This window comes from Ascidiella aspersa, chromosome 4 (genome assembly GCF_963924565.1).
Source record: "Ascidiella aspersa chromosome 4, kaAscAspe10.2, whole genome shotgun sequence".
NCBI lineage: Eukaryota > Metazoa > Chordata > Ascidiacea > Phlebobranchia > Ascidiidae > Ascidiella > Ascidiella aspersa.
In genome coordinates this window covers 2,299,274-2,414,635 of record NC_139450.1, presented here as the reverse complement: position 1 = coordinate 2,414,635, position 115,362 = coordinate 2,299,274, and the positions used below count along the sequence as shown (strand labels likewise).

The window sequence follows — 115,362 nt, the reverse complement described above, 5'->3', positions numbered from 1 at the left end:
TAATACATTTTTTGGTATTAGTTATATGTAGGGCGATTACTTTTTGATAAACCGTCCAATACAAATCAGTTATTTTTTCGGGTTTACAAATCTCTTTAATGCATAGGTGATATTTTAGTTATATCTAAATAACAAACAGCTATGAAAATGCCTCAGAAAAACAAGACGCTGGTTATTTTAGAAAAATGTTGTTGAAAATATCTCTTATTGCAAGACAGAATCACAATTATGTTTAATGTTACTTTATACCACTGGATTCTAAATAAAAAATTATATGTAATTTTTTGTACTGACAATATTTGAGACTACTAAATTATTTTCCCTGGATTTTTACACATTATCAGCAAAGATGTACAGTGTACTTTATACTTATTTCTTATCGATAGATAACTTTAAGTATTTCAACCAGCACTTCTGCTAAACTATGTATTGTCCTTCAAACTTGATGAGCATTTTGAGGCATTTTCCTAATATAGTTAGGTGGCACTGTATAAAGACAAATTGTATTTGATTCTCGACAAGCTTTCGCACAACCGTGCTTCATCAGGTCAAAGTATAAATGAAAACAATTAAAATGCACGTAAAAGCACAGGCGCAAGTAAAAGGTACTTATCGCCTTTTACTTGCGCCTGTGCTTTTACGTGCATTTTAATTGTTTTCATTTATACTTTGACCTGATGAAGCACGGTTGTGCGAAAGCTTGTCGAGAATCAAATACAATTTGTCTTTATACAGTGCCACCTGATTTCTCTATTTAGAATTAGGACAAATACGGCCATATACAAAGATTCCTAATATAGTGTATCTGTACTGGTACAACATTCTCGATTACTAGATAATATAGGTATTTTGGAGTTCTAACAACCTGTTTATATTTGTGTCATTAATTGGAAAATACCAATCAAATTTTAACTACACTTCTGTTTTAATTTTTACATATTTTTAATAAACAAATCCTATTAGAATGTTGACTAAAAAACCAACATGACTAGGCATTTGTTTAAAGAATTGCTTTGCCTGTATTAAAATTGGGGTTTGAAGGCATAGATAGATTTAAACAAAAAAATCAGCTTCCAGACATTTTGTTAGATAACAGGAATCCTAGTTCATTTTTTTAGCTTTAGGAAAAATTAATTACAAATTGGTTACTTGCTTAAATCCTATAGATGACATGTGGAACAGTTTAACATTAGTTTTTTAATCAGGATTGTTTTTCTTTAATTTGTTTTTTAGAATTCAGCAATAGTCTATCAAAATGTAAAGTTGCTTTTCTCTGAAAAGAATGATACCAAATGATGAACATGCTATTATTATACTACATGTTATAAAAAAACAGATGAGATGAATATTGAGGATACATCATTGTAAAAAAATTGATTGATCAATATAAACAGGTATTTTAAAATTAAAATGACAAATTTCATATTTCATAAAACAGGGAATTTCAGCGTTGACTAAAATAAAGCAAATGGTATTTTCAAACTACCTATTCTGTTTATAAATTTACATATAAATTCAATGGGTATCTTACAGTCCTACAGTTTGTTGTAACTTAGTAACGGTAAGAGGGATTTTGCTACGACTAGCACTTGAACTATTTATTTTACAGTTTTAGTCAGATATTGAAACCTTTGCACACTATATACTTTGATATTTACTGTCAGATAATAACAACATATGTATACATATACACAGAGCTACTTTCCAAAGTCAACTACACAAATACAACTGCTTTTTAGTTAAACACAACAGGATTTTCAACAGACTAATGTTGCTTGATTAAAGATTTACTCAAACGTTCCAAGAATGCTACATAGTTCTCTATGGGCTTTGATTTTGTTTAAAGCCAACTACAACCTCTAGTTTGTGTTCCAAACTCATTGGCCAATTTGTTAAAAAAACTAATTTGTTTAAAACCGCCATAATTTGTCACTCCTATTACAAGTGCAAGTATGTTTAGTTATGCGTTTATTTTTATACATTGTTTTTCATTTTTGCTACATGACGTTAATTAATTAAAATTTCCAATAGTGCATGATGTTTTTAAGGGGTTAAATAGCAATTGTACGAATTCGTTAACGGTTTGTTAAGTTGAACAAAGGTTAACCACCACTTATTTACCCCGATATCCCTATTCCAAACGACACTTTAACCTAACCCTTAGTTTGATAAACAAACAGACCAGTGCCCAATCGTCCCATTGCTCTCTAAGCTAAATATTTTGATGTTTTGATTTCAATGTAAGGGTATTCCGGTTGGCCACGGTCTACTCCGTCGTAGGATTACATTTGGGTTTCATAAAAACGTTATTTTATTGCTATTTTGCGCTAATGGTGCTTATTCTCGTTACGCTTTTCTATTACGCTGTGTAATAATAAGCTCACCTGTCATTGGTATATGTTTTTCTACTTAGATTTGTGACTCTTACTCACTAATTGGCTCACACTTTTGTTAAGAATTGCAACTTTCTTTTCGTCAATTTAGAACAAACTACTATGCCATGTAAAAAGTATCTGTTTTGTGTTGCTTTTGGGTAATATTGTTTATTTTTTTCCGTATTTGTCTGTGTTTTTAACGTTCTACTCTGAAATGGTAAGAAACAGTTATCAATGTAGGGCGGCCTTCTTTTTAACATTGTTTTGAATATGCTTCTGTGCAAAAAAACAAATACTTTTGACGTAGTCACTAACTTGATCGATTAATATTGTCATAAATCGTCATCTCCTGCGTAGTATAACTTGCCAAGAGTAAAATTTGATTGTGCCTAATAATATGAAATAAACAAAACAGTTGTTAATAAAATACGATTTTAATGCTGTTAACAAGTTATTTAGAAATGTAGTGCTAGTTAAATCAAGAAAACTATTACGTGGTAAATAACGTGTTATTACAAAATATTACTAAATAACGTGTTATTACAAAAAAACTAAAATTTAAGTGCACTTTATCATAGAAATACATTGTTGAGGAAAAACAGCTCCATGTTGTGTAGTGTAGTGATCTAGTGACCTTGTGGGCAACAATTAAGTTGTGCGAGCCAAGTTTAAAAACGACTTCGATAACTTATTGTTATCTAATTCACTTTTAATCAAAGCAAATAATTCAGTGTAAAGCAGGTTTAGTCACGTTCTTTTAAAATATAGCGTTAAAAATTTAACATATCACATATTTTTTCGCTTTTGTTTTACGTACACGATGGAAAAATTTCATCACTCTACATCTATGCCTATTAATTTGGATATTTGCACTGGTGTTTTACCAATTTTTATTAAGAATGGTTTAATCTTGTTTTGAAACAAATCCGGTCAGCTGGGTTGTGGTGTTTCAGTGCAGACGACGTTTAATTCGCCTTTGCAAATTGTACAAACGACCTTGTTATTGCGGTGAATTCTATCGCCACCTTGCGGATTACATAATTCTGCGATTTCGTCAATTTATATAAAATATTTTAGTGGAATTTTATGCCTAAGCTCCAACAGATATAATTAGGACAGATGTACAACGTCCTAAAATATCGAAGTTTTTATCGATTAGGCCTAAATTTTACCTCAAAAATATTCTAAGGTTCCGTTTTATAACAAAAAAATATTGTAAGGTTTTATAACAACAGGAGACTAAAATGTATAGCTCTGCTGTATTGCTTGGTTTATCTCGACATTTTTTTTAAATAAGATAATCTAAGTGTTACATTAGTGGAAAAAATGATTGAGATGAACTATCACAAGAGATACAAACATTTTGAGGCCGAGATAAACACTTAATTAGTATTAACGTGTTCGCTTTACAATGGACATATAATATTTTAATCTCAATATCCAATTCTTGAATCGTGATACAGATTGTAAGTTTAGTTTATTGCATTAAAAACGGCCCGAACAATTAAGGTCATTTTATTTGATTCACTATTAAAGGGTTGAATATTTACTTCGCAAACGTGACAAACATTTAAAAATCGACGCATTGTTTTCATGATCGAAATATAGATTCCGAGTTTAAATCATTTACTTCCGAAACGAGAGGAACATTTCAAGATCGACATTGATCGGAAAACAGATTTCGTGTTTGACTCATTTCCTTTGGAAAGTAGATGGACATTTCAAGATCGACACTAATCGGAATATAAGCTTCGATATCAACTTAGTAACTTCGCGATCGAAATACAGATTTCGTGTTTGACTCATTTACTTCCGAAATGAGACTAACATTTCAAGATCGACACTGATCGGAATATAAGTTTTGATATCCACCTATTAACTTCATAATCGAAATACAGATTACGAGTTTGTGCCATCTTCTAAAACAATCATCTTAAACATTTCATTTTTTTATGAAAATATAACTATTTTTACAGGAAAAAAACAGATTGTTCTTTAATATTTACCGCTCCTTAGTATGTATGACGATATTAAAACATTTCGATCATAAAGTAAACATGTTGATCTTATTCTTAATGTAATCGTTCGAAGGTTGGTCCCGATCGTGGAGCTAATAAGTCAAAATCAAAATTGCTATCTCGATTATGAAGCAAACTCGAAATATATTTTTCTATTGCAACGTTGATAAGCCGATATCAAAACTGATATTTCGATAAGTGTCGATCTTGAAATATTCGTCTCGTTTGTGAAGTAAATAAGTCAAACTCGACATCTATATTTCGATCGCGGAGTAAATAATAATTCGACATCAAAACTTATATTTCGATCAGTGTCGATCTTGAAATATTCATCTCGTTTGTGGAGTTAATAAGTCGACATCAAAACTTATATTTCGATCAGTGTCGATCTTGAAATATTCATCTCGTTTGTGGAGTTAATAAGTCGACATCAAAACTTATATTTCAATCAGTGACGATCTTGAAACATTCGTCTCGTTTGTGAAGTAAATAAGTCAAACTCGAAATCTATATTTCGATCGCGGAGTAAATAATAATTCGACATCAAAACTTATATTTCGATCTGTGTCGATCTTGAAATATTCATCTCGTTTGTGGAGTTAATAAGTCGATATCAAAACTTATATTTCGATCAGTGACGATCTTGAAACATTCGTCTCGTTTGTGAAGTAAATAAGTCAAACTCGAAATCTATATTTCGATCGCGGAGTAAATAATAATTCGACATCAAAACTTATATTTCGATCAGTGTCGATCTTGAAATATTCATCTCGTTTGTGGAGTTAATAAGTCGATATCAAAACTTATATTTCGATCAGTGTCGATCTTGAAATATTCATCTCGCTTGTGAAGTAAATGATTTAAACTCGAAATCTGTATTTCGATTATGAAGTTATAGTAGGTGGATATCAAAACTTATTCTCTGATCAGTGTCGATCTTAAAATGTTCACCTTGTTTCGGAAGTAAATGATTTAAACTCGGAATCTATATTTTGATCATAAAAATAATGCGTCGATTTTCAAATACGTTAATACTAATTAAGTGTTTATCTCGGTCTCATAATGTTTGTATCTCTTGTGAAAGTTCATCTCAATCATTTTTCTCACTGTTGTACCACTAAGATTATCTTATTTTAAAAAAATGTCGAGATAACCCAAGTAATACAGCAGAGCTATGCATTTTAGGCTCCTGTTGTTATAAAACCTTACAATATTTACTGAGGTAAAATTTAGGCCTAATCGATAAAAATTTTGATATTTTAGCACGTTGTACATCTGTCTTAATTATATCTGTCGAGGCTTAGGCATAAAATTCGTTTTAAACATTTTATATAAATTGACAAAATCACAGAATTATGTAATCCGCAAGGTAACGATAGAATTCACCGCAATAACAAGGTCGTTTGTACAATTTGCGAGGGCGTATTAAACGTCGTCTGCACTGAAACACTACAACACAGCTGACCAAGCATACGACGGATTTATTTTAAAGCAAGATTAAACCATTCTTAATAAAAATTGGTAAAACACCAACACAAATATGTAATTAATAGGCATAGATGCAGATAGATAAAATTTTTCCGTCGTGCACGTTACACAAAAGCGGAAAAAAATGTGATTTGCATTTTTACATTCTATTTCAAAATAACGTAACTAAACCTGCTTTACAATAAATTCTTTGCTTTCTTAAAAGTATATTAGATAACAATAAGTTATCCAAGTCGTTTTTAAACTTGGCTCGCAAAACTTAATTGTTGCACGCAAGGTCACTTGATTACTACATTACACAACAGCTGTTTTTTCCTCAACATTGTATTCCTATGATAAAATGCACTCAAATTTCAGTTTTTGAAGACTTGACATTTTAGCGTTTTAGTCAAAAATACCAGACTTTTTTATTTAAGAACATTCTTGAAATATTTTTTTGTAATACCACGTTATTTACCACGTAATGGTTTTCTTGATTTGACTGGGACTACATTTCTAAATGACTTGTTAACAGCATTAAAATCGCCTTTCATTAACAACTGTTTTGTTTATTTCATATTATTAAGCACAATCAAATTTTACTCTTGGCACGTTATACGACAAGAGATGACGATTTATGACAATATTAATCGATCAAGTTAGTGAATAACTTAAAAAGTATTTGTTTTTTTACACGGAAGCATATTCAAAATGACGTTTAAAACGAAGGCCGCCCCAAATTGATAACCGTTTCAGAGTAGAACGTTACAAAACAGATTAATACGGAAAAAATAAACAATATCACCCAAAAGCAACACAAAACAGATACTTTTTACATGGCATAGTAGTTTGTTCTAAATTGTCAATGAGAAAGTTGCAATTCTTAACAAAAGTGTGAGCCAATTAGTGAGTAAGAGACACAAATCGAAGAAGAAATACATATGACAGTTAAGCTTATTCCACAGCGTAATAGAAAAGCAAGAACAAGCACCATTAGCCCAAAAATAGCAATAAAAAGAGTTTTTATGAAGCCTAAATATAATCCAAAGACGGAGTAGACCGTGGCCAACCAAAATACCCTTACGTTGAAATCAAAACATCAAAATATTTAGCTTAGAGAGCAATGGGAAGATTGGGCACTGATCTGTTTGTTTATAAAATTATAAGGGTTAGGTTAAGGGTTGGAATAGGGATGTCACTTTGGGTAAATAAGTGGTAGTTAAGCTTTGTTCAACTTAACAAACCGTTGACGAATTCGTACAATTGCTATTTAACCCCTTAAAAACATCATGCACTATTGAAAATATTAATTAATTAACGTCATGTAGCAAAAATGAAAAATAATGTACAAAAATAAACGCATAAACTAAACATACATGCACTTGTAATGCGAGTGACAAGTTATTCCTTTTTTGAAACATATTAGTTTTTTAACAAATTAGTCTATGAGCTTGGAACACAAACTAGAGGTTGTAGTTGGCTTAAACAAAATCAAAGCCCATAGAGAACTATGTAGCATTCTTGAAACGCTTGAAGCAACATTAGTTTGCGAGAAAGCGTGTTGTGCTTAACTTGAAATCGGTTGTCTTTGTTAAGCTGACATTGGAATCCCTCAAGTTGCTCTGTACATACATATATACAGAAGTTGTTATTATCTGGCAGTAAATATTGAAGTATATGGTGAGAAACTAAAACTGAAAAAGAAATAGTGAAAGTGCTATTGGTAGCAAAATCCCTCTTACCATTACTAAGTTACAACAAACTGTAGGATTGTAAGATACCCATTGAATGTATATGCAAATATATAAACAGAATAGGTAGTTAGAAAACATCATTAGCTTTATTTTAGGCATTATAATTTCAACACTGAAATTCACAGTTTTATGAAATATGAAACTTAGTCATTTTAATTTTAAACACCTGTTTGTATTGATTGATCAATTATTTTACAATGATGTATCCTCAATATTCATCTCATCTGGTTTATCATAACATGTAGCATAATAATATCATGTTTATCATTTGGTATCAGTTCTTCAGAGAAAAGCAACTTTACATTTTGATAGACTATTGCTGAATTCTAAAAAACAAATTAAAAAAAACAATCCTGAATAAAAAACTAATGTTAAACTGTTCCACATGTCATCTATAGGATTTAAGCAAGTGACCAATTTGTAATTAATTTTTCCTAAAGCTGAAAAAAGGAACTAGGATTCCTGTTATCTAACAAAATGTCTGGAAGTTGATTTTTTTGTTTAAATCTATCTATGCCTTCAAACCCCAATTTTAATACAGGCAAAGCAATTCTTTAAACAAATGCCTAGTCATGTTGTTTTTTTAGTCAACATTCTAATAGGATTTGTTTATTAAAAATATGTAAAAATTAAAACAGAAGTGTAGTTAAAATTTGATTGGTATTTTCCAATTAATGGCACAAATTTAAACAGGTTGTTAGAACTCCAAAATACCTATATTATCTAGTAATCGAGAATGTCGTACCAGTACAGATACACTTTATTAGCAAAATGCCTTAAAATGCTCATGAAGTTTGAAGGGCAATATATAGTTTAGCAGAAGTGCTGGTTGAAATACTTGAAGTTATCTATCGATAAGACATAAGTATAAATTACACTGTACATCTTTGCTGATAATGCGCAAAAATCCAGGGAAAATAATTTAGTAGTCTCAAATAATGTCAGTACAAAAAATTACATATAATTTTTTATTTAGAATCCAGTGGTATAAAGTAACATTAAATCTAATTGTGATTCTGTCTTGCAATAAGAGATATTTCCAACAACATTTTTTCTAAAATAACCAGCGTCTTGTTTTTCTGAGGCATTTTCATAGCTGTTTGTTATTTAGATATAACTAAAATATCACCTATGCATTAAAGAGATTTGTAAACCCGAAAAAATAACTGATTTGTATTGGACAGTTTATCAAAAAGTAATTAAAATATTAATGAAATTGCTGATGGGCATTTGTTGCACCTAATACGATTATCTAAACAGTTGGTTAAACATAGGGATATTTAATATTTAATAAAGGATCTTAAGATTCAAATCCAAATTTATATTGTATCTAATTTCTCTGTTTTGGATGTTGAAACCAATATAGTTCAAGTTTTACAGCAAAGAATTGCCTCAATTGTACGCAATTTAAAATATTAATGAAATTGCAGACTGAATTTGTTGCACCCATTATGCTTAGCTGAAGAGTGGGTTAAACATAGGGATATTCAATATTTAATAGAGAATCTTTAAGCTTATATTGTATCTAATTTTGCTGTATTTGATGGTTGGAACCAATATAGTTTTTAGCTTGAAGTATAGGTTGAGCTTGGAATGCAAAGAGTTGCTCCTAATTGTACATAAGCAAGTGGCAAGTTTGAATAAAGGTCTGTAGCAGTGGCGAAACAATTACTGTACTTGCTATAAAGGTAGCCATGTACTGCGACACCAGCGTTTTTCTAATTATTTGCTGTTAATCTTCGCCTAATAATAATATTTGCGTGGGGTTACTCGAGGTTAACAAAGGTTACTTTACAGTGTATTTACCCAGTGATAACAAGATATTAATGGCAAATAGAAACATGTTCTTTTCAGCATCATATTCAGCTGATTAACCAGATCAGTTGTAGCAAAACTTAAATACAATACAACAGTTCCCCCCCCCTTTGTAAAGAGCTCATTGTGCTGCACCGCACTCATTAAATAAACAAAAAATAAGTGTGTTTCTGTTATAAAAAAATAAACAAAAACCAGGTGTTTCTGTTATAATATTTTTTGTTGGTAGTTATGGACTACAATTTATACAACTTTTTGAAATGTCAGTTGTTTATAATGTTGAATATTTGTTTTAATTTCATGATATTAATATAAATGTTAGCAAATAGTTTTGCGGTTGATTGCTGTATTGCCTTTTTAAAAGTATATCATGAATAATAGAGCTCTGACTCTACTAAATCACTTTCCACTGCATAGTTATCACATCTGATTAAAATAAAATTGTAATGACACCAAGTTACATGTCGAAGACAGGATTGGCAAGGTAAAATAGTATTAGTAACCGTTAAAAGTGTTGTTTTCAGTCAGCATTTCATGGCACATTTGGTCAAGACCTCAGGTGAGTGGCATCAAATTTTCAGTTGGGCCAAGGTTTAATGCAGGGGTGTCCAACAAGGTGCCACATTTGGCACGCGACCTAATAAAAAAACATGCAAGCCCTGCCCAAAAAACACTAAAATTGTTATTTAGCCAATTGACAAAAAAGCTCAATTTGTTATAGGGCCAATTTTCAGAAAATATTAAGTTTGTTATACAACCAATTGCCATTGTTTGTTCACAATATAAAACAATCGCGGCAGTCACGACAACCAACAATTAACGATTTAAGGTCGACATTTATCTTGCAAGGGTCAAGGTGATTTCTATTATTCACATATTCAGTGCAACCAACAATTACTTTTGATATAGTAACATTATACTGTGTGGAGGCTAGCATTCACATATATTATATAGTTTGGTGTAAAGAAACAAAATTCAGCTCACCGAGAGACACTTTGATGTAGGGATGCGCCTTTCTACTAGATAGTTATTTTCAAGTTTAAATAAACGTTCTGATTATTGGTAAAAAAACGCTTTTATGATTAAAAAGAATTGGTTCGGTTACGATAATTTGGCACGGGAAGAAGTTATAAGATAAAAATTGGCACGCCGGCATGTTTGAGTTGGACACCCCTGGTTTAATGTTTATTAAAGTTCTGAATCCAACCATAACTAAATCTTTTTCTATAATTTACTAATTTGGGTGTGCACCTGTCCTGGAGAACAGAATAGGCTGTAATAACCTTACAAATGCAATTTGTCTAGTTTAGATAAAGTTCAACTGAAAACTGTACTAGGGGTTTTATACTGTGATTGTGGAGTTAATCTGATTCCACAGTAAATTTCCATAAAATGCACAACTGCAACTGCATAAGATGAGGCAAACTTTCCAACTTGGGTACAATGTTCTTTAAGCAGTGGCCTACAAACTTTTTTGTCGCTGCCCAAAATGCTCTTTCAAGAGCTTTTAAAGGCCCAGTACATGAAGCGAATTATATCACAGAGTTTTTGTCATAAAACACTTAATACTAATAATTAGACGTTTAGTGCAAAAAGTTTATAGTTTCATTTAATAAAAATTTACTTTGTAGCATTTATAAGTCACACAGCTCAACATACGATAGTATGCACAGCATTTGGGGCATAAACAGTTTAATGCAGTATAGATTTTGGGGGATGTATAGCACGGTGGCACTATGATGCTACAATGAGCAAAATTAAAAAAATACTCCTAAGCACACCATTTTTTAAAACACATTACAGTGAATGTGAAAGTTATCAAGAGTCGTTTAAGGAGGCAGTCCATGAGCCAACACAAAAAAGATCAAAACTGAAGAAACTGCCTTAGTGTTTTAAAGTGCAGTGTAGCGATAGTCAGGTTCTTGAAAATATGTAAATTCAAAAAAACTCAGCATAGCTCTGCTTTTAATAAATACAGTTCACAGTGCAGCAAGAACATGTCTCGCAAGTATTGCAATATGATTGTTGTGTATGGTTGGGTGTATTTCCAGTAGCTGTGTTAAACTATATTATAGCACAATAGTCCATCATGGAAAGTATGACAAGTGCATCCACAATTATTTTTAACAGACTAGACCAGCGTTTCTCAACCGGTGCGCCCGGCGCACTGGTGCGCCATGGAAGGCTGCCAGGTGCGCCGCGAGCAAAAAGAAAAAATAATGTAGGTCCTATTATATAAAACATATTTTTTACTTTCCAATTAACTTAGCTCATTGATTTCACAAGGCTTTCAAGTGGAAAACTCAATAAGCCTACAAAACAGCAATATCTAAATCATATAATTAATCTATAACAGGCTTCCATAGTTGGCCTATTAAGACCACCGAAAAAATAACGCCATATTCGCAGTAATAACCACGACAGAATAAGATCTAAAATGGTCTAGATAAGACCTAAACATGTCAAAATAAGTCCAAAATTAATCGGAATAAGACTTAAATGGACAAAATAACGTTTTCAGTCTTAAACACTGGAGTCCTTTAAAGATATGCAACTATTAAACAATATTTGAAAAATTGCAGTAAGAGAAATACCGGGTACACCTAAAAAAATTCTCGTTCGCTTCGCTCACAAGGTGCGCCGCCACGTTTTCATACGTCTTTAGGTGTGCCACCAAGTCAAAAGCTTAAGAAACACTGGACTAGACCTTCAACCATTGAAAATGAATATAATAGCAGTTTTTCAACAAATTATATTGGCGGGTGCAGTTTTGACCTTAGTTGCATCAGGTCACCCCAAATTTTCTGGCAGTGCAATCGCAAGATTTCATCAAAATCTGTCATATTTTCCATACGGGACAAGGGCGATGGCGGGTAAGCTAGTCAGTTGCTGACTTTGGTTCGGGGGAAAACGTGCCAGGACAGTTTTAAACTAAGATTTGGTCTATTTACGCACAGCGCACAAGTTATAATTACAAATATGTTGGCTCTCTACATGTTTAGACCTGGGCAACTAGACAAGCCACAAAAAATGATTGTTTAAACGGCTGTGTTTCTTGATAAGTGATAGGTCAAGACTAGTTAAAACAGTTAAATACTAATAAAAATGTGACCGAATGTTGGCGGTAGTCGGGTCACAGACTCGTTCTGCAGGTATAGCGTTATTTGAGTAACAAAGCCCTTTACTATACATTAGGCTGCCCAAAACTGTAGTAAAGACTAGTAAGCAACCATCTTGTATAGGTTAGATTGCGCCTAACATTTTCAACAATATATTATTGCTGCAATGCAATAACAGGGAAAGCTACTTGTACAGGCAGTGGCTCTGCAGGCTACATGACACCCTCAGGGCCGAATATAATACACTTTATCATGACTAAAACATAGCTGACAGGAAATGTTAACTGATCAGGTAATTACTTTTTGCCTTTTTTCATAATTTTTAAAACCGTGCTGACAGAAAGACAACTTTTTAAGCTGAATTGAAGTTTTTTAGTGTTACGGTCACTACAATGGGGAGTCCCCTTATACGAGAGTATTAGTTTTAAAAAAAATATTAAAAATTCTACATTTTCGTATTTCCTAGTTATTCGTAAACTAAATATATTTTTGCTGTTTTTATTCGTTATTACTTAAGTAGTTCATCTTTGCATCATTCTCGGGTGAAATCGTTACCTTTGTGTAATAAAAAAGCAAAATATTGCGTTTCTCTATAGCTGCTTGCCAGTAAATCACATTCACGAAGATTCGTGAGTGCTATGAACCGAGTGGAATAAGCTGTTGGCATAAAGCAGGCAAGTTTACCCACCAGTGGGTCAGTGGACATCCACGGGACTGCTTTAAGGCCGCAGAAGTGAAATTATAAGACGGCTTGAAGCGACCTAAACGAGACGGATCGGGTGGGTTTTGCGTCAGAGTTGTCAGTCGCGGTTTCGCATCGCATCTAGGAAACAGAAAAAAGGCAAGAAAACAACTTGAATCGCAAACTAAAAGGTTAGCCATCTCTCCTACATTCCTCATGTTTGGCAGTTCACTGGTTAAAAGCAGGAATTTTTAATTTGAGCCTAGTCCGGACGAAGGGATTGGAGTCTTGTACCTTCAGGTGTGCTTCTAACTTATGGTTTTCGAAAATGTTGCTGTTTTAAAAGCCTGTATTTTTGTTCTACGTTGAAGTACTTTCTAAATATTTTTCTCTTTGTCCTTTTTGTTATAAGGGATTACGGACTAATACTGTTTTTCTAATAAATAATATCTCATAACATTGTTATAAACAAGTCATTTAAGTCCAAGTCAAGTAATAATTTAGGACAAAAACTGGGCGCTCTTTCACTATTGTACGTAAAAATTAATAAAAAAAAAATAATAATACCGCATACCACAACGCATTTTGTTTTGGTTAGGGTTAGCGTTTGGGTGAGGGTGGGTCAAGTAATATTATGTTTATTATTAATAATAACTTGACCCACCCTCAACCAATCGCTAACCCAAACAATATGTGTTGTGGTATGCGGCATTTTAAGAAAAATTTTTTTTATTAATTTTTACGTACAATAGTGAAATAGCGCCAAAAACTGAACAACGTATAGTCAAGTTACTTGTTTTACGTACAAAAATTTAGATAAAATAACTTTGTTATACAAAACTACTCATTTCACTCAGTGACTTTATTTAAGTCCAAAATCAAGTAGACCACTCAATGACTCCAGTCTAGTCATTTAAAAACAGTGACTTAAGTGCACTCAAGTCAAGGCATTGACTGGAGCCGTTACAACACAGAGTTTTGGGAAATATTGCTGGTTTAAAAGCCTGTTGTTCTACATTAAAGTGATTTCTAAGTTCTAACTAATTGAATATGAATGGTTTTGAACTATTGCTGTTTTTTTTAGACTTAAAAACAGGATCTAATGTTAACATGCTTTTTTATTTTAGGTTAACATCTCTGGGCCTAGCGATGTGGTTTGCTTCAAACTTACTGGTTTTGATTGGAGTTGGATTTGTGTTGGGATCTGATCAATGCAGACAGAGTTGCTCAACATGGTCCCAGCATAATAACAAACCCAACAACCTAAGCTACATTCCTTGTGATATTCAAGGCAAAGTCTGCAAAATGAAGGCGACTAATGAAAGTTACCCAATCAATCCCAACAGACCCAAGATAAACAAGCAGAGGAATTGGTACCTCTACAAGAACCCTGCAGACGGTGCAAATCATATTGCACTTAACTTTTCTTGGTCTCCGAATCATGATGGGTCAGTCGAATACCTCCAGGCTTACCAGGTGAAAATTCACAGGAAGAGAAGCCACACCACCAGTTTGTTTCCAGATTTGCTGCTATACTTTTGCTTCGAAAATAAGTTTGAATTCAACCGGCATTTGCTATCGCAGTTTTACTACGATTGTTATGGGCTCACGTCGGATCAGCTGATTCAACCTGGTGACACTTTTAACATCTACATTTCCAGCCTTCCTCAACCTGGCCCTATGCTGGATTATGAGCACAGAAACCTTGAAATACAAATACCTGAATGCGACAATAAAAACCTAGCAACGGAAGCTTACTGTGAACAACTGAATTCAGCATTTGTGAAAGTCAAACGGACTTTTTATGCAAACAGAACTGTCCTCATCAGCTATAGCATACCCAAAATGTTTGGCCAATCGGTAACAATACTTGTATGCTATGCAGAAGAGTACAACCCCTACTTTAACCTGTGTGACATAGAGCATGACTTTAGCGGACTGCCAATGTCTGACAATAATTACTATTTTGTCCTTCCCAAAGACTTTGATGTTCATACAAACATTTCTTTGTCTGTGTATGGAAACTCTACCAACAGCCACCGCTTTAAACAATACTTCACATTCACACCAGAAGTCAAAAAAAGCGATAGCGATAGTCCAGTCGTATTTATAGCTATTTCAATTGGATCGGTGCTACTCCTTATTGTCATAGCCTTCGTCATGCTGTGTAAGTTTCGTCCTGAAAGTGCCAAACATGTTGCCAAGTTCTGCTGTCCTGCATTGCTTCCTAATCCGCAAAGAAGCGGAGAAAACAACGATCATTCTCCGTCCAACAATGTTTACGTTGAGGTGGACACAGTGGAAAGAAAACCCCTCGTCAAAGTGTGCATCGCATTTGTCGAAGATAACTCGCTGCATCGAGACGTTGTTCTTGCTTTTGCTTCCTATTTGCAAACTGACCTAGGCTTTGAAGTTATGCTTGAACTTTGGCAAAGAGACGAGATTTTCAAGGACTGTTCCAGCTGGATTGAGAAAGTTTTAAACTCTGCCGACAAAATCATCGTGATTTGGTCGCCGGGAGCCAATCAAAGGTGGGAAATACAGAAGAACGGCACCAATGCTGTGCCACTTGATCTTTTCACTCCGATATTGAAAAAAATAAAGAATGACCTCGTATTCGGACGCAATAAGGGCAGATATTTCTTTACTTATTTTCAGTACTGCAGTGAAAACGACATTCCGCAGTCTTTTCGCGATAAATCTCCATGCTACTTTAAAATCATGCCGCAAATAAAGGAGCTCTATTTCCGACTGATCGACCAGGAAATGTTTCAACCTGGTGCTATAATAAACGAGAAAAAAGCAGAATATGAAACTTATTCCAGTGAGGATTTAAATAAGTTCGGCGCCATCCTGAAAAGCAAGATTGCGGAGATGAGTAAATTTGCCGGGAACAATCCAAACTGGCATCAGCAATCTTCAACAATTCAAACGCAAGTTTCCATCGATCCTTCGGTAGATGATGAAGTTCTTCAGATCAACAAACTCGTAATCGAGCCACCTCCCCCACTGCTTGTTGACTCACAACCAGTTGTTTGTAATGTAACAAAGAAAGACATTCCAAGTCCAGTTGAAACTGAGACTCCTGCTCGTTTTTTTCAAACCTCTCCAGCTTGCAAACACTACACAAAACCCGCAACAATTTTAGATGAAAAACCAAAGAGACGAGTCGAACCATTGGCGATTGTGGTCCCAAAAAGAACGCCTTGCGAAAATGCAGAAGTTCCTGCTCCACAAAACTTCCAACAGTTTCCGGTTCTTGAACCGCTCGGAAACCTGACAGACAAAGACGAGAGTTTCGTGCAAGACAGCGGCTTCTCCACCCAAAGCCCGCTGATATCCTCCTTGCAAAGTGAATGCGACGGGTCTATTCACCCGTCCTCGTTTCATTTTGACGACAACGACTCGGACAATGACGAACCAGCTTTACCCGCTATTCAACTTGTTCCAATCGACACTGAGAAGGATCCTTGGGAATCACTCGCTTCGTTTAACTTTTAATTACTGGTAAATTTATAACAGCAGTTATAAACCATTGGCGAAAGCCCTGGTAAAATATGAGCTTGATTTTCTGCCAAAAATATCTTACTTGTGAAAACGGACGCCGAGTTTGGGGTACATAGGGTGCTCCGAGCAAACTAGCGAAAACCTTGGAGGGTCAGCCACTTTAAAATATGATAGGTTTTTTTGTTAAAACAAAACAGATTGGTTTATGCAGGGATATTTTCTAAAATGGGAAGCGGAATCCATAGAAATCTACCAAGAGTAAATATATATGTATTACTCCACATATAAAATTGTGTACAATAAAAACCCATGTTCACAATAAATTTTGAGCGCCCTGTGAAAAACAAAAGTTGGCGTCTTTCCTCGTGAATGTAAAAAATACTTTTTTTGTGTCAAGTTCTTGTTTTAAGGTACAACATGGCCATCTCCTTTTTACATTTTTGTCACCTAAATCATTCATTATAAATAAACGATCATGTTATTGCGATGAATATCTGAAACAAAATCTATGCTCATCATATATTGTATATTTAAATATACTCGTTTTGAGACAAATTAAAGATCAGTATATTTTTAACAAATGAAAAAGTTCTTACCCCAATTTTTTGTTAATCAAGTTGATATGTATTTCTAAATAAATTTTCAGTTAGGAAATGTTTTATCTCTTAATGATAAAAGTCATACTGAAGATAACAAGCAACCAAGAACTATAATTTTTTTACCTTAGTATGGGCCATTGCAAAACAAACTTAAAAGGGAAAACGAAAGTTTTTAATTCATTTTTTGTTACGGTTGTAGACTTGAAGTTATGTTTGCCCTGTCATTTCATCTTATTTGAAAGGTTGTTTTTCATTATTTGCACACATTTCACTTAGATTTCATTAGTATGCACCCATATTGGTAAAATTAAATATTTATATTTCCAAATTTTTAATAATTTTTCTAATAGCTTCTAAAAATGTGTCGTTTGGGAACCAAAGGGGGTATATTTACAATATTATTTTTTCAATAATAATAAAGTAGACAAAATTATTTGTTTAGATTTTAATTAAGATACTCTTTTGATCTAAATCATTGTTTTTGTTTGACTAATTGTTCAGCTAAATTGTCATAGCACCATATTACCCGTTGCTTACAAAGGTTTATTACTGTATATGGAAAAATGTTGATGGCCATGCAAATGAACATTAACAACCTTGTTAAAATCTTGCTCTTTTTGCTCGTTTTATGCAGTTTCTATGTCACAATTTTATAAACTGTGTTCCATCACATTTTTTGTACAGTGTACATTTGCCTGTTGAGATGTGTTTCCGTTGTGCGCTATTAAGTGTTCCATTACAGCCATTTTGCCTTTTGTTTTCCTTACTAACTTCCTGCTTTTGTTTTGTGCGCTTACGCTCTTTCAACTAACCTACTCTTAGGGTGTCTGGGGACGCAAGAAAGTTCATGAATACGATTTTGTGTGTTTATGTGGGCCAATCAATTACGGCCAACTTGTTGCAATTGCTTTTTGTACATAGCTACAAAATACCCATTACAGGCAATACCGTCTCAGTCATAGTAAGAATCCTCAGATATTAATTAAACTGATGTTTATATGAGTTTATTTTGGTAATCCTGTTGAGCAAATATGCCTAATGGCCTAATTATTTGCTTTTCCCAAATCTAATCATTGATCTGTTTGTTTGTTTTTCAATGAACTTTTATGCATGAACCGTATTATGTTTTAGTTTTGCCAATTTGTAACTTTGTCTTTTTGCTGTAATATCAACTGATTTCATATTTCAATCAATAAATTGAGCTGACATTGGCCAGCCTTGTCAGATTTTCACATTATTGTGACGTATTTTAATATTTCTTTTGTAGCTTTGATTAGAGGATTTTTTTTTTTTGCTCCAATAAAAAAGTTTTTTTTAAACCAAAATAAACCTTGTTACACTAATAATGCCAATTTATTAATTTTGAATCGCTTCAACTGGATGTTTTTAACGGTTTTAAAAAAATATCCAGCAGACTGATTTGCCGCACAAAATTCCCTGGCACTTTTGAAGATAATTTGCCAGATAATCACCTAAAATGTCATTTCCTGTTGGGCACGCCAAATTTTGGCACACGTTAGCAAGAGATTGCAAAATCAGAGAAATGTGCATCGCTTCTTTAGTTTTGGCATAATGATGGCTAAAGAGTGCTGGCTCCAACGACAAAGCGTTAGTTCGGACAATACAGCCCTAACAATGCTGAAAGACGTTTCCGCGTTATGATAAACTAGATTTGGAGCAGAGTGCCTCATGACTGCCAACATTTCATGTGGATATTATTTGTGTATTGTTCGCGGGCAACACACGATTATTAGGTTATACTTATAAGTGTTACATAAACGTACATTTGTTGTATTTTGGAAACTTATTCCTGGTTAATCAACCCAGGGGGCCTAAATATTTTTAACACGGACACAGAAATTTTCTGTTTTTGTCTACAAATGCATTTAAAGAGTTTCTTCGAAAGCTTCCGCGAATTATGAAAAGAATAGCAATAGTAACTGGTGGTAGTGTGGGGCACGATTTTAGTTTTTGATGCTTCTGACTCTCGTTTTAAGGTTGCTGAAGGTTGCGTGCGTATAACTCGTTTGCCAACCACAATGCTTCTGGTGATTATTAATTGTATTATCTGATAAGCGAACACCCAGTTGAAACTATAGAAGGCGGACAATCAACACTGTTAACAACACAGCGCTGTGAACAGCACAGCGCTGTCAACCGCACCACAAGTTAACTGAGAAGTGGTCTCATTTACAAGCGGACAGCGGCCTAAGTAGCCACAGACAATCGAACTGCTGACCGCCGAGATAATCGCGGAACAGCACATTTAGCATTTACACTTTGGTGCGAGTAGACAATAAATCTGGGGCATAAGCCGTTACAGCGTAAATTGCACAATAAACACAAAATCTCTTAGTCGGTCAATAGCCGTGCGCTACAGTAGTTTCAAGTTTTCAACTTTTTTTTCTCCCCATCCACGCTTAATGCAATACACGCGCGAAATAAGAAAGGATTTGGGGAAGGATCAGCCTTAAACAAATGGTTATTACAAAGAGACCGACCCTTGGTAACAAAAAGTTTCGAAACTGGGTTTTTCCGAAAATGCAAAAAGTTGTAAAGTTTCTTACAGCAAAGTCTTCGGTTTCTATACCCTACGTTAACCAGTTCATGGATGTGCTTCCGCATTCCTAGAATTTGAACAACTAAATAGTTTAGCGCCGTCTTATACAACTGACGAACAGCGTTCGGTATTCGCACCTTTCAATTGTTTAGTTGAGTGTGAACCTCAAATTCGTGTTTGCTGAAAAAATTATCTCTTTTTCAGTCAGAGTATCTGACATGTTTAATTTGCTTGAAAAATAGCATTTTTCCCAAACTAACCAACTAGGGGAACGTTAAATGGCCTTGTGCTCCGAAAACATGTTGCGTTTGTAGCTACTGCTTTGTTTAACCGAATTGACCGCACCTGACAGTGTAGGCCTACTTTTGTTTTTGAACCATTGCTAAACCTAATTAAGTAGCCCTGGTTTAGCGCTTTTCACCTAACATATAGTTTTTAGAGTCAAAACATATAGTTTTTAGAGTCAAATTTTGTCCTCCACGGAGAATATTAAGACAAATAATTTCGGCGGATAAACTCCAGTTTAAGTGCATTAAAACGAGTATAAAATATACTTTTGCTGCTCAGGCAATCCCGTAGGTACTTATTGGATTTTAGTTTGCATAATATGTCAGATATTAGCAAAACACATGTTTAGAAGGAATTTATTTTAGTTCAGTGGTTCTTAGATCCCTTGAAACAAGTTTCTCAGACCCGAGTTTGCAAAGCAATGACAAATAGCTTTTGAGCCCACCAAATCCCTTTCTAGCCATTGGATAAATTAAATTCCAGAAATATATGTCACAGCTTTTTGCATATAGGCTACCGGTACTTAAGTTTTTGCATACTTCAAAGTAGAAGCAGCGAAAAAAACAATCAATCCAAGGAAAACGCTTCCGGCCAATTTCTTTGAACACAACGGAAACTTTACTTCTCAGCCGTGCATTAACTCACCCCTGTTGTATGACGTAATACGTCATTGGAGGGGTAGTCAAGTCCCGTGGCCCGAAACACAGCTGGCATTGTGACATCATGGCGCGTGGCCAGTAATTGGTGACGTCACAATTTCGATAAGTGTTTCATACTTAATTTGCAAAGAAACAGAGCCTAAACTGGCAATACAGCAGTGGGCAAGATTATGCAGCTATAACCTTTGAACTGGGTTAGTTATGGACAGGCGAGCGATGATATGACCACAAATGCCCCAATGGGCCCTTTACATTTACCCCATCAATGGGAAATAACCAATATTGGTCTATTTTAGTGAAATTTCCACCCATGGTTTTGTGGCTGTGGCTATTAACTTATTTCCCGACCTAATTTATCACCATAATTTTTTTAGCCAACTGTTGGCTTGTCACAGTCAGTAACTGAAAGAAATCCAAAGCCCATACAGAAGTAGGTATCATTTTGAACGGTTCGAATAACTAATGAATAAAGAGTTATTCGAACCGTTCAAAATGCTTCCTACTTCTGTATGGGCTTTAATATTCTTATTCGACGTCTTACTACAACCTCCAACCATTATGCTCCAATGAATGAAATCCCCTGTTGCAAAAACGATGCTACAAGGGTGTTTAAACATATTTTTACCACCTTTTTGTATGATTTTTCCGACCAATATAATGTATATTGTTATTGCTTGGAAAGGCATTCCAACCATTTTTATACACTGGTTTGCTCCAATTAAACAACAAATTTAGACGAAAGTCTGAAAAAAAGAGATGACCGACTTTCTGTGGCCAGACATCAATCTAGGTTGCGAGTATTTTGACGCAGCGCACGTTTTTCAGGCGTAACGCTCAAGGCGTCATGCCAGCTTGGCAGCAAACGTACGTAGCCCAGCTAGCAGCTCTCATTGGCAATGGCAGTTTATAAGGGCACGTAAACACACAATTTTATGGGCATTATGCACGACAGTATGTATCATATCTGTATAAAAAGAGTGGATAATTGGCTGTTTTTAAAAAACGAAAAACTTTTCCGTTTTTTCTTTTGTTTTGGCGAAGAGTCGAAACCGAACATGACAACAACAAATATCAGTAAACATGTTTTAAAGTGTTGCAAACCAGTTCCAGTTATAAAATTGACGAAAAATAGAAAGCCAATCACCATTCCAAGTCATATCTAGTTAATTTAACTAATTATTGCCATCAAAATAAAATTATTTTAAAAATTGGTATGCTCGTCCAATGCTGAGCAATATTTCGCACCAGAAAACAATCTATAGTTAGAAGGCATTGCGTTTCACGTGCAAACCATTTCGAACAAAAACAATTTTACTATAGAATATTTATTGAATGTAGACATTTAAGGAAAGGCAAGTAAATTGCCTAAAATACCGAAGTCAAGTCAAGTCAATTAAATGTTAAAACACCGATATTTTGCATTCCAAACAGTAAAATGAAATTAAACGAAATATAACACACTAGTCCCAATTGAGCATATTTTCCATAGACCTGTAAAATATGGGTAAACGTTTGCGAAAAGTGGGAAGAATTATAGTAATCGGTCCCAAATGCTCAAAAGCTAGAAAAGGCATATTTCTAACATTCTTTTCAAAGATAGTGAGCCATGCGTAACGGCCCGGTTTGATTTTGTATTGTTCGCTGTGCAGGTTGTGGACGATTGTCCCGTTGAAGCGGAAAATCCAACGAAGCATTCTTTGCGCCGCAACTTAAACTTGTGTCTCCGGTTCAGTGAGAATGCCAGCAACTAGACCGCTACGGATGTTTACTTTTACAAATAAATGACAGCCCAATGGCTGCGATTGCAACCCCTGATAAACTTGGCCGAACCTTTTACGATGCTTGTTATCTTCGATAAAAGTAGGAAGTACAAAATAACGACACTGTATAACAATTGCTCTCACTCTTTTTTAGCAATGCTGGGCCCCAATACATTGCAGCATCGCCACTGTTTTTCGTTCAAGTGTAGCACTAAAATTGGTTAAAAAAATCCTTGTTTCATATTATAGTGCAACTGTATGCAAGCTGGCGAATTACAACCGCTTTTTTTGCCAAATAGTTAAGCAAACTACAAGACTAGTTTTTTTGAAACTTTATACTGCTGCCATTTCCCAAATATCATGTATTTATTAAACAAGTTAACATTTTAACCGGACGTTTACTATTGCCAATACATGATGGCCCAAGGACTGTGGAACCCTTTTTATCCACCGCTGGTACCCATAGCATTGCAGCGTCGCAAAATGGCACTGTTCTGTGAAGTCTAACAACAAGAGAGGGTGGGCAAACCCTCGCTGCCTGTTATTGCGTTTGATTTTTGTGCAATTGTGTGCAAACTGGTTGATTTCAAATTCGTTTTTTCGCTAAATCGTCAAGCAACTACAAGCCTAGTTTTCCGAAGCTGCATACATCTTCTGATATTTCCCACTATGTGTCGTGTTTTTTATTATACATATTGTATTTTATCTACACAAAAACATTTTTGGTTACAATACCTTAAGAAACTCTCAAAGCCAAACAGTTGTTCTCCTTGAAAAGTTTTTTAAACTTACATTTCACGATTTCAGTTGCATATTTGTGCACTACTTTGAACGATATATTCAAATTTTCTATGGTTACTTGTTTTGACGTCCCTTTATGACGTAACTATGTGACGTCATCTCTGACAAGTTTCATGCTCTTCGGTAAGAATTTTTTTTTTGCCTTTCGGTAAAAAAATTATATACTTTTACCCCTGAATTTTGGTGATGTTACTATAAAAAAGACCTTAATAGATTTTATTTCAATAGTCGGCATTTCATATGCCCTTTAAAATTTAAACGTCGGAAGGTCCAACAACATGTTTTAGCTGATGAAAGAATCTCTTATCGTTTTCAAAATTATCCCTTGGGGAGGTATTTACTCACATGTTAAGAACCAGTGGACTTAATGGTTGTTGGATGCTCTTATCTCTAAAACCCTATCCAAACAAGCACACATACACAACCCAAACAACGACGCTGTCAAAATACACACAAGCCGATATGTTTGATTACATAAAGGTTCTTCATATTCTACATTAATCGACGCAGGCCGAACTGTTTTAAACGGCGGGTCTCGTTTTCAGTCTTGGTTGAGTGCATTTTACCACCGCTGAGTCCCAATGCACAGCAGCATCGCAATTGGCAATGAACTGGCGGATTAAAACTGCGTTTTTTCGCCAAATATTCAAGTAACTTTAAGACAAGTTTTTCCAAAGCAACGTACTTTCGCCGTATAAAACTAACTGTCATGCTTTTTAATATATATGTAGGCCTATTTTATTTTTATCTTTACAAACAAACTTGAGTTTAACTACAGCAAAGCTATTAACTTCTTAATTTTATGGTGTGTACCTTTAAAAAACGGTCTGCCCAAATTTTCCTTACTTTCGTTGCTAAACAGCAGAGAACTAGCAATTAGGACTTCTATAAAATAGTACTGGTTCTTACTTTTTTTGTGTGGATACGTAAATTTTCTTAGCGGTTAAAGGCAATCTTGGGGAATGTATCCACATTAAATACCTTGTGGGTAATGACGAATCCGTTTCAAATTTGATGGCCGTATACAATTAGACAGCGGGTTTCCCAAACTAGTTAAATTTGAAAAACAAACTTTTTAAGGAGATTTGTCGATTAAACTGCCACAGTTTTCCTACCTTTTTATAGCTTGGATTTGGAACGGTTTTAAAAACTTAAAACATCAGAGTGTCAAAAACCGGGAGGGAAACAAACCCGAAACGGAACTTTATGAACCAGTTTTGGACTATGTTTTTCCGTTTTTTAATATTTTAATATTTTTAGAGAATATATTTTAAGAAGCCGAACCGGAGCTAAACCGAATATTTTGAAAGAACCCGAACCTGTCAAGAAAGCGATTAACTCTAACATGACGTCACAAGTTGTATTTTGCAGAGATAAGTTATGCCATGTTCGAAATGTTATGAAAAAATTTATATTTTTTAAATGAAACAGATATTTTAATAATAAGCTGCTTGCTTTTTAATACGCCACGAAACTTAGATTAAATATGAGTTAAAATTTAATATATATTCTCTACATTTATTGACCCACAATTTTAAATTTAACGCAACTCCTATTATAACGAACCGGAACTTAATAAACCGGTTTTAAAATAGCAGTGTTCAAACCGGAGCTGAACCGGAACTGTTGATTTGCTCCGAAGGAACCGGAACTGAACCACATTCCGAAAAAATCCTTGAACCCGAACCGAACCTGAACCGGAAAAGTCAAACGGTTCAACCCCTGTCCTAAAACGTCAACCTCTTCCTAAATTGTTTAACCTCTTGGCTTAAAGGGCAAAACCTCACTTACTCGCCTGGTTTTAATGACGAAACGTGATAGTTCTTAAATGGAGTAGTTAGGAGAATTTGGGAGCATGCTTTATTATTAGCTTTCCTGTGGACAACATAGTGTCATGTGGTCATAATTCGTTTGCACTTTTAAAATTTCTACATTTGAATAAGGATTTAAACGATTGGACAATATTTGGTGCATTGTTACGCTTTACTCATGTTTATTTATACGTGTAGTAAAACGTAAAATTGTCCTTCCTTATGAGTGAAATTTCCAAATATGCGGAATTAATCAGGTTGTAATGGTTGATGGCAATAATAATCAAATAAGGTAATATCCTCTAGACCCCAAGAATTCGTAAATGCTTGTAAAATCGTAATTTCTTGCTAAATGTGGATTTTAAAAGACCCGGGGAGCGCGACATTGTTAAATAAAAAACATTGGGTAGAGTTATTTATCACTATGTTAGAATTTATTTCGTGTTTTATTTAAAATGTGCACGATGCTGGGCGATGTGAATGATAGTCATTTACAACCTTGTCTGTTTAAAATTATTTAGTTGAGAGCGCTATGAAACATGCGTTTCACAAGTGAATACAAGTGAATACAAGCCGACCATTAAAGTTGTAATACATATAGTGTTTTTCTAGGGGCAACCTAATCAGCTCGTAGCCGGTAATGTTTAATCGGGTATATTTTTCTAATTTCCGTAATAAAAGCGAATCAAATTTTGAGCTTTTCCATGGCAATGAAGTTTTTTTTTTTTTGCTTTATATATTTGGTTCAGCGTAGTTTATGTTTAAAGTCAAAAAAAGAAAAAATTACGTAGTGGCTCACTTAGTCAAACTGTGCCTCGAAGTCTAAGAAACGCCAAAAAAGCGAACAATTTCGCTGTAAACGTTGTCTACCGAAAGTCCGTTACTATTGTAGCAGCCGACTCAAAAATTCAGCATCGAAACCACTATTACTTCCTTGCATGCGCTCACGACCGGAAGCCAGTCATCCGTAGCGGTTGTAACGCTCGGGTGCTCTTCGCCAGGAATGCACCAAAAAGGTGTGCGCTATAGAAACGGCGTTTCCATGTTTTTTGAGGGTATTTTTAATGCTTTTTTTTGGTCTTAAACCTACGACTCTTTTGCAGTAACTAAACGAGTTTGAAATTTGTAAGCAATAAATAAATATGGAATAACAAATATACTATTGATACTTGGCCTACCTAAACCCATATGCTAACTCTCACCCTAACCCAAATATTGCTAGCAATCAAACCCCCCTGGACGAAAATGTGGTAGGATTCTAGACCAGAGCCCTTTTTTTGTTGTGTAACAAGCGCTGTCCAGCAAAATGTCGAAGTATTTTTAGGCCAAACAACATAGTGCAGTTTTGCCGATAACCTCAGCCTCAGGACATTTTTCGATAAGTCACCATTTTAATATTTGAGCCACTGGAACGTTTTTTCTTTCGTTTTGACAATCAATAAAATAACCGAGTTTTGGAATAAATTGGTAGAATCAAATTTATCAAATTAATATTACTGAAACTTGCTAAAAAAACTGAATCACTAAAAAATCACAAGATACTAATAAGTATAAACCGCCTCAAAAGTTTAAAATAGAAACAAAACACTGAAACTAACATCAAAAAGTGCGTTTGTTTTAGTCAAAAATCGTTCACGTTAAAATGACTTAGAATATCATTTGATTCCGATAAAAGATTGCCAAATGTCTATTCAAAGCACCAATAAAAATGTAATAAATAAATGGGACACTAGTTTATTACTTTTCATGTTTAAATTGATTTTAGGTTTATTTTTGACTTGTGCGAAAATCGTGGTAGTCGATTCCACACTATTTTGGCAAATCGCCTTCAAGTATTGCACAATCTTGTAGAGTGAAAGTGCCGCATTGACAAGTAAAACGTACGTTTTCAACAAGTATTTCGGTCACGAGATAAGAAAATGCTGACTTCGGGATGATTAAGTAATAACATCATTTACGGTTCTTTCGGCTTGTAGAAATTTGCTTTCGAAACTAGGATCGAAATAGTAAAACGATCGAAAAGCAATTACAACGGTACAACGACCGAAGGTTACCCGGCCCTAATCCGAGTTGATGGATTTTGCAGAAGTACATTTAATTGGAGAGCTGGCATCAGTCTTACGCATTCTGTCGGTTTGTAAGAATTTGGAAACGGGCCAATAGCACTCACTCAAAAAGCTTTGTGACAGATTAGGCTGCTTTTTCATTCCAAAATGGGGCTTTCCGTGAATTGCGCAACCGCATAGGTCACATGAGCACCCAAAACATCTTTACTAGGCCAGAGGTCGCGAATTCTTTCTTAGGGCTAAGGTGGCCAATTATTTGACAGACAAGACGGATTGTTTATACCAGGGGTCGGCAACCTTTTCCAAGTCGCGCGCTAAAACCAAACACAACACATTCTCGGCGGGCCGTGATAAATCTCCACTAACAATTTTGTCATAAAAACGTGCTGCTTTTAAGAGCTTTATTGTAATAACTCTTATTCAGGGAATAATTTCAACTTTTTTCCAAGTTTTCATGCTCATGGCACCTGAGGGCTGAGACAATTTACTTAAAACAATTTCATAATTTACTTAGAACAATTCAAAACAAAAAAAAGTTTTTGCATTTACATTTAGGTAAAACAGCAAAATGTTTTGGGATTGGCCTCATTTGCAAGTTTGCGGGCCGTTGGTTGCCGACCACTGGTTTATATAGCTATAGCGTATATTGATGAATATTATCCTTTAAAGTCTTTCGCAATATTACCCTTTGAAACCAAAAGGATAACGATTTGTCAGCCAACAGAGCCTCAATATTTATACAAACGCATACATTTGTTTCACTATCGTAAGGAAAACATCTTTCGTTTCTAGACGAAGGCGCTAATGCTGGTTTGTCCGTAACAACACACAATTTAAACGTTAACGAAATGTTGCCTACATCGAAAACCATTTCGTTGGCCAGGGTCGGCAAGATTTTTCCATTATGACGTCGTAAATTGACTCCATAAAACAAAAAGACTTGTTTTCGGTAGAACAAATATGAAACTGTAATGGCAAAATTGTTTTTTTAGTTACCGATTTTTCTTTGGAAATAAATGTTCTATTTTTCTCATTACACACTAGGCACATATAGTTGGCCTTTATGAACCCCCCAAAACTAGTCCACGTACCACCAAGAGACCCACGGACCCCAAGTTTAAGAACCCCTGGCCTAGACACTGTCAATAAATCGTAAAAAAAAACAAAAGCGAAAGATATGCCAGTCGCTTACCAAGCCAAAGTGGCATAAGAGGTGTGCTAATATTTGTGTACACTTAATATTATGCTGTTTGAGTTTTGCTTCGGTAAATCAATAAACGCAATCTGGTGTCTTTACGGAACGTCATTTAGTTACCTACCATCTCGTCTAAAAAACGTGTTACTGCCTCAAAAACCTTCTCGAGGCACAAATACGAAACTGCACTTAGGCCTATACGAAAATGAAAGTATGCGGAAACGCACATATACGGAAATGGAAGAAAGTCTGGGCCGTAACTACAACTGTTTCACCAAAACAAGACGGTCCCCACATTGCTAGATATTTTGTAAAATTCTGGCTTAAATCTGCGGAAAGCTTTGTAATATGTTCTTAGAATATACACTTATAAATATTTTCGGCATCATTTTCGTTCATCATCTGATTTTGCCTTAGCCCCTTGACAGTCCCCTTTTAAACAAATTTACACATTTTTACTGATTTGAGCATTTTTTTTCCTTATAATTAATTTTGCTCACGGTATATTTGCACTTAAAAACATTCACAAATATCTACAATTTCTGAAACATATAGCGAATACCAGAGACCCTCGACATAAAAAGTTTAAGGGATCATTTTAAATTTGAAAGACATGGCGCATTAGGCACATTAAAGAGCTTTGCATATTTCTCGAAATAAGCCATTTGTATTTTAATTTGAGAAAAATTGCAATGTATATAGTTTAAAAGTTCACACGGCGTAGCACGGTAGAGTATGCATGGTGTCTTTCGGATGAATATATTTCCTTAAAACAGATAATAACGTAATAAAGATGCATAGAAGTTCGCATGGCGCGAATTTTGTTGGTATTTTCATAGTAAAACTTTGCAATTTTTTTTGTTGTGGCGCGGCCGTAGATTTTTTTTTACAGACCGTTGTAGTTTTGGCAGCTGAATCTTTGTCAGCTGAAAGGAATAGGGTTGCGCAATCCACTGCAACCTTACTAGAGGTCGTATGGTTTCGTTGTAGGGCGAAATACCAATGTGAGGAGTTTCGCATACTAGTGGCATTCAGCTTCCTCGTGAAAAAAGCGCTCTAAATTGTTTTTTATGTCGAAGACTTGCATCGATACTCGACATACGGAGATCGAGATTTTCGCGACGACCCTCGAACCCGAAAAACTAATCGATAATCGATCGGTGACCGCTCGTACATTCTCCATCGAAACCCGCCCCTTTTTCTTGTATGCTAATTCGAATCTCGGTCGCCGTCCAAAGACGAATGCTCGCAAAATCGAAACGGCGCAGGCGAAGCGTAGAAGGAAATCTTTTCGAAAGGGGCATTGAAAGTGTGACGTCACTTTATTTTTTAGACAGCGTGATATGACGTCACGCACAAAAAGCACCAACTAGCGCACTGTTATATTTTGATGTTTTGTAACTTTTGTAACTTGTTTTTTATTTTAGTCTTTGTTAAGCATTAATTCGGGTATTACCTTACATAAAAGTCGTACTGGATAAAGTTATTAACCCAAGTTTTATCCCGTAATAAGAAGCCACTAAATTTTGCTCTAACCACAAAAAACCTATTGCGATTTTTCGACATTTGTAACTTGATTGTCGAATTTCGGTTCAAATTTAATTTGAATCATTACCCAATTTGTATTGAAGAAACCCTAAATACGTTGTCTCAGTTCGCGAAAACAAGTCAGACGTCTCTAATGATGATTTGATACTTTGATATAGTTTCGATTTACAAGCTATAGATATGTTCAATATATAAACTGTTGCTACCAGGCATGGTAATATAAATCAAAAACAGCTCCTCTAGTAATTGTAATTGTTAACCAACGTTTCGGCAACCTATTCAAATCGTCTTCGTCAGGGTGAATGACGAAGGCGGCTTGCATAGGTTGCCGAAACGTTGGTTAACAATTACAATTACCAGAGGAGCTGTTTTTGATTTATAGTATCGATATGTTGTTTACCATTCAGTCTCAAGTGACAGATCAAAGACATTTTTCCACTTTCCTGTTCATACAGAAGACGCTGCTTGCCATGTAATGTAAGGATTACATTCGAAAGTCGCGCATCTGGCCAACAGTGCAGTGATGTCACTCGTGTGTAAATATTGCTAACACAGCCCGACATCGCTATCGTGTTTCCGCTTGTTCAAAACTTGATATGAAAGCGGTTTTTCTGTAGATAAAAAGTCGAAAACAAACTGTTCAACGTACTCAGGGCCACAAGACAGATAATCTAAACGTGTGTTTGTTAACCTTTTTAGCGCTCGTACCACCTATCTACAATGGCCAACAGAAGTAAATAAAATTGTAATATTAGGATTTAAACGCAATTTATTTATATCTTACGTCTTGTAAGTTCAACAATATTTACAACACGTCACGAACAATCAGTCAATTTACTAATGACTTTTTGTTGTTGCTTTTCGTAAATTACGCATTCTACACAAATAACTAGCGCATAATCCCACACTGCATGTCGTACCTCCTGCTTTGGTGCTTCACGTACCCCTGGTTAAGAACTCCTGATCTAAACGTTTCTTGTTCTACTTTAACCTACTGACGGCCGTAACTTGCTAGAGAATTAAAAAAACTGTAAATTTGTACAAAAACGTGGGTTTATGAAAGTGGTCTTTGTTTCATGAAGGACGGAATAACTGTATAGCGTGATGATCGCTGGCCTGGTATAACTTTATGTGTCAAGCTTTATTAAGTTAATAATCATATAACCGTAAAACAAAGAAAGTGTTAATAACGATGATGGTATACAAACTGCAGTTCCAGAATATTTTTTTTATTTGGTTGGGGCAAGAATTTTTCTAGGGATGACATCACAAAGTTATGTCACGATTGCGTGAAAAAATTGAAATACGTTCTAATTTTATTAATATTGTTTAACAATAGTTTATCAAGCAGGGCCAGAGGCAGAATTTTGTTTGGGGGACAAAATTGTTTTAGGCATGACATCACATAGTTACGTCATTACGAGACTTAATAAAACAATTAATCCTGAAAACACTTGTTGTTCTCGAGCGACCTCGCGCGAAAATTGCAACTGAATTCAGTCTAATCCCGCGAAAAAGTTTATTGGGCACATAGAAGATAATTGTATATTGCTCGAAATAAGTGCATTTATGGTTGATTTACACTTTTGGCGCTGGTCTAGAATCCTACCACAACGTTGAAATGATTATTAAGCAATGCATAATATGTGGGTTAGGGTGTCGGTTAGTGTTTGGGTGTGGGTAGGTCAAGTAATATTGTTTAACACTATTACTAGACTCACCCAAACCCAAACGCTAACCGGCACCCTAACCCAAATAATGTTCGTTGTGGTAGGATTCTAGACGAGCGCCACACTTTTTTACACGGCACAAGCTTATGAGTTTACAAAGTATTTTTTCCAAGTGGGCCTATATGTAAATACAACCCATATTATGGCTGAATTGATTTCGTTAAAACGGATAGAAGTTCGAAAAAAAAATATTTACACATAGTAGTAAAAAATATAGTTTTGGGTGGCCATGTTTACTGGAAACGCTCTTATAACCAAGCTGATGCTTTCCTTTTGTGCGGGTTTTGAAAGTATTGAGCGGAGCCTGTGAGTTCACTGACGTCTTGTATAACCGGATGTATCAGCCAAGTCAGATTACTTGATTGAAATTCTACTGCAGGGTGTTGCGAACCTCTGACTCGTAGGTCACAAAGCGACCAATTACAGATTTTTCCATTATCGAACAATGACAACCTATTTAAAAATGGACTAACGTTTTGTTAAACCGCAAGCTCACGTAATAAAACGGTTCCCCGTGTTTGTCCCACTATATTAGCCAGAGCCAGCCTTAATAAAATACGCACGTAACCTTTCATTACAGCGCCCTGCTTTATTTTCTTATAAATAAACCGTTAAACACATTTTACTTTCATTTTTACAGAAGTAAATACGAGTGCTTATTTTCTGTTTAAATATGTATACCATAAGGTGGCGAAAGAGCGCTTTTTGTTTTAAATACAATATTTTTACTTCCATTTGTGATAAAGAAAACCCTATCATATATTGCTGTTGTTGCCAACATGGCATTTATTTTCAAGTTATATGTGGTATTTCAACCGATACATTAATTCTCCGTAAAAAAACGCATTCAGCATCATTTTTTTGTCTGTATCTCCTACAGTATCTCCTTTGTTACAATTTAATTTTTTAGCAGTAATTATATTGACTGTAGAAGTCGTACGCTATGTTACTTTTGAAATGTACAGAATCGCTAGAATCACAAGAATCGCTAAAATTAACCGCAAGGATTGCAAGGATTGCTAGAACCATTCACAAAGGCCAAAAACTGTCCCAAAACCTACCCAAACAGTCTCCAACTGTAAGTAAATATGTGATCCTTAGATGTTATTGATTCTTTCGATTCTTGTAATTTATCGTAAGGAACCTAACAATCCATTCGATAGGTCCAAGAGGTCTTTGCCATTCTTGTTGTCCTTGTGGTCCGGTATATTTTAGTATCGGCACTGTTTAATAGTTGCATGCATATGTTAAAGTTTGCCAGCCATTGTATTTGGGGTATTTCCCAACGTAATGACGCAAGTTTCGATTTCCTAGCTTCACAAAAACAGCGAAACTAAATGTTAAGATGAACGAATGGTGATTGTTTAATAATGTATATCTAATTTCGTAAAGCATTGTTTTTGTTTAGCCAATTATATTGTGTTTACTGGGTAGGTAATTATTGTGACGCCAAGTTTTGTGAAAAGACGAAATGCGTTAATGCATTGTTGGGTTTTGAAAAGGATTTTTGGGCGCTGGTCTAGAATCCTACCACAACGCGCATTATTTGGGTTAGGTTGCGGGTTAGCGTTTGGGTTAAGGTGGGTCAAGTCTTATTATTAAATAAAGAATATAATAATACTTGACCCACCCACACCCAAACGCTAACCCGCTACCTAACTCAATTTTGTGCGTTGATTTCATAACTGTGGTAGGATTCTAGACCAGCGCCGATTTTTGGCGCTGGTCTTACTCTTAGTGATCTAGAATCCTGCCACACAATGAATAGTGCAACGTACATTGTTTGGGTTAACGTCGGTTAAGTAGTATTATTTTAGTCCTTCTCCCCTATTTATTTATGCCTCAAAATTTCAAATCGGACAACTAGTATCATTGCTGTAAAAAAAGTGGTAGCATTGTAGACCAGCGTAAAAAATGATTCACAATTTGTTTGTCTATAAGCCTATAGTCTCTTGGTGTGTACGTTGTGGAATAAAAATCCTTTTTTTCGTCATTTTCTAGTTTTATTTAAAAAAAATATGGTATTTCATGTTATATTATTATTTTTTGTCTGCTAAAAATAATAATATTTTTGTTCACATTTTGTCTTCAGAAACATGTAACTAATAGGACCTATATAGCAGAATAGCATTGTTTATTTTTTTTAATGGCAATCTGTCTATCATTGTTGGCTGCAATTCTGCTTCTGCACTTTACCATCGTTGCGTCCAACCAATGTGCCAACAATTGCTCATCAACATCCGTCATAAAAGGTCAAAGTTCACCGATTTCTTGTTCCATTTTCAACAACGTCTCGTCATGTCCCTTGCTCTCCGATACTGGTTCTGTGAGTATGCCATCTTCTGTGACGATAAAACTCATCAAAGGTATGCCACACCCAGCAATAAATATCACCTGGAAACCGGGGCTGGACTTCAGCTTTAATGAATTGCGCTTTTATTTGTTGAATATCTCCAAACAAGGCCCAAAAACTTTGCCATCGGTAACCACTAAAGTGTTTTGTGTGAACAACAAAATGGATTATTTTAATCACAGCAATGTTTTATTTCACTACGCGTGTTACGGCACATCCAGATATACTAGGATAGGCCCTGGGGACATCATTAATGTAACAATCACAAGTTTTCCGCACAGCTTACACAGAGATGCTTCGTCCAGTAGAGCAGTACAATTTCCGAATTGCACAGATAAACTTATGAAGCAGTTCCACACTTGTTTTGAAGTAACAGTTTTGAAAACAGATTGCAATAACCGCACCTTTATCTTTGCGTATAATGTCCCAAGTTCATTGGGAAAAGTGGCAAATTTGTTGGTATCAGGATATGGTCAAGGTTTTGACCAAAAAATGGTTAATTTATTAAATCAGGAGGTTCCACTGTCGAGTGATAAGTATTCTGTTACTGTTCCTGATACTATTCGATTTGATAAAGCAATAAAGATTGAGCTGTACGGTGATTCAGATTTATCGAACAAAGCATTTGCTGATGTAATGTTTGAAAAATGTGACAATTCTCAATTATCACTAATTGTTGGTCTGACATTTGCTGCAGCTGTTTCAATTGTGATATTCCTTTTGGCCTTGTATTTTGTCAAGCGCCGTTTAAAAGGCAAAGAATCCTTAACATCTCATCAGCTTAGGAATGACACACAAAATTCTCAACCAAACGTGATTTACGATGCTCAGAATTACGCCCTGACAGAACCATGCAAGAAACTTTACCTTGCTTTTGTGAACGATCATCCGAAGCACCTGGAGGTTGTTCAAGCATTCGCATCCTTCCTACATCAAGACCTCGGCTTTGAAGTCATGTTTGAACTTTGGCAGCAGGATGACATCTACAAGGACAAAAGTGCTTGGATAGAAAATGCAATAAACTCGCCGGACAAGTCCATCTTTGTTTGGTCGCTGGGTGCAAAGGCAAGATGGGACAAATATTCACACACCGACTGCGAAAAACAGGACTTGTTTACCCCTGTTTTGAAGCAGGTAAAGAAGGACCTGTTTTTGGAAAAAAACACTGGAAAATATTGCTCGGTTTATTTCAACTACTGCTCGGAAGCAGATGTTCCTTTTGTTTTTGGCGAAAAATCAATGTGCAAATTCAGCCTTATGAGTCAACTAAAGGGGTTGTATTGCCACTTGATGGACATTTCCCCTGATCAGCCTGGTAAAGATGTTCTACTTAAAAAAGTTGAACCAAGCAAGTGTTTCAATCCCAATGTAACCAAGTTTGGCGCAACATTGAAAAATCTGATTTCAGAAATGACAGCAATTGTCAAAAAAGAGCCAGACTGGTTTCAGCGTGAAAAAACTCAAACTGTTCTCGAGCATAATGAGGAAATTAAAAATATCCCAAAAAATATGTTTGAAGTTGCTCCCTCACCAGCTATTCAAGAAGAAGAAGATGACCTTGAAAGCAATACAGACTTGAATATTTGCCAAAATCGACAAACCCTATCTCAGATCCCGAACACCATTCAACAGAATCGAGTACATTCCAATTTTAAAGAAGAAAACAGTCAACATTTCCATCAAAATCCTGAAAGAAGCGTTGAAGTTTGGAATGGGGAAGTGCCAAGAAACATGTCTCAAGAAAGAATTCAAACTAGTATTGAGTTAGATGCTTCCCAAAACCAAGAAAACATACCACAGCTGGATAAGATTATTCAACACAATCCAGTTAACAAATGTTATACCCACAATAGTCAAGATATCCAAAAAACATTTCCGCCTAGAACTGTTACTGCAGGTGGGGCGTTTGTGCAAAGCTACACCTCTCTAGGTTCAACAGACGATTTTAACACATTGGACATCAGCACAGATTCAAAACTAACATTAGATGGAGAAATGCCAATCATGAATCATGCCAGAAGTGTGGCAAATACGAGTTCTGAGATGCCGCAATCAACGTTTAATTTGGTTGAAATTAGCGCACTGACAGAAAGTGGTACTAGCCACATGTGTCACACACCTCAAAGTTCAACAGAGGATTTTAACACCTTGGACATTAGCACAGATTCAAAACTAACATTTGATAGAGAAGTTCCAATCAAGAATCACGCAAGGAGTGTGGCAAATACGAGTTCTGAGATGCCGCAATCAACATTTAATTTGGTTGAAATTAGCGCACTGACAGAAAGTGGTACTAGCCACATGTGTCACACACCTCAAAGTTCAACAGAGGATTTTAACACCTTGGACATTAGCACAGATTCAAAACTAACATTTGATAGAGAAGTTCCAATCAAGAATCACGCAAGGAGTGTGGCAAATACGAGTTCCAATATGCCAGAATCAACGTTTGAGTCGGTTGAAATAAGCGCTTTAACAGAGACCCCCGTTTGCCATTCGGAGGACGTTTTGGGTGGGACAAACGATTCTTTCCAGAGTCTTGAGATCAGTCGGTGTTCGGAACAAACAGTGTCAGGTCTTAGCACTGCTTCCACATCTCAGCAACCTAAACCAAAACCAAATCCGCCGAGAATTCCCTGTGAAAATCAAGTAGAACCTTTAAGGCACCAAATGGCTCCACCAGTTCATATAATCGGTCCTAGTGGAGCTGCTAATGCCTTGTTCTGCATGCATAATCCCATTGAGGATGACGCTTCAATTCATGCATCCTCATTTCATTTTAACGATGATGGTGTTTGTATTTGATGTGCTAGTCAGGTTTTTCATTAGTATAGAATATAGCATTATATTTCATTGACAAAAAAAAAACATATTTAACATTAACAAAAAGCATTGTTTGTTTAAAAAGTAGTTAATTTGGCAGTAATTTTATCTTGTATCTTGCCTTACACTTTTTCTAAACTTAACCAAGACTGACTTATCTGTTATGTAAAACAACTGAAAAGTTATATTTATTGAATCTCTCTGCATTAACAGAAATGTCTTATTTTTTATTTGCAATGTTTTTATGAGAATACTTGCCAACATGTCTTTTATATGTAACGTACTTTCTTAGCTTTTAATAGTGTTAAATGTTGCAATGTTTACAGTCAAAACTGTTTTGTAGCACCCTTTATCATAAAAATGGCCATTGTGATGTGTTTTTAATTGTGGCATGATCAAAATATTATTTTGTTAAACGTACACCATGCAGTATGATATCATAAATAAAAGTGTCTTTGCCAATGAGATTTTTAACTTTTGCAATATATGTTACTGAATGCTTTTTGTGTATATGATCAATTTTCTTGAAGTTATTATTTTAAATATTAGTAACTATTTTTGTGTTTTATGCTTATATTATTGACTACTTTGTTTCTACAGTTTGCAATGCTCTTGGATTTTATAAATAATTTGAATATGGCACAGTATAATCAGCGAACAAACTGCTAAATAAACATAATGTCCCGGTGGCATAAATTGCAAAATCAACATGCCTGAAACCAATTAATATATATTTACTATTATAACCATTGTGTTAATCCTGGAACTTGGATATTTTGTATTTGCTTATTTTTTACCGTTTTAGTGATGCTTTTTTGCTATATTTTAAAAATCTTGTTTGTCTAATTGTATTGATTAAACGAAGAAGGGCTATTTGTTTAACTCGCCAAATTCACAATGAATTAATCAATGTGTGGATTTTAACCAATGTTTTTGCCTAAAGGATATTAAGCTTCCTATGCTTTGCTTTTTCACAACTTTTAAAATGTTTTTCTTTTGTTTCCATAGATAATAGGGTTGCTTGCTTAACTATAAAAGTTTTGTTGTGTAAGAATAAAATGTTCCTAAAAGAAAGTTGACAAAAGCTGGAAAATGGCATTCTGCTTCTACATTTGGTGAAAACCGGACAAATTAGAAGAAAAGCTATCTTCGAAAAGCTATCAATTCACTGTGTATCTTGTTTATTTACTTAAAAACTGGGGCTTTATAAAGTTTTCTAACATTGTCTTTACAAACAAACCATATCTTCATGAAGTTGAACTTTTAACAGAAGCTTATGAACTGTGAAGTTTACCCTTAAGCACAAACAGCACTTGAGTATCTATCTGTGCAAATATTTGTACCAGGGCAATTCAAACGCCACATGTTTTTTAATTTGCTCAAGAAACAAGCCAAGCCCTTCAGTTTGCCAAACCTTGTGACCCCTGCTTTTAACTGTCAATCCAACTATGCACCAGGTCAAAGTATACCTTGTCCTACTGTTTATCCTTTGTGCCGGGCATTGTGCATTAAAATGCGATGGTTTTTTGTCAGATTCTTGCAAAGGTAGAGTCTCTAGCAAGGTTCATTACCATATTCAAAATGACCCATGTCCCCACAATAATGCTGATGTTGATGTTCCTAATGTTAAAGTTGGTTACTGTATGCACAAAGAGCAAAAAACAAATGTGTCGAAAATTTCTCTAAGGATCATTTGTATGTTTACGCAAAACAGGCTCTTGGTAAATCAGGTCGGCTTTAAAATCTCCATACGAAAAATTGCCGCCCAATTTCACACAAACATGCCTTCTAAAAATTTTAAGAAGTATTTGTGTTTCAATCAAACAAAGCTAGTATTTAGTAAGAATGTTAAAGACAAGTTTTTGTATTTGTTTGAGAGTTCAAGTGAATTGCAAATCAATCCAGGCGACAAATACAGAATTAATGTCACGAGTCTTCCATCCAAAAGCAGTATGAAAAGAGTTAAGTATTATGTTCCCGATTGCTGGAGAAATGACCTCAAAAACCTTAGCTACTGCATTTCAAAGGCGACGTACAATTCATCACAAGTCACTTATGACTGCCAAACCCGTAGGGTTGGGTTCAGCTATTCAATACCGCTGGAGTGTGGCTTGATTTTTAGTATTTTGTTTTGCCCTTTTAAAAACAAAATTCCTGAGTCTTTTACAGAGTGCTTCAAGGCAGGAAACAAGTCATTTCTTCTGAAAGGGCCTGTAGAAATAACTCTTCCACAAAGTCTTAATTTATCTGGGAATTATACCAGTTTTATACAATGCAAAAATGGCTATTACTCGGACCCTAATTTTTTGATATATGTGAATTTTTGTGCAGCAGAATCAAAATGGTATATTTATGCATCTGTGTGTCTTGTGACAGTGATTTCAGTTTCAGTTTTATGCCGATATATCAGCAAGAAAAGATCTGCCTCCTACTCAACACTGGATATTCCTGAATTAGCAGTTACGGAGACTATTTTCAAACATCCTAAACCAAATGAAAAGTTGCTTTTTATATTTTTGGAGGATTCACCAAAATACATTTTAGGGATGTTTTTCAATTATCTTGTTTTAGAACTACAGTTTAATGTGATTTGTCCTTTTAATGAAGAAAAGGAAATTATTAAAAGCATCCAAACTTGGGCTGAAAAGAGACTTAAAGAAACCGACAAAGTTCTCGTGATTTGGTCGCCAAAAGCAGAATGTCTTTATCAGGAAATACTTCAGGGCAATGTTACTCTTTCTGAAAACTACTGTGATAAAATATTTCAGCAGGTTTTAACTGTGATTTGCCGTGAACCAATCCAGAAAAACAGGTATTATTTTGGTATGTTTGACTACCTCCAACACTGCAATTTTTCCAATCATGCATATCGCTGCTTTAATCTCATGAAAGAATTTGAAGAGCTGTTTTTCTACCTAACCGAAATCAATCAATATAATCTGGCTGAAAAAAAAGAGTTGTATGATTGCTTGAAAACTGAGCATGGTCAAGTCCTTTGCAGGGCTTTAAAAAAAGCATATGCTGACCAGTGCAACAATGAAGTTCATGAATTAAAAGAAAATGCACCAGTTTTACCACCTTCTGAAACATTTGATGATAGAAGTGAAACAAGTTTAACTTGTGTGTCACTTGAGAAGGTTCCGGAAAGAGGTAGTAAAAGAATCAGCTTGTATTCATCAGGACCTGAACCACTTTGCCTGGGTGCTAATCAAAGTCAAAATAATTTAAAAGCTGAAGACTTTTTGGATTTATCTTTGGAATCTCTAAGTGAGCAAAGCGAATATTTTTCACAGAGTGACTTGAATAAACTTTGCGACATAAGTGACGGCGAATCTGTGGCAAATACAGAAGATATAAATTACGATTCCGGATTTAGCAATGATAGTGGTGCAATGAAAGACACAGTGTGTAATTTTCGCACAACCAAGCCTCCATTGCCTTGCAATACAATAAAAAAGTACTTAAATGAAAGATATATATCCATGACCAATGAGTCTGAAACTGTGTTATAAAAAATTGGAAGTGAATCTTTATATGTTAAATAAAAATCTTGAACTGATGTATAACAGTTAGCATCTTGTTTTTAGTAAAAAATATGTTTTTTATGTAATTTGGTCATTAAAAAGTCTCATTTCATTATATATTTTTACTATTTAAAAAAACGGTCTTAAGTATAAACCTGTCGCAAGTCAAAAACGAAACAAAGCCATATGATTGTAAAAAATAAGAGACAAGTTCAACTGTTTAAAACATTAGAATATAGAGTAGGTGTGGTTACACACTTGTTTATATTCTCCTAATGCCCTCTTTTGGTCTGCCAAACCCTTGGAATTTCCAACACAATGGAACAAAGTGTTCCTTGTAATTTGAAACCAATGCACCCACGTAAAAATAATATCCTGTTGTTTCTCATTTTGGCCACGATTTGCATCTATACAATGACGGTGGTGTGTTTCTTTATACCACTAATGTTTGCAGTGTTATTAGTCAAGAGGTTCCAAATGCTTATTTATTTAATTATGTATATACATAGTACAATAATGCCAGGTGCTAACCATAAGACAGCCCAGTAGCCCTAATAACTTGTATTGTGATTTTCTTTCTGCGCAAAGTTACAAAAAAGTCTGGTTAATTAAACATTACCAGAGTTTTTTTGATTTAATGTAGTTCAAACATGCCCCCATATTTCCTCGCTGTGTTTTTATTGCGCTATTGTGTTGTTTACCAAGCATTAACTGTTGGACTTGTTGCTGAAGCCATGTTGTTAGGTGCTAAGATGTTTTTTGGAGCGTGAATGCCTATTACTATAAACTTATGTAGAGCACCAACTCAGGTATTAGAGTACTGAATTATTACATTTTAATTATTTCAATATAAAGCTCTTACTTTAAAATTACTATGTATGCATATCTTGTTACATAACCAGTCGAGTGTATTTATACTACCTGCCCTTTCTTCCATTTTATGTTCCACTGTTAATTATTATTTGCAATTGTTTTAGCACTTGCTTTGTTTTTGTGTACATGTTTATCTTCATAAGTTCTTTAACGTTTCTCTACCTAACTTTGTGCGCAATCTAGTAAACAATTCTGTATGCTGCTTGCATTTCTTTCTTTTCGTGTTCTAATGTTGATGTTTCTAAGTATTTCTGCACTTTAGCTATAAAGCTGTAAAACTGTATGTAAGTGTGTTTTGACTATAGATGTTTTTAACAATTGTGTTTTTTTTACGATTTATAACTATAATGAAAAAACGCACTTTTAATTGTAAATATCATTTTTAATCAGTATTTACCCAGCATGTACATTTAAAGTTAAATTGAAGTGAACATTTTGGCTCAGCAAATGTACCAATTGTTTAAATGGCATGTCTATTGTTTTTCTTATTTCAGTTAGCTTGTTGATGGGCTGCATTGTACATTGTTGGAAACTTGTTTGTGCCTTTAATGCAAATAATCATATAACAGTTTAATTTTTTTATAATGCTTTCTTCTGTTTTAGGCTTAGGCAAAGCCAGCCGAAATGAATTTTGCTTTAATTGTGGTATTGTTGGGGCTTCTCATTCAAGGAAGTGCATTAGAACAATGCTCCAACAATTGTTCCACATTTTCACGAGGACACGATAAAGAGAAGGGTACAAGAAACTTTATTCCGTGCAAAATACAGGAACAATGTAAAGGAACAGGACCAAACCCTTCAAAACCTAAACAAGATCTGTTCGAGCGCAAAACCGAATGGTATCTTTACTGGGATGAGGACAACAGCTCACAACATGTGGCTTTAAACTTCTCATGGGGCCCAACCCACGACGGGACAGTAAAGTTCACTAAAGGTTACCACATCACAATCGTAAATTCCGAGAAACTTGAGCTGCCCAATCATACCATCAATTACTGCATTGGCACCGAGATGGATTTCTACAAACACATTTTCGCCAAGTTTTTTTACGACTGCTTCGGCCGCAGTACCGAGACAATCGTTGAACCAGGTGATAAATATGAAGTTCAAATTTCAGGTCTACCTCTTCCCGATTATGATCTTGACGATAGTTTCCTTGCCTTTAGTATTGCTGTCCCGGATTGTAAAGACAGAAGAATGGCCAACGTTACAAAGTGCAGGTTAATGCAACAATTTTGGACAAATACAACATCAGTGTTGTGTCATAATCACACGGTGGTCTTTCAGTACAGCGTGCCGTTAGCTTTCGGAAATGCAACCGTGCTACTCTGTGGTCTCAAAAACAACAAGACACACTTCTGTGACCAGGTTTTTTTAAAAGAAAACTTGTCGCCCAAAGATACGCTTTACATTCAGCTTCCTGACTTGAACAGGAATTACTCGATTTCTGCTTGGGGTTCCAATCGCAATGGAATCAGGGTGTCCAAAGTTATTACGCTTAGCCAATGTAAATCTACAATTTCCATGGAAGCCCTAATATGTGTGCTGGTCATTTTTGGGGTTCTCATTTTCACCAGCGCTTGTTTCATGGTCTACTTTTACAAACGGGGCCGATTTAAAACTTTCTGTCAAGTTGAGCAAGGTAGAAACAGACCGATTGAAAGAACTCAGCAGGACGAACAGCCAGAAGTGCCAGAAAAACCGGAATCCCTTTATCTGCTTTATGCCCCAGACTGCGAAGACCACACTAATGTGGTTTTAAAGTTTGCCAACGTTTTACAAAACGATCTTGGATTCCGGGTCATATTCCACCTTTGGAATGAGACAGAGGTCGTTAAAGGTCACGTCTGCTGGATGGAAAAGGCTTTGAAGGAAGCCGATAAGCTTGTTATTGTTTGGTCGCCAAAAGCTAAAGAACTGAACGAAAATTGCAAAGAGACCGAAACAAACGACATTGATATGTTTCTTCCTGCTTTTAAGCAAGTGGCCAATGCCATATTTATCCAAAACCACATTGAAAAATATGTTTTTGTTAAGTTTTCGTACCATGACGTAAAAAGGGTGGATATTTTAAAAGACGAATGGAACTATCGGCTGTACAATCTGTTGGACGACATGGAAATGCTTTACTTTCGTTTACGGGAGGAGGAGAAGTACCAGCCGGGTAAAGTCTTACATTACAATACAGTTAAACCAGACCAACTAGTTTTAACCGAGGCTGGCAAGGCTTTAAAGGAAGCGGTTCAACAATACAATCCCAAAAGAAAAACCAGCCCAAACAAGTGGAAGTTCGGAGGTAATGACTTCAAGCGACGTCACATCGACATTGCAACGCTTGAACCGGTTGTGGATGTCGAGGAACAAAATACTGGACCTGGATCATTTTCCCAGCGTCAGATCGACATTCAACCCATAAATATAAATACATCGTCAGAGCAACATACAGAGTCCATGGTTTCTCCTTTGTTAAGTGGATATTCACCTAACAGCCCACCACAAAGTCCAAATGTTGGCGAGCATGCTCATTTCATTCCATTCCCAATCCACCATTATGCCCCTGCTTGTCAAGCATGGGACCACCAAGCTACTAGCTATATTCCAACGGGATTCGAAAACCATAATTCACAGTTTTTAGTTGGAGCTTACAATCAAGTGCCTTTTGAAGTAGACTACTCGCAACATTTAGAACAGAAAACACAATGCTTACAGTTGGATAATGACTTGACACAATTAGACTCTGCATATTGCTCAATGCCGCCATCCGGTGAAATGGGCGCCACAAGCGAGTTAATAAAGTTTCCTCTCGTCCCTTTGGATGAAAACCTAGACGATCCAATGACTGAACTTGTGAAATTCAGTAAGTGGTATATATTTTTGATAGACTTACCCAAGTCATTTTTAATTAGTAAAATTTCTTATCATAATGGCATTTATTACTTTTGCTATTGATAAATTTAGGCTTAGTTTGTCTTTACATCTCAAATCCAAAGTTTGGAACAAATTAAACTTACAGTGTTAAGGGTTGAACAGAAGATGTGTAGCTTGTTTAAGACGGTACCTCTACAGAACAGTCTCAGTAGATTGTTAGTTTATAGAAGTATATAACAGGTGTTTTTTATTTCTTGATTAAAGGGTGTTTTTTTAATTCCAAATTTTAATTTTCAGATTTATAGAATTAACCTGACAAGGTAATGCAACTTTCAAGTTCTCTTCAAAGAAAGCAAGTTTCTATCATTTTGCGGGTTTGGGTGATGTGTCTTATATATTTTCTTTTTTTACTCAATGCTATTGAGACACCTTTCGTTACTTGCTATTAGGTTATATATAATATATATATATTATTAAGGCTACTTTTGTAAAATATAAATAGGAATGTTTACTGATTCATATTTGTGTTTTGAATGGATTGTTGGTGCTTTAAAGTATACATGGTCTTAACATTCCCTAATAAAGTTGGGTAAAGGTCGATTTTATATTGCTACATCCAGTCTAAATGAAATCTACTGTTCTATATTCCATTAAAACAGACACCCTTTAGAAAGAAAGACGTTTGATCACTGAATTGCAATCATCTGTGCTGCACTATTTATATACGAATGTAATGCAAGTTAAGAAAAATGTAATGCAAGTTAAGTTTGATATCCACTGTATTCCTTTTCAATGTACTTCTTCAATATTGTGGGTTGTATACCGTACTATGCATTGACTAAGTTACTGACACTTGCTTTGTAGTTTTTGTACATTACAGCCTATTTTATATGCATTGAGCATTTGAAACTTTGGCTTGTCCACAGGTACTGAAATAGTTTTAAAGATGTTTACTGTTCAAAGTTCCACACAAAATGTTTTTACTATATGAATGTCCTTTAATCTGCAAAAAATAATTGCAGGGGTTCTCAAACTTTTAGCTGCATACCCTTTAACTTATCTACATGTATGGCGTACTCCTTAAAATAAATAAATCAATAAGGCAAACACATGTTTATAGGGTTAGAAGCCATAATTTGGTTTATTTACAAACTAAGTATAAACTTAATATAAATTGCCAAAATAATTTTTCTGCACATTTGTGCATCAGTGCTGACTTTTATCAAATTATCTTGGCTTACATAGTTAATCAGTATGATAGTGGATAATGGAAACTTGTTACAGTTACTGTAGTTTTGGTCGTGGACGTAGAAAAGTAATCTAAACGCTCATTTGATCAAACCATGAGTACTTCCAAGGGCAAGCAAATATTATGAAAACAAAATGTTGGTTATAGTAAAAATATTTAGTAGTTTGCTACTCATATAATCATTCTGAAGTCTTGCAATAAAATATCAGCATGTGCAGCATGCTCGTTTTAGCCGAAACGCTACAGTTAGTAAGCTTGTAACTAAAACGTTAGCAACGATTTATTTATTTCTCTAAATTACTGCTTTGTAAAATTGCAAGTAAATCAAACTTTATTCCCCAAAATTTATCTTGCTTGGGGTATGCATATGTCGGTTTGAGAACCCCTGATTTATTGTAAGTCTTGTATATATTTATTATTTTGTTACACATGTTCCTTTTAAATCACTGTCTGAACTAATCTTAATACAATCATGCACAATTTCTTGTCTGTAGCGTATATTATGTTGTACTGTTTCTAGCCTTGTGTGTTGCCTAAAATGCCTTATTCTTCATTTTTTTTAAAATGCATTTGTAATCTTCTGGTGTACTAATTTTACCCAACTAAAATGACATCCACTGTTTTACTTCATTCCTAATGGGTGGTTTTCTTGGCCTATGTTTTTGTAAATAAAAGAGTAGCATTAAAATGTTGAAGTAATTTGTTAGAATGTTACCATTGAGCTTCATAGTGTTTAAATTTCATGCAATAAAGTATAATTTTCCCTTTTTAACTTCAAAATAGAAAGGTGTAAAACAATGTCAGTTTGGGATAGGCTGTTCACAAAGATTGAAAAAACAAACGCTGTCCACATAAATAATATAATAATGACTAAAGTTCACACAAAAACTGTTTTAAATTGCAATTAAAATAAAATTCGCAGAAAAATAAAACAGTAAACAACAGTAAATGGAGGTACAAAGTTTGTAAAACCGGTTAGTGCAAACAATACCATGGGGTTTAAATAAGTTAAAAGCAGCACATGTTAAATTATGAATACTATTCTGTTATGGGGCACACTTTTCAATGTCCATGTAAGGCCAAAATCCTCCCAATTTCTGAAAATAAAAATATTAATTAACAAAAAAAGAGAAAATTATTACCATTAATTTAGCTACAATATTTACCAACGTTCTTTGCTTGGGAGTAATTGTTCTACACTTCTTGTATAATAAATTAATTTAGTTAAAACCCACATACTGGCCACCCTATAACAAATCCCATTTTAACTTCATAAAAACTGGCACATATTGTTTAATATTTGAAATGTATACATTCTGTATAGTTGTAAAGGGTGTTTATTAAATGCTCTATGTATACTGTAAATCTCTCTCTATAATTCACATTTAAAAGGTAATATTGTAACCTAACAAAAAGCATGCAACAGATCAAAAATGATATATAAACAAAATGTCCTTTCAGCTGGCTGCATGTTTTAAATGCTTGGTAAAACTAACAAGTAAAAAAAGAATCACACACATCTAAACTATCAAGGTACCTTCACGGCACAGTTCTTCTTCAGATGTAGCAGTCTTGCATAAGATGAAAACACGACATGCAAATAGGTTCCATAACCCACAAAAATATGCCACCAAGCGTGTAGCTGTGTGGTAACCTGAAGTGGACTATAGGGACTGCTGTTGCTTCGTAGAGATCTATAAAAAATAAAAATGCTTTTTCCATTCAGGTACATCTGCCTTAAATTGCTTTATGTTCATGCTAAGGATGTCCAATACTTGACATTTTATCGCGATACCCAATATTTCAGACAAAAAGGTAAAGATTGCTGCATTGGATGGTCAATTGGTCATGGATAAAATGGTGATACTTAATTGCTATCAAATTTTTGGACAACCCTAAGTGCGACTATATGCTGGGCATGATAAACCAGCAAATGAATCACGGCATTTAGGCAGCCCACATGTACAATATGTCGAATTAAATCCTTCTATAATAAACCCTTACCTTAAAGTTGAGCAAAAATGGTTGTCAATGTTCCAAAGAAAGAATCCGAATGCATAAGAAATGGCTGACATCATTACAATCGGTTTAATTGGGGGATGGTTACGGCACGCTATGATTGCTTCATACAACACCAAGGCCACCAAACTTCCATAACACACCTAAATGCATGCTATTAAACTGATAGGAACAAAAATAATGTGGGGCTGTTGAGCATGATGGTTGGAGGTTGTAGTTAAACATGTAATAAATATCAAAGCCCACACAAAAGTAGGTAATATTTTGAATATTTGTTGAGTTGTGAAAATAAATAAAGATATATTAAAAAAACTACCTACTTCTTTATAGGCTTTAATATTCTTACAGTGCTGTGCTTACTTTAGTATTTTCAAATATACACTGACTGCAAAGTTATTATTGAACGCAACTTTATAACAGAATTTATATATATATATATATATATATATAAACCAGTGGTCGGCAAACTTTTTTTGTTGCGGCCCAAAGTACTCTTTTCAGAGTTACTGAAGGCCCACTACGAAACAGTTGCGGATTGAGGATATTTAATTTGAAGGTTGAATATTACACGGCACCTTGATGCCCAAAACAGTCCATGTCATAATGTAAAACATACTTTAAAAGGAAAAATTTTTCGTTTATATATAGTTAAAGTTGGCAAAAAATATAGTTCGGCTCTCAGGGCCAGATTGGACACATAGGCCGTAGGGCTTTCCCAGCTGAGCCAATTTAAAAATTCTATGCCACACCAACTTTTAAAATAAAGTAATTCGCGGCCCACAGTTTGCCGACCACTGATATAAACAATTTTGCAGCACAACAACAAAATTAGGAATTTTATTTTGGACTAAAACTTTTTAAGTTGGACTTACTTGATGGAAGATCGGGTTTGGCCACAACAAATAAATCACGGTGACAGAAACACTGCATGTGATCAGAAAAGCAACGTATCGTTGACTGTGTGTTTTAGGCGGACAAGTGTGGTGATGCCTGAATGACACATGACACATATAGATGTTTGTCAAAAATCAATAACAAACATAACATGGTTTTGTATTGTTTATATAGGCAGTTTTGCTGACCTGTTTTTTAATTAAGCTGCACATTTGTATATAGAGCATATTATACTTAATGGGCATGGTCATTTAGTTTAGAATATCAATACAGGGGATACATTTTCTAAATGGGTATTAAAATATTTGTTAATAAAAAATTAGGTTGTCAGTTTTTAGAAAAAAATATGTTTCTGGATCTTATTACAGTGGGATTTAAAGGACCATTGTGTCATGCAACATGTTAACTTATAAAAATACTTACAAAGAATATAAAAAGACACAAGTTCCATAAATCATGGGAAGCTCATCCAGCAACTAAAAAAAAACTTTATTAAATGTTTCTATTTTAACACATCTATCAACATTTTAAAGCAAGTTATTTGATTTAATTTATTCTACTCAACTGTTTTGCAGTTTTAATTGGGAATAATTTTAATGTTAAAAAAAATATTTTTTTTTTAAATAAATCCGTTTGTGCTGTGATATTTATACCTGGTGTCTTACCTCTGGCTTAAAAATTCTCATGGTTTTCTGTAATTCAAATGCTTTAAAAAATCTTTAACTGACTCTTAAACTACATTGTCCAGCTAACAATCTGTTTCTAATACAACAATAAATACAGCGAACACAGTCATGGCACAACAAATTTTGCAAATAAAAACAAACAGTCAAAAATGGGGTATTTGTTACTCTGAAAAAACATTCATTAACTTAAAAAGATAAGTTGAATTAAATATCATTAGGAATCATTAGGATTACTGTACATATTAAAAAGGGCAGTAATACAACATATGCAATAACCTTTTCGGCAAATCCACTGCATAAGAACATTAAAACTCAACACAAAAATATTTTTATTACCTAGTTTTTGCAAACAATGAACCACACACTTAGTAAAACAATAGATTTAAATTTTTATAGAAAATGCTGCTGATTTAGACCGGGGGCCACTGAACTTTGTAATGAAGAGCCAAATATCTTGCGGACTAAAGCTAGCATATTAGATATAAAACTTAAGTCAAACTTTATTGACTTTAACATTGTTAAACAAAGGAAGTATTGTCATTTATTTTATAATTTTATCAAAATTTCACTAATCGTGCAATGGACAATATTTATTGTCGACTGTTTTTTGACTTCACCAAGAAAATATGTTACAGCCTGAAAGAATAAACCCCATGGTTTGGCCTTCAGGCAGAAGTTCTGTGACCCTAGCTTAGGCAAAATGTCATTTTTCCTAACATTGTAAAGCTCAAAAAGTGTTTTTATGTATGATTTTGGTCTGCTTTCGCAATGAAAACACTTCTTATTGTGGTTACGGCTTGTGGATGAATATGTGCGGTTCTGTTTTGTATCTCACAGTATAGTGTCAGTTTGAGCCGCACACATATTGTTTTCCGCCAACCACACCTTGCAGAACAGTCTTTTTGTACTGCCTAAGCAGCAAGTCAACAAAAAATGCCCATTTAGGGAGTGCACAGGACTTTAGCACATGGCCCGTAGTCCTCCATATAGCAGCAGGCCCAGCTAAGGAGTTTGGCCACATTGGCAAACACAGTGGGCTTCGTGGCGCATGGCGTCGGCCCAAAACTTGTGTCGCCGTACAGCGTCCATTTTCTGTCTTCACCCTGGCACACCAATGGCCCGCCACTGTCACCTTGACAAGTGCCCATGTCACCCTCTTCGACACACAGGTGCCATTCATAGGTGATCTTCCTGTAGTAGATGTTACACCTTGACTTGGACACAATTTTTTGCGGCGCTTGCTTAAGAACCTTATCGAAACCAGTGTCCAGCGTTTTTCCCCAACCGGTCACCCAACATCTTAACAAAAAAAACTTTGATTTTTAGGGGTAATTTCATATATATACACTTTTAGAAATTAAGATTATCTTAAATAAAGAAGTTCTGTTTTAAAAGAACAAGTTTAAAAAGTGCAAAGTATGGGATTTCATATAGTGATTACGGCTAACCAATATGTTAGGCAAAAACATTGCTAATTCCATACAATACCAAACAACAGCATTACTCCTAAATTGTCAAAAAAGCAAATACAATAAAACTGAAACAGTCAAATTTATTGTTTTGTGGGTTATTTAGCAAAACTAGATTTCGGAAAAACTTGTTAATTTGCTATTTTCTGAAAAAATATTTTTTAACAAGGAAAAAAAATCAGGTAGATGATTATATACATGATTGTTATGCTAAATTTAGATTAGTATTTAATAGAACTAAAACTAACGCTTGGTAGGATATGATCGCACATCCTTAATCTTAAATAGTCTTAAAAATTTCTTTTTGGAGATTCTTAATGCTCGAAAAGGCTTAAACAATTTTTTTTATAAAACTTACTTTTTCTTCACAGGGGGAACGTTGCCTGGTCTGGGAAGACAAGCAAATGAAGAGAGTGGTTGAGAATCCGACGGTCTGTAGCCAACTGCAAGCTTTACCACTGTTATGTCATAGTTAGGCAGCTGCCTCTTTTTTGAAAATGTGGCCAGGTTATTTTTAGGGTGGTGAATTAACTTTGAAATAGCAACCAACCTAAAAATACAAACAAAAGTTATATTATTTTCAATTTTTTTAAATAGTATTTGTTAAAGGGGAAAAAATTCGGAAATGATACTACCATAATGAAAATTTTGAAATAAAACCAAAATTTGGTAACAAAACACTATTGGGTACACTATGCACGGATCTGTAATGTAGCTTAATAATAAAATTCAAAGCCAAAAAGGTCGAGTAGATCGATAGCATCTTGATTAAGACGTTTCGATACAAACTTGTATCATCTTCAGTTAGTGTGACTGAGAAGCAAATCAAAGCTTCACTTATAAAAGGTAGGAAGTAAGTCTTAATCAAGATGCTGTCGATCTACTCGACCTTTTTGGCTTATCGATCTACTCGGCCTTTTTGGAAATTTATTATTATAAAACACTATCGGTTTTTAATGTTTTAAATAAAACTTCATTAATTGCGCATTTTACAGTACAAAACATTTCTATTGCAATCTATTTATTAGCCTAATTCTGTCAGAAAAAGCTAAAGATCATCATAAACAAACTAACTTTTTGTGCTTTGTATTAACTGGGTAAGACAAAACAAATATATATTTTATTTGTTAAAAAACACAATTAATTCAACTAGGAACTCAATATAATGTATATCCAATTAGTCACATCTATGTTTAGGATTTGCTAAAAAGTGATGATTAATATCACCCAGATTAAAAAAGCTGCTACAATTATGTTTTGGTGATAATATTAGTTCACAGTTTTATTTTTTTACATTTGTATTACCACGAAAACCCAACAGCTGCACAAGATATTTCTTTTTGCATTTCTCATTAAAAATTATTCATAAATGTGCAGGGTTGCCACACAATAAACTAATTGAAAAGACATTCCAAGACGTTTCAAAGAAAAAATATATAGGTTTTGAATAACCTAAATTTGAAACCTTAGAAGTGTTTTGTGTATTATTAAAAACTTAAACAGTTTAAACACAATGGTCAACATATGGAAATAGTAAAAAATTATTTACCACTTCACTTCCTATACACATGACTCAACGACTGGAAAAAACTTGATTTTTTTCAAACTACAAATCAATTCAAAGACAATCGAAGATATTTAACGATTCCAAGACTTTGTGTTAACACCGTATAAGCCCTAATTTTTAATTTTTTTAAAACATCTTTTAAAAATTATTTTTAAGGAAAATAAATTAGTGTTGCAAAGACTTGCTATTTTACCAATTAAAAAACATCTCGCTATGTCATAAATGACCTAAAATTGGATGATTTGACATATTTAGTATTTCATTTAAAACCAAGCCAGTTTAAATACCATGGTTAGCGTAAATTTTACTAAACAAATAGTATAATTTGTTTTACTACTGCACGGTTCAAGTACACAACTCAAGCTGCAAATGTAACAACTCAAAGAGAGATACTATATATATATATATATAAATAAATTAAAAAAAATATTTTTTTCTAAGTGGAATTCAATCCAAAGACTTTGTGGCAACCCTGTATGCCCTAACTTTTCATTTAAAAAAAAACATTTGAGAATGCTTATTAAAAAATCAAACTACCGTTAAAAAGTCTCAATACGGAGCCAATTTTAACAAAGCCCACTACGCAACCAACATAGATTACTTACTTTGCCCCTCTTGTCGGCCTTCCCTTATCGTGGCCCCCGACAATGACCCTGTACCCGGACGGGTCAGTTGTTACTCGGGTACGTAGGCTGTTAAGAAAGCAGTGGGCTGCCGATATCACAAACTGGGGGCCCACCAATGTACCCCCGCAAATGTGCTGCACGGATGAACGACCTCCGCCATAGTCCTTGTACCTGAAATATAAACAGTTGTTAACAATACTGGTTCATTTTGACAACTTTCACTCAAAAAAAATATGAATTAGTTCTGGTATCTGAAGTAAAATTAGTTTAGAAAACTGAAAGTTTTCATGGAATACCTTCAAACTCTTTTATTTTATTATTTTTTTATGAATAAAACATGGATTTTTTATATGCATAACACATAAAATTGTGTATTCAGCTTCTTGCTGGTAACTCTGTAAACAGTTTGCAAAGGTTTCTTAAAAAAACGAGTAAAACCACTTAGATGGGAAAGACTTATTTTGTTATGCACATTGTTTAAACAATTTAGTTTACTATGCAACATTTATGTGTCAACTGTTTTTTTTATTTTTTTCAAGAAAAAATTGGTATATTCTTATTTGCACAGCTACGAAAACAGTGCCTTGTGTTGCAATAACAATTTATTTTATGAAATAGCTTTATTGGTTTTAAGAGGTTCCTATAAAATTTACTATAAATCATCTATTTATTTATTTCATACATGTAAACTAAAATTAAGTATGGTAACCTTTATTGATTTTTTTTTTTCAGACAAGAATTATTGTACTTACTTGACAAGTGAAATCTGCCAAGACCAGGAGTGGGGTTTGGCCTGGTCGCCGTTGACAATCCTCCCAGAGGCCGTGGAAAGGTCGGGCTCGGCCCGAGGAATTCCACAATCGCCCCGAATCATATTCCACTCCTGAGCGCTGAACTTCAAACTGCGTCCTTCTTTTGACTGTGGGGGAGGTTTGGGTACGGGTGGGGGTGGCGGTACGGGGGGCAGTTTATATCGCATCACTTTCATTGGCGTGTCGGCGTCGCTGGTGTCGACGGCGTCATCGCCCGTAGCAAAAATAAGAACGAAACCGACAACCACAAGTATAATGATAAGCAAACAGACGACACAGATAATGGCGGTCCAGAAGCGTTTCGGCGACTCGTTTACTTCCCTGCCTGGAGCAGATTCGAGTAACGGCTCTTGTCTTAAAGACCCTCTTCTATTTTCTACCTCTCTGCTACGGTGCCTGCTTTTATCTCGATCTTCGCGTCTTGAACGTCCCGGCTGTCGGTTTTTGTCCTTTTCTCTTTCTTTTGACTTTGATCTCGACCTATTGGTCCTGTCATCTGGCATATTTTTTTAAATGTTTTTCTGTACTGTCCTTGTTTTTTGTTTTTCTAATATTTGAAGCTGAGCCTTTAAAGCTGCAAAGATAGTTATTTAGAAAATTTGTATTGTTTCGAAAAAAAATGTTAAAAATAAGAGAGACATGAAAACAAGATGCTAACAATCTACCAGACAATAATGATTATCATAATTTTCTGCTGCAAAACTAGACGTTTAGATTTTTTAGTTTTTAAATATTACAATGTCAAAACAAGTTAATAATAAAAGTTTTCATAACAGATTTTTCTTAGGATTTAGTATGTAGACATAATTAAGGTTAAATAACAATAAAAAATGTTAGGCTGTTTACATATTTTTGTATAAAAAGTAGCCAATCTTTTTCACATTTTACCTAAATTTATTTTTTCCTTGATAGGTCAATTGATTGACATGAGTTAGAATGGAACACATAAATTTTGCACCACTTAGCATGAGGAGAGAGGGGAATACATTTCATGGTGCGTTTTTGACGTGAATTATTTATACCCTTACTCTCTAATTAGGCACATGTATTTTAGATTTAAAGCAGCACCCACCTGCATGTTATACCATAGCGTCATATGAAACATCCAAGATCCACAACCAACAGCTGAATAACAAAAACAAACATCAGGTAATTGTAAAAGTTTTTTGCAGTTTAGTTTGAAACATTTCTTAGGCCTAACCAAATATTCCTAAATACTTGCTTACTTTTAATTGTTGCCTGGACATTTCAATTGTTTATTCCAGAAAATTTGTGGAAGCTCTATTAATTCATTTTTAATTTGGGAGCATAATGGTTTGAGTTTGTAGTAAGACATAATAATGGTAAAGCCCATACAGAAGTAGGTAGCTATACTTTTGTATAGGCTTCCTACTTCTGTATGGGCTTTGGTATTCTTACTACATTTTTAAATTACTTTTTAAACCGAAGTTCAAAATTAATGAAGAATATTAGGATTTATTTGAAAGTTCACCAAATTCTTACCTACTTTTGTATGGGCTTTGATAGTCATTCTACTAACTACAGCCTTAAGCCATTATGCGCCAAAGTTCTAAACAAAAATCTAACAATTTTATGTCTACAGAAAACCCAAATTAAACAACTTACATAGCAGCGCCAAGTTTGAGAGGACGTAACGCAACTCAAAACCCTTTTTCCACGAGTGAATGGCAAATGCAGCAGGAGGTATGATCATAATAACATTGCTAATAGTGTTCCCTGAAATACAATGGACTTGTTACGTGTTTATCAACACTTAAACACCCAAATTAATTAATTGCCATAAGCCAAATCTTAGAGTTCATTAAGTTATCTTACGAATTTTTAAATAGGGCTTTAGATTACGCGTTTCAGCTTTCGTTTGCCAAATATGTTCTTCAGTTACATAATATCATATTTGATGATGCAAAGTTTTCCGTATTGTTGTGTGTAAAATTCCTAAGTTTTTCTGCTTTAGTTCGCCTCGTTTCAAACTTGACAGGACTCATATTAAATCATTTACAGAACTTAGTAGTTGGCCTTGTGTAGCAGGTCAACACAAAATTCTAAAAGGTATTTTGGCTTTATTGGTATATTATACAAAAAGAAAAGTCAAATTTTAATTTTATTTGCTATTCAGAAAATGAACAATGAAACTTTATCGTTGGCTATACATAAACCTTTTTACACAATAAATTACAAATTTTAACATAAAATAAGTTTCATCTTAACAACCAGATGATATGTGTGTTCATTCAATTTAAACTTACTTACAAAACTCGGCAATATAAGGCGTCACAAAGTAGTTTTCCTCGCACCAGTCTAAAGTTGCTGTCACTTCACCCCAAAAACCATTTCCATTTTGCACAGGAGCCATACAAAAATGCCTAAATGGTTAACTTTTCCAGATAATTGAGCTACATCTACTAAAAAAACATTTATAAAATGTGAACAGCAAAGTCAAACAAACTGCAAGAATGGACACTGCAGTGTTGTAAACAAGTCATTTTTTCATTATGAGAGCAAGTCAAGTTAAAGTCAAGTCATTGACATAAAAATAAACTATTCAACTACATTTGGTTAAACTCGTCAGATTATGAGCATTTACCAAAAAATAATAAACAGTTTTAACCCAAACTATTTGACAAAGAAGACCTAATTCAAGTCATGCCATTTTGGTCAAAAGACTTTAGTCAAGTCATTTAAATACATTGACTTAAGTGCACTTAAGTCATTGACTTTAGTTGTTACAACACAAACTTCAAAATTTGCACTTTCGTTAACAGCTTTAGCAATAAATCGTATTGTAATTTTATAGATCCCGTTACAGTAGTGCAAATTTTGAATTTCAGTAAATGGGCGAGCCTGGCAAATTGCCTATTCCAAAAAAAAATAGAAAATAAAATGTCACTAAACTTTGACTGCGATATACATCCTAATTTGGAGCTCTTGAGTTTTTTAAAACATGCATACCTTTGTACAGGTAACAGCAAATTGTTGTCATTAAATCAGGTTTAAACCATTTCTTAAAGATTTTTATGTAAATTACCATAATGTTACTGAACAACGATATATCTCCTTCGTATCCTAGATATCAGTTGGTTCTATGTAACATCGAAGTATCAAACTAGTTTTAATAGACCAGCGTCATAAATTTAGTTATATCTTAATCCACACAAAACAAATTTACCTTGCTTCAACGATTTATGTTTATTTCTTGCTACACAAACACAGTTACCGCTGCGAATAGGCGCCGTGAAATTACAAACAACGTGGAACGTTGCATATGATCAAATATTGACATTTCTAAAACAATTTAAATTTTATTTCTCTGTCGCTTGGGTTGCGCAACAGCGCCCCAAGTGGCGTAACCAAGTAGGTTGCGAAGGATAATTGATTTTTGGATTACATGAAATAATTTTATTCCGCTAATTGTTTACTTTGCGAGAATTTTAAATGATACACTGTGTCATTTATAACGAAAAGCTCTATATTGTAGTTAAAGTAACAAGTTTTTATTATCGTCTATGAAACCACCCGATCCGTAAATCAGTGCATTTCTAAGCAAAAAGGTCTACGACAATCAGGGCATCCAATGGCAGAAAAGTCTAGACTTTTAGACCTTGAGGTCCTGGCAATGCACTGATTTGGACCTTTAGGGTAAACTCCCGGCGAAGATAAATTAAAAATATTCATTAAAAGTTCAGAAAAGATAACAAAAAATATGAGATAGGGTTAATAACACTTGACCCCCCTAAACCCTAACGCTAACCCGAATCCTAACCCAAATAATGTGCGTTATTTTAATAATTCTTTAAATGCTGGGGGAAAAAGCCCAAACTCGGATGGTTTCTCGTCCATTGTATTTAAGATTATTACGTCACAAATCGATGTATTGGGGCCTGAAGCGTTATAATTATTAAATTATCGCACATTATACCTTAGTAGATTGCAAAAACGTTTACCCAAGTAATGCAGTCACACTTTTAAACTAAAATGTCTCACTTTCAACTAGGTTACAAGAGTAATTACTTACGAATCTATTGCTTTGCAAACCACAATCTACATAAATAGTATATACTCCGGAAAAACACTCGTGTCAGTTGTGTATACACTGTAAAAAAACACTGCCATGAAGTTTTCATATTTTATTTGCGATAAGGGCACGATATCTGTTTTAAAACAACCTTGAAGTAAATATATTTGGAGCCATTGAGCCGTTTGGTCCAGAAAATTCAAAAGGCTGAGTCCAGCAACATTTTAAATTATTATCTTCCCCCTTTTTGCCATCATCGCTCGACCTCAAAATGTGATTTCAGCATTTCTTTCTTTATGATCTCGTACACCAACGCCCAAGCGCGAATTGTTGTCGATTGTGCTGAAACCCTGAGGTTTTGTCGAATGGTTGCCAGGAGTGTTGGGCCGAAATTCTGTGCCATAAATTGATATATACAGTTAGTTTCTAACTATTTATGAAACCCAATGGTTATTAGCAAGGGTTGTTAAAGCTGTGTGACTTTTCTTGGGTTCTAGATTTTAAGTCCAACTTGTGGACAATTAGGCCTAGACCCACTCTAAAATAGGATAATTTGACAATTCCCAAGCGTAATTTTTTAAATTAAATTTGAACACTTAATAGCAAAAAGCAGTGATGTATCAATTTAAGATAAAAAACTGGGCTTAAATGCACTTATGTTACTGTTTTCCAAGACTTGACTTAACATTTTAATAAATTTGGGTTATTTACGCCAATTTATTAAATGCAATAAAGAAAACTTAATATTTATTTTGTTTTCACGATTACTAGAAGAAATAATGCTCAGAAAGGAACGAGTTTACCAATTTTATAAGTTAATATATTTCAATCTTGATTTGACTGGCAGGCATTCAGTTTGGTGCTGTTTATACTTTAATTGACAGATTAATTATTAGAGTAGGCCTACTGTTAATTAGAATCTATAGGTGTTGGGTCCTTTTTTGGTAGTATTGTTTAGTATTTTAAGCTGAATAGATAAAAGTTATCGAAGAGCTTGGCCCGAGTAAATTTTTAAAGATAAATAATAAGAAACCGTCAGAATTTGCTTCAGGAGATAATTTCCTTCGCCTCTCGCCGCCAACGATCGTAGAAAGCTTGTCAGCGATTCAGGCGACTCCAGAAGGTCGATGACGTTGGCCAGTGATGACGTAATACTGTTAAAACGAGAGATAATAAGAAAAAAATATACCTGCATTTCATAAAGAATTTCAGACAAAAAACGCAACCCGTCGATACACTAGTCTTAGTTTAAGTTTTGTTTTTAGAATCTGAATTATAGGCTTTTCTATAGAATGGGCCCAATCTGTAAATTTCAGTTAAGGTTTTTTTTTATCAGGCTGACCTTTGGTCAACGTTTCGCTTGAGTTGACGGTATGTAAGAGATTGGTTGTTGTAACGTAGTAATCAAGAAAATGTATTATTCTTAAGGTATTGACCTTTATAAGCTTCTCTCAATTAGACTGAGACGGTGGCACCATTTGTTCGAATTTTTAAAATACGTCCTCTACAACCCAATTACAAAACAATCAAGAAAACGAACAGTTATGACAAATTTAAGTTACCCTACTTTTTACCTCAACAGACCTAAGACTGTCAAAAATAAAAATACTGCTTGGTGCTCTTTGTGAAGTGCCTCCTACTGCAAAAAGCGACAGTTTGTACGACAGTCAAATTCAAAAGCACACAAACCTATCGGCCATATCCAGTACTACAGGGTGTTCCTGTAGCTCTTCTTCGGGAATTTCCCCTTCGGCTGGCAACTGTAGAGTTGGAAAGAAACTGCGAAATTGCGTCGAATCTGACAGCAGCCTTAAGAGAAACCAACGAAAAACTGTTATTATGCGCCCAGTAGTGTTATAAACAAGTCATTTTAAAATGACTTTAAGTCCAAGTCAAGTCATTTAAAACAGTCCAAGTCAAGTATTTTGCAAAAAATAACACTTAACAGTCCAAATCATCATTTGTTCGAGTCACAATCGTGTCGTTATTAAAGCAAGTCAACTTAAATATAAGTCTTTGACATAAAAACAAAACGTTAAGTAATTAAAACTGATAAACTCGTCCTTGAGCGAGCAATATTTCAACCAAAAATAACAAACATTCAATATTTAGCAAGTAAATTGTGTTACGTGAAAAATTTGATATACATAACTCAAATTATGAATTGATACAATAACTTAGTCCAAGTCAAGTCATTTGAAAACAGTGACTTAAGTGCCCTAGAGTCAAGTCATCGACTTCACTGGCGTCTAGAGCAGGGCCTTCCAAACTTTTCAGTTTGTGATCATTTATGATTACAACATTGTGACAGTGTTAAACAACATATTTTTCGTTGTCCGCTACGGACGCTTTTGTTATATGATTATGTGTTTTTATGGGTTTTTGTTTTTGAAAATGGAGAATCAAGCAAATTATAGACAAGGCTGTATGCAATCGAATAGTGTAAAGCAGAATTAAATCGCGAAATGCCAAATCCACTCGCCTAGGCGTCGGTCACACGTCAGTGGGCACGTGTATTGTGTCAAGTTGGGCAATGCAGTGGGCTAAAATAGGGAAACCTACTTTCAATCGCAACAATTTTGTGCCCCCCCCCCAAAAAAAAAACGCCGTTCAGGACCGTTGCGGCCTTCTTTCGCGACTGACTTAAAAGGTACCTTATGATTAGCTTGAGTCCGAAGTCCTGGTGCCCCAATGCTTCCAGCAGCGACCAGGACTCCCTGAGTGTTGTCACTTCCAGTTCTGTGAATAGCTGTCCGTTTCCCTCCCTGGGCCCCTCGGGCGCCTGGGGGCTGGGGGGCTTGGTCGACTGCGGCGCCGCTAAATGACAACGCAATTTGTTGCATTAAGACAGGTGTTTTAACGTTTATTTACCCCCTAAGAGAATTTCGAATATCCCATTTTAAAAACAGATTAAGACTGTTTATAAAAACAGGTACATGGCATAAATATATTTTTTAAATGAACAGAAGTTAATAAATGCAGACTAAACATTTAATTGATTGGAAGATTTGTTTATCTTTATTATCCCCGGGTTATTCTCTACATAAAAAAGTATTTCACTTTTAAACAACTACGTATGACCTACTATCAGTTAAAATATAAACATCACATTAAAACGAATTAAAATAGGCTCATAGTTCCCGCTATTCTGCGTCCAGAAATATCATCTCACGTTACTGTCAAAAAACCTTTAAATTGTCAAATTAATCCTGCGAGGTTAATAATTGGTTAGGAACCATTGAATAATAAACAAGTATTGTTGAAAAGGCTTTTCGGAAACAACGATCGTTTCTAAAATACAACAAGTGGAGTCGTTGGCTAAAATTGCAAAAATATTGGCAGAATTTTGCGCTCGAAATTTAAATGCCTTTATTATTATACAATCCGACATTATTGTACGATCGTACGTCCCAGTTAAATATAGGCCTAACGTTATGTTGGGCGCCGTAATACCGTCATACAAGTGCTGACTTATGGAAAAAAACTCACGCTCAATGCAGAACATTGCTTCAGCGTTGCACTCGTCTGTACTGCAGCAGCATCTACACACATACTCAGTCGATGAGGTGTTGCATTGCGAGTGCATTCCGACGGCGTTCTGTAAGCAGAGAAGCAGTTCTGTAATGACTGAAGTGCACCTAAGTCAATGTTTTTTTAATGACTTGGTTTAATTTAAGTATTTAGGACAAATAAGTTATTTTAATGCTGTTTATAGATCTTAATGTTTCTAGACATGTGATTTGACCTGTACGTAAGTTATTGAGTCAAATGACTTGGGTTGAAAATAAGTGTTTTCATTTAACATTTTGTTAGATTAAGCTTTTATCACCGCTAGAAGCGTAATGTCTGTTAACAGCAGTAATGTCTACTACGAAAAAAGTATAAAGTCGACCTTGGTGCAGGTGTAACAGTTTGCTTTTTTGGAAAATGTGGTGTGATATGTGTGTTTAATTTTTTATATCTTAAAATATTAGCAACAAATAGTATCGTAATAGGAGTATAGGCTACCTATATAACAGTGGTGGGCAATTATTTTTGACAAGGGCCACATTAGAAACAGAAAATGTCTTTGAGGGTCTGGTCGTAAAGAGAATCTAAAATATACTTAATATAAAAGTGCGATTCTTTTTAAAAGAAGGCTGTAAATAGCCTACAATGTATTTGCAAGCTAGTGAGAATAGTAATAGGTAAGGTTGCCTAACAAGTGCATTTTTTTTTAAATGTATAAAATCAAGCAAAAACGTATATTTACCGTACTTAAAATTATCTAAAATACGAGCCACTGGTCGAATTACATTTCTTGGCTGACCGGACCCTAAGGCAATATTTTGCCGAGACCTTCCGAGATAAAACAAATCAATAAAATATTTTTAAACAAAATAGAATTGCCTATGAGTCTTAGAAATTTTTGTTATATGCAGAATATAATGCAACTTTTTAAGAAATTTTGTTCAAATACAATAAAAATGTGGGCACGAATCGTCACAAACGATGTAGTTAATATTACGTTTGCTATGCAGTAATGTAGTTTTACTACTTTTGGACAGGTTTTGCTCTTTCAATATTTTTTGAGTATTGCGTTAACATTCAGTCAGTTGCTGCTCGAAATGGTTTGCTAACATTGTTATAGTGTTCGTAACGGCGGTTAATACAATGCAAAGGCCAAACAAAAAAGTTTCTAAACAAAACTTTTTTGTTCTAAACAAAAAAACCTCCCAAATTTTCGGTTGGCTACGCCACTGAGTTAAAGTGCAGAAAACGACGCCGGCGTTGTGAGGGTAATAAAACACAAGTGGCTACTCAAAGAGGTGTTTGTTTAGCGCTCTTAAAGATCTTGTATACCTTTGAAATTAAAAAATATTCGCAAAATTCCCTTCAGCAACGAAAGAAATCACATTATATTGTTTATTTTTACAAAACATCAACCGCTAGATTTAGCAGTTAGATTCGCGTTGGCAACCTTAAAAGGTCGCTAGTCATTTTCCTGCAAATATAATGAAAGGGTCGGGAGATTCAGTTTGCGATCTGATAACCACAATAACAAGGAGCCATAAGATTCCAGTTGTGCGGCCGCAGGGCAAGCGGGTCGTACTAGGCGCCAAAACCTGGTTTACGGCGAAGAAGACATGATTGGTCGCCGCGATTTTTATCTGCACTTTATTATTGGAAAGTCCGTCGCCTAATGGCCGTGGTCGTATTCCCACAGTTTGGCAACCCTAATAAGGTTGGTGCACACTAGACGCGTTTTGCTTCTGGCGTTAGCGTCTGGCGCAAAACGCTAGCGTCGCCCAGTTCACACATAACGCGAATTGCCACCATTTTTTTAGCTACAGCAACTTAGCAAGCAATCAAAATTGAATATACAAACTGGGAAAATAAATATAGTAACACTTGACCAACCCACACCCAAACGCTGAGCAGCACCCTAACCCAAATACTGTGCGTTAAAGGTAAATATTTTAACGCTGTGGTAGCATTCCAGATCAGCGTCTTGCTTTTTAACGTACAATTCTGAAAAATGGTAAACAAAATAGTTAAAACAGAGTTTAAGTGGGCCTTTGAGTAGTTGTCCAATCGTGTGTGTTGTAGGAAATAGGCTGGGACATTTTTATTTTTGTTTTTATTGGGGTTTAAAACTTTTCAAGGATTAAAGCTTTTTTTAAACTGATTAGGACTTTAGGGACTACAATATCTATAAATTGACTTGTAGTTAGAATTCGGCATGTTGCTCCAATTCGTCGAACCGGATTGGAATTTTTGTAACCAGGATTTCCTAGTGTCCAAGTTTGGTGGGATGTTATCTGTGATTGCACATTTCATATTATAAACATTACGCAAGGTACCGTAAGATATGACTGGCATAAAAAGGATAAACAAAGGCTCATGGTAATGTTGATATTTTGAAGTAAAAGAAAACCCTGAGTCACGTTACTTCGGGCGATGTCGGTCTGTCTGAGACGAAGGTTAGCCGAAATATGATTCAAATCCAAGTTGTTGTTATAAATCACTTTGGCACACCCAAAAGCTTACATGACGCCGCATGTAACGAGTATAGTTACAGAAGACGAACAACAACTTAGGATTTTTGTGATTTTCTCATTAATTGCTCCGAACTATTGTTTCTTCAACCGACTTTAGCGGTGCCGGAATACTTGGCGTAAACAAATGTCAACTTCGCCTTTTAAATATGCAAATAAACATGTTATCACAATGCGCTTCTTGGAACGTCTTGATTTTAACTTAATCCTTATTATTACGCGCACATATACTATAACCTTGCAAGGTTACGAGAAAGGTTTTTCCTGAGCTATACCGCTTTGCGCCCAAAGTATATATTTATAAGGTAGGAATGGGAAACCTGGCTTAGTTAGTGGGGTACAATTTACAACATTAAGTCATACATGAGCGTTATCATTTCGAATTACCACAGGAAAGTTATAATCGTGTTAAAAATTAACTCAATTCAATTACATTAAATTAAGAAACACGGCCAGTATATTTTAAAAAGGTTTGATCATAAATTACAAAGCCACTAAGGTCGAGTAGATCGACATCATATTGATAAAGACGTTTCGATACGAGCTTGTATAATGTTCAGCTAATGTGACTGACAAGTAAATCAAAACATCCCTTATAAAAGGTTGGACACAATTGTTATCATTCTGAGATTCTAGTCAGTTAGACTTTAGTTAGAGCGTTGATTAACACCTTCATGTTTACTTGATCGTTTTGGCTTTTAAATGCAAACCCAAGCTACATAATCAGTATTAATTTACGCAACGAATGTTTAACTCCGATCTTTAGCTGCATAATACGAATCACGAACGGATAAACTTGGTTCCAGAAAACCGATTCAAAAGCGAGTCAATACAAATCATAGGCAGGACTAAAATTGTAAACGAGTGAAGTGTCTATTTAAGAAAGACTATACCTGTACCTGTAGAGTGCAAACATTATGACGAAATAGAAGAAAACACTCGTGAATGAGTAAACTCGACTCGTAAACAGAATCAAACTCGATTTAAACGAGTAAACGCGGATTCTGAACTGCAATCAGCATCACGAACGTGAAAAATTCTTTTAGATGCGGGTAAAACACGAATCATAAGAACTGTCGCACCTAGAACCAGTGCAACAAACTAAAACAGTCAAAATCGAGTCAACTCAGATAAAGTAAAACTCAACTTGACAAACGAGTGAACTCGTCCGAGTAGTACTCACCTGCATACGATTATTGTTACAAGCTTAGCACTATTGCACCTTAACTAAAATCGGTGCAATGAACTAAGAACAACATTTGAAAACGAGTCAACTCAGATGGAGAACGAGTAAAACGCGACTGGTAAACTCGACTGAGTAGTACCTACCTGCATGAGATTGTTGTTACAAGCTTCCTCTTGTTTACATCGCTTCGTTACTCGCAGTTGGTTGTTTTCTAACCGCACCTCGTTCTGACAAACCTGCATAAAAGACCAATTAAAACCACCAGATTCACTTAACATACCGGAAGCCTTCGACAAATTGCAAGTATCTTCATCGACTGATATGGTTAAACTGTCGAGGTCTTCCGGTGTGCTATGATACGTAAGCCGCTATCATTAACAGAAAAATGACTGCAGAAGGAATAAATCACGGTGTTGGTACATGAATCTTTCAGATTTACTTTTATCATTTTTCTGTTAATTTGTTAGCGCCGAATTACCAATTCCAAAAAAACCTTACTTGCAAAAATCGATCCGGCATTTTAAAATATATTAGCCCTAAAAGTTTATATAATTCTTTATTTTTTACTACAGTTGTAACCAGTTTTGGCATAGGAAAGACCACTTATAACGTAAATGTGCGAAACTAGCCATTGGAGGAAAATACTCGAAACACTAGGAAACTGGTGATATATGTGATGTGACCTCTAAAGTAACTTATTTTGTGCGACGTAAAAAGCAAAGAGTTTTTAACATTTGTTAGAACACAGTGGCAGATATAATACCAGTTTTGTAATGGCTTAAATCAATTACTTGCACTTAAGTCACTGTTTTCAAATGATTTGGGTTGAAAATGTGGTTTATTCAACATTTTATTATAAAATTGAGCTATTACTATTTTACACGTAAAACGATTAGAATGCTTGACGTTATTTTGTTTGTGACTTTTTAAGTGAGGCATTCCTCGTATTCAGTTTTCCAGTTTTAACTACCGTCCTCATTGTTTTGTTTTTAAACCAATGACTTGACTTGGAGTGGACTTGGTACTTTTTTAAACGACTTGACTTGGACCCAAGTCATTTCACCATGACCAGTTTACAACATTGAATAATATCCTTGGATGGCTACACCCTCGTTAAGCTTGTATACATCTGCTTACCTGCCCGGCTGAGCAAGTTACAATGTCGCCCTCCTTTAAGCACTGGTCGTTTCCCATTGCGTCGCAAACCCAACAGTAAACAGCTGAAGAACAATAACAATGGCTGGCTGTTAGTAATAACCTATGCTTTCATTATATTTCGTTAAAGCAGTGGTTGTCCACCGGGGTGCTGCGGCGCCCTGCTGTGCCATTTCTAATGCTCATTGGTTCCGATAAGTATTTTGATAATTTTAAGAACGGATTTTTGCTCAATTATTAAGTTCCTTGATACAACTATTTGTGTACGATTAGAGACCATTATATCAAATGACATTTTCTTACATGTTTTAAGTTAATTGTGTTGTTCCGGTTTTACTTATATTGACATTTCGGTAAAATACTCAACAAAATTCCAGTCGGGGTGCCGAAAATCTATTTATTATTTTGGAGAGGTGCCGTAAGCCATAAAAGATTGAGAACCACTCCATTAAAGGCAAGCGACTTTAGGGAGCAAAAACTCTGCCGGTCGATACGATACTAATTATGTCAGTAATAAAGTAACAAAATAATTTCAATTAAAACGTTCAACGGCCTTGTCGCAATTGCCAACCATGGGTATCTTAATTTTGTATCGTTTTGGTATCTTCCGGGGTTTACATGCCTCATTAGGGCGCTAGGATGTTACATCAACCCAGATAACAATAATCGGATGCCACCAACGTATTTTTCTCGAACAATTTGCAAATCGCTCTACAAATAGGTGGTTACTATATATAGCGCCGTCTACGCAAACTTTGTTTTTGGTTGTGCGTGGTTGTGAATGCACCATGTCTTTAGTGCAGTATTTCTTAAACAATACGCCCCGATCCAAAATTGGTTAGCTGTTTGATTTTTTGATCTGGTTTTGAGATTGGTTCGTAGCGAGATTTCACCAAAATTTAAGAAAGTTTTAGGCCCTATATCAAGACATGCTTCCTATTAGTCAAATTCCAACTTATTAATGCTAATTTATGAAGTTTTGTTTGCTTGCTATACGTCCGATGAAGAGAATCGGATCGCCAAAATGTCTGAGAAATACTGCTTTAGCGTATGGTTCCGCACAGATGGATATGCGACACTACTTTACGCAGCATAAAATCGACGGCAAAACGAAAAGCTGATTATTGCCTTGTAAGAGGGCTTAAATCAACAAACGTGGTTCCGACACATTATCTTTATTGTTCGTTTTCTCAGTGCTTTAACTTCTTTTCGCGGAAAGAACTGAAACAAACCCACGCATAGTGACCTCATTTATGCAGTTTAGGCGCTTTTAATCGATGCAAAAACTCCGACAAAAAACTAAATATAAACTCAATCACTTTACTTCCAATTACCGGAATAAGGCGTCGTTTATTAGAGTTAAAATTGTCCTAAGATTCTATATTTTCGCATTGCCTTTAAGGCCCTTTTTTCACTTAAAATTCCATTATTTTTGCCCACAAGGCGATGTATTAGAATACAAGTTTAAGGCAAGCTTGTGACATCATTATTTTCGGCATTAGCCACAAGTTAACACACCAAATAAAAAGATAATTTCCTAGGACCCTTTAAGCCTCATAGAGTTGTGTTTAGTAGAGGTAACGCGCTTGTTCAATACGAACTTTAATGGTTACATGACTTGATAAAATAGATATAGTTTATATTACTAAATAGGATTCATACAGGCGACAAAGATATTACCTTCCGATGAAGACATCCAATGAAATAATCCCAAAATAACAAGCAGATTCATTATGTTAAAATAAAATAAATTACAGTAAAAAACAAAAAAACCTGCAGATAAATGAACTCCGTTTGTCATTTCAAATTAACCCGAAAAACAAAATACGCCGCTTTAGGCCTAACAACAAATTAATCAGTTTGTTTTGGTTTGAAACGAAATCCCGCATGTCTGTACAGCTGGCGGCAAAGAAACGCTTCATACTGCAATTCTCCTGCAAAGGGCAGCTATCTGACAGGGTCACGTTTGCGCTTTGTATTCTGCAGTTTAGCATCACGAAAACTGTGTATGTTATACAACACAGCACGACAAAATTACAGTTTGATTCACCGACGGCTTTGCGTTTTATTTTAGTTTAAAGTTAACCGACTTGTAAATTACCAGCGAGACGACCGCTGCAATAAATAAGTGGTTAACCGGACTGGCGGCTATGTTCTCGTGCAATTTCAAAGCAATTATGCTTAAACACAATTAACTGACTACATAGCGCGTCGCATTTTGGAGATTACGGCATCACTGGCACCGAAACACCGGCATAATTTTGTGTCGCCAGCCCTGCAATTAGCCTTAAGTGTCGAGTCAATCTAGCTGACACCTCTAACTAAGGTTCTTAACCTGTGCAACACGCAGAGGTCTAATGCGGATATTTTTTAATTTAATGATATCAGAGCTCTCTTTGCCAAGTAAAATCGACCTATGTAGTTCAATTGTTTCTACTATAGTGCTTGGAGATGATTGTTTCAAATTATTTTTGTGCTTAGAACGACATAAGCAATTTTTGGCTACACTATATACACGGATCTGTAATGTAGCTTGATACTGAATTGCAAAGCCAAAAAGGTCGAGTAGACTCGTTACAATTTCCTAATAATATCCTTTTTGACTGTAGCCTATTATCAGGCTGATTAACAGTGCACCCAAGTATAATGGTGTCCATTACGGTATCAGACATTTTCATTAAAAAAGATTTGTTCAGAAACCAGGTGCTGCGCATCGTCGGTAAAAATCGCCAGAAAAAAGCCGAGAAAAAATTGCGAACCAATGCTGTCGCTAGGATAAGGCTTCCACTCTAACTACAGTAGCCTATACCAGGCTATACATGAAAGAGAGACAATTATGTGTAGGTGTTGACTTCCAGAGTGGGCAAGATTATCCGGCGCTGATTGTTATGAATAAACAGCGTGGCACATGAGTATAATCCGACCGAGCTGCAATAGCGAGCGCATAATTCGGCGCGTGTGGCGCTTTGGCCTGAAAACTCCGCAAATATTTTGCGGTTTTATGTCGCAGCTTCAAAGGCGAAAGGTGGCACGTTTTTTCTGTGGTGTTCAAGCCATTTTCGCTGTTTTTGTCGCTGAACTAGTGGCCTAAAGTACAACTTAAAACACTCATTTGTGTAATAAGATACTCTGCATTTAAAAAAAAATTTAAAATTGCTAAAATTTATGTCAAGTTGTTAATGTTAAGCACCAATAAAAACAAGCCGATTTGTTTTTGCACGTTAAAGCTCGGTAGACATTTGCGCGCAGTTTCAACAAATAAATAAATAAACCAATATCGGTATGCCCAGGAGCCACAAAACTTTTTTTCGAAATAATACACAACCCGGGCTTTCCTGCGTTTCTGCAGCAAAGCGCTGCAATTGCTAAAGCCGTGCTGTTTTAGCCTGGGTTTCTGTTGGTGCAATTCGGGACATTTTCTTTTCATGCTTTAACCTTTAACCCTGTGATTCCCAACCTTTTATGGCTTACGGCACTCCTAAAAAAAAAATAGATTTTCGACACCCCCGACTGGAATTTTCGTTGAGTATTTTACTGAAATGATAATATTAATAGAACTGGAACAACCCAATAAACTTAAAAAATGTAGGAATACGTCATAATGGTCTCTAATCGTACACGAAATAGTTGTATCAAGAAGTTTACCGGTTGAGCAAAAAACAGATTCTTAAAAATTCTCAAATACCTATCGGCACCCTTAGGCATTAGAAATGGCACACCAGGGCGCCGCGGCACCTCGGTTGAGAACCACCGCTCTTATTGACGACCCCCATGAGTGGGGAAAACACGTTTTGGCTTGTTTTGGCCTTTTTGGTATGCCACACAATTTATCGAACAATTGATTTATTTTTTCTCAATCTTTATATTAATTATAAATTGGTAAATTGCGGGGTAACATTAATGTAAGACCTCTAGCCAAATTACATTCCAAACCTATTTTTCCGAACAACAGCACCATAAGCCATTTTGCCTTTTTCGTTGTAAAAACGACACTTACACCAAAAATTAAAATATTAGCCTTTGCTAATCCGCTGGAAAATCAACGATGTTTTTCAACTAAAAGCGAGAGCAAAAATTTATGTTTTAAAACACATTTTCCCGAAAAACTGAAACACAGTAGTAAATATGCTGTACTCATATTAAAGCCTAGCGGCAAGCGTATACTGATCAATGGTTAAATCTATAAATTTAACTTAATCTTGTGGCTTTGAGTGTAAAACTAAAACGAGTTAAGCTCGTTGTTCCTCAAACAAACTCTCACCTACATTTCTGCGAAGCCTCGCCTCAAAAAAGCCAATAATGTTTTCTCGCCGACAAATTTCTCTCAGTCGTGCTATGCGACCGCGAATTCCCGATTCGACCCAAATTGGCTCAAAATTGTCGTCATAATAAACTCTGCTACACGGCGCTTGCTTTATACTTGGCCTTGCAAAATTCGGTTTTCAGTTTTTGCGACTGGTTAGCACAAAATCCAGTGGTTTAACCTCAAAATTAAGGCTGGTACGTACGTAACCAGTGGAAATTCCCTCAAGTGTAGAGTTGATAGATGAAATTGTAAACAAACTGCGTCACACTGTTCTCCCCAACAGATAACTATCTGCATTTCCTATAGTTGTTTTGCGTCAGTCGGTTATTGCATTTATCAAACCGAATGGGAACTACGTGGGTTAGAATTTCTGCAATTACACTGTCCCTGATTTTGGGCTTGCATTACGAAAACGCTTGTCAATAAAACCGGCCACAATGAACATTTATTGCGTATTTGAAATTATTAAAACTAAACTGTTCGTAGTTGAATTACAAAAACGCTTTTTTAAAGCTATCACATTGCAAAAAAGTATTTCAAAGTACATTGCAACTGTTTATTTGAGAATAGCCCTTTAAGTTTAGGCGTAGAGTACAACTTTAAATATATTTTTTTACGATGTTTATTAACGTAATTTTACAACACGCCGATTTTTATATTAGTCACTTGCCAAACTGTATTGTATTTCACGAAAAGTATGTAACCAACCAGAAAGTTTAAATTGGAACGCGCGTATTAAATATGGTTTCCTTAACCTGTTTCACTGACAAAACTCTAGCTTTTAACACTTCGGTAATAATCAACTTCTTTTATTCTTCACCTAATCGCTAACTTTACATACTTAGCAGCAACCGGTGGCAATAAAACGCACTTATTGAAATCATGCGACCGCGTCATTTACAAGCTAAAGTACCTCCAGCGAATTCCCAGCATTGGCGAACGCAATTGGGCCTTAAATAAAGCAAGAAAATTCACACGAGGTAACATAAATCGTACATTACCGCGAACCGTTCCTGAGAATTTGCGATTAGACTCTACGCAAAGGCAAAATCACTCCTGAATCACGATTTTCTGTCGGTCAACTCATTCGATTTGCATCCATTCATAAAACCGAACATCACACAGTCACTTATTACGTAACAATAGCCAGCGTTTGTGACGCCGGAATGACGTCATACGGACAAAAATAGCCGCGAATTCTGGCGCCCGGCCCGCTCGAACGTATATTTTAACCTGATGTGCGGGTGATAACGCTGTTTAGCGATATTTCATGTTTTACGTGTTAAGGTAACATTTTGCTTCGGCGTTTATTGGACATAACCTGCTTTTATGGGAAGAATAGGGCCAATAAAACTTCGTTTGGTGGAGATTCTTGTTACCTTTTTACCAGGAATCGCTCAGCATATATCAACCACGAAACACGTTTCATCTTCTGCATACAACCAGCGGTAAAAGTGGATTACTTTTCTTACCAAAAAGATGAAACTTTTTTTTACTAGATTACATGAAAAATTTTATAGATGACGGCACAAAACTACTTTATAAAAAAAGTGACATAAAAAAGCTGAGGTTGTCTTATATTATCTCGTGAGCAAATAAGTAGTACCTGAAATCGTAGTCTAAACACAACGCAGAAAGTTGCGACAAACCAATTTACAACAAAATAATTATAAGAAGGCGTAAAACAGATTTCTACCAGAACGCCATTGCCGACAGTCCCGGCTTTTTATTTAACCACAGCATACAACCGAGTCACTTTGCATATGTACACACAGAAACCGTCACTTAAACTGTCAAACAGAACACCTTATTCCATTTTGAAGCAACACGCTAAACGACATATATTTTTTTCTGTATATTTATTTTTTTTTTTTTTTTATTTATTTATTTTTTTTTATATATATATTTTTTCTGAGAAGCAGTGCAATTGCATCAGGTACACTACAGCGGGGCTTGGCAAATACTTTTGTTTCAAACTAGTTCCAAATTCTCGCTACCAAAATAATTCGCTAGTTGTTTTTAATCACCCAACTATTGCTTTGTCAATACTACGTGTTTGTAGAACTTTTTGTAGCACTTGCAAAAATAGGTAAAAAACAGAAACTAATTGTGTCCATATCACGTTAAAAATGATTAATAATCCAGATTTAGTTTGTATAACGTTAATTTTATAAAGCGCATAGGGCAGGGGTGGGCAAATGTATTCAATGGAAGAGCCATTTGCAGAAAATACAAGCACCAAAGAGCCTCAAAATTATTTCAATACAAAAACGGTAAATAAAGCAAGCCAAGCCGCAGTAATAACAGAATTGTAACATAACAAAACGGTAATAATCAACACAGTAATAATAATGGTAATAACAAAATAACACGCACAATGTTTATTAATATCAGTGTTTTGTTAACAAACTCTTCGGACTCTATGTCTAGTGTTACGTCATAAACAAAATGCTGGCCTAAATAAAGAAAAGAAAAAGAGAGAAACGTTTATAAACTGTACTCTTGGTAACCTTTACAATTTTTTTGAAATTTTACGATTTAACTAGAAGAGCCACAAAAAACATGCCGGAGAGCTGCAGTTTGCCCACCCCTGGCATAGGGCTTTAAGCAAAGAAAGCGTCGAAAAAAAGGTGGCTTACGGCCTGGTAATGCAGATCGACCGTGGTCGGGTGTTCAAATTTACATTTGTCTTTACACGACCCTATTGCGCGAGGTTTCTAGCATTTGTGAAGCGGGACATGACAGACAACGTTGTAGGGCGGGGGATTTTCGCTCTGCTTAATCGTGAAGTTGCTCTGGCACGATAAAGCCCAAGTATAGGCCTCCAGGACGCTTTTGATTTGCAATGAAAAAGGTGATACGCGTGTGCGCAACACTGATCATACGGATGTTCGCATACGTACGACATACGTATGCTCTTATCCGTTCACCCACACCACATTTGTACGGATTATGCCGTTTTTTTTGCATTCCTATACGGCACACGCACTTTCAAGTACTTTCCGAATATGACCTTCTGTACTTCGTACGCTTACGTACGCTACCAACCGTTTACGCATGTGCTACTTTGTACGGAATATACCCGTTCTTATTCCCATACAACACACGTATACTTCCCAGTTATTTGCGCATACGAACTTCCGTATTTGTACAGCATACGCACGTCCTATATCAAACGGCACACGTATACGTTAACTTTGTTCGTCGTACGCAAGTTCCTATCCTTCACTAAAACGTGCGGAAATGCATTCACAATAAATGTATGTTATACTTTCACGGTTTTCTGACTCAAATCAAATTACAAAAGTGTCCTCAGGAAATTTTCTTGATTATTAAAAGTAGAAACGCCGATAATATCGAATCAAAGCCTAAATAGTTTTTCTTGCCAAAAATAGTTCATATGAAATGTTGAAGCACCTACCCAGCCAGCATTGCTGTTTCAAAAAAGCTTAAACATATCATATTATTTTTCTAGGGCGAGGGTAAGCAGTGGTTTTCCACCTTTAATGGACCCTCACATGGGCTCCCAACACTTGTGATCCCCTGCTCGCGCTTTAGTAAAATACTTTCACAAAACGTCACAAGTGTGGTCTATGAGGTCATAAGGAACTATGGCTAATAATTTAAATATTATAATATACAGGGTAACTGTTGAGAAACGCTGGGCTTTTGTTTGTTCCATTCATAACATAAAATAACGCATTTTAAGTTTTAAAACAAAGGTTTCTTGAACTTTTTTCAACGCGAATCCCTAAAAATCGTTTTTGGTTCGCATGGGCCAGGTTTGGCATAGTATTTTTAACAAATTACGTTATAAAATAAGTGTAGTTAAGAAACCTTCTGTTTTCGGGCCAACATATGTAAAACTGAAATGTAGTCTAAATACGTTCCAGGGGAAAGCGATAAAGCGTTTATTTTTATATAAACTATGTTCTTTGAAAAAATGATTCCATTTTTTAAAAAAAAATATTCTATTAAAAAAATGATACACCTATAATTTTAATTAGGTCTTCATGGACCCCCTAAAACTTGGTCACGCACCCCTAAGGGTTTCCTGGGCCACCGACTAGGAACCCCTGCTATAGTGATTTAAAGACGTATATTTATCGGAATAAAAAAATTTAAAACACTGATATTTACCAATTTCGCTATTTTTTATTTTTATGCATATATAAACGTATTTGCTAAATTGGGATTTACCATTATTAGTTTAAGAACCCTGTTTTGCAGCAATCTTGCGGCCAGCAATCTTGTACAAGAAAGTTCCCGCGTTTAAATCCATTACATTTCAATCTCTTTTGGCCGCAGACGTTTAGACAAAATCACACGGACAGAGATAATGACAATCTGTTGTATCTTCTCTAAAAATGGCCCCAGGGATGGAAATTCTGGCTCTTTTGCAATAAGCATATCAGTCGATTTTGCAAGTTCCATTTAAACCGAGATCTCTGAAATCCATTTACAGGCGACGGTAGGTCTGTGCCCGTTCGCGTGATTATGACGTAACAGTCGGCCTTTGTTTCTTAATATGTTGAAACTTCTGGTGTTGCACTTGCACGAAATGCAAATTCGGCGGCGCCCTGATTAATGTAAACACCAATGGCTCAAGGGCGAAACCGTTATGGAAAAACGGGGCTGACATTTCGCGTTTTTTCTGGTATGCGAACCTGCTTTAAAAATAATTACAAAATGAAAGCTTGCCCTTTTCTCGGCACGCGAACCTTTTTGTATACCAGAATAGTTTTGTTTCGCCTTGATTGAATAGGTCAATTTTTAGACTGTTTGTTGCTAAGTCAAAAACGGTTCTTCTGGGATACTTGCTGTAATTAAATTACCGCTTTTTTAATTTAATTTTCTACAGTTTATATAATGATTAATTATGTATTGAATAATAATTAGATTCATTTTTAAAAGGCAGAAAACTTTGGGTAATTTGAAATAAAAAAACAGTTTTTGTTGGTGTACGTTTGCAATACGAAATTTTTCACCAATTTATTTAGCAAAAACTTATTTTTAGTGGGGGGATTATAATAGAACGGCAAAGTACTGCTAAACTACTCTAATTCTGCTATGATTTTTTCCTCAATTAACTGATATCCTTTACAAAAATTAAAAATAGCAAAAGACGTGTTTTCGCGAATTTCTAAAACCCATGCACATTATCTTTGTTATTGGCTATGCCAGAAGTACACCGCTAGTTATCGTGCAAACTTCAACCTGGTTTAAAAGCAAGAGCCTCCACCATATGACGTATGTACCCGCACTTGGCCTTATATGTTCTCATTTCACAAGACAACAACTGATTGGGATTACATTGTTATGGTATCCTCACAAAACGTGTGTAATTTCCTATACAATCCGAGATTTGCTTGTTACGTCATATGTGGTCTGCTTGTTACGTCATATGTTGTCTTACACTGAGCACTCCATTTGTTATTGTCAGGGGATTAATGGTGCGCTATGACGATTTGGCGGCCATGACGTTTGTGACCGTTTTTTTAAACAATTTAGTAACTTTTTTAGCCAAAAAAAATTGGTAACTTTTATAGCCCCCCAAAAATATTAAAATGAATTAAAAAGCGAATTTAATTGCTTTAAAATTGACAATGTATGTGGACCGTGTTGTTTAAAATACAATTTATTTATGCGTTTTACCATTTGGTTGAGGAGCAAACGATAAAAGAGTTTAAGTATGTTAAACAATTACACACAAATTTAGAAATTTTAATTGCGTCAATTTTTAGGTTTTTAAGCCACGGTTAAGGATGCATTGATTTTAACTCGATATAGTTTTTGCGCACTTGGTTTTTAGATTGGAACAAACACGTTTCGGGGCTCGCTAAAAATACGTGACTTAACAACAACTTTTTTTGCAGGCCTAACCATTTTCTTTTCAGATTTTTCATAATCAAAAAGCTGTAGTTTTGCGGATTAATAAACGGAGCGTAAATATCCTGTCGCGTTATCACACCAAAGCTGAAAGATAACAGCTCAAAAATATTCGTAATCCCCGCAAATCTTTGGATGGAATAGCATTCATGTCTGGAGCTCGCTTTTCCGAAAGCCGCTTTGTGTCAATGCGGTTTACATTGGCGTAAACATGAGAGCTTTTGTGATCGTTTTGCTGCCGAAACAGATGAAGTGCACCAAAAACCAACCGGACTAGTTTTCGCTGTTTTGTTTACAGCGTCGTGGCGGGCGGGCGGTGGAAATTTCGAAAAAAAGATAAAAATCTGCGACCGCGCATGTTTTGCTGGAAAACGTGCGGTTTAGACACCGTTATTAACTTTTCGGCAAAAAAGTCGTTTCTCAAACATATACTTATCAACAAAACAAAATTCCCGACTATTTCGGAAAATTGATTTTTAAAGCAGAAACATTTCGAGCTGAGAATTTAAATGGGGGATTATTGTTGAAATGCTAATTATAACATCTGATCGGAGCCGATACCCGATGCCAAGTGTTAGTATCGGTAATCGTTCGATACTCGGGTGGTATCGGTGCCGATCCGATACCAAATTGATAGAGAAATCAGCAAATATTTGCAAACTAACGCACGCATTTCTGCCCTACATACCTAAAAATATAGGTTAATAACTGAAAATAACTAAACTTCTTAACGCCAAAGGAAATTGTGCCTAATAACCTGCAAAAAATGCCTCCGAACCTCATATATTCATCTATTTAACCTGTTCAAGCATAGTAATGACGTCATTTTATACCGGATGGGTTCGTGAAACTTTTTGTTCCAAAATATCGGGTATTTATCTCGAAAAACATGTCAACTGTCGGACATCCCCAATGCTAACTAAAGATAATCGGAACTTCGTAATTTAAAACGCTAAAGTTTTGAGCGAGAACTTAATCTCAAGACAATCCGAAACGATTCCAAATGCCGTCATTTCCATGACAAAATTACCAACGTGATGTCCTTAAACGTGCAAATGCGATATTTTCAGGTTGTGAAGCCAATATTTGCCTAAACGATAAAATGCTAAATTAAATTGGACTGTAACTTAATTGACTTTTTCGGAGAAATTTTTATTTTCAACGTAGAAAACAATGCATTGTACGCCGTGGCTGAAATAGACATATTAGTTTGATGTCAGATCGGCACAGATACCACCCTATTATATCGGACGAGTACTGGTACTATCGCTTGGCATCAGGTATCGGCTCCGATCCGATATTATCGGACGAATACCGATACTACCACTTGGCACCGGGTATCGGCTCCGATCCGATATTATCGGACGAGTACTGGTACTATCGCTTGGCATCAGGTATCGGCTCCGATCCGATATTATCGGACGAGTACTGATACTATCGCTTGGCATCAGGTATCGGCTCCGATCCGATATTATCGGACGAATACTGATACTTTCGCTTGGCATCAGGTATCGGCTCCGATCCTGATCGGACATGCGTAATCTAATAATGTTGAGTCTTGTATTGCAATGCCAAATATATAAAGGTTATTAAACAAGGATAGATCAAAAACAGGATTGTTTATTTATATTTATGTAAAAGTTGTTCCTACAAAGTTGCAAAAAGCGACTTTCAATTAAACCGAAAATGTTGTTTGGGGCCGCATTCGAACTTCCACTTTAAAATCACTTATATCCTTAGTTCAAATGAGTTTTTTTCTTTCATTTTGACCGCCGCTCCTCTAGCAAGCAAAGGCAAGCTGTAGGTGATTTCATTCCCGACTTGGCACAAAACACCAAAGACACCGCAAACGAGTGCATTAAAAAGCGATCAGTGAAACTTCTTCCGGCTGAACACGTGATTCTTAACGACGTTCTGCCAACAGGACCGCGTCAATGTAAATTATAACCGGCTGCATTGTTAACGGCTGCATGAACGCGAAACAAAGATTTTGCAAAAGGTTGAAAAATAATAAATTGAGCTATTTGAAGGACTGCAAATTTCGGTGGCGAAGTTTGCATATTGGACATTTCACCTTTACTAGTGAATCGATTAGAAATTTCAATGAAATTATTTTATAGCTTCCCTACGTCTTTTGCCGAAATTTAAATTCAAAATTTGCCCGAAAAATTATTACAACTTTTCCGAAAATTAATTACAACGTAAAACATTCGCTGAGACTTTTTTATGTTAATAGTATGTTAGTTCGAGTAACTCATTTTAATTGACAGGGCGATTTATTTAAAGCTTTCGGACAAGATTATGTCATGCAATAGGACTCAAAAGCATTGTCCGTTAATAGGTTTTGAAAAGTGGGAAAAAGGCAAAAGCCTGGCAGCAACAGAATAGTCTACGTATACGTGTTTTACCGGTTTCTTTTTTTCACATATAAAAGTGAATAAATATAAAATTATATAGGCCTATCGTCTACATTTTTAATAGTTTATTACACCGCTTACCGCTACACCACGCAAAGTTAAAATGAAAAGTCACTATAAACATTTACCCTGCGCAATGCCTAAAGTTTCTAATCTGGCGTACACCTGAATTACTTCACTACCCAGGTACATTCCAGTGCCTTCCCGCCAGAGATCTTTCGCGTGGAATACTCCCAAAATCACGCCAGTGACGTCATTTGGCGTTGTATATCGCCGGCACAGTAAATTTACAAAGCAAATTGTCGTTTTGGGGTATATATCGTCCTATTTTGGCGTAGGGTTTCTTCCAAACAAGATTTTCGCGCGAATCTATGGCGGCCACAAATTATAAAATGCAGTCAGGCCTTCATCAAAACTATAGAAAAAAAGTTGCTACACTAATTAAACCAGCGTTTCGCTACACCAGTGGTTTTCAACCATTTATGGCTAGCGGCACCCCTACAAGATTTTTTCGTAGGTAAATCACTAGAATGTCACAATAAACGGACTGGAACAACACACATCAACTCTACACAACGTAGGAATGTATAATTTTATTGATTCAACTCTAATCTTACACCAAAATTTGTAAGAGGTGAGCAAAAATCAGATTTATAAATATCTCTCGGCATCCTTGGGCTTTAGAAATGACGCGGCACCTCGGTTGAGAAGCACTTTGCTACAAAGTTAAATTTAAAGTTAACCAATCAAACCTGCGCTATTAAGCTAAACTTAGCCCACCGCGTCTCTATTCCTGTGCGCGGAACATGACATGTCCGGTGTAGACTGACATGCCGCTTCCGTCAGACGCTATATGGATATTGCGTCTTCCAAGTAACAGGTCGTGTGTCGTGTGAAGACGCCGTGATGGTCGCGACCCAAAAACGCGATCGTAAGTAGCCTTATGTCAGCTTCTTTGCGTTACAAAATATTGCGCAACCGCTCATTTGTATCATATCGGTCTACAGTGCTTCAACACCTATGGTTTCCGGCTTCAAATTTGATTACCATTTTATGTGGAATTGGCCGCCGACTGCAGTAGTTTACACTTATTAAAATGGGTTCTAAGCAACGTGTCCAGCAAGGGCCTATCCATATTGTGATTTTTGCCCATTTTGACTAAGTAAATTCAAAAACTTTCTCGCCTTCGCGCGAATCTAATTATGTTGCTAGATAGTCTGACCCACTGTAATAATCGTTCTAGCCCAAATGCGTTATACGTCCTATCGCAACATCGAAAATAAAAGTTTTGGCAACTTAAATGGTTTAAAGGCGTTTTGCGCTTTGATTGAATCGACCACAACGTTACAACTTTTGTAGTGATAGTAACAGTACTTGTCCAATATAAAACTTTAAACAAATAAACTAACTGTATGGTGTTCATAAGATTACTTTTTATGACGTCACGTTATGGCTTAACTTTGTGACGTCATCTCTGAAAAAAATGTTATGCAGCCAGAATCTGCGCCAGGGCTTTGAATTGATCAAGCATTATACTATTAAATAATATACAATAATACTTGACCCACCCTTACCTAAACGCTAACCCGCACCCTAACCCAAACAATGTGCGTTATATTAGTAATTATTTGAACACTGTGGTAGGATTGAAAACCAGGGCCGCGAACTTTTGTGTAAATTAAAAGTTTTTGCTGGGTTAATTTGTGCAGTGAGCGTAGAATTTGCGAAAAGACATAAAACGGTTTCATGTTAAATCAGTGTGTGTTATGTTGATATAATGTTTAATCAAGATAATATTAACAGTATATCTTACAGTCCTACTTTTGTTGACGCGTGTGCTACGTTTTAATAAGCAATCTTCGAGAAGAGATTGCGTATAATAGAAATTGAAGCAATGTTTCAACTTAGGGTATTTCCCCGGATATATTTGGTTGCCATAGTTATAATTTGATAGGATTTCACCTTAATTTTATTTCTTGAAAATATATAATTTTTGCGAATATTGGACCATTCAAAAGCATTTGAACTATTTGAGAAGTACTGCAATAATTCTTGAAAAGTTGGGTGGAATAATGATGCAATTGTTTAAGCATACCTTTTAAGGATTTTTTTTATTTTTTGCTGTAAAGTCCTGTTAAATGGAAGTAAGTATTTAATGAAAAAATAGCTTTTTAAATAAAATAACAATTCAGAAGAACCTTATTATCAAAAGTTATATAACTCTATATTTATGAAAATTGTTTAAACTAGCACAAAAATATGCTCAAAATAACAATAAAAGTTGATTTTACATTGCTATTTATACAGTAAAAAATGCGTTTAACTTTTGTTAAAAATTTATTATTTACACGCTGAATGTAATTTTTTAGCCAGCTAAGCCAGAATTTACAAAATACCAAGCTCTGCGGAAGGACAAGTCTTCTACCGACAAATTTCTCGCCGCTAAAATTGGAGACACAGAGTGGTTGGAACAAAGCATCAACAGCAAGGATGAAGCAATACAAATGGATAAAAATGTGGGGAAAGTTAACAGTAAACATGTGCCAATTTATTTGCAGAATGGGACTAGATTTTTTTTGCACAACAGAAAAAAAAAATACCGTCTTAATTTTATTTTAAGGTCTGAGTCATTTGTCAAATTGACTTATGTCTAGGACAAAATACTTAAGACAAGTCAATTCTTGCATTAAAAAGCAATAACTCCAGTCAAGTAATTAATTAAGCCTTACAGGTTTACTACTGTAAGTATTATTAGGTACTTAAAGCCAAAATGTTCCAGTATATATCAACATCATCTTTATAAAGACATTTCAATATTCACTGAGGATAATACAAATGCATGCAGAAACGTGTTTATCAAGATGTTGTTGATTTACCCTACCTTTTTGAGAAAAAAAATTAATTTTGATAAAAAAAAATTAGTCTAATAATGTGCCCAAATACACAGTTCTGTCTATCTCATGAGGTCTAATTGTGTCAAATTTGCATGTATTTTAGGGTTTTACCCCGATCCATTATGCAGCCTTGCACGGACATCTTGATTGCTTGAAAATTCTAATTGAAAACTACGACGTGGATCCGAATATTCCAAATGATGAAGGGACATTTCCGTTAATCCTTTGCATAAACAAAGAACTGAGACTTCAATCGTTCAAATGTGTTCAGTATTTAATACGACAGGGAGCAGACATTAACTGGTGAGCTTGTTGATTTATATTTTTTACAGCATTCATATACATCAGTTTGTGATCTTATGTATTCAATATATAATACAATGAGGTTATATATATATGAAGAAATTTGACAGGGTTATTGGGAATTTTTTTTTTAAATTAAATCCAATATTGTTTTGAAATGATCCTTAAACCTACAGAATTGCATTTTTCTTAATTTGAAAAAATGTAATTAAAAATGTTTTCAAAATGTGCAAAATCTAAATATCTCAAAAAATTGACAAATTTTTCCTTTTTAACATTTGAGTAACAACCTATGCCCTCTTTAGCGTGCCATCAATTTTTTGTATGTCTTATATTTTTATTAAAACTCTTTGAAACATGTGATCTTGCGTTTAGAATCTTTTTCTGGAGGTTGCATTATTTCCTTTTAAGTATATATATATGTGCTTTTACATATTAAAATCGTGAATAATCATAAGACCAAAAAGTTAAGAAGCTCTGCTCTGCAAAGAAAAATAAAAGATATAAACCATCAACATTACTTCTGAATATACTGTTGCTGCCAGGCATTGTATAAATTATAACATGTTCCATTATGTTTTCTTTATTGTTCAACTGTTATTAAGTTTTTTGTCCAGTTTTATCATTGCCCTGATAAAGACTTCCTGAATACATTATTAAAACTTTGCTACATTTAATTAAAAAATATATCTATTTAACAGAAAAAATTTGTAATTAATTCTTTCGTCTATTCACTAGCGAAAATGCTGAAAAATCAACCGCAGTGCATCAGGCGGCAAAAGAAGGGTTGCTTGATTGTTTGCAATATCTCCTGCTTCAAAACGGGCCAGTGTCCCAGCCAGATCGGCAGGGGCACGCCCCTTTCGACATCGCTCGAATCTGGGGCAACAAGAAGTGTGCCCGCTACATACAAAAAACGATCTGGGCACTCGCTAAACAAGAGGAAGCCATTGAACTCAAGAAACTATCCAGGTGAGTTTTGATTAGGGATGTCTAATACTTGACATTTATTCTAAAGCAGGGGTTCTTAAACTGGGGTCCATGGACCCCTTGGGGGTCCGTGAATTAGTTTTAGTGGATCCATGAAGGCCTAATCGAAATATTAGTGTAAATTTAAGAAGTAATACTTTTTTTAAAGAAACAGTTTAATTAAAAACAAAACAGTTTTGCACTGACTGTATTTAGACTCATTCACTTTCACATTTTTTAGACTGAAATCAACAAATTTATGAAGTTTATTTATATTATGACGTCAATTTATGACGTAATTTTTTGGAAAATTTTTGCCTATCAGAGTCCACGCGACGTTAAAAAAAATTTTAGGGGTCCGTGGTAAAAAAAGTTTAAGAACCCCTGTTCTAAAGTGATGCCTGATATTTTTAATAAAAGGATTGAGATCCGATACCAAATTATTTCATTACTATTTTCAAGCAAGCAAAAATATGAAAAAGAAACATTCAAAGGTAGTTCTTTCCAAGTTGTTTGATTTGCTTTTGGTAATTTTACTTTAGCATTGCAAAGTTGAGTTACCCCAGGGGTGTCCAACAAGGGGCACGCATGCCAAATGTGCCCAGTAAAAAATACCTAATTTTTTATACAGTAAATTGCCATTGTTTATACACAATATAAAACCATCGCTGCAATCACGACAACTAACAATTACTTCTAATACTATAACATTATATTGTAGTGGAGGCTAGTATTCACATAACTATAAAGTTTGGTGTGAAGAAACAAAAAGTCAGCTCACCGACGGACATTTAGATGCAGTAATGCGCACTGCTAACTACATTTATTATTTGTAAAAAAACGCTTTTATTATTAGAAAGAATTATATTACTAAACTTTGGCACGGGAGGAAGTTATAGGATAAAAATTGACACGCCGGCATGTTTGAGTTGGACACCCCTGGTTTACCCCAAATTTTGGTACCTGATTGGCCCTGATGCCATCTTATGGAGCGAGTATCGATACCACCAGTTGAAATTATTTATCGACTTCAATCAAATTTTATTGACATCCCTAGTTTTGGTGTTTTAAAGTGTCTTGAATTTTTTTAATGGTTTTAAGCATATTTATAACTAACACCAACACAATTGGCAAGCGCATGCCATTATGTGCAATGAATGTTGTTGCAAATTACATCAACATTGATTAAAAATACTCAAGATCGTGGTTGTGTGCCAAGTGAATAGAAAAGAATGGCCAAAGCTGCCAGAAATATAATAAAGGGAAATGTTGTTCTAATTGTGGATTAAAGGCCTGTTTTTTTTTTATTTTAAATACCGTTTTTCTATGTAATTCAGAATTACCAACTTTAGTAGTGATGTGTCACCAACTTTAGAATTGCATTTTTGTAGATTAAAAATGGGTTTGTGCAATCTGCAACAAGAAGCATTGCAACAAATGCAGAATGATCGGGAGTTCTTTAGTGGCTTAACCTTTGACAATTGGATGGACGGCAAGGGATTTGAAGATTTTCTAACAAAAGGAGCAGGGTAAAAAAATGGTTTTATTTTTATACTGTTACATTAAAACATGTTTAAGTATATTAATTTATTATAGGAACTATAAAGTTCACTAGTCAGTGTGATAATGACTTAAGTCCCCGTTTTTCAAACTACTCTCGATTTAAGTCTTTTGCCCAAAAATGATTTGACTTGAACCGGAGTCATTTTGTCAAATCACTTTGGTTAAAATTGAATGTTTTTAGTAAATATATATTATTAAAATTGGGTTATTTATTTCCAGTTTTGTACATAAAACAATTGCTTGCTGTATATTGCATTTTTGTTGTTTCCAGTTGAATTATAGCTCAAAATTTTTTCGTGTTTGACAATTTTATTAGTTTAATGTGTATTTTTATGTCAATGAGTTGACTCCGTCAAAAACGAAATGTAGACGTGACGTGAAAGAATTGTTGCAAAATCTCCTGTTTTTTTCGAAAACGTTGCATTAGGATTTTTCTAAACGCTTCACGTTGGAGTATTCTGGACCAAGTTCTTCTTAAGCCTTTTATTTTTCACATGTCAAAGGCAGTTGCAACAATTTTTATATTGAGCAAATGTTCGCTTGGTGGGGTTTGCAGTTTTAAGGCTTGTTGTTAATTGCTTTGGCTTGACTTAAACTTGTTATTTTTACAAATGACTTTGCCGGGACTTAATTTATTTTAAAATGACGTGTTTGTAACACTGCCAGTGGTACTAGTTTATTTAATTTTTGACAGTGTTGGTTTGAAATCGTATATTAACTTTTAAAATGTGTTTTTCCTGGAAAGTGACAAGAATGCGATTGATGGGTTGTTGCGAAGAATCCAAACCAGTGGAAATATGGAGGACTTTGCCGGCAAAATGGAAAGGATGATTGATCACTTCAACAAACAAAAGAGGCAGACCCAAAAGTCTCGAAAAGGATCGGTTTATAAAAAATCTCAAACTCAGGTAAATTTCAATCCAACTTTGACTGGCAGTAGTTTCGCTAATATTAAAATGCTAGTCAAGCTCTACCTAGCTTGTGCAAATTTTCAATTTTTTTTTTTAGAATGCAGATTTCAGCACAACTTATTTTTTTAAGTTTATTAACGCAAGAACAAGCCATTTTCGCCCACTAAAGCGAACTTGCAGAAAAATAAACAACTTTGCTTTTATAACGGAAGTTAAATTTGCATTATTATATAATATTTCAACGCACTTAAAAATACTCGATCTTTGCTAAAACTACTCAAGGTAATAAACAGTAGTTTTACAAATATTTTGCCCCAAACGAAACTTGTATTGGAATCTAGCAAACAGTTAATTTACTACAATCGGCATTTTTTATCATATGTTTGTATTAAAAAGGCAAAAAAGATTAAAATGCGTTTGTATAGATATTGAACTTTCATTAATGAATGTCACGATATGCGCCTTTCTAGGTTTAATCTCTCGAAATAAGCTAAAAAACAAAAGTCAAATAAAATTTAATTGTTTTGCGCTTATGTAGTTCAAATAGGAAACTGGGTAAGGATACAAACTGTTCAATCCAACTTAGACTGACAGTAGTTTTGCCATAAATTGCGTACCATAAGAATGGTAACTTGTGTAGGAATCTAGCAAATATTTGATTATTGTTTTTTTTTTGAAGCAAGGACTACTACCGAAAGTAAAAAAAACATCTCCGAACTCCAAGTTCAGCTATAACCTCCACGATAAAACGCTAAGCAGTAAGTCTTACAATGTTTTGTCTTACTTTAAAACTAAAATTTTGGAGCATATTGGTTGGAGGTTGTAGTAAGACGTAACAAGAATATCAAAGCCCAAACAGAGAAGTAGGTATTACAGAAGTGGGCACCTACTTCTGTATGGGCTGTGAAGCTAAAATTGTTTTAAATAACTTTAAACGTTAGAATGTCCTAGTTAACTAATTTACAGGGGAGCTCATATTTTTCTTAAGTTCAACTTTTTTTCTTAATTTTCAACTTTTTTTTGCACCTCAGTTATGCAAAGACTCGCTATACCGTAAAATTAGCTTGCATAACAATACTAACAGCATGATAAATTTAAAAATGCTGCAAACTAGCATATAAAAGTTAAATACGATTTTATAAACATTGTTCATAAATATGTGAATAAATATCTCTTTATTCGATTTTTATAAAAATCTGATTGCTAGTAGGTTGCTTTACGAAATGGGTGAAAATTTATTATCGATACATTATTTACCTATGATAATGAACAAGTCATTTTTAAATGACTAACTTTAGTCCATGCCAAGTCTTTTGCAAAAATAACAGGTCAAGTACCATGTCATCAGTTGCCCAAGTCAAGTCATGTCATTGATATAAAAATAAAACGTTAAACCATAAAAATTGGCAAACTCGTCCGATTATGAAAACTAAAAATAATGGAAATACATATGAAGGCAAAAAAAATGTTTTACGTGCAAAAATCGAGAAAGAGAGAGCCCAATTTGATTGAAGAATAATTAATTTAAATATTACATAATTTAAACCCAAGTTATTTTCCACAATGACTTAAGCTCAAGTCAAGTGGAAACAGTGAATTAAGTGCGCTTAATCAAGTCATTGTTAAGTCATTGAGAGAAATTCCATGGTGAACTTTCAATACTGCACATTTGGTACCAGTGTTGTAAATAAGTAATAGTTTGTCTCAGTCAAGTCATTTGAAAAATAACTTGAGTCTCGTGTCATAAAAATTAAACGTTAAACTATTAAAATTGGTAAACTCCTTATATTACGAGCAATAACTTAAATAAAAAATACTAATATACGCAATATATAGCAAGCAACTTGTTATATGCAGGAAAATTAAAAAAATGCCTAAATTTTATAAAAAAATTGCTTAATGGAAACCCTTACTTAAGTCAATTCAAGTCATTTAAAAACAGTGACTTAAGTGCCCTTAAATCAAGTGCATTATTTACAGTATATATATCAGTTAGTTGTTTTTGAAAATCAGAAACCATTGAATGCTAGTTCGACCAATGTTGTGCGAACGCGAATTTTAACAAGTAAAACTTAATAGTCGTTTAGATATAATACATCTAAACTTGATTCCTTAGTATCAAATATTTCCCCTTTCCTTATTGTTATCAACGTTTTTGTTTTTATAGAAATTGATGAGGCCACTTGGTCGAAACTTGTGTTTGTTTAGCAAACGTTTCAAGTCTCTTTGAATAAAATGTTTTGCCTAATACGACTGTTTAAGATTAAATGTGTGACAACACTGTTTAGTACTAACTTCATTCCTAAATTTCACAGAGAAGCGTGGCAAGTACTGGGACTTCAGCACCAATGTCGACTCCCCGCCTCCCACAGATATAAAACAGAAGGTGGTTGTATCTTTAGGAGTTCACCCACAAGAGATGCCGTACAAGCTAATTCCCCTCCACGTGAAGCTACCTGTGCGGGTAAGACAACATATTTATACGTGTGAGTAGGTCTGTACAACTCAAAATGGTAGAAGGGCCGCAACAAGTAAAAATAAACTTCGCGGGCTGCATGCTGAAGTTGGACCATTGTAACGTGCATGTAATGTTCTCAATCGAACTCGTACCCAAATATGCAGCTAAAATCCAGTCTAAATAGCGCAAAGTGCAAAAAAATAGTGTTTATTTGGTTCAAATTGGCAAAACTTTTAATTCTAACGGGACGCAGTAGGCACATATTTCGTATATTGCCGCATGCGTAGTCTAATTTAACAGAAGTTTCACTTTTTTATAGGTCGTTTGTTTAAAAACAAACCCGTTGGTTAAAAAGGGGACGAGTCTCTGTAATGATATCAAAAAATGTTCCTAAAAGTAATAAGTTGTAACTCGCGCTTGCGCCCCTACTTCGTGCATTTTAATTGCTTTCATTTCTACTTTGACCTGATGAATCACTCTCAATGAACTGTATTTCGACCAGGTCCCCAAATCACGTGCAGTCGCCCCATTAAAGTATAAGAAAATTAAACTGCTTGCATTTCTCTACTTTTGACCTGATGAAGCACGGTTGTGCGAAAACTTAAAGAATTCAATACAATTTCTCTCTCAGTGAACTGTAACTTTACCAGGTCGTCGGTTCACGTAAAGTCGCCCCTTCTGTGAAGATCTGGCAGCCGGGGGGTGACATTAGTGACGTCAACATCGAGATCCCCAAGCTGCCCCCCTGGCGCATTTGGGGGGTCCTGTCGGCCAACGCTTCCGGGCGCCTGATGGCCCCCACCGACTTCCGACCCACCCACATCTCTGACGTCGACCACAAGCGAACCCCGGGGGTTCCCCTCTACGAGGAGGTCGCTATGCATCTGAAGATCAGCGACGCGTACGGCCGGGTTCAAAGGTCACCCGCTGACCCCCGCACGAGGAGTCAAAGGTCACAGGGTTCGTTGACCTCCAGCGCGACAACTGTGCAGCTCTGACTGGTTTTATTTCTTCTTTTTTGGGAACTGTGTAAAATAATAAAGACAAAGCGCAATGATGGTGCGTTTGCAGTTACGTCATTTTTGCATGTTCGATAATATCGGATCGGAGCCGATACCCGATGCCAAGTCGTGGAATCGGTACTCGGCAAAAACTTGAGTATTATAGTCATGTAAGCAGTTTTCTTTGGAATAAGAAAAGAATCTGCCGGAGTCCGAAGGTGAAAAACAAACGATTCCCTTTGCATATCAATGATAAAGATTACTAAACTTAGTAGGCCGAAAATCGATATTTTTTGGACATCCCCAATGAAAGTGTCATTACATCTGGTGTTGGCACAGTCTGCCAGTGAAGTTGTAAGTAGGTGTTTGTATAACTTGCGTCAAGTGAAAAGTTCAACTTTGTGTCAAGTGGTAATTGTGTCGCTATCTTTTACTTTTATTATATTATATATTTTTGTTGCAGTGTTGTATTGAATAGACTCCCATTACGCATCGGTCATATTTAATATTTTATTATTACGGACAGTAGGCAGGTTTAAAAGTACGAATTTCCACAAACGACGATAAAAAACATTGTGTATCGAGGACAACTTTATATGGGATCTATAAAACATAAATTGCAAAGTTAATTATAGACTAAAAAAGGCTTAACTATAATTACGAACATTGTGTCATAAAATCTAAAATATAGTAATACCCATAATTGTCGTAATTATTCTTGTCATCTAAAAAATAAAAGATATTGTTTTTGTCTATCGTTCTACATTTAGTTGCATAACAAGACATAATACTCGGAACGAACAGTTAAGTACCTTAGAATACAATAAACTTTTTAAAATCTCCATGTAGCGTTTAGAAACTGCATTGCGAATGTACAAAAACAAAAACAATACACACACAAAATGCGAATTGCACACAAAGATTAAAATATCTTTCAATTAAAATGTTAACGTTGCTCAGTTGTAACGATCTTTTACTTTATGATTAAAAAAAATTACATTCTATTAAAAATTTACACCCTTTGAAGTTTGAACCCAATTCCACTGGGAGCACATTGTTTAATAGGTTTGGAAACGTTAACCAAACTGCGGTAATGCGGAGCATACTGGTTAGCGTTTGTAGTAAGACGAAATTAGAATATCAAAGCCCATACAGAAGTAGATAAGCATTTTCAGCGTTTCAAATATAAAAATGAAATGAAATGTTGAAAATGAATAAAGAGTTTTTTGAAACGTTCAAAATTATATTTGTATGGGCTTTGATATTATGACAATGCGTTAATACCGATTTTGAATATTATTTGGTGTTTGATTCAAAATTGAAATACATTGCTTGATCTGATCAGAAGCATGAACGTGCAAAACCCAACAGATAGATGTTGACCAAGCTAACACACAGACACTTTCACAGCCTACAGTAACTATACACAAATACATAAAACACACGTATATATAAGAAGTCGTCGAAAACTAGAAAGACAAAAATTGCAATTCTTATTTTACGAGATGATTTAAGAGAAGCAAGGCACAGTTCGTGCGGACAAAAAAGAAAAAAAAACGAGATTTTCACGGATGTATTGGCATAAAAATGGTTGCCAATGTATTGATTAAGCGGTACCTGGTAGACATTGCACAGCCGAACTATGATACTGTATTGTACGGAATAATATCAGCAGTGCACTAAATTTGTTTTGTCTTATTAAAAGAGAAAAATTAAATCACCAGAAAGACCAAATAAAGATAAATAATGGTAAAAACTACGTAAATTTTTAATTCAAGTTGTAATAATCAGCCAATGAAAAAAACTAAATATATATATTTTTATATATGTCTTGCTTACATACTCCGTGACTTTTGTACAAAATGCACGCAGGCGTACAAATGCGGCCTGCTAAAAGATCTCTTTTTACTAATAAAAACAAGGCGAAGCAATGTAGATACATTTCGTGAATATTTCGGAATAGATTAGAGAGGCCTAAGAAAATATAGACTTGATCGCAATAAAAAAAATTAAAAAAATAAAACGTGAAGATCATTTATAAGTACGTTTCGGAGTATTCTTTGTGGAATGTAAAGCAGGCCTGAAGTAACATGTTAGAGTTAAAAAGCGACTTTCTTGACAAAAAATGGTATTTTTCAAATTGATTGTAATGCTAGCCCGAAAAACTTTTTACCCGTACACCCCGTAGTCTGTAATGAAAACCTTTTGATACTTGTTAAAGTGTTTTTCTTGACAAAATGGCAGTTTTTGAATTGATAGTTGACGAAGGAAAAATAGAAAGCTTGATTGCAAAGTAACATTTTTGTCTTGGCAAAAAAAAAACGCGCTTAAAATTTAAACTGGCTCTAGCGATGTTACAGTAGGCCTGAAAAACAAAAGATTGTTAGTAAAAATGTGCTTTTATAAAAAAAAAGGCGCGGCAGATTTTCTCCTAAATGTAACGGAGGCCTGAAATAGTAAAAAAAAAACATGTTCACATAGTACGTCCCGCAGTTTGTGATGTAGGCCTGTAAATACTTGTTACGAGTTATAAATGTCTTTCTTGACAAAAAATGGCAGTTTTAGAAATAATAGTAATGGACGCTGGAAAAAGAAAACTTGATTGTAGAAATGCGTTATTTTTGGTCGGAAAAGCAGGTCTGACTACAGAACGAACTTTCTTTCCCTAGATTTCAGTAGAAATTGTTGGAGGCACCAAGACATATCATCGAGAACATGGCTTTTTATGACAAAAAAAACAACATTAGTGAATAAATGGAGGCCTAAAAACGAATAAAATCGCAGAAAACAGTTTTTTTTCTCGCTTGGATAATTAAAGCGCTGAATATTTTAATGTACCCGCAGTTTACAAAAAGGGCCAAAAATAACCTTTGGTAAAGAATGTTTTTTTTTGTACTAACTGCAACGGAAGCCAAGTGGGGAAATTATTGAAAAAAGTTGTTTTTCGGCCCAAAAATGCTCCCAACAGGTTTTTTGCGAGTATAATCCATAGTTTATATTGTAGAACTAAAAGACTGTTAAGAGTTAAAAAGTGATTTTGCTGACAAAAAACATTTTTTGTTCTCATTTTGATAAAGGCCACATAGAAACAAAAAAAATTAATTGCAAAAACTCATAAACGCGCTAAATACATACTTCTTGTTGTTTGTAACTGAGCCCCGATAAAATAGTGGCACTTCATTGTTTTTTTCATTGTTACGGGATAAAAACTAAAATAGCGTTTCAGCATCTCTAGCAGAAAAGGCGCTTTACAAGTTTTTCACAAGTACAACCCTTATAGTTTAGATTGTAGGCCTGAAAAATTGTGGTAAAAGTTGAAAAGTGAGTTCGTTGACAAAAAACATTTTTGTTCATATTTTGACAGAAACCCCAAACAAAAATTGATTGACAAAAAAATTTCGAGCTAATTATTTTTAACAAGTATACATCCCTTGATCGGTAACAAAGACCTGAAAACAACTTTTTGACGAGAAAAAGTTGCACTTTATTGTGCTAATTGTAAAGACATAAAATTGTACCTCACTAAAACGTGGATAAAAACTAAGCGTTTCAGCTTCCTCTGGCAAAAAAGGCCGCCTATTTACAAGTACATTCCATTAATGAGATAATCAGACTCGTCCATCAAGAGCGGTCGTCGTTTCGATATTTTCTTCTTCATGACCCTCAACCTGCAAGCAACCATCACAAGTACGCAGAAGGTGACGGCTAGCCCCAGGGCTAGGGGTAAAAGGGCCCCCTTTTCAGGGTGAACCACCTCGACGTGTTCGACCACTTCTTTAACAACGAGCAATGGTGTAGAGGTTGGGGCGGGTTTTTGTGTTGTTTTTGTTTTTGTTGTTGTTTTTGCAGTTGTTTTAACTGTTGTTGTTGCTGTTGTTTTTGTTGTTGTTGGACTTGGTGCGGATCGCGACGATTGCCCTTCCGATTTTGTATCTGTTTCTGCGTGATACAAACAGGGACATATTTAAAATATGAATTGAAAGACTAAACATCAAAGAAAATTGGTATGTTTTCAAAGACCGAAAATTGAATTCCGTATAGAAGTGGTTATGATTTTGAACGTTTCGAATATCTCTTTCTTGATTTTCAACATAAAAAAATCGAAAAATGCTACCTACTTCTGTATGGGCTTTGATATTCTTACAACGTCTAAGTAAAACCTCCAATCATTATGATCTAAAATTGAATCAGTCAAATTTGAAATCAGTTAAACAAATTTAATTGCAACACTATGTACGCCTGCAATGCAGCATCATCTTGATAAAGACAATTCGATACGCACTTGTAACATCATGGGAACACATATATATACATAAATATTTATAATTATTTTATTTACAAACTTGGAAAAAAAAAGAAAGTATTTAATGATGGCTAATAGTTTTGTTTAATAAGCACCAATTTTCATTTTACTATGCAACTATACATTATTGCAGTGGTCGGCAAGAAAAAGTGGCTGATTCAGGATATTTGATTTTAAGGTGAAATATAACACGAAGCGCGAAATTTTTTTCAATTACATACATTTTAAGTTTGCAAAAAGTTTTTTGAGGTTGGACAACAGAACAGATTTATTGAGGAATTTAGCTTTATTTTTGCCACTACATCTAATTTTACAGGAATAATGGCTTGGTGAGAAATGAAAAAAAAAATTCTAACCTTGTCGATCGTTGTCGGATACAGGACAGTTCTCCTCGTCACTTCCGTCCTCGCATTGCGCCACCTTGTCGCACACTTTGAAGATGGAAACGCAACAATCGTTGTCGCATTTCCAGTCAAACTTGCCGCATGACTTCTCGCAGATGGAGGGAGCCACTGAAATTTCATTTGTTTAAAAGTTCGAAGTATTTAACTTGTGGCAAGTATTTTTTTTATGGACAAACCATAACTGTTTTTTTCTTTTGAAAACGTAAAATGTTGAGCCTAGATTGCAGAGAGATTTTTGGCATTCTTGCAGAAATGAATTTTAATTAAAAAAATGTCGTTTTTATTTTTTATGGTTGACCTCCTGAGCTCCAGTCATGTACGATTACTTGCCTACTGAGCTACACAGGCATTTTGAGAAACAAAGAGGGGGCTTAGAGGGAAGAGAGTTGAGGGACAACTATAGCAACATTGCAAGCTGCATTCTGCCCGTACATACAACCTCATTTAAAGGGATCAACAGGCCATACTCAGCAAGTGGAACGTACTTATACACAATACGGTTTTCTGCAAACAAGCACCCCTATTATAAATATTGTGTAGACGTTTCATTAGTTTGAAATTGTGTTAAAATTTAGCTTAGTTTTGCATATGATAAACATTGCTGATAATAAACTATAAGTATTCTCCTTTTAAGAAATATTTCGCAAGCCAGAAGAGTTAAACTCGGAAGGGGGTATTTAGCTGAGGATTTACCTCAGTGGTTCGCAACCGGTGTGCTGCGGCACTCTAGGCCGCAGATTTTAACAACTAGATTTATTTTAGCATTTTTAAATTAGATTAGAATTAAAATTAGAGCATTTTAGTTTTTCTAAATTAAATTCGAACTAGAATTAGATCATTTTGAGATTTCTAAAATTAGATTAGAATTACCGAACTATTATAAAATCAAATTTCATCCAGATATTGAACAATTTAAATTTTAATCGCAATTTATTCTTTTGTGTGTTTATTCTTATGCCTTTTTGTGTTTTTTAGACTGTAAAAATTACATACAAATTGTTCTAACCAAAAAAATATTTAATATAAATTCTTTGTTTTAACTGAGAGAATAAAAATGCCGTTGCACAAAGTGGCATTTTTGGTAAAATCCAAATTAGATTAAAACTAGAATTAGGGCGCACAAGCAATTCACAAATTAGATTAGAATTACAATTAGCCACATTTTGCTCTAAGTCAGCTCTAGGGTGCCTTTTGTAAGCCCTAATGGTGCCAAGAGAAAGTTTTCAAATTCTTTCTATTGGTAAGCTTTATGATACAATTTTGTGTATGATAAAAGTGCCAAAAATGTTTTTTTTTAACCTCGTTGCACAATTAATATGATGTTTTTATCTCGTTTATTGTAAAGTTACACTTGACCATTCAGGAAAAATTTGAGCAATGATGCCGCGAACTATTTATAATTACTGTAAGGTGCAGCAAGCCAGAAAAGGTTGAGAACCACTGGTTTACCTTGTCAATGTGGCTTTTTTTAAACAGTTACAGACTCACGTTTTGTTGTTAAATGGGCGGAAGTGGTTGTTGCTATTGTTGTAGTTGTGGAAATTGTTGTTGTTGTTGCAGGAATCGTCGTTGTGGTGGTTGTAGGTGGGGGTTGAGTTATGGCTTCTGTTGATGTTGTGGTTGTTTTAGGAGATGTGACTTCCAAGCGAGGTATTTTTTCAGCCACGGCCTCGAGTTCCTTCTGCAAAGATGGAAAATTCTTCTAAATTAGCGTTTGCACTTTTAGCTGGGCCTGATTCTTTAAAGGAGATATTTAAATTTGTTTGAAATAATCCACCTTTTTTGCAAAGTTTACTATTTTTAATTTGTTTATTGTCATTAGAGCAAAACACAGTAAGATATTTTGATTTTCAGCAAAGATACCCAATGCGTTATTTGTTTTTATTGTGTCAAGTTCAATGAAACATTTTACCTTAAATTACACTTTGAAGGACACATTTAAATTTTGATTGGAAAAAGACGGGCTATAACTTGTTTGAAATAAATCATTTTTTTTTTGCAAATTTCAGCATACTAAAAAGTTAAATTCATGTAAAAGTTTGCTGCTAGGTACAAAAGGTTCGTCAAATTGAGTTACAAGATACAAAAAGTTAAAAAACTAATGTCGCAACAGTAACAAAGGTATGAGACCCCTGTTTTTATTAATCTGTAGGTTAGACTTGTTCAAACATGTTAACTGATTTAATAGTAAACCACTTATTCACACTGGTGCCACTTAACAACATCAACATAAAGTATGTCAGTCATCCATTAAACAATGAAGGGAATGCTGTGCAGCAATTAAGTCAATAATCTTGACATGCAGCACAACAATAACTTAACTAATTGGTTACATAAAACAACATAATTTAATTGTAATTATTTCCCTTTGGCATAAGTTTAAATTATATTAACTCACTGCAACTGTCAGAATAAATCAATACATTGGTGTTTCATCTGTTATTAAAAGAAAAATCACTAGGAATTAGAAAGAAAAGCCTTCAGAAAGACTAACTGTTAATCAATCAGGGTTTAATTATGATTTTGATTTATTTGTATGGTCTTTGTTTGTGATTGTTTACATGTCTGACCTTCACTCCAGCCCCCCTGAGGGTATTAAGCTTACTATGATATTTGTGGCAGTATTGTTGAACAAAAGTGTGACTCAAGGGCTGTATTACAGTTGCACATATGTGTAGACTTTTTCAAAACATAAATTTAACCAATTTAATTAACAAAACACACATTGGTTTTTGCTATGTAGTACACACATGGACACCGAGATTGGGGTGCTTCGCGCACCCCTAGCAGAAACTTGGAATGCTCAGCCCACCCTAAATAATGACAAACTTTTCTGTAAATACTGTATATATACTTGGTATAATGGGTATGATTTTGGGAATATTTTCCATGACAAAATTCAGCAAAATACCAGCCTCCAATTAAACAATTGCTTCAAGCATTTTGGGTGATCAACAAAAAAATATTTTTATTTCTCATTAAGGGGCATTTCCTAAAATGCACGACACAATTTTTTTTACATTTACCTAGCAATGAAAATATATTGAATATCAAAAGCTAAATAAATAGTACTCCACATATAAACCTTTTTTCCAACGATTTTGTGACAGCATATTTAGCTGAAATATGAATTTGGTATTTTAGCAACGTTAATTACACTGGTTATTATTCCCAATGTGGCCGGTTAAAATGTTTTAAAATTGCTATAAAAAGTACCTCATCAGTTGAAAGTTGATTTCTTTTGTGGACGATGTAACCTTTCCGCTGTGAAAAGAGACAAAGAAACTCCGATCCTTGAGACTCGTTTACGCAATCGAAAAGAAAGCATTGTGGCTCTTTTCTTGTATCGCCTGGCCCTTGGTATACCGAGACATCACATCTAGACATTACAAACATAAACCTTGTTAGGAATCTGAAGGGGTTTAAAAATTATTAATCTTGGTTGAAAGCTGTATTTGTCTTATTTAAAAATTAAAAACAAGTGGCACTGTTGACAAATTGTATTTTAAGGTGACGAGCTTTCACACAAAATTTCTCACAAATACAGTTTGTCAAAAAATCAACAATTATTTTTTAAATTTAATCAAGTATAATGATAAACTGAATTGTCTTTGAGTACTTTACAACAACTGAACAAATGTAATCTACAATTAAACAAAAATTATACGTCATATTATTCTTGTTTAATTTTATATTTTGTTAAATTCATATAAATTGCCCAAAAAAAACATAGAAAAACAACACACACATTAAACAAAAACTTTGTTAAGGATCTGGAGATGCGGTATTTACACTTATCACATATATTTTGGATTTAAACAACTATAATAATTATATGTTTCTTAGCTGGTAAACTGAATTGCCTTGTAATTTCTCACTTACCCTATTACGAATGAACCAAAATTCTACCCCATGATTATTGTTGTTTAATTTTAAATTTTTTTTACATACATATATATTTATAAAAAGCAAAACAAAGTAGTTTTGCCAACTGAATTAATCGGCTTTCACAACATTAAATTGATTGAACAAAAGTTGAAGAATCACCTAATATCATGATCGGAGTCATTAACAAAAGAGCAACATTTTTCGTTGCACTTTTTGGCAGACTCCACATCGGAGATGGCTCCCAGAAACTTAGCTCCGTTGCTTAACGAATCTCGTGTTCGGATTATTACATCGTTTTCCAAAGTAAATTGGTCACTGCAAGAAGTTGAACCTGAAAACAATTGAAAAAAAAAAATAAGAAAACAACTTTGCCTGTAGAGTGTCATTAAAAGGGACATGGTTCCAGATTAAGTTGATACATTTGTGTGTATCTAAAGTTGTACAAAAAGGAATTTTTTGTAATTAAAAATTTTAAATGCGGTCTTTATGTTTGGTTAGTCTGGTTTGGTTTCTGGTTAGGTAACAATTTATTGAAATTTGATTCTTCTAATTTTGGAATATTTTTTTAACCCTGGCTTTTAACAGTTTAAGCTTGAAATTTAAACCATCAACTGCATTTCATGGCACTTTTAAAGAATGGGCGCTCGCTGTTCAGTTTAATTTAACTTTTAACGTACCTGTTGAACCATCTTTCGGTGATTTGTTGAGTAGTTCGTTGACCAGGTTTGTAAGCTGCTGTTTCGACAAATGGTTTAAACTCAGACTTGCCAAGTCACCATTTGTGGGTTGGCTTGCAACATCTTCACTTTGCGAAGACCGGAAAACACCAAGGCACAAAACAGTCAACAGAAAACAAAACTTGGCCATTAAAAGACCAACCAAGTTTGGGAGAAACTCTTAAAACTAAACTAAAGAGCAGAAAAATAAAACATACATGAAAGTATACCAGATACTTGTGGTTTAATGACTTGGATGTAAGTTACTAATGACTTGGCGTGTGAGATTATTTTTGGCGCTGGTCTAGAATCCTACCACTTTATTAAAGTAACGAAACAAGTTGTTGACTGCGAGGGATAAAAACATATGGCAGATTAAAAATAATAATTATACTTGACCCACCTTAAACCAAACGCTCACCCGTCGTACCATAACCCAAACAATGTCTATTAAACAATTAGATGTGCGATGGGATTCTTGACCAGCGCCCTATTTTAAAATGGCTTGACTTGACTGAAGTTTTCAAACCTTGACTGGGGTTTAGGTAATTTCAGAACGAATGTCTTACAACACTGCTGAATACAAATAAAAATAGTCCATTACCAATGTGTAAGTGTTTATAGGCTAAAATTACTGTTTAACATTCTGTTAAATTTGGTTGGTAGTTTTTGTGTTTATTAGCTATTTTGGCAAATTTTTCGAACTCTGTGTGTTAAATTTTACCTATCTTACACAATGAGGAACGACAGTTTGAAAAAAAATAGTCCTGACTGTCTTAATCAAGACAAAAACAAACTTCTTTCTGTGAATCTTTGGACTTGCGTCGTTTCTTAATTTTCCTGTAATGTTATGACGTCACGGCAAGTGCTTATCACGCATGAATGCACTTCAGATATATTTTAGGTAATTCATTTTTAGAACATTAATTTTATCATATCACAGATATATAGTAGTTATTTAATCATTAAATTAAATAATATACTGGCATTTAGCCAATCAAACTGATTTCACCTTCCTGTAGTTTTGACAGAGTTTAATTGTTTATATGATTTTATTGATTTCGCACCTAAGCAGTCTATATACGGGACAATGGAGTCGAACCGATTGACTTTTACGGTTCAGATTCAGTTCTGGTTCAAGGATATTTTCGGAATCCGGTTCAGTTCCGGTTTCGGTTTGGAGCAATTTAAAAGTTTCAGTTCATCTCCGGTTCGACAATTGTTATTTCAAAACCGGTTCATAAAGTTCCGGTTCGGATACAATATTAGTTGCGTTAAATCTAAAAATGTGGGTCATAAAAATCAACGTTTCATTTATTCAATATTCATATTTTTTTCATAAAATTTCGAACATGGCGTAACTTGACTCTGTAAAATAGAGATGTTGTGACGTCGTGCTGGAGCGAACTGCTTTTGTTTACAGGTTCGGGTTCGGTTAAGGTTCATGTTCTTTCAAATGGTTCAGTTCCGGTTCGGCTACTTAAAATCTTACAAAAACCGGTTCGGGTTCGGTTACGGTTCGGAAAAAAATGACCCAAAACCGGTTTGGTTCCGGTTCGAATGACAATCCTTCTAAACTGGCGACTCAACTAGTGAAAAACTGCGTATTTTGATGAGTAGCATCTTCTATATACTAACTTGCCTCCTTCTATAGAGTGAATTTGGTAAGTCAGGCGGAAAAGGGTAATTAGAAAGCCCTTTAAACGAATAAACAAAATATCACCAACTAACATAGAACTCGCCCACCCACATAAAAAAACTTGGTTGAAAATATTCGATCTTTTACTATTTCATTTTTTATTCTACTGTGTGCGGCCGTTTATAGATTCTAAAAACTTTTAACTGCGCCAATCGGACCCATTAGTAAAGTATTCTCACTGAATCTCGATCTGAATCCAACTTAATTGACCGACTCCGTTAAATACTCCGACTCTGCAGAGCTGCCTAGAAGTCCAAAGGGTAATTTTACACAACAGCCGAACCATTTTTTTAAATGAAACGCGATTAATGTTGGGTATTCACCGAGGTTGAATCCTTATGACCAAGTGTTCAGTTTCACAAAGAAATGTATTTACCTAACAGTCTGGAACAAACCAATCACTTGGTCAAAAGGTTTTACTTTGTTCAAGCAACTTTGGTTTACTTGTAATTAACTTATTGTTAAAAAGGTCACTTTAAACTTGTTTACATAGAAAACTAGTGTTTGACTTTAATCCAGACAACTTTATTTATCAATTTGTGCTAAAAATTACCAGTACGGCAACTTAAAATACATTGTACTAGCAATTGTGAAAGTGTTTTATTGTTTTGGTATCAAATTATTAAGGTTTACTTTTTTGGCGCTGGTGGTCTAGAATCCTACCATAACGCACGTTATTTGGGTTAGGGTGGGTCAAGTATTATTATTAAATAATAAATATAATATTACTTGACCCATCCACGTGCAAACGCTAACTCGCACCCTAACCCAAATATTGTTCGTTAATTTCATAATTGTGGTAGGATTCTAGACCAGCGCCACTTTTTGACTACCTAAACAAAAAACTAGGTTTGGATTACCGGTAAAAGTTTCATAATGTCGGGAGCCTTGGCCGGTGGCTGGGCCATTTCATCTGGCAGCGATGATGACGAGTTGCCCGCTATGCCGTTTAAGAAAACAGTCAAGAAACCACTCCCAGTGGTTGTCATGTCGGATTCAAGCGATGAAGATGCCGTCCAATATGTTCCCCTATCCAAGAGACTCAATAAACAACCTGAAAATGTTGACTTTGCAAGCAAAAAGGTGCCAGAGAAGTCTAAACCTTTAGTCAGCAACAAAAATGTAGGGAACGTTGTTTCTAACACGGTAAAAACAAAGGCTAGTAATCCGTCAAAAGAAGCTAAAAAAGCTGAGGTACTAAAACGCAAAGCTGCACAGGCTGAACTAAAATCTTTGAAACCGGAGGAATGCTTGAAGAGAATGGTATGCTTTATTGACAATACTATCGCTGCTACATTCGATGCTCCTAATTTAATAGAACGCTTAAATGTTGATTCAGATGCAACGTTTAAAGAATTAATGACTGGAGCGCCAGTGGTGAAATGGAAGCGTCAGGTGACATTTTACGAAGCAAATAATGAGCTAGGTTTGAATGCAACTGAGGATTCGCAAGATGAGCCAGAAATGTTGGCAATAGTTCACGTCACGGAACTCGTTAAACTGGTGAGGAGTCACAAACTTTCCGCACCGCCAACTCTAAGCGATTGGGTTTCCGACTTGCGACAGCAAAACGCCGGATTCAACGTTCACCTTGTGTGTTTAGGAGTGGAAAAATACTTGAAGAAAGTCAAAAGTAAAGCTCAGAGAGATTACAGGAAGCTTGTTTCGCAAGAAACAACAAAAAGAAAACTAAAATCAACAGAAATGCTGGATATAAGTAGGCAAGATTTTGACGATGCAATGGTTTCCATTCAACTTACTCACGGTACAAATGCCATTTTTGTTGAATCTTTAGATGAATTTGTTTTGCTCGTTCAGCAAATAACAAAATCTGTGGCAGAAGCACCATACAAGAGAATGAAACGACAAAATGTGCAGTTTATTAATGAAAAGACTTCAATAAAGGTTAGTTGAATTAGTTAAGTATTAGTTAACACTAACTGCCTTAAACTTCAGTTTTGTTGCAGCAACAAGTTTCACTAAAAAAAATTATTTTGGTATAAAATTGTACCTTGTATATATATATGTTGAGTATTAATTCCTAGTTTGAATTTTGTCTATAAAATCTGTCTTAAGTTTTTTGTATGAGACAAAGCTAATATAATGAGAAAATATTTACCATTTTTTATCTAGTACATTTCAAATGTTTTAAAAACAAACTTTTTTGGTTTTCTGCAAAATTTATTTCAGTTGACACTTTGTTGAACGTGTATAAGTTGTATAGCCATTTCCTTCCAAAGCTATTTGTTTTAAAATTGTGTTAAAATTTTCTTACTTGTTATAAAGAAATAAACAAGTTAGATACAGGAATTTACGTTAAACACAAGCACTGATTGCATTGACATATTAGGTTTCTGACTTTAGGTGGAAATAAGTTTTGACATGTTTATTACATCAACGCTGTCACTTGTTTATTAGGTCAATGCTAAGAGCGGCGAAGGCAGCAAAAAGGTCTGGCGGCAAATCTTGCTACAGTTTCACAATGTGAGTCCCGACATGGCCAATGCGATTGTGGCCTCCTACCCTACCATGGCCCAACTCTTCCAGGCCTACGCGACTATGTCAACCCCTGAGGGGGAGAGTCTTTTGTCTAACCTTGTGATCAGGAGGGGGGTCGGAACCCTTGAGAGCCAGCGCCGAATTGGTCCGGAACTGTCCAAACGGATCCATAAAATGATGACATCATCGCTTGGGGATGAAATTCTCTTTTGATTTGGTTTAATTGTGGACTTGGTTTGAGTTATAAATGTTGAAGTGTTGAGTTACATGGGATAACTATGCACGGATCCGTAATGTAGCTTGATAATGGATTTCAAAGCCAAAAAGGTCGAGTAAATCAACATTATCTTGATAAACGTTTCGATACAAACTTGTATCTTATTCAATTAACATGAAGATGTTTCGATACGAACTTGTATCATATTAACTAAATATGAATATGATAAGTTTGTATCGAAACATCTTAACAACATCATTATAAAGGGTTGATATAAACGTTATTTAAGTTGGAGATGCATTTTTTCGCTGTCCACAAAAAGGAGGTTTCCAATTTAAAATCTGGTCAAGCTAAAACATATTTATGTCCTTATATGAAATTCTTTGCCACTGCCATGCATTTACCTCAAAAATTTTGTATCCCCTAATTTAAGTCAAAGTTCTGTTGTTAATTTCGTGAATTTTTAAATTCACGTTTTGCCTGCATTGTTGTCTTATCAAAGGTATTTCAATAACCCACTGCCGTTTTCATACTTGTTTTCACTTCATTGCGTCGCAATACACATTCATGCCAACTTAATATTTGATATTAGCGATTAGTGATTGCGCAGTGTTTTACAAGCGATATCTGGGCTTGTAAATAATTTTTTTTGGTTTATTTGCTTTTTTGGAAACTGTTGAACCGATCATAAATGTGACTTAAGTTTGACCTAGTGTTTTTTACCACCTTAGAAAATCAGTTCACGATAAACTAATGATTTATTCCAGAAAACAAACAGTAAATTCGTATCAAAAAGTGACAGAGGTCTGACTCTAAGCACAATAATTTCAACTGCAGTTTCGTAGCTTTTTGTAGCATACATCGATCAGCTGGTGACGGTTAATATTTTGTCGCATACGCGGAAAAACAAAACGACTGAAAAATTCCGTAAACAAATTTACAAAAGTGGCGGGCAGTGTGGTGAAGACTATACCACCAGGTGGTCTGCGATATGACCGCTGGTTGATCCCAACAAAATACGGATTCCAAAAACGCTACAAAACCAATGAATTTTCCAGAAATTGCTACAGAACCAGGGGCAGCAATGCATTATTGCAAACTATGGGTTGATTGAATATTATCAAGGGACATTAATGTAAATGAAACCTACAGGCGAACGTAAAATATGTTCATTGTGGTGGCCACGAATATTGTTATCATTCGGGAAAATAAAATCATAAGCCGCGTGGGTCTTTATTATACACTCTAGGATTCTCCACTGGTATAAACGACCGAAGTTCCTATGCAGGCTATTTCTTGACATGGCGTTGCGTCTGTAATGTAGCTTGATAATGAATTACAAAGCAAAAAGGTCGAGTAGATCGACATCATGTGTATATCTACAATCGTGGTGACGCACCAAGCGACCGTAACGATTGCGATAATTTTCAGATTTACCGTTATTTCACTTTTGCTTGCACGTTTTCACTTTTTATTTGCATTTTCTTTAAATTTCTGTTGCTCGGCTGGCAATTGCAAAAATTGCAATTGAGCCATATGTGCAGACAAATGCTAAACCGAACCCTATATACCACTTTTAGACTAAAATATCAGTTCAAATTTACCCACACTGCTATTTTTAGTAGGAGTAAAGGCCGGCTGATATTATTAGTAGGCCTAAGCCATTTTTACAAGGTGTCCAAAAAATATTACAAAATCAGTTAACCCAGTTAGTATATTTAACTTGGAAAACACATTAAAATTTACCAATTTATGACAAATTAATAAAAACAATATTGATTTGTTTATCGCCTTTACAGTCTTAAAGATGCGATGGTCCTTATAGTCGTTAAAGGAAAAGTAAAAACGTGTTTTAAGTTACCAGTAGTCTTTAACAGACAGTTCTCCAAAATCCGGGGTTTCCAAGAAAATTATTTAAATATGTAATTTGCACTGGAGGCAAAAATTTTTTTCAACGCAAATGTGAATCAACTGACCACAGACTGTAGTAAAAGCAAATATCTGTAAAAGCTAACAGGGTCGCATGGAAAATTGGTTAAAGGAAGTCATTCAAATCGTCTGCGCGAAAATTATCCTTCGCCCAGTATCCTTGCTGTGCATTCTGTGAAGTTCACATCCTAATTTAAACAAAGGTTATAACGTTCGATGCCGCGCGAAAAACAGCAGGCAGTACAAGGATCTTTTGCTAGTCAATCAGTCTAAAAACTAAAAAAAATTAGTAGCCAGGGAGCAAAGGGACAGTTGGCGCTTAAAAATGATAAAAAATGCATTCCTAATAATTTGATAAGCAGTATAATGACCAACAGTCCTTTATGTTTAATTTCGCCTCGTCAGTTGCCAGGCATTGTTTTGTCACAGTTGAGTTTTATTCGTTTAGAAAAGTGCGAAAATCGACTAAAAAGTAATAAAACTTGATGGTGCATAACGTTACAGTGTCTAAAATTTTAACGAAGGAAGGATATGTCTTGTTCTTCAACGTCGAACCTGAGCGTAATAAGTCAAACGGTTCGACTGCTTGGTTTAGAGTGGATCAATAATTAGGCTTTCTAAATAAGCAGAGTTTAACCTGAGAAAACTATTATTTTAATTGGCAGAAAATTAAACTATACAATCTAAAGCATTACCGTACTTAATTATTATGATGTTTATTGTGAGTTTTTGTTGTAAAATGTGCAGTTACACAAATTTGCCAAAAAAATAATAACACCAGAGCCTAGGATTGTCTATTCACAAATTTGACTTTTATGCCATCTTGACGTACAGCTACTGCTTTTTAAAAGAATATTTAAACACCTTGTTTTACATTTTCTAGAAACTATCATCCTAAACGGGTAAATCATTTGAGTTGGTAATGCCGCTAAAGACCATAAATGGAGTCGCTTTCTTCGACGACTGTTACGTCAAATTAACAGATATATCGTTGCGCAATTTAAACGATTCTTCAAATAAAGAAAACGTTGGCAAAGAGAAAAGCGCTTCGGAAGGGTTGAAAGTAAAACTGCGAAAGGCCACGAAAAAAAGAAAAAACGCCCAAAACGACGACAGCAAAGAGCTCCAGTGCCCAGTTTGTGAAAAGGTTAGTGGTACTTCAACGCAAGTCAAGGCCCATATTCGTCAAGTGCACGACAAGAGGCATAAATGCAAGGAGTGCGGAAAATTGTTCGGTGCTGCTTGTAACCTCAGAACCCACTTGGTAATACACACTGGAGAGAAACCTTTCAAATGCGACGAGTGTGGAAAGAGATTTGCTCATGCAGCAACGCTTAGAACCCATAGAAGGGTTCACACAAAGGAACGGCCTTACAAATGCAAGTATTGCGAAAAGACGTTCGGCTATCTGGCAACGCTCAAAAATCACGAACGAATTCACACTGGCGAGAAGCCCTTTAAATGCCGGTTTTGCGAAAAGTCTAGCGGTTACTTAGGAGAAATAACGGTACATGAAAGGACTCACACTGGAGAAAGGCCCTACAAGTGCAAAAATTGCCAAAAGCGGTTTGCTAGTTTGAGTAGTAGAATAATTCACGAAAGGATTCACACTGGAGTAAAACCGTTCAAATGTGAAGTGTGTGAAAAATGCTTTACCTCGTCAACTTCACTCAATGTGCATAAAGTAGTTCACACTACGCGCAAAAAAAGGCACGAATGCAAAGATTGCGGAAAATGCTTCCGATGGGCAAGACGCTTGAAAGATCATTGTAGAGTTCACACTGGAGAAAAACCTTTCAGTTGTAAGTTCTGTGGAAAGCGTTTCGGCCAAGCGTACAGTGTTAAACTACACGAAAGTATTCACACTGGAGAAAGACCGTACAAATGCCTGGTTTGCCAAGCATCTTTTCGTTTGCCATCATCTATGAGAAACCACATTAGAGTTCACACTGGAGAAAAAATGTTCAAATGCAAGTACTGCAAAGAACGCTATAGTCAACCAACCAGTGTTACAATATACAAAACATTCAACAGCGGAGAACGACTTTACAAATGTAACCGCTGTGAAAAAGAAGGTCGTTAGCTGTATAAACTGTTACATACAATAGCTGACATGGGAAAAAACTGATAAATAAAACTATTGCGCAAAATTGGCCTAAAATATTTTCCATGTGCACAAAAATGGCTGAATAAATACTGTTTATATTAAATCAAAATTTATATTGAATACAAAACGTACAATATGCCATCTAATTTAACTGCTGCTTATTTTTGTAACCTGTCACATCATAATTGAAAGTAGTTTGTATATATTGTGCAACTGTTTTTACGTATGCGCTACTTTTAGCTGTACATTTTCGCAATAATGCTTTGACCATTAGTAATTGTTAATCTAGAAATGGTTTTGATGCCTACATATTTAAACCACCGTCATGAAAAATGGCTAACTGAAACTGCTAGGCCTATATATTTGTATAATGTGCCTGTGATATTCTAAATTAGTGGTTCTCAAACATTTTTTTAACGTGAAACACTTTTAACTGCAATTTATTTAAACCAACTACAAAGTGTGCTGTAGTGGCATACCAACCAACACAAATAGCTTTTTCGATTTTCTTAGACTTAAAAAAATGGAATTGTAGTAAACAAATGATTTGTTAACAAGTCATAGATTCCATTTACCACAACCAAAATTGAAATAACACTCTAAAAGTGCCCTTAAATATTGATTGGCGTTTTGCCTGCATTAAAACTAACCCTACGCGCGACTTTAATACTACCTTTTCAATTTTACCGTAATATTCTATGACCTTAAATCTTGACACGAGGTGGCGTACTACAATTGTTGTTTCCTTGACAACCTTATTTATCGTCCTCTGAATTTGAACATTTTACGCAAAAATTGTAAATAGAAGTTGTGCTCATTTTTGAGTGTTCAGAAGTTGCGTTCATTTGTGGGTTATGTGAGGATTGCAGTGTCAAGCGTTTCTTTGTTGTAGTATGACTCAACAATAAAGACAATTACAATCGCTGTACAATCCAAGAACTGCAAATTCTGCTGCTATGAGTCCAACTCTGAAAAAATTACTTAGGCTACTGAGCCTGTGAGTTTACTTCGATGTATAGTTTATATCAGTCGGTAAAATGGGGTCAAGCATATCAAAGCGAAGGACTAACAAAGATAAAGCAGTCGAGGTCCAGAAGTTAGGTAATATCAGACATTTTCATCTAAAAATGGCTCCTCTAAGAATTGTATTTATACTATTATTCTGGTAATTACAAATAAAAATAAAAGATAAGACATTTTTGATTAGGCAAATCTAGTTTATTTATAAACTAGTTTCAAACTATTATACAACAGCTACCATAATAATGCGTAAATAACGAAAAAAGGCCAAAGTATTTCAGTTTACTCGCCCCAATACTAAAAACTACTTTATATTTTTTCTGCTTTATATTACATTTTTTTTATCTTTTTACTAATTATCACATACCCCAGATAACTTGTGTTCTACAGTTGCCTGTTATTTTGATTTTGTTTTTTAACAGAAGGGGCAACAAACGAAGAAAGAAATTGGCACAACATTTATTTAAGGCTAGTGACTTGTACTAGTATTGAACTTTGTAAAAATCTGCTGTAACTTAGCGGTCACTAACCTATGGTTGTCCCAGATTCGAATCCCGGGAAGTTAAAATACCTTAAATGTTATCGGATGTAAATTTTAAATAAATTTTTAACTGAACGACAGTTTCATACAAACAAGTCATTTGCTATCAGACTAAGTTGTGGAATTTTTTGCTTAAAATGTTGAGTTTCTATTTCAAAAGAATGTTCGTAACTGATTAAGCATTTTGAAATTCTATCCATGAAAATATATATGTAATGGGTGTAAAAGTCACTTTTTTTATGTACCCTAATTTTTGTAGAGCTTTTTGCTTAGAACTGCACTAACTTCTGAAAGAACCGGGTGAAAAACTGCTGTATATCATGACAACATAAAGCTTACTATAGTTTTGTTAACTAATAGATTTATGGTTCCTTAGTTTGACGATATTCAAGGTAATAAACGTAGTGAAAGTATCAAAGCCTATACAGAAGTAGGTAGCACTTAGAACGTTTTTTGTTCATTTTGAAAGAGATAAAATCTTAACGTTGACAAAATGCCACGTACATCTGTATGGGCTTTGATATTTTTACTACGTCTAGCTACCACATCCAGCTCCGGGCATTATGCTCCAAGCGAATAAAGTTTGACAGAAACTTTTTGTGTGGCCCGCCACTGTCAGGCCTTTCATGAAAAACATTGGTGAAACTAATTAATGTAGGTTTCATACTGAGCCGCTTGTTTGGCCATAGCAACCTTATAAGAGGATTTTTATTACAAGCTTTACCTAAGGCTAGGAATATCTAATTATATCCGTTAAAACCGACACATATTGGATGACTTGGGCTCTTGATATCGATTCAAAGCCCGTTGTACGAAAAAGGAAGTGACTTGTTTTTTCGAATTAGATCTTTAAAGAATCATCTGACAGAAAAATCACTCAAAGCGGGATCTTGGGAATACGTCATAGAAGTTATATCCGAAGACAGAATAATAGAAGAAACAGCAGATGATTGCTTGCAATATGTTCTACTACGTGAGAGCACATAATTATGTTTTACAACTTTAAAAAGTTTGCGACAAACGTTTATGCAAATTCGTTTGCTATAAAACTATGCTATGTTTTGTTGTTTTTAATACGGCTGTGCTTTGATTCATATAAAGCAGGTAAGCACTGTTGTAAACAAGTCTGTTTAAAATGACCTAAAAGTAGAACTTAATTTTAAGTCAAGTTGTTTTGAAAAATAAAAAGTCAAGTCCCAGTGCAAGGCATCAGTTGCCCAAGTCAAGTTTCAGTCAAGTCATTTATTATCAAGTCATTTATAAGTTTCAGTCAAGTCATTTATTACAGCAAGTCATTTCCAAGTTTCAGTCAAGTCATTTATTATAGAGCAATTCATTTCCAAGTAAAATCATTGATTTAATAATAAAACGATTAACCATAAACATTTGTAAACTTGTCCGATTATTACAGAAACAACAAATAATTGTTTGATATAAGACGTAGCAACAGAAGTAGGTATATTACTCTTTGAAGAGTTATTCACAACGTTTAAAATGCTGACTACTTCTGTATGGGCTTTGATATTTTTACTGTCTTACAACCAGTCGTAGTAAGACTGAATGCGGAGTCGCACTCGGGACTCGAGTATCACGTTTTTTAGCATTACGCCGAACCCGCAAATATTATTTAACCGGGACGCCGGAAATAATTCCACTAAAATATAACAGAAACAACATGTAGCAATCGAATCGTTTTGCGTGCAACAATTCATAACTCAATTTTTTTTTTTTTTATAATAAAATGTCAAATGAAGACTCGAATTGAACCCAAGTTGTTTGACTCAATGACTTAAACCCTGTCCAAAATGCTTTACTCAAGTCAAGCTATTTAACCAAAACGACTTAAGTCAATTCAATTTATTTGAAAACAGTGACTTAAGTCAAGTCAACAGCGCAAGTAAAAGTCACAACTAGATAGCTCATACTTCCAAACTGGCACAAGTTATAACTTGATTGATTTGCGCAATATCAACGTCATAGAGGGGCGGTGTGAAGTGGTGTGGAACGACGAGGTGGACTTCGATCATATCACGGTGGCTTACCTCAAGCCTGGAGACATGTTCGCTGGAGGCACTGCGCATGCGCTAAACAAAACTACCTACGTCATCGCAAAAAAAGGGTAACTGAAATCACTTTAAGAATTTAAAGCAAGTTTAGGGAAAGTTAAATACGACAAAGCTTGACACGTATACCTTTTTACAAACATAAACTTTGAGTTCTTTAATCCGTGCTTCCAAAAATCATGAGCCCGACCGAAATTTGTCGCCATTCAATTTGGCTAGGTCGCTGACCGAAGTAGTTATGAGATTGATAACAGCAAGATGTTTTTTAAAACATTAAGAACATTTAGAAGGTAATAGCGAAAGCCTAGTTCAGGTCTATTAGATTCCAGTGTCATTTTCGCAGTTTGTCAGTACACCAACTTTACTGATAAAACATGTCATTTTTAGAGTTGTTACGTCATTTAGCCAATGAGATAGCTCGACGTGCTAGCAAAAATGATTGTGAAACCCGTTAATTTTCGTTTTTTTAAACATCAACGTTTTAATCAATGAATATTCATTTTTGTTAGAAAATTTCGAACATGACATAACTTGACTCTGTAAAGTACAAGTTGTGACGTCATACTGGAGTGAACCGCCTTCTTGACAAGTTTAGGTTCGGTTCAGGCTCAGGCTCTTTCAAAACATTCGATTCAGTTACGGTTCGGGTCCTTAAAATCTTACAAAAACGGTTCAGGTTCGACTACGGTTCGGACAGAATGGCCCAAAACCGGGTCAATAAGTTGCGGTCCGCCTTCGGTACAACTAACTTCCCAAAACGAGGTTATTTACGCGTCTTGTCTAGAACTTATTGCGGTATCGGCCCCTAATGATCACTGTTTAGTTTGCAGCAAAACGATTATAGCTTAAAATAAAAGTCCATCGTGTAAAAGTTCAAACGAAAAATTTGTTTGCTTTTAATGTAGGGTTGCGAGTCGGTGTCTAGCTAAACCGTATTTAAGTTCACTGAGCTAGTCAACTGTCAAAATGCGAGGGTTGATGTCCGCGTCTTGTCTAGATGCGTGATTGGCAAGATAAAGCTGCCCTCCTCTGTAGAAACCCCTGCAGTCCAGTATCGCGAGGTTAGGTGGAGAAACGAACTGGAAGGCTTTGCGCGCTCCGTTCAGGATAAAGAGGGTTTCAAGGACTTCAACGCAAACTTACTAAAGATTCTAAAAAAGGTAATAACGATTTGGGTACACTATGCATGAGTCCCATCTCTTATAAGTGATGCTTAATGTGCTTCTCAGTCACATCAACTGAAGATGATACAAGCTCGTGTCGAAACGTCTTAATCAAGATGCTGTCGATCTACTCGACCTTTTTGGCTTTGCAATTGAATATGAAGCTTAATAACGATTTGTTGTTAAAAAATATTAATCAAAATACTAATATGAATTTGACCAAAAATTGACCAAACAATTTTTTTGGTATGATTACGAACTTGAAAGTTCTCAACAAAGAGAAATAGACAACTCGTCATTATTATATTCTTTGCAGACGAATTTGTTCGGAGATTGGTCCGCCGCCAGTATTACTCGAGTACTCGCTAAACTCGCTTGGGGACAACTCTGCTTTATACCGAGTAACGTCGAGTTCTACTCGCAACAAAACGAACCTGACACAATCTATATCTTCTGTATTGGAGGGTGAGTGTTTTAAGCTTTATTAGATATTCTGAAAGAGGATTAAGTTAAAATTTGAAGATCGAAAGATCAACATTTAAGACTTCGAATTTTAACAAGGTTTTTCTATTTAGAACCAACTTACGTGGGTTAAGCACATAAAAACCATTGTCCTTCAAAACTCGTCATGATTTTTAAAGTTGAAACCAACTTTATTGCCAACTTTTTCTTTGTTTCAGGTTCGAGATCAGTTTTGAAGAAGAAACGATGACGTCAATCTCCGTAAGGAAGAATCCTTTCGTGATCGGAGAAGAGCAAGTCTTCAACCTCTGTCGCTTCCGTGGAAAGATCAAAACAAACCAACCGAGCTTCGTGCTGCCCATCGCTATTGCGTCACTCAATGACGTCATCACCAGCTCGGTAAGTGACGTCACGGCAATATTTTGTCTCAAATTGGAAATTTAAAAAAAGATTTTGCAACTAACTTGGCAAGATTTTGTAATCAACTTGGTGAAATGGATGATGGTATGATGTTGTTAAATGAAAATTAATGACATCATTGTTTTACGACGTCATCAAATTTGATGAAAGCCAACCTCACTGTACAAAATTGGCGAGATAGCGAGATACGCCACCGAATTATGCCAGCACGAGTTTGTAAATTAACGTTACTGGGTTCTATAATTCCTATATTAGTAAATAGTTTTTCATTGCTCGTCTAGGAATGGGGAATACTTCAAATATTGTTATGAAAGGTTACGTCAAATCCAATATTTTTTTGTTGGTTTTGTATACATAATTTCCACTTGGGCAACAGATTAATATACAATGCGCATAAACCGCGATTCAGCCCTTCTGGAGTCGTGCTGGTCAACGATAACGACACCTATTACAAAGTCCACAAGATACCTTCAGTGAGGCTTACCGAAATCTGTCAGCCTGATTAAGATTGCAATATTTCAGCAACTGAAACATACATATACACAATGTGTGTTCTGTGATTAAGCCCTTCTGGAGTCGTACTGGTAAACGATAACGGGACACATAATACAGTACACATGATGCCTCCGGAGAGGCTTGTCCAAATCAGTCTGCCTGATTGATCCTGATTAGGTCGACTGATTTCGGTAAGCCTTTCCGGAGGCATCGTACGTTTTCAATTGGGCCTTGCGCTTTTGCAACAAGTAAGATAGAAACATTCAGTGTTGTAATGATAATTCAGTGTTTTCAAATGACTTGACGTGACTTATGTCAGTTGGGCAAAATTACTTTAGTTGATTTAAGTTTTTTGGACAAATGACTTGGGTTGAAATTAAGAGTTTTCATGAAACAAGTAGATAGAAACAAGTAATTTTTGCCCACAAAACAATTATCTTGCGGTAAGTTTTTGGCATTTTTTAGTTGAGTTACTGCTCATAATCGGATGAGTTTAAATGTTGTACTTTTTTGACGAGGACTTGCTTTAAGTATGACTTGGCCTGTTATTTATTTAAAAAGTGTCATGTGCAGAATGACGAGGAACTAAAGTCCAAATTTGAATCTTACGCGGAACATTTTCGATCGATTCATCGAAGCAAGAAAAAGTTTCCGATAAATTACCAAGCTCGGCTGCAGACTGAAGTAAGTTGGAATAACTTAACATTCTTACTTGCATTCCTGTAAGGCAGTGTTTCTCAACCTATGGGCTGGGCCGGATTAGGGGACTGTATGCCTAAGGCTGTTTACTAGAGAAGGGCCTAATTTTGCAACCCAAGCTACAAAAAGTAATAAAAATTTATTTATCTATTCACACACAAGGCACGTACTGACTCGACTCAGTCATTCGTTATAAGCCAAAACGTATCACTATAAGCCTTACAAAAATTTAAACTTAGAACAATTTAAGGGTCAAATTTTTCCGGGGCCTAAGGATATAGCCTTAGTAGCCTAATGGTAAATCCTGCACTGGTCGTGACCCAAAATTGGGGTTGCCGTTTGGTTTGGATGGGTCGCCGACTAAAGTAGTTCATAAGGGTATAGGTTTGTGGAGATTGGTTACAAGCAAGATTGCTTTAAAATTCGCGAACATTTTGAAAGTATTTACAATAAAAAAAACTCAGACTGATAACAATTGCGTCCCACCTTTTATAAGTGATGCTTAATGTGCTTCTTAGTCACATTAACTGAAGATGATACAAGCTCGTATCGAAACGTCTTAATCAAGATGATGTCGATCTACTCGACCTTTTTGGCTTTGGAATTCAATATCAATACTAATTATCAGTGGAAAGAGAGTGGCCCAAATAATAGATAAAAGATTCATTCTTTTATTATTTGGGCCACTCTCTTTCTACTGAAGATTATGAACAGATCCGTGTTTAGTGTTCCTATTAAAGTTATTATTATTATTAGTGCTAATTTTGTATTTTTTCGTTGTTCACTTTGAGCTTACAAAATGTTTAGTGTAAGAGAATTGGGTCGCCAAATCTTGGTTGATAAACTTCTGTTGAGAAGAGTTAGGTTTTATATGTTAGCACGTTTCTTCAATAAACCCTAAAACCCTTGTTGGAATACATTGTTTTACAAAATGCCACAAAGAAGTTTTTTTAACGTTTCGTCACTACGGTTTTTCTGCGATCTAAATTTGTAGCTACGTATATTTTGCAGAACCTTATTTTGCCATCTTTTGTTTCAGGTCGTTCTGATTCAAATGAGAAAAGTAAGTAGAAAAATTTGCAGCTGTGATTATATGTAATTTGGTCCAAACCTCAGTTGAACAAGCGAACAGTTTAATGTAATCTTAGATTAATGAGAACTATAGAAGCGAACTGTCTGTCCCAAAAAACGTTTAAGATAAAACATGTAATATTAATACCAAGATGACGTAAGGATGAAATTGTTTAAAAACGACTGCCTGCTGAATCAGCCTAAATCTTAACTAAATACTATAAAATTTATACTTTAGTATTTATGGCACTTTTTTGATGATACGGACTTTTCTCAAATGGGTCAAATTATATATATGGTTTTAAATATTACTCGCCATTCGCATATATTGGTCCAAATCAAAAGAAAAAAATACTTCAAGATTATTATCATTATTATATTTACTTGATTTATATAACATTGTTGTTTTATATTCTAATTAGTTACACATGTTACTGTGGTATAAGTTTATGTAATTATAACAGATAAAGACTTCTGCTTGTTTACGATTAAACTGGATTTGCACCTAACTTTGTTTTTTTTAAACTAAAACAGCGCGGTTTTCCTAATTAACAAACGTTTGAACGAAGAAAAATTTGGCCAGGCTTAATTAAATTGATCAAAAATCCTTATATTTTTTGAAGTTTCCAATATATTATTTGTTTTGAAGCTTCCATCTCTCCGCAGCGTCACCCAGCAGCAGATCTTCAGCCTTCTCATGTTCGGGGAATTCCAAAACCACGAAGTTGGTGACGTCATCAGGTGTGGATCGGATGAGAGCTGTGATTGGGTTTGTGTCTTGATTGGAATCGCCGAAGCAGAACCGGCAAAAGAGGCGGGAAATATTCAAAACAAAACGGATTTCACAGGTTTTTAATTGAATCTTTCAAATTAGTTGTCTTCTACTTAATTAGGCCATTTGCTTTGTTGAGATAAACAATAAATTTAATTTAATTTTGTGTTGCCAAAAAAACCCATAAATCTAGCCACCACAAACTGCAAGTTGAAAGTTAAATCAAAAGACAAAAATAGGCTTATTTAAGTCAA

At 35.1% G+C, this 115,362-nt stretch overlaps 10 protein-coding genes across 11 annotated transcripts; 6 read left to right on the top strand and 4 right to left on the bottom strand.

Moving 5' to 3' along the window:
• Positions 1-13,366: 13,366 nt before the first annotated feature.
• On the top strand, positions 13,367-18,568 carry LOC146146627 (interleukin-17 receptor A-like). The gene is made up of 2 exons (XM_083386773.1): positions 13,367-13,530; positions 14,358-18,568. Exon 2 carries the CDS (start codon positions 14,380-14,382, stop codon positions 16,729-16,731), a length of 2,352 nt encoding a protein of 783 aa, XP_083242899.1. The 5' UTR covers positions 13,367-13,530; positions 14,358-14,379; the 3' UTR covers positions 16,732-18,568.
• A 15,585-nt stretch (positions 18,569-34,153) lies between these two features.
• LOC146146626 (uncharacterized) lies at positions 34,154-37,945 on the top strand. The gene has a single exon (XM_083386704.1). The coding sequence runs from the start codon at positions 34,270-34,272 to the stop codon at positions 36,910-36,912; it is 2,643 nt and encodes an 880-aa protein (XP_083242830.1). The 5' UTR covers positions 34,154-34,269; the 3' UTR covers positions 36,913-37,945.
• On the top strand, positions 37,943-41,930 carry LOC146146625 (uncharacterized). The gene has a single exon (XM_083386706.1). The coding sequence runs from the start codon at positions 38,379-38,381 to the stop codon at positions 40,440-40,442; it is 2,064 nt and encodes a 687-aa protein (XP_083242832.1). The 5' UTR covers positions 37,943-38,378; the 3' UTR covers positions 40,443-41,930.
• Positions 41,931-41,935: 5 nt separating this feature from the next.
• Positions 41,936-45,067, top strand: LOC146146624 (interleukin-17 receptor A-like). Its single transcript, XM_083386705.1, has 2 exons — positions 41,936-44,184; positions 44,493-45,067. The coding sequence occupies exons 1-2, from the start codon at positions 41,952-41,954 to the stop codon at positions 44,498-44,500; spliced, it is 2,241 nt and encodes a 746-aa protein (XP_083242831.1). The 5' UTR covers positions 41,936-41,951; the 3' UTR covers positions 44,501-45,067.
• Positions 45,068-46,030: 963 nt separating this feature from the next.
• Positions 46,031-55,936, bottom strand: LOC146146622 (alkaline ceramidase 3-like). Of its 2 annotated transcripts, none has more exons than XM_083387184.1 (8): positions 55,789-55,936; positions 55,144-55,254; positions 54,590-54,642; positions 48,781-48,833; positions 48,336-48,453; positions 47,449-47,606; positions 46,982-47,138; positions 46,031-46,541 (listed from the first exon to the last, which is right to left on the bottom strand). In XM_083387184.1, the coding sequence occupies exons 1-8, from the start codon at positions 55,889-55,891 to the stop codon at positions 46,491-46,493; spliced, it is 804 nt and encodes a 267-aa protein (XP_083243310.1). In that variant the 5' UTR covers positions 55,892-55,936; the 3' UTR covers positions 46,031-46,490. The 2 variants fall into 2 exon arrangements, with proteins under 2 accessions (XP_083243310.1, XP_083243311.1); XM_083387185.1 differs by having other exon boundaries at positions 55,785-55,892.
• On the bottom strand, positions 49,985-54,020 carry LOC146146623 (chymotrypsinogen B-like). Its single transcript, XM_083386734.1, has 4 exons — positions 53,458-54,020; positions 52,685-52,876; positions 50,871-51,062; positions 49,985-50,342 (listed from the first exon to the last, which is right to left on the bottom strand). Exons 1-4 carry the CDS (start codon positions 54,018-54,020, stop codon positions 49,985-49,987), a joined length of 1,305 nt encoding a protein of 434 aa, XP_083242860.1.
• A 1,709-nt stretch (positions 55,937-57,645) lies between the features above and the next one.
• LOC146146621 (uncharacterized) lies at positions 57,646-67,696 on the bottom strand. The gene is made up of 8 exons (XM_083388018.1): positions 67,610-67,696; positions 65,912-65,994; positions 64,918-65,010; positions 61,040-61,148; positions 60,205-60,367; positions 59,240-59,359; positions 58,584-58,704; positions 57,646-57,944 (listed from the first exon to the last, which is right to left on the bottom strand). The coding sequence occupies exons 1-8, from the start codon at positions 67,659-67,661 to the stop codon at positions 57,804-57,806; spliced, it is 882 nt and encodes a 293-aa protein (XP_083244144.1). The 5' UTR covers positions 67,662-67,696; the 3' UTR covers positions 57,646-57,803.
• Positions 67,697-80,533: 12,837 nt separating this feature from the next.
• LOC146146620 (uncharacterized) lies at positions 80,534-89,393 on the top strand. Its single transcript, XM_083386477.1, has 9 exons — positions 80,534-80,685; positions 80,911-81,057; positions 81,539-81,738; positions 82,477-82,710; positions 84,099-84,236; positions 85,016-85,178; positions 85,861-85,939; positions 87,497-87,645; positions 88,290-89,393. Exons 1-9 carry the CDS (start codon positions 80,680-80,682, stop codon positions 88,635-88,637), a joined length of 1,464 nt encoding a protein of 487 aa, XP_083242603.1. The 5' UTR covers positions 80,534-80,679; the 3' UTR covers positions 88,638-89,393.
• LOC146146619 (low-density lipoprotein receptor-related protein 11-like) lies at positions 89,142-98,137 on the bottom strand. Its single transcript, XM_083386479.1, has 6 exons — positions 97,913-98,137; positions 97,395-97,566; positions 96,564-96,726; positions 94,836-95,028; positions 93,300-93,455; positions 89,142-92,579 (listed from the first exon to the last, which is right to left on the bottom strand). The coding sequence occupies exons 1-6, from the start codon at positions 98,100-98,102 to the stop codon at positions 92,221-92,223; spliced, it is 1,233 nt and encodes a 410-aa protein (XP_083242605.1). The 5' UTR covers positions 98,103-98,137; the 3' UTR covers positions 89,142-92,220.
• Positions 98,138-100,526: 2,389 nt separating this feature from the next.
• LOC146146618 (structure-specific endonuclease subunit EME1-like) lies at positions 100,527-102,933 on the top strand. Its single transcript, XM_083386929.1, has 2 exons — positions 100,527-101,555; positions 102,069-102,933. Exons 1-2 carry the CDS (start codon positions 100,527-100,529, stop codon positions 102,360-102,362), a joined length of 1,323 nt encoding a protein of 440 aa, XP_083243055.1. The 3' UTR covers positions 102,363-102,933.
• Positions 102,934-115,362: the final 12,429 nt, after the last annotated feature.

Coding starts and splice junctions, on each gene's coding strand:
- LOC146146627 (XM_083386773.1), top strand. CDS start 14,380: ATGTGGTTTGCTTCAAACTTACTGGTTTTGATTGGAGTTGGATTTGTG.
- LOC146146626 (XM_083386704.1), top strand. CDS start 34,270: ATGGATTATTTTAATCACAGCAATGTTTTATTTCACTACGCGTGTTAC.
- LOC146146625 (XM_083386706.1), top strand. CDS start 38,379: ATGCACCAGGTCAAAGTATACCTTGTCCTACTGTTTATCCTTTGTGCC.
- LOC146146624 (XM_083386705.1), top strand. CDS start 41,952: ATGAATTTTGCTTTAATTGTGGTATTGTTGGGGCTTCTCATTCAAGGA.
- LOC146146623 (XM_083386734.1), bottom strand. CDS start 54,020: ATGCCAGATGACAGGACCAATAGGTCGAGATCAAAGTCAAAAGAAAGA. Junction 52,877..53,457: donor TGGCAGATTTCACTTGTCAA/GTAAGTACAATA, acceptor TTTATATTTCAG/GTACAAGGACTATGGCGGAG. Junction 51,063..52,684: donor AGGCCGACAAGAGGGGCAAA/GTAAGTAATCTA, acceptor TTGTATTTTTAG/GTTGGTTGCTATTTCAAAGT.
- LOC146146622 (XM_083387184.1), bottom strand. CDS start 55,891: ATGGCTCCTGTGCAAAATGGAAATGGTTTTTGGGGTGAAGTGACAGCA. Junction 55,255..55,788: donor GCCTTATATTGCCGAGTTTT/GTAAGTAAGTTT, acceptor ATTGTATTTCAG/GGAACACTATTAGCAATGTT. Junction 47,139..47,448: donor CATTTTTGCTCAACTTTAAG/GTAAGGGTTTAT, acceptor TATTTTTTATAG/ATCTCTACGAAGCAACAGCA.
- LOC146146621 (XM_083388018.1), bottom strand. CDS start 67,661: ATGAATCTGCTTGTTATTTTGGGATTATTTCATTGGATGTCTTCATCG. Junction 65,995..67,609: donor TTGGATGTCTTCATCGGAAG/GTAATATCTTTG, acceptor ATTGTTCTTCAG/CTGTTTACTGTTGGGTTTGC. Junction 58,705..59,239: donor GTACTGGATATGGCCGATAG/GTTTGTGTGCTT, acceptor TCGTTTTAACAG/TATTACGTCATCACTGGCCA.
- LOC146146620 (XM_083386477.1), top strand. Junction 84,237..85,015: donor TTTCTAACAAAAGGAGCAGG/GTAAAAAAATGG, acceptor TTTCCTGGAAAG/TGACAAGAATGCGATTGATG. Junction 85,179..85,860: donor ATAAAAAATCTCAAACTCAG/GTAAATTTCAAT, acceptor TTTTTTTTGAAG/CAAGGACTACTACCGAAAGT.
- LOC146146619 (XM_083386479.1), bottom strand. CDS start 98,102: ATGGCCAAGTTTTGTTTTCTGTTGACTGTTTTGTGCCTTGGTGTTTTC. Junction 95,029..96,563: donor ATCAACTTTCAACTGATGAG/GTACTTTTTATA, acceptor CCATCTTTGCAG/AAGGAACTCGAGGCCGTGGC. Junction 93,456..94,835: donor CGCCCATTTAACAACAAAAC/GTGAGTCTGTAA, acceptor ATGAAATTTCAG/TGGCTCCCTCCATCTGCGAG.
- LOC146146618 (XM_083386929.1), top strand. CDS start 100,527: ATGTCGGGAGCCTTGGCCGGTGGCTGGGCCATTTCATCTGGCAGCGAT. Junction 101,556..102,068: donor ATGAAAAGACTTCAATAAAG/GTTAGTTGAATT, acceptor CTTGTTTATTAG/GTCAATGCTAAGAGCGGCGA.